Raw genomic sequence first — 121,896 nt, 5'->3', positions numbered from 1 at the left:
AACTTTTAAGGACAATGAATAGTTGTGCTTGTTATAAAGTCATACAATGAACGCTGGTTAATAAATTTTCAAATAAGAGGATTCTTTTATCTTCAATTGATCACGATGATGGTCAATACTTCTGAAGTTGGAATGCTAGCTAAAACATTGCTGCCATATGGGGCCTTCTTGAAGTAAGGTGCATAAAATTGAAGCAATTTCGGGGAAACTATATCGGTAAAACAAAATATTTCCGAATTTCAAAAATATTTCGCAGCTTATCTGAAATTGTGAAGTAAAAGAGAGACAAAAGATACCAGAGGGACAGTCAATATTTTTTAATTATTACACAATATAAGACAATAGAAGTGATGGAGTTCGAAAACAATATAAACTTATATAAATCAGTTTTTCTTGAAATAAGGGTCTAGATAATGTATATTGTAAGGTTTTCTTGTCTAATAACATACCAAAGGGTGTCGGAATTAAATCAATAAAAGACTGACAGTATGAAGATCTTTCTTCGGACGATCTGATACCCTAAGGTGGGTTCTACAAAAAGAAAACCTTAAAATATACAATATCTGACTTATGGACCGTTGAAATAAAATGACTTGCAGGATTTATATCTTAGTTTATCGATAAATAATGATACTTTTTTCTTGTGTGATAAATTTAGATACGTCCTAGTGATCATTGAAACTCATTAAATAATCTGCACATAAACTCACAAAAAATCCCTGTGTCGTTTCAAAAGAAATATTTCTGAATTCAGATGAAGCAAATACAATTTAATATTTATGGTATTCGAATTTTTTAATTCACATTAATTACATTAAATTAAGAAAAGAAGATGCCATATAGTTTTTTTTCATCTTTGAGCGGGAACAAATGATATTTTTTTATAACGTTTTATAGTAATGTTTTTTCTCTTCTGTCTGGCACTAAATATCAGAAAAAAAAATATACCATAATACCCCAACCCCATTATAAAGTATGATACTGTTCCCATATGTATATAAAAACTTAGAATATCTGGTTATTCGAAGGTATATATGAATGTTAAAACAATCAAAAACTGTCACGAAGAGAGCAACAACTCGTAATCTACATGTAACAGGAAAAACGTACATGTATAGGTCAATACACAATGTGATTCATAACGGTTGCATACATTTGTTTAAAAAAATCATACAAACGAATGTGATAAAATTTGGTCTGTTTTAAAAGTGTTAAATATTTGCATTATTAAATTTATCTCATATATTGTCCTTTTATTGTAGCAATAAATTCATTAATCTTTGATTTTTCTAAAGTTCAAATGTGGGTTAACAAAGTTTTTCTTGTATTTCGGTCTGAAAAACGGAGGAAAAATTTTGTTCAGGATTAAACCCCTCGTTGTCAACATCCCACGGTTCATATCAATTCAATTGAATGTTGGGGTAAACTAGTTTGTATTTAAATCAGAAAAAAAATACTAGGTCATTAATCTATGTCTTGATGCAAATGTCATTGAATCTCGAATCGTCTTTGTTGCGTCTTCAAACGAAGTTTACAAGCAGAACCAAATACAATGAAAGTCCCAACTACGTATTGGCTTCCGAAGCTACACAAAACACCGTACAAATGTAGATTTATTTCGTCTTTAAGCCATTGTTCCACTACTAAATTGTCTATTCTTCTTACCAGTACACTTGGTACAATCAAAAACCTGATAATAAATTGTTCAAATAAGGCCTTCGCAAATAGTGCAACTAATTACTTTTGGAGTGTCAAGAACTCGTTGGAAGTACTTGATAAATTTTTGATTTTTCTACCCTATATACCACATTTACTCACATTCTCATTAAGAAAAAAATCATACAACTAATTCAATGGGCATTTAAAAAGTCAGAATGTGAATATATATGTTCAAACTCTTTTAGGTCAGTTTTTTAGTAGCAATAAACAAAAAAACTATGTCAATTGGGTATGCTTTGACACTACATCTGCCCCTGAAGTTTTACTAGATAACATTTTTGTTCGCTTTGGAGATTCCGTATATCGACAGGTTATTGGAATTCCAATTGGGACTAACTATGCACCACTTATTGCGGACCTGTTTTGTATTGGTATGAGTTACAATTTATTACAAAAATCAGCAAAGACCCATCGAAACAAAATCTTATACACAAATTTAATAATACTTTTAGATATTTGGATGATATTTTGGCTCTCAATAATGACGACTTGATTATGTATACTAAAGAAATTCATCCTGTTGAACTTACTTTAAATAAAGCTGATACTAACAATGACCACTGCCCTTTCCTCGATCTTGATATCTCTATCATTAACGGACAGCTTAATACTAAAATTTATGATAAAGAGATGCTTTTTTTTAATTTCCTGTCGTTAATTATTCATTTTTAGATGGTGACGTTCCCTTGTCACCATCTTACGGTGTTTATATATCTCAACTTGTACGATTCGTTCGTGTATGTAACAATGTTTTAGATTTTAACTAGAAAAACTTATGTATTACTGAAAAATTATTACACCAGGGTTTTTGATATCACAAACTTGTCAAAACATTTACTAAATTTTATCATTGGTATACGGACATCATTCGTAAATATAGCTCAACATGCAGACTTCTTATACGTTCAGGTATTTCACATCCATTTTTTTTATGGAAATATTCTTTATAAAGCACAAAAAAGTCAGTATTCACCCCAGAAGCTAACAAAACCTTTAAATAGACTTATTAAGAAGGGATATAGTTACGATACTGTTGTCAGGTCATTAAAGATTACATATTTTGGCGTTAATATTGATTATTCACTTATAAGGTCTTTGCATCGCGACTAAACACATTTATTTAAAAAAAAAAACAGTTGTTGGCATGACACGGGTTCTTCTCATATATGTTATGATGGTATGATACTTAAACCCCTAACGGGAAGGATGGTGCCTGATATTCATATAATGAAGACATTATCTTTCAATCAGTTTAATTGAAGTCTGGAGCTGGCATGTCAGTTAACTGCTAGTAGTCTGTTGTTATTTATGTATTATTGTCATTTTGTTTATTTTCTTTGGTTACATCTTCTGACATCAGACTCGGACTTCTCTTGAACTGAATTTTAATGTACGTATTGTTATGCGTTTACTTTTCTACATCTAGATGTATAGGGGGAGGGTTGAGATCTTATAAACATGTTTAACCCCACGGCTTTTTTGTAGCAATACACAAAAGTCAGGAGCATCTTGCCTTTGTTAGTTTTGTATTATTTTTAATTTTAGTTTCTTGTGTACAATTTGTAGTTTAGTATGGCGTTCATTATCACTGAACTAGTATATATATTTGTTTAGGGGCCAGCTGAAGAACGCCTTGGGGTGCGGGAATTTCTCGCTGCATTGAAGACCTAATGGTGACCTTCTGCTGTTGTTTGTTCTATTGTCGGGTTGTTGTCTCTTTGATCAATCCCCATTTCCATCTCAATTTTATGACTATCGTTCTGAAAAAGTAAATAAAAAAAATAGGTGATTTATAATTGGTATGCAGTTGTATCAGTTTGGGAAAATCTTGGAAAAAACTTTAGAAGATAAACTTTAATCTTCTGGTGCAAACAATGCACGTGTCAAAAAACGTTTAACTTGTACAAGAACCTTCTACAAATTAAAACTAAATTGCAACTTTCAAAAATATTTATAAACCTTACAAAGATTCCAGGCTAAAATCCTGTACGTCGGACAAGCGTATCGTCTACAAAATAGCTTCAGTGACATTCCAATGAAACAATAATTAGTTTTTGAAAAGGTCAACGAATATAGTATAACAAAACCTACTAAACTCCAAGTTAAATTAAAAAAAAGGACGTCAATAAATCTGACAAAATCAAATGTTCCCCTTCAAAGAAACGAATGAAAAACAACTGCCACAATCCTGAATGACTAATGCAAAGTTGTATTAATGATATTCGTTACTCAGTTGCACTTGATTGCGATATCATAGTTCGATCAACATACTCGACCGTTCACCCTCGGTTAATGATTTTAGAATAATTACCACACAACCTACATTTAATTCCGAAGTATATAATTTTTTTATAGGTTTCCTACTGTAAGAATATACTGTCACTCTGACAAGCAAGAGTACATAAAATAGATAAGAACACGCTTTTATTCGTAACAATTTTAGAAAAAAATTATTTATTTATATTTTCCATACACTAAAAAATCAGTGGAAAACAGTAAATAGTTTCCTCAAATGGAACCAGTTGTAAGAATTTTACTTATTTTAGTTGCTTTCACTTGACCGAATACCAGAACGTCTTACCACAGTGGGTACTCTGTCATAAAACTATATATTACAGAGTCAAACTCCGGTTATATACAATCAGTTTCCTTTGTTTGCATGCATTGGTTGATTAGGGTTAGTTTATTGGAAACCATTAATGGCCAATGCTATTTTGTATGCAGTTGTATTATCATTGTTATTGTCATGATTGATTAACTTTGAATGCTTCGCAAACATAGCTATAAAAACAGTTTAATCCAACACTTTCTACAAAAATAAATGCCATAAATGCCTGTACCAAGTCAGGAATATAACAGTTGTTATCCATTTATTGGATGTGTTTGAGCTTTTGATTTTTCACTTCTGTTCACGGACCTTTCGCGTTAAATTTTCCTCAATGTTTGGTATTTTTGTTATTTAGCTTTTAAGTTCTAAAGGTGTCATACTGTGAGAATGATCAGTATAGACAAGGAAATGAGGTGTTAACTTCCAGAGTTTAATTCCGTTGTTTAACATGCATTTGAAATATGTTCAGCTACCAGGTGTTGTTGAAGGTTTAGAATTGTTTTTGTTTTAGGAATGTTTTAAGATCAGCATAAACTTGTAAATCAATTTACAAAAATAAAAAGCTTAGTTAAACTTCAGCTGGGAAGACATTTATATCTACAATTAAACTAGTGTTGGGAAATTGAAGTTAAGGTTGACATTCATTTCGTTCCGGTGGTGCAACTGTATTGACGGGTACGGATTGTCCTAATACTTAAAAGTGACAAATGGGTGTACTTTCTGGTAATATAACATCGGGTCGTTTTCTAGCTGTTGTGCAACGAGTAAACATGCTCAACTTCAACATATAACAATTATACGATGAATTATGTATGTATTGCTATAACAAAATTTGTGAATACTTATAGAATATAATACAATCTGACGTGCATCTAGCATAAAGGGGTGTAAGCAACTGAAATTATGTTTGCATTGTTCATATTTGCCACAAGTTTGTAGTTAATACTGTTAATAGTTATGTAATCTTTCAGTAGACACAATTCACTATAATCACAATCAACGTAAAATAAATTATATCTTAGTTATTGATATTGAAGTTTTTGATATATAGATGCACATGTGTGATGAACGCCTTTTGACAGAAAATACTAACATTGCCAACTGTGAAATTTGTGATAGAATATCCTGAATGTAAAGTTTTGTTTTACTTTATTTGTTATTCGTTTTAGTTGACATTTTACAAAAGTAAAATCACAAAAATACTGAACTTCAAAGAAAATCAAAACGAATAGTCCCAAATCAAATAACAAAACAAAAGGGCAAAACATATCAAACTAATGGATAACAACTGTAATATTCCTGAATTGGTATAGGCTTTTAGAAAATAGCGGATAAAACCTGGTTTTATAGCTAGCTAAACCTCTCACTTGTATGACAGTCGCATAAATTTAAATTACATTGACAACGGCCGCGTCGACTCTGTGTTTTTGTAAGATGTATTTCTATATGTATCCATTTGAATAGTTAAGCCTTTTTCAACTGTTTTTTATAGTACGTTGTTATGTTGAACTGTTACACCACTGTCACATGTTAGGGGGGCCCGCTAACATGTTTAACTCCGCCACATTCTGTATGTATGTGCCTGTCCCACGTCACGAGATTGTAATTCAGTGATAGTCGTTTGTTGATGAGTTACATATTTGTTTTTTTTTTCATTTTTTGTACATAAATAAGGCCGTTAGTTTTCTCGTTTGAGTTGTTTTACATTTTTCATTTCAGAGCCTTTTTAGAGCAAAGTACGAAGTATGGGCTTTGCTCATTGTTGAAGGCCGTATGGTGTTCTATAGTTGTTAATTTCTGTGTCTTTTTGTGTCTTGAGGAGAGTTGTCTTATTGGCAATCTTACCACATCTTCTTTTATATATCAACTTTTAGATGAAAACAGCGAAACAACAGAACAATGGAGTGCAACAAAAAACAAACGACAATTCAACATACATAGAAACGAACTATTAGAAAACAACTGCTATATTCCTGACTTTGAAAAGGAAATTTTAAGGAAAACTGGTGGGTTGAACCAGGTGTAGTGCCAAACCTCACGCTTTATGAAAATATTAAACATACCGCTGAAATGTCAACATTACATCTCGGGAATACAGTACAAATAAATGCAAGAACACTCATGGTAATAAGTATTTTGGTTTTCTTCATTTATTAAAAAAATACAGTTTTCAAGCAAAATACTGATGACATAACTAAATACATATTATAATATATACTTGAAAAATAAAATCTAAATTTTACAATAAAATTAACCTCTCATAACAGTTTCATATGTTTTTGACAATAAATCTTTTTGTCATCGGAGCTTTAAAAACAGGGAAAAGAACAACATGTCTAAGCAATAAGCCCAATTTATGCTCCGACATTAAATATGGAAGTATAATTTTAATTACTAGTAGTATCTTTATTGTTTAATTGATGGGTGTCGAGGAAACCTTAGTTTTTTTTTATGTGTTTTTACTTTATAAAGATATTACATGGATCAATTATTTCGCAGGTGAATCGTTCAGCAAGGTTTCAATGTGAACATTAACTTCAAATTCTTTTACAGCTCTCTATTGGAATTGGAATTGATAGCTTTATCTATTTTAACTGTAAACACAAAAATCAAAAAGTGTCTATTTTCAAGCACAGCAATTGATTAAATAAATTATTTGAAATTTTCTTTTGTTTTGTCATTTATTTGTACCATCGACGTTTCCTCTCTTTGGAATGCCATATTGTAAACCGATAAATGTCTTGTGTGTTGTGTTAAGAAATATACAATATAATGAGTTAAAAATGAAGAAAAAAATACAAAATAAAAAGTATTGCATGTTTTTGTTGATGCTTTTTGAATCCAAAGTCTCGGTTTAACAAGTTAGAACGAAAAATTCGGAAATCATTTGATTTTTTTTTAATATTATGATGTTTATTTGTAAAAAAGATTTTAAAAGAAAATAAAACTATTTCCATTTGATACGACATTAACTGGGCGTTTATAAGCTTCGGATCCTTTGTGAGTTTTGACCTATGTTCTTTGAAAAAAGAGTAAAGTCATAATCCAGTATAAAGATGGATGACGGAAGCAATATACAACACAGTGTATTAGAAAAATTAGAAAACGAAATATAAAATTAATGATAACTTGTGTACAGAACGTCTTCTTTTATAATATACATGTTAAAAAAAACATTCACAAAAATGATATGTCAAAATATATAAAAATCACACAGTAAAATTTCCAATAATATTATGCGTATCAAGTTTGAAAGTAAATTAAATATATGCAAAAACCGATATTTCAAAATATTAAAAAATACAGAAGATATATAATACGTGATAAAAACAAATATATAAGATATAAAAAGTAAAAACCAATAAATTTTAAATAAAAGGTAATGCAAAGAATCAATTTACCTTTACGATTTCACTCCTTTCATAGAAAAACAAGTTATGAATCAACTGTCTTGTCGTCTTTGACGGAATACTTGAATAGCATGAAGTAAAATTAGTGATATAAACTTTTCGACTTCATACTTTCCTCATTACTGGCTAGCTAAAATGTTATTGCACGATCTTTAATTAAACGCTGTCACTCTTCTACACTTTATTTTGGTTCATACATTAAACCTTCAAATACAATATACAATTATTAAGAAACTGTTTATATAGGAATTCAATGACTATGTTCGTGTTTTAAAAGTCTATAACACGAAGAGTGGCAAAGGAATAACCATTCTACGCGCATCTTTAAAGTCATAAGAAACCTCAAATCCAAAAAAAATATTGCATATGTTTTTTATAACTCAATGGATAGTTTTCATTGTAAAACTTATGTACGTATACTTTTTTCTGAAGAAAATTCTTTAATTTATTCATATTTAGAAGAAGTTTACTTTATTTGAATTGCTTCCTTCCAGCAAGCTATTCCCCCGATATATTTTCCGTATGCAAGATGACCTCAGTGTGACCCATCTCGTAAAAATCCGGTGACCACAATACGCATGGATTTCCTTAAAATAAACTATTATCTGAATTTACATGTTAAACACGTGCTCAATTTCCATGCTTTTTTGTTTATTTTTCGTCAATTGTTGACAAACAGGTGACAATCGTTAAACTTCGGCTTTAAAACACGAACTTTAATTACCTGCCATATTTTCACAACAACACTGACCGATTGAAAAAAAAATTGACGATTATACGATATTTACACGAAAAAAATGATAAATTCGAGCACAGAAGACTAAGTTTATGATGTTTGTATGCATTGGTTTAAGAATTGGAAGAACAATATTTTTCACCGGTCACTCTTTTCTTATGACTTTAATCCGGTTTACAAATCATTTGCATAGGAAAATGGATGTACCAAGTCAGGAATATGACTGGTCTGGGATCCATCAGCTGATATATTTATAGATTATCGTTGATCATCTCAACGAGATTGATTTTCTCGCTTGAGCCGTCCCGGCTCAAGCGAGAAAGGCAATCGAGTTGAGATGACCAATGATAATCTGTTTATCGCTATTTTACCTATGACGACGTTGTCAATTTCATGTCAATTTCGTTAGCAACGCCACGTGTCTGCTTAGTTTCTAGCGATATTTTTTTCCATCTCAAGCGAGTAGCATGATATGAAAATTATCACAAAAAAAGATCAAACGAAAAATGCACAAAATAGCGATAAATAGCGAGTATTTGCTTTGGTCAAGTTTTATAGGCTTACTTTTTTTGGAAATTCACCTTAAAGTTTTTTTTGTTATTGATAACTTCTTTTTTGTATACAATAAAAATTTATGTTTAAAGCTGTTTGACCTCTTATTAAATTCCAATTTTCTACTCCTTTCGTGAATTTTGAAATCTTATGTAATATAAAAAAAATTGCAAACAACACGTTTTATAAATGAATGCTTCCGACGCGCGCTTTTCTGGATTTACCTCCATCAGGAACGCTCAAAGCAAAATATTTAAAAGCCAATGATGTATAAATACCGAAACAGTTGAAGAGCTATGATAAAAAAATACCTAAAAATATCCTAATCCATCTAAGGTCATCTTTGCACGATGGAGTTGCAACCAGTTATATAATACTTTACCTGCATATTAGGCAAAAGTTTTGGAATGATTGCTCTCTATATTCACCTTATTATTCGAGCTTCAACGGAAAGACATGTGTAGACAAGACGCGCGTCTGCAGTACAAAATTATATGTATCGTCAGCATGTGTATTCGAAAATGAAGGGCCTACATAAAATGGTCTGGGTAATTCCGATAGTTAGTTGATGGTTGAAGAGCCAACATTTGCGATTTTTAAATATTCTTCACAAAATGAATAAAAGAGGGACGAAACATACCAGAGGGAGAGTTAAACTCATAGATAGAAAATAAACTGAAAACGCCATGGCTAAAAAGACGAAGACAAACAGACAAATTGATGAGCCTGTCAACAAAGTGAGAGGTTTAGTGCTATAAAACCTGAGGTTCAAACTACCATTTTCTGCATTTGAAAATGCCTGTACCTATTCAGAAATATGACAGTTCTTGTCCATTCGTTTTTGATGTGTTTTCTCGTTTGATTTTGCCATGTGATTATGGACTTTCCGATTGGATTTTCCTCTGAGTTCAGTATTTTTGTGATTTTACTTTTTTTTTTATAATAGTACAGAAGACGCAACATAGAAAACTAAAGACTAAGCTACATGAACCCCACCAAAAACTAGGGGTGATCTCAGTTACTCCGGGAGGGTAAGCAGATCATGCTCCACAAGTTATGGGTTGTTTGCATAATCTCTTTTAATTTTAAGTAATACAATGCGGTCATACGAACATCTCATATGCCTGACGATGTCAAAATCATCAGAATCAAGTTACAATCTGAAATTTTGTTTATTTATTGTATCTCAAGGAGGATTGAAAGTTGATACAAGTTGTTCGTTAAAAAGAATTTTATTTCACCGTTAAAAATTCCTCCCTTTACACAAAGCAAAGGACAACAAACGTTCAAAAAGCGCTCCTTCTCACGATCTTTCTACCATCAATTCGGTAAGTTATTTATCAACCGCCTTCAATCAATTCTAGTTGATGTTGTCGCCGTACTTGGTACTCATCATTATTTACTTGAAGTTTCCTAAGAAAATATTCTCTTTTGACCATTGTAATAAGTGAGGTTACATCAATGATTTTGGGGTTCTTGTCTCTTGTAGAATTGCGAAACAAGAATTGTTTTGGAATAACTAAAGTGAGTAAATGATAGTTTACCTGCTATGCATGCTGTCAGGAAGCAAGCTACGTTTCCACAAATCATTGCTCTCACAACCACTTTGGTGAGATCGTGCTTTCGAGTAGGTGCCATAGCCCCTAGTGCTCCAAGCATAATTCCAATAGAACCGACATTTGAAAACCCACATAAGGCATAAGTCGCAATAACCATTGACCTATCCTAGAAAATAAAAAAGAGACACATCCATCAGTTACTTTATATAACTTCATGATTGTAGTTCGGTCAATGACATTTTGTCAACAGTAGCTGCTGCTGCTGGTGATTCTAAATGTAAAATGTACGTTTTATAGTTAATGAATATAATTTAGTCGGTTACAAAATTCCTCAAATTCGTTTATTGTTATAGTAGTTTTACTAATCAATTATGGTAATTTTTTTATTTACATAATCATAATTCACTAACCAGGATAAGAGAAGAACCAATGTGAATACAACAACAAACAGATAGATGTATTCTCATTAGCTGAATAAACGTTGAGCTTGAATTTGCGATTTTAATTTAGTGAAAAAAATCTTTGATAGAGATAAAATACTTGAAATCCCACAATGACTATGTACACTAGCATTGACATAGTCGAAACTAAAACAATTAATTGTTAGCTAGACTATATGCATACAAAATAAATATCTATAAATGAATCTGTACTTATACTGTAGTAAAAAATTACAGGTTAAAAAACGTTTGAAAATAAGAAAAAAAACAACACCTAGTATAAGAGGTATGAAAGATAATGCAACCATAAGTATTCAGGTCGCAAACAAATCCTACTAAAAGTTGTAAGCAAGATTTTGCAATCGGCAACAGAATTTATATTTTCAGTAAATCAAAATTTTAATCTAATCCTACTTAGAACGTCTTAATCCGATCTCATAAAACATGTTTAACCCCAACGCATGTTTGCACATGTCCCAAGTTATGATCCACTGGCCTTTGTTAGTCTTATATATTTCGTTTTTTTTTATATTTAAGAAAATAAGAAAAAACTTTTTTTTTTAAACGAGATGATAAGAAGTATTTATTTTCACATAAATACACGTACATATCTATTTTTTGCAAACGTACACTCAGAAGATTTCTAGCGTTTGAAAGTTTGCAGTATAATAATAAACGGGGTATAATAATGCACTAATATAATGTGAATTAAACATTAAAAAAAGCTTTATTTGTTGGTGTTGTTTAAAACAGATATTAAAGTGTGTGATTTTGGAAATTTGAAATAATATTTTCTATTACAGCAGTCCGAGTAAGCCTTTTCGTTATCTAAAAAAAGTCTTCCAAATCTTATATAAGATTTCAAAATGCATTTAACGAAAAACTTCTAAAATTAGCAAGTTGAGAACTTGTCACTAACATCTAACCTAGAGTCATAACCTTCCTAAAAGTATATACTGTCACAGGAAGTATTATCATACATGTTAATTTGGTAATACTTTATTTTTGGTTAAAGCTGTGACTCATATCATATGTCGTCTGGTTTAATAGCATGTTACACTTCATCAGTTTTTATTATGAAAACATACTGACATCTGACATTCATCAATTTAAGTGTCAGATTTATATAATTTATTTCGTTTACCAATAAATTTTGAGGGATAGAAGATGAATTCTAAATGATTTTGTCATACCTTTTTTTCGCGTATATATATTGTTTCGTTGGCTAATGGCATATAGCGGTCATTGCCTATGACTAGTTTTGAATTAATATATAAAAGAGGGACGAAAGATACCAAAGGGACAGTCAAACTCATAAATCTAATATAAACTGACAACGCCATGGCTAAAAATGAAAAAGACAAACAGAAAAACAATAGTACACATGACACAACATAGAAAACTAAAGAATAAACAACACGAACCCCACCAAAAACTAGGGGTGATCTCAGGTGCTCCGGAAGGGTAAGCAGATCCTGCTCCACATGTGGCACCCGTCGTGTGTATATAAAACATTTTAGAAACAATAAGGCCAAAAAAAAAATCTTTTCAAATATAATTCCATATAAGATGGTAAAGTTCTTAAAAAATATTCATCAATAGCAAAGACTCGAAGATCTGTACTTTAAGTCTCAAATCTTTCTGTTGGTTGTATTATTTTTTCCATTTTTTTTTATATCTAGAGTCAAGCCTTTTCATATAGCTTTATACGATGTTGTGCTATAACAATACTATTGGTCTATTGTGGTTTGTTTCATTTGTTATCATGCCTCATCTTTGGTATTTTTACATTTATATACATCGTTCAATAAAGGAAAACCATTTCAACAATAACGCGTAAGTAATCTTTAAAGTGATTAATGCAAGAGTAATAAAGGAAACGAAAGAAATGCATGTACGGGTTAGAATTATTTAGTTTATTTAAGGAACATCTAAATATTAAAGGCATGCATAAAATTATATGTTAGGTAGACGTCAATAGAAAAGTTAACCAACAATACAAAAAAAAAACATCTAGTGGTCAACATAGAGGAATACGTATAAAACGATGTGGTATGATTCCCTTTGAGACAACTATCTACCAAATTCAAATAAAGTGGATGTAAGCAACTATAGGCAATCTTATGTCCATCGACAAATGAAGACAATCCCTAATACCATATAAGGAGCGATAACAGCGCCTACATACAAAATATGAACGAATGCAATTTACAAACCTTACAGCCTGGCTATTTTTTAGATAACAAAACTCATCATCACACACGAATTTCTGAAATTCGCATTTAAGAAAAAAAAATGAATAACCAAAATATTAAAGAGATCACTTTGAACTTTTTGAATAATTTTGATACATCATGAAACCTTTAAACGATGAAACAGCATTTGAAATATGGTATATGAAATACCTCTATGGTTCCTCCAACGAGAGTGTGATCGAAATCCAGATAATGAATATCCCGACCAACCCGTGTCCAGTTTCCAGTGTAACTGCTGTTTATAGCTGGTAGTCCCTCATACCATGTTAGGTTTGCCCTATTATCTATGTATTTGGATAATTCGTTATAAGCAACGAACTCGTTGATGAAAGTTTTAATTCCGATTAGTTCTCCAAGGACACGACAATCAGTATGGTGGACGCCCATTACCCAAGACATAGGCCAAAATACATAGGAGCAAATAAACTAAAATAAAAAGTAATATAAGATATATTTACATTGCTAAATATCATAATATATATTAGCATACCTCTTATACACTTCTAGGAATATGATTGGGTAAAAGCGTCCTCGTGGAAACCGTGTATATTTGATAATAGGTTAGTTGGGAGGCAGGGCTTATTTCATACACGGTTAGTAGTGGAGTTAAAGGTTTCGACACACGAAGAAAGTGATGATAAAGTGAAATGAATTCATAAAACACATTTAAATCTAACAAGTTGTCATTGTTGGCATCTGTTTTTGTAGGATCAAAGGAAGTAGTTTCTAAATCATGTTAAGGCTAGCTGTATTGACGACTTGCTCATTTTGATAGGTCACTAGTCTAAATTTTACACGTTAAGATGGTCGGTGAGATAAATTCGTTACATAGTGTGCTAGTGACGTAATACGGTATATATGGGGTCAGTAAATTCTATATGGGAATTCGAGCTTCGCTCTCATCCCATATATACCGTATTAGGTCACTAGCACACTATGTAACTAAAAGTACTAATGTTAATGTTTATATCAGGTTATATTACCGTCAGCAGTATCGATGGTTTATTAGAGGGCGTCTAGACAAAAATCCACATGAAATGATGATACATTTTATCGAATCCATATAAAAACCTCTGCTTGAATTTAAAACCTGAAACTTCCATTGTATAACTAACATATCAAATTGGTACTACAGTCTACATACCTGGAAAGTAAGAAGTTCATGATCTGGTGCATATAAGCCTGCTCTCTCCCCAAACCACGTTAGAGTGGCGTTTACAAACTGAAGTAGTGATATAAAGGCAATGAGATTTACAGCAATATTGGCAACAAGTTTCACAGACATACATGCGCCATTAGATGCAGCTTCAACTATGTTTCTTTCTTTCCTGTAATATAAACGTCATCTCTCATTCTATATACATATAAGAAGGTGTGGTGTGATTGCCAATAAGACAAGTCTCGCCAGAGAAGAAAATGAGGTGAACGTAAGCAACTAAACGTATGGCATTCAATTATGACTGTGTGTAAAATGACATACCGTATAGCAAGCTTTAAAAGACTGTAAAAAATGTAAAACAATTTAAACAAGAAAATTAACGGTTTGACTATGTGCAAAACAATAAACGAAAAACAAATATTATATACATCAGCAAACAATAGCCACTAAATTGTAGGCTCATGACTAGAATATTGAGGGGTAAAACATGTTTACCAAACCCTCCCACAAATCTGGGACTGTTACGTCACAGCCCACCATGAGTACAAACTAAATATGTTTTTTAAGTTGTTCAACTCAGACGATATAAAGCAGAAACTTTTTAATTGCTGTTATTTACAGAGCATTACTTCATAAATTATATTTCATATCAACCCTGGTTTACTGACTATATTCCGTGTTGTCATTAAGGGACTTGCTTCTGGTAAAACAAGTCTCATTTGTAGTATTTACCACATACTGTTTTATATGGGAGCTAGATGGAAGTGTAACCTCCTTAATTTGTATCAAAAATTTAAAAAAATTGACCTAAAGAAAAAACACAGCAATTTAAGTCTGAACTTGGTGATGTTAAATAAAATCAACCCAAGTTATCAATCAAATTATGACAAGACATGTCATGCAAAACACAAAAAATAACCGATTAGGTACTACTGTTTCAATGTAATGCTCCTCAAAATAACCGATTAGGTACTACTGTTTCAATGTAATGCTCCTCATAATAACCGATTAGGTACTACTGTTTCAATGTAATGCTCCTCATAATAACCAATTAGGTACTACTGTTTCAATGTAATGCTCCTCATAATAACCAATTAGGTACTACTGTTTCAATGTAATGCTCCTCATAATAACCGATTAGGTACTCCTGTTCCAATGTAATGCTCCTCATAATAACCGATTAGATACTACTGTTTCAATGTAATGCTCCTCATAATAACCGATTAGGTACTACTGTTTCAATGTAATGCTCCTCATAATAACCGATTAGGTACTACTGTTTCAATGTAATGCTCCTAATAATAACCGATTAGGTACTACTGTTTCAATGTAAGGCTCCTCATAAAAACATTGTAGTAGTATTGTTTACAATGCCATGCATTGTAATGTTGTTTATATAATTGAAAACGAACATATGCTATATTTTATCTTGGGAAGTTTCTTATATTTCAGTAGTAAAAGCTGCAGGTGTATAGATAGACTCACATGAACCTGTCTTCAAATAGTGTTACAATATTTGAGCGTCACTGATGAGTCTTATGAGAGAATTTTAAGTTTCAAACGAAACTTACGTACGTTAACGCAAGTAACTTAAGCGTACAATTCTACGGACTTTTAAGACTTAATTCAAATTGTGGTTGTCTCCCTTCGCCAGTTCAATCATTTCAGATTTCAACCAGATACTCATCATAGTTATAATATTGTTTTAATTCTAAAATAACATTCATGTTTCAGGTACAGACATTTCGATTTCGGGGTGTGTGGGGAGAGCGCTTTGATATTAAAATGAAGATATTTTTGGTTCTGATTTTGACTGCATGAAATTGAATTCACAGCTTTTTGAGTTAAAAAAATTTGAGTTAAAAAAAATTAATCAAATTGGAAATTAGTATATTTAGGGTGAGACAAATTTTGAAAGAGCATTTAAAAAATCTTTACTAAAGTGATGTGTGAAGGTTAACAAGTCTACAGGTTTACAGGTTTAATTTTACAATCAAGCAAGTAATTAAGAATAATTAGAAAGGAGTTAGGTATACATTAAGACCCCCTTTGGCCCCAAAATATAGCAGTTTTACAAATTGTTAAAATGTAAACTTTTAGTTATTAATTGGAAAGTGAAATGATTCAGCTACATGAACATGGGCTGATTTTGACATTACAGTGCACATATATCAGGTACTAGCATTATTAAGTCATGCTACATTACTGACATTTTCACAATTTTAGCATTTTTGTAAATTTTTAGACGATGAATTTAGTTTTGCATGGTTGACTGAAATAATTTAAATTAATACGGATCACGTAAAATTTGTTTAGCGAAGCTTTGGGACTTTAAAAGATTAGCCATTGAAGAAAACGGGTGAAGAATGATGGCAATAACCATTTTACCTTGTAACTACGCCAGTTATCGTTCAATCCAAACACCAAATATCATTTCTCTGTATCTAAATAACCAGAATACCTTTTGTGCATTTAAAAAGGACTTTTTTTATTGTTTGCCATTCGAAATACTCTCTTCTTTTATTAAGGTCGAACTTGTTAGTAATAACGAAGCAACTCTTGGAAGGTCTGTCGTGTTCCAAATATAATAAACTACTTATATTGATAGTCATTGATATAAAGATTTACTACAGCTAGCACAAAAACTTGTACGTGGTGAGACTATAATAAAATATTGAATCTACATGTACTCATTACAATTATTCAATACACTAAAAATAGTTGGCCTATAGCTCAAAGGTTCTAAGAAACAGACTTAAACAAGAAAAAATAAATTATGTATGTATGTGGGTGTAATTCGGTGGGCGTGATTTGTTTGTGTGTTTCATACTTGTTTGTCGTTCTTTTTTTTATATATATATAAATAAGGCCGTTAGTTTTCTCGTTTTATTTGTTTTACATTGTCTTATCGGGCCTTTTATAGCTGACTATGTGGTATGGGCTTTGCTCATTATTAACAGCCTTATGGTGACCTATAGTTGCTAATGTTTGTGTCATTTTGGTCTCTTGTGGGCAGTTGTCTCATTGGCAACCATACCACATCTTTTTTTTATATATAAACATTGACATTAACCATGAAAATGACCATTGAGGTCGAGATCAGATGAACAACACAAGGCAGACATAAACATCTTAAAATTCGTCCATACAACAAATAAAGTTGACCTATTACTGATATTTCAAGAAAACTAAAACACAAGAACTTAACACTGCACAATGAACCGTGAAAATGAGGTCAAGGTCAAATAAAACATGCAAGACTTGCATATAAAATATCCCATACACCAAATATAGTATTTGAAAAAATACCAAAACTAAATAAAAACTTAACTTTGACAACTGAAAATGAGTTCAAGGTCAGATGGTGCATGTGTATCTGCCAGTTAGACATGTACAACTTAGTCTTACAGTGAATATACTAGACCTCTCTAAGCCTCTCTTGCTTATAGACTTGACCGTTAAAACTTAACCGTGTTCACTAATCCATGAAAAGTGATCGAGGTCAACTATAAACTATTTGACGGGCATGAGAAACTTGCAAGGTACGCGCAATACCAAAAATAGTTATCATATTACTCACTATTAAAAAAAAAAGAATTTTAAATAGTCACTGCACTATGCAAATGAGGTCAAGGACAATGGACATGTGACAGACGATAAATTCATCACACGACTGAGGCATTTTTTTACAAAGTATGAAGCATTTAGTTTTCCAACCTTCAATTTAAGAAGGCAGCTAACTCCACCGCCGACTCCATCGTATCACTATCCCCATGACGAGCTTTCTGCGACAAAAGTCGCAGACTGTACGAAAAATAGGGGATAAAAAAACCTGTTTTGACATGTTGAGAAAGATCCAATACTTAATTTCAACTTAAATCAATATTTTTCCAAAAATTATTACCAAGAAACTGTATGAGCGATTTTTATCAAATATATACCAAAAGATGTAGAATTGTCTGAAGTTTTTTGTTTATTTGGTTATCATATTATTCATGCTAATTTTTTGTACTTTTTTTGTAATATAATGAAACAATTTGGCCATTTGTGTGAAATGTGTCATCCGGGCTTCTAAAAATATAATACTAGTATTTTTTGTAGTGTTATCTTTGTATTGCTATACCAGCTATTCATATCTTGCAAACGTTTCCACATTGTTGAAGACCTGGATGTGACCTCTGGATGACGATTTTATTTTGATATTATAGTTTGGAGGGGCCTTTCATAGCTCACTATGCGGTATAAACTTAGCACATTGTTGAAGGCCGTACCATGACCTGTGTAATTTCTGTGTCATATGGTGTCTTGTGGAGATTTTTTCTTATTAGCAATCATATCTCATTTTTTGTTAATAAATACTAAAGATATACAACTGAACAACATATTGGTATCAAAAAATAACTTCATTTCTCAAAAATCACATGGATAAAAACTTGTCCATGCATTTGTCCATCTTTGATTCCAATGTTTTTCCTCGTTCTATGCTCTCTTTAACCGCTTCATATGTCTCTCGTGCCAATTCAGATGTTGACTTTCTTGGCGCTGGTGGTTGGGCTTGTACCAAAGGAGGTTCATCTTCTTCCGAACTAGACGGATTTTCTGCTGGTACCTCTATCGCTGCTTCTCTGTGGTCATCATCTAGCATTCTCCTTTTAACCACAGCTTCTATTTCTTTTTCTATTTCTTTTTGTGCTATAGGCACACCAGAATGTCCTCGTTTGCACAGCTGTAAAGAAAAACGTAAGATGTACTGATTTATTTAAGTTAATTCTCAACAAAAAAGTAGTATAACAAAAAGGAAAAAAAATCAGATAGTTGTCGCTTTATATTTGCTGATTTGTTAAGTTATTTCCGTAATAATTTTTTTCACGAATGGGTCAATGGGATTAAATAATCAGAAAATAATAAAAAAAATCTAACTATAATTGATAACAGTCCAGATCATTTGAACAGTATATATAGAAGTTTATGGCGAGGGCTTCATCCTGCTACACTTTCAAATACGAAACTAAGCAATTAAAAAAGATAAAAAACTATTTATTTGGAAATAATCACCAACTTAACATGTAGTTCAAAACAAAGCTATAATTATTGTTGTTCATTCATCGTTTTGACTCCCTTTTTTTTTTTATAGTAACAGCACACATCTTTTATCTTCAAATTTCAATTGTCGGAAAAGTCGCCAGAATTTTCAATTTGTTTTCTTTACGAAAGGATGTCTACCGATCGAGGGGTCAACCAAAAACTTTAAAAATATAGTAAGGCAGTAATCATTTGGATTTTTGGGGAGGGGAGGGGTAGTTTTTTAGGTGAAAATACGGCCATATTTGTCCATTTGTTATGATGAACCTCCTTAATTTGTCGCCAAAAAAATAGATTGTTTTTCGCCATAGGCATAGGCTATAGGCGAAAAACTAGTTTTTCCGGAAAAAAACCCATAGCCCCCCCCCCCCCCCCCCGAATTTCAAATGGTTGAACACTGTCTTAGATAGTTGTAGATACTTTAATCTTTTGATGAAATCTTATGACTAATGAAAATTACACTTTTTACGAGAAAGGGGAATTTACAAAATTAAAAAAAAAAATGAATCTAATCAACTGATCAAACACACCCGACAATGCGTCAAAATTAACTCTAAAGTACCTTTTTTGAGATAACTTCTTTATCTTTGGGATGGTCTCCAGCTTGTCCGGAGTATCTGCTCTCCATTTCCCTTATTCTTTCAACGATTTCTTTTAACTCTTCATTGGTAATGATAGCCCCATCCTTTGTTAACTTTTTCATCTGGTCGGACATTCGTCTTCTTAATTTCTGGAAATCCCCCTCTTGGTACAACGACTTGGCCTGTCCAGGTAGTTCATCTATATTGCTTCTAATATTTTCCAATATCCTCGGCCAATTGCAGCGAGTTTTTTCATAGTTTTTGGCAATCATTATTTTCTCATTTAGAGAAACTTCGACACGCACCTCCTTTGCTTTCAAAGCCATTTTGCAATGTTGGGATATAAATGTTTTTTTCTGTATGTCCAATCAGAGGTCTCAAATAAATAAACAACTTCTTATGGACCAAAACAGGAGGTCCTTTAACTTTTATCTGCTTTTTATTAAATTTTATTTACATTTCGATGTATAATAAAAAAAAAATAATAAAAAAAATATCGCTTAAATCTAGCTTTTTTGATTTTCAATATTTATAGGTACTAGTATATATATATATATATTTTATACACTATATATGAGGTTTGAATTCCCATCGGATACCTTATATTCAGCTTTAATACCTGAACTGGTATACATGTATAATAAAATAAATGTGTTTTTAAAGCTTCATAATGAACGGAAGGGACACTCTTTTTGCTATGATTTTAATGATGTACATGCAGTATCGAATGTTAAAAAATTGTATGCTTCTTCCATACAAGTCAGATGAGGATTTCGTGTTCATAATGTTTATGAATATGTATTCTTGTTATGTACGGAATATGAGGTTCGTCTTACCACACGTAAACCTTACAATAAGGAATAGAATTTTGGAATTTGAAGGAATACCTCACACATATGAAGCACGGGATGTCTTTTCTGTTCTGCAAAATCGACCATTTGATTTTTGGATACTTTCTGGGGAAAGCCCACGCTCATTTCAGGAGTTGGTATTGGCAATTACACCAAGAACTGTTGGTTTTCGATATGGAGTAAGGTTCATGACCCTTGAAAACAGACTGTTGATGACTTTGATATGGCTCCGCCAATATCCAACATATTCGATGTTATCTCAATATTTTGGCATAAGTGTACCAACTGTTTATACTATTATAAAGAAAATGTGGGTAATTTTATGGGAAGAAGTTGCCAGAACAATAGTGTGGCCAGATAGGAATACTTGGCATCGGAGAAATGGAAAGTGGCCCGAAATGCCCAACGTTTTGGGATGCATCGATGGAACTTCGCATGAAATTTTGGTGCCGCAAACCGAACCACAAGAAGAATTTTACAGTGGTCACAGAAAGTTCCATTGTATACACACCCAGGTACAAGTATATGTTGAATTATATTTTTTCGCATATTGTTAAGACACCTTAAAAAGGATCACATAGTAATGATTACCCCCCCCCCCCTTTTTACGTACAAAAAGAAATTTAAAACACTTATGTGAGCATGTGATTTTTACGGCAAAATATGTGACTTTTTTTTGGATGAAAATTTAAGCATTTACAAGCTATATATATATATTAAGCTATCTACAAACACTTAATTTTAAGACTATTACGATTCGACTATAAGTATTTAAAGATTTACACATACAGCATTAGTGATCATATGATACGGAATTTTCAAAGTAACTATTTGCATGAATTTAAATTTTAAAACTTTATAGACAAAGGACACAGACACAAGCACTTGACTGGATACCGAACCTCTAAAACTCGCCCCTCCCCCTTTTTTGGTTTGCTTTTTTATTAGAATGTATTTATAACTTTAAAATTGATATAGAATATTTTTTTTGTGGTTATGTAAAAATACATAATTTCTATGAAAACTAAAAAGCTCAATTTCGCATTTTTTATTCGAAATATGTATACATGTGAATTATTTTTTTCAATTTACATGTGATTTAAAATATACTAGTAGTACATGCGACATCTACGACAATCCAACCTTTTTCTCTCCATTGATCGGTTGACAGGGTTAAACAAAATTATGAAAAGATTCACCAGTCTTTCAATAAATGAAAAAAAATCATAAAGCTATACAAACTTTCTCTGACAGCAAAGCACTATTTGATTCGTCATATTTTTTAAATATAGAATTCAATTTTGTTATTCATGAATTTCAGCAAGAAAAAGTTGTTGTATACACACGTTATTCTTTCCACCTGTTCGTACCCTTTTCATATCTCTATTTTTGAAATACTAAACCCATTCCTGTTTCTTTCTCATCAAATTAGTATTTCTGTTTTGTGGGGGGATCCATAATTCAAGCTCATCGGGTTTGAGGAATATGGATGTTTCTATCGTGTCTATTTTAAGTAACTCTTGTCTGAAATTATGCAAGAAAAAACCGGGGAGGGGAGGGGGACATGCCCGAGGGACTTCTAATGTTCGGTACCTACCTATGAATCAGCCAATGTATGAAATAATTTCATCCATACGAATAATAAAAAAACGATGCACAACAATTTTCAGAATGCTATAAAATCTACATGTATATGCTTACATTACTGTAAGTATTTTGTTAACGGAGAAACTTTGATCGATAAGGGTCATGATTATTTTCACGATCAACTTAATTTATGTTTTACAGGTGGTTATAGATAACGAAAAAAATATCTGTCATATTCACTCCGGATTTCTGGGCCATGATAATGACGCTTTCGCGTATCAACAGATGAAGCGTATCGGTCCTGGACTTGATCTTGATTTTCCTGCCAATGGGTTTATCCTTGCAGACAGTATTTATCCAAATACAAGACCTCTGGTGACGCCGTATAAAGCAAATGAAATAGCAAGACTGCCTCGCAATGAAAAAAGGAGGAAACGAAAATTTAACAAACTGCACAAGAAGAGGAGAATTTTTGTTGAGCATGTTATAAAAGAGCTTAAAACTTTCCGGGTTATCGGAGCAATTTACCGCCACACTAGATGGGAACTCTCTTGTATAGTTGAGACGTGTGCTGGACTTGCAAAGAGAAGGGCTGAATTTATCAATAATCTTGATTAAGAACAAGATGTTCCTACGGTTGCAAAATAAACCCATACAAGATTTGTTTTTATTTCGTTCTTACTTAAAATTGTCAAGATTAAAAACCTTTACGGTCCAATTTCAAATTACACTCCATGCGGTAAATTAATTAATATTGGACGAGTCCTTTTCATTTTTTTTATGGGTGGTCAGAAAAAAAATTGAATAACTCAACTGACTGTAATTTGCAAAATTGGCCTGAAAAAATCCTGAAAAATCAAAACAAAATATGTTCCTGGCAATTTACAGCACATCTATATTAACAGCATGCAAAACAACTCATCTCGGATAACTCATTGATTAACTTGCTTGCTATCTTTGTTTGGATCTTTGTTTACTATTTACTGAAATTTGATTGGACAATAAAGATTAAATTCATTTCATGTCAATTCTTATGGTCCACTCAAATTCCAGCATATGTAAAAACTGACTGAAACTCCGCCTGCCTATTGTTTGCAAACAACCAAGCAAACAAAGCAAGCAAGTGGATCAATGATTTTTTAGAAGCACTGTAACATAATTAACAGTTTTCAATTCGATTTTGTCGTTTAAGTCTGATTACTGGTATCGGTAACTAGTGGGAAATTTTATGTCGTCACTATGAAAACATCTTTGTGCGTGAAGGTTCATGAATTTTCATTACAGATTTTATATAATAACTGAAACGTTGTCTCTTGATTAGTATCATGGGTATTTGGGGCATGTAACCCCCTTTTTTGGACCTCACTAAAAAAAATGTTTTGTGTTTTTTTAATTTATTTACAATTTTCTGCAATATATAAACATATATCAAGTTATTGCAATCGACTAGCAATGGATTGTTGAGACTTGATATATGTTTATACATAGTAGAAAATTGTAAATAAATAAAAAAAAAAAACGCCAAACATTTTTTTTAAGGGGGGTCCATGCCCCAAATACCTGTGGATTATATGACTCGTAACACATTAATTGTCAGATACTACATCGAGGGAAAAGGATATATTGAACAATTATGTATGCATACCACACAAGCTTATCGTGTACTTCAGATAAGAAAACCCGTTGAAAATAGTTTACTCAGTGGCTGTGCCAGGGGTGTGGAGGGCTGTGATTGGATCCTACCTTTTTTTCCGGAAAATCACAATTGCTTTTTTTCATTCTTTTAATTTGAAATCTCTCTTTTTGAGAACCACGGTTTTGCTATATATCCAATTTGTTGTATTCTGGATTATCATGAAGAAGATATAGTCTGATAGTTACCAGAATTAAAAACAACAGAACTTAACTCTCACTATTGGAAATGATAGAAATGTATGTCGTATATGTACGATTGAATGAATCTTCCTTAAAGTTTTTCCAATACACAAAACAATGATTTCTTGCTCTCGATTTTAAAATATTTTCACATGTTTTTCTTTGACTGAACATGCTAAAAGATATTCAGATGCATTTGTCAGAAACTAATACAAAAGTTAATTTCAGTGCTAGGTAAGTCCTTACTTTGGGACCTCCTTGGGAAGACATTTACCAATTAAGTATGCTGCTTCATTCAGTTGTGATTGTCGCGCATGCATATAAACAGATGATGTGGTATAATTGCCTGTTAGACAACACTCTACCAAGATCAAATGACACAAAGATTAACAACTATTTGTCAACGTACGGCCTTTAACGTTGAGCAGAGCCCAATCCGCATAATTGGCTATAAAAGGTCCCTAAATGGCAATGTAAAAAATTCAAACGTGAAAAATAGTACAAAAAAATGAACGACAGACAAATATGTAACTCATAAAAAAACGACAACAACTGAATTACAGGCTCCTGACTTAGAACAGGTACATCAATACAGAATGTGGCGGGATTAAACATGTTATCCCAACCCTCCCCCTAACCTGGGACAGTGGTGTAACAGCACATCATAAGAACGAACTATACAAATCAGTTTACAAAGGCTTAACTCATCAGATGGATAAAAATACAAATACTTCAAACACAAGCCTAGTTTGGCTCCAATTTTTATGGCAAGGCTACAAGAAACCCAATAAAGATGATAATTTCCGAAAAATCTACTCGACATGGTTCATCTATTATGGTAACGAATTTGTTTGACAACTAAGCCAGTAAACCATTGCCATCTTTGTGAAGAATTCAGTAATTTAGCATTACTTAATGATGCTAGTACCCGATATATGTGCATTGTATATGTATGTAGCAGAAGCATTCTACTTTCCAGTTAATAGCTAAAAGATCATGCAATTTCTATATAGGTAATAAAAAGTAACACAATGCTACCATCGATCCCTCTGCTTGTCCGTCGGGGCGTCCGTTTGTAACATCCCTGTTGAAACTCTTGAATCTGCATATAAGAAGGGATTCTAAACATAGGAAATTTATCCCACTGCGATATGTTTTTATTTCATTTGCTAGAATGAACTTTCCAGGTAAAGGTTTACAAACACCTTTTCTTGATAGATTATTTTTAATGGCACACACGACACAGATCATTCATTTTAAAAAAGAAAAGCTGAGACATCATTAAGGATGTACTTTGGTGAGGTAAGGAGAAAATTAATAAATCAAGAATTTTAAATTGATACTATATAAGCTGGTAAAGCATTCTTTTAGGATAAATTAAGCTAAAAATATTTATAGGTCATAAACCTCCTTTTCGAGATATTTGAGATTTAAAATATGGCGGGAAAAGGCTGACTCGGACTTTTACTTTATGTTTGCATTGGTATTATATGGGTCTCAAAACAAAAGAAAAACAATTTTAAAAGAATCTTCTAAAATTTTGGTAAATGACCTTTCATGAGCTATTTAGTCTTGTGAAAAAATAAATGGGTGTTATGGGGCAAAATATTTTACCTTGTTTTGTATGGGAAAACACAAAGGAGTCTTAAAATTTTACACAAATTCCAAAACCTCACCTAAGTACATCCTTGAGACAAGAATACTCATGTTTGGAGTTCTCACAAATATTTACAAAAGTCCTTAATCATAATAATGGTTATCCAATAGAATAACTCCCAAAACTATCTGATAATCAAATAATCCGGCTATTTTTATGAATGTAGGAAAAAAAGTCACGGAAAAAAAGTCACAGGAAAAAAGGTCACAGGAAAAAAAGTCACAATATATGTATTTTTGCATGAAATAGTCATAGGGTCTGCACATACATGTATTAACAGGAGAAACATTCCCAATTTGTATATTTTTTTATGGAAATGGTCATAGGGCCGCACATATATATGAATATATTGGGAAACATTCTGTGACTTTTTTTCCTGTGACTTTTTTTCCGTTTACCATTTTTATATGCTTATATTAAAAAATCATTACAATCTTAGATCAACGTTATCCTTTTTAGAATAAATACTTTCAAGATCTCATTTTTCCGTACATACTTTTTGAACGTGGCATGCCATATTCCCCAAATAGTTGAAAATAAAATCTTTTTCTACTAAAACTGTATTTCATTCAACATATACATGTATTCTCTGTGAACAAAGTTTGCTTTTTCGTAAGTTCAGATATCATGTATAAGACTAATGTAAACTGTCTCTCGTGGATTACGCTATTTTAAAGAGATTTTAACAAAACGGAGAAAGGGAGACAAACACAATTTTACAACAGCCAAGTTAAGGTGTATTACGTACGTCAAAATATACGATTTTTGTTTAGTTTACAAGTTTAATGGTCAACGGGAGATAACAATAAACATTTTTTTAACATGTTAAGGTATGTTACGTTTAAGTAAGTCAAAAACCTAAAATTCTCTATGAAGACGTAACGCGCGTCTGGCGTACTAAATTATAATCCTGGTACCTTTGATAACTATTATAAAACTGTCTGCCGATGGTCTAACGCCTCAGTCTGACGATTATGCAAGTACTGCCGATTTCAGTTCTGTTTTAGTTTTATAAATTTACTGTTTGCAAAGGTATGGATTATTCGAAATACGTAGGCCTTTCTTATTCCAGACAAAGATTACCTTAGCCGTATTTGGCACAAGTTTTTTGAATTTTGGGTCCTATAGCTTTGTTCTTGTTTTGGCTTTTCACCTTTTTAGATTTGACCGTCACTGACGAGTCTTATGAAGACGAACTGCGCGTCTGGCGTATTAAATCATAAGCCTGATACTTTTGATAACTATTAGTATTTGACGGCATGTAACCTGTTAATAGTCTTATCTAAGATTGTCTCTAAAATACTTTATGACAAAACCAAGATAAAGAAGGTTAAATTAAAACAAAACATGAACTACTTTACAAACACCTTTCCCTTTTTATGATCTATATTCTATATAAAAAAAAATACATGAATCTTAAAAAAAGGAAGAAAAAAAAACCAAATACGGGAAATAAGATTAAAACATAAAACAATTCACCGTATATATGAACAACTTTAATACAAACTTTTTTTCATTTTTGTGATCTATATTATATAAAATAAAAAATATCAAGATGAAATCAAGAAGTAAACAAAAAAGGGTACATTGTGTTGATTGAAAATTATTTGTTTTTTAATACGATATAATATCATTTTGTTCATGTATACTTTTTTGTATCATTGCCCTTATATTTAGACTTATAGTATATATTCTTTTTATATGAAACTCATTTTCGCTAAAAGGGTATGATATTGAAAATAAAAGTCAGAACGTTGCAAACACCAGCATATTACAACGTTTTACTGACGAGTAAATTTTATCTATTGCAGTTTATCTGTTCAATTAATACTAAAGAAATAAACATAGCATGTCTTTGTTGACTGCAGACAATTTGCTTGGAAATGTTCAAATTTATTTCACGGAAAAACAAAATCTACATCTCAGGTTATCTTGTAATTATTATTTTGGACTTATAAGTTCGGGCTATATCATAACGACCATTACAAGACAGTAAACTGATTACCATTCAGCATTAAGAAATGCACAGAAGGGATCAAAATCATTCAGAAAATATTATCTATTCAGAGAAATTATTTTACTCACCCACTTTCCATTTGATATACATCTTTATCCAGAGCCTTCGACACTTTAGTTTCTGGATAAGATAGTTTGGCCATTGCTAGTGCTGCAGGAGCGGACATTACAGAGGCCGATAAAAGATGTTTGGCAGGAACCTTTAAATTGAGATAGATAACAAATATTTTATTTGGAATCAATTCTGAATAAAATACTGAAACAGATTTTTACAGATATTTATCAGACATTTATATATACAACGCACTTAATTACAGTAGAATGAATACAGATGTTTGGGACTTGCTCCTATTTTTTTTTACCTTTTTTCTCGATTATAACACCACTGAATAAGACTCGTGCATGAGCAACACGACGGGTGAGGAACTGTAACATTTTCCCCTTCCGGATCACCTAAGTTAACCCGGATGTAAGTTGCTATGTAGTGTTTTGTGAGCGTGGTCGTCTTATCGTGGTTTTTTTTCCATGTCAAGAGTGTATCTAGTGAAGATTATTCGATGATTGATATTCTCACGGATTTATTTGTTTTATCTACTGCTGCTACTTGTGGACTACCAATTCCTATCAGAACTTTAGCATTTTGTTCAATTTCAGTACATAAGATTATTGATTCTGCTTAACTTGGGTTACATAATGACGTACAAAGTATGAAGGCAATGACCGGCATAATTGTAAGTTTTCCTTTATATATTTACCCCCATTAAAACATAGGCAGCCATGACACTTCCGGCTATGGTTGCAAATCCACCTGTCATAATTGCATGGATTTCAGAATTCGTCAACTTTGCCAAGAATGGTCTTATCATCAGTGGAGCTTCACTCTACAATATAAATCCTTAATCAACTCGAAACAAAACATATAGTATCTATCAGATTACAAATGGTGCTTCATGTAAATCTTTACGCTAAAGTCCTTACCAAGCATGGTCATTAAAAAAACAATTGACAACATTAATTGAAAATATTTCTTAGTTACTAGTTGAACTGTTTTGTTTATATATTGTTTAAAGGGGCACTAGCTGTCAAATTCATGGTCACCGATTTGACTCAAATTCTCATATTTGATTTATAACAATGTAAAACATTTATCCAAACTATCAAAAGTTTAAAATAAACAGTTTACAGAGCATGGGGTAGATAATATATAGGTTCGTTTCGTGTGTATTTTAGTCCAGACGCCATCTAATTAACTATCGATTTGACCTCAGATGACCATATTAGCGATGTAAACATAAATAAAGATATGAATATTTTAAACAGCATGTGCAATTGGATTTTTATAGGTCTGTTTGATTTTTTTTTATAGATTAAAAATATATGTTTCTCATTGTTTTTAACCGTATAAGAATGATTTTATGTGCATCGAATTAGAAATCAAATGATTTACCATAGTTTCACTTTCATTGTTGACATTCTTTTTCTTTAAAAAACCAGTACATGTACAATGCATGCGTTGTAAATCTCTAGCTAGGGGTTAAATTGAAGTTCACATGAATACGGATTTAAAGAGGTGGACTCATTCACTTGCAAGTGAATTACTAATTATCAATGTTTCTTAGCGTAATTCGACAAAATTGAACCTTTTTGGCTGCAAAAAACGAATTGTTATTTCACTATTTTACTTTCATTATTGATTGAACAGGAAAATATCATCCTTTAGATTTTTTATATAGCTCGTAGCTAGTGCCCCTTTAAATTACCCAAACGATTTCTTGAAAGTCAATGTCTTGATATATTTTGGGGAAAATGTTTCTATTGCGTTATGCTGATGTCAACATTATTGTCGCATAAACAGACTATTTTCATTCGTTCATAAAAATACAGAAAAAGTATTTTTTTAACCGAGGTTAAGTATGTGAAGAATATCACATGTTTTAGATGTTAAACTAGGGGGAAATGTGAATTCCTGTATCATAATACTGTAACATAATAAAAATAAAAAAGGAGCCGGCATTATAACGGGATGAGTTGGCTTACAAAATGGTTAAAATTGTAGACTTAAAGCTGGGGTCACACATTCACGATTTTTACTGCCGTCCTTGACAGGACCATTCCCGATTAAAATTTATTAAAAGTCTGATCAAGATTCTATGAATCGTGGATGGAAATTCAAACTTTAATTAAAATTTGTAAAAAAAAATATTTAATCACGACAACAATCAGATATTGTTCAGGAAGCGCCGATATTCAACCGTTTCCAAGCGAATTTATCCCGATAATTCCGTTCTAAATCCACTTCTCATCCGATTTGTATCTTTCGCCAGGTAAAATTCGACCGAGTCTGTCACGACTGCGTCCCGATTCTACCAAATGTAATCCGACAGAGATCAGATAGTGACAAGACAGTGAACCGACGCTGACGGAAGTTTTCCGTTCGAAAACTGTCGGCATACTCGGGATGATCAGGTACTGTCGGAACGTAATCCTATCACGGTCCGCTCTATCGCATTGCAAACGGCTTTGTCTGGTCTCAGTCGTATTGTATTCTGTAATTGTCGGGACTCTGACGTGGGTATCATTGACGAATTTAGAATTAATAACGGGACTGTTTCGGAACGGTTTCGGCAAAAACGGTTCGCAATCGACAAGCTGGATGCAATCTGGACTCAATCGGCAGAAAAAAAGCAATGAAAAATTTCTGCAGATCATTCCCGTTCCACAGGACACCGTCCCGAATACACAGAACATTGTTAGGAATTCGATCCGATACAGCAGAATCTGTCACGACATAGGCACGATTGTAATCCGTCTAGACAGAATCGAATGAGTTTCCCCGAATGTTACGGGACGCACCTAACTGTCGGGGTGCTTTGCCGAACTATTCGGACGCTTCCCGACCAGTAGGAATCTGTTATGAACTAAAACGACTGCGTTCAGACAATAATAGGACATCCCAGATAATTGAGGATACTAATCCGACTTTTTCATTTTTCGTGTCGTATCGATGTCTGATCTCAAACGGGAGCAATAATCGGCAATGTGTGAACCCAGCATTACCGGTCCCTTTCAAATTCAGTAATGATGATGAAGATAAATTTTATTTCATTTATTGATAAATGATTTTGTAATGTCATTGTGAGGTCAAAATATTATAAAAACACATTTGATTATATCATTTATAACATTAAACATGGTAACGGCTTGCCCAAAAAGATATTTGAATCCATGTATTAGAAACCATTCGACAACATTTCGTTTTTGTAGGTTGTTGCATACACTTAAATATCTATATCAATACTTTCATATGCAAAATGTTTGGTTTTGAAGCTAAACATTCAAATGTATTGTTACTAATTAGGTATATATTTTATGTATCAAAAATTCAAGTACGTCTATAAAACAAATATAGTTATTTAAGTCATTAAAGGATATCTATCTAAACTTGGACAATTTCTTATATTTCAACTGCAAAAGCTGCAAAACTTTAAAAAAAAGGTTACTAAAACAAATGAAGCAAATTAGATTAAAACCAATTCACCCAAAATATAACAAAAATAACAATTTTACTAATCCTTCCCATTTTGATTGATCTACATTCTATAAACAAAATATTGAAGATACGTGAATCAAAGAATAAACCAAACAGTAAACCAACCAGGGTACATTGTATGGATTGAAACATATTTGATTTTAAATACGATATAATATAATTCTTTTCTTATAGAACTTATTTGTATCGTTGCACAAATCTTTACACATATTGTTTATATTCTATTTATATGAATTAAAAGGTATGATGTTGAAAATTAATATCTAGAACATTGCAGACATCAGCATAGTCCAACCTTTTACTGAAGATTCAGTTTTATATGATGTAAAATGGTAAGTTGATGCTAAAATTGGATATCTCTAGGGTGGGATGAAAGCCTAGAAACGACTAATTATCTATCATTAATTATGAGACTAACTCGAAGTTTTGAAACATTAAAACTTTCATTCGTTAATAAAAATACAGGAAAAAAAAAGAGGTTTTATTTAGTTAAGTAATTGAAGAGTATAAAATGTTCTAGATGTTAATGACAAATGGCTTGCATGGAGATAGATGACTAGACCCATCTACATCTATATTCACCTCCATAACCTAAGAAAAATAATTAAACAAATCTTATCTTTACCAATTTCATCTGAATATCTAACCGTAAATTCTGAAAACTATATCAAGACTAAATAAAATATTACTTGTAAATATTTCTTAATTACTAGTTGAACTGTTTTGTTTAAAAGCTGTTAAAATTGCCAAGAAGATTTTCTTGACTCAAAATGATTTTAATAGTTAAGAAAAACTTGAAGGTTAATGTCTTGATAGACTTCATATGTATGGCAAAATGTTTCCATTGCTTTAAGATATTTTGGTAATGATTCTTTCTCTTTTTATAAGTGACCTAGCTGTTAGTCATATAGTTAGTCACATGTTTCGGTTGATATACATCCTTGGCTTTACGTATTTGGTTTTGAGCGTTCCAGATAAAGATAAATCAAGAATAGTGTGTCGGACGCATACAATTTATAAACTATTATCTTAGTTTTTCTTTGAGTCAATTCAAGCTAAGTGAACTATATCCGATATCTAAATTCTTAAAAACTAATATCTCAAAACATTAAAGGTTGTATTGTTATTTTTTTAATTTTTGTTTAGCTGTGATGTGGACTTAACCCTTATGTAATACATGTGGGGATAACACAGACTCTCGCTCAGGCTTATTCTAGTTTTATTCTAGGCTTTCCAAAATTGGCTACGTGCTTTTAACCTCAGGAATAGATTACATTAGCTGTATTTGGCAAAACTTTAATGATTTTTATATACTCAGTGCTCTTCAACTTCGTTCTTTATTTAGCCTTTACCATTTTTTTTATTCGAGCGTCACTGGTGAGTTTTTTGTAGACGAAACGCGTGTCTGATGCGAATATAAAATTTCAATCCTGGTATCGATAATAAATTTTTTGGACTCCAGTCACTTTAGAAAATAATAGCTTTTCGGCCTCCAACGATAGGTTTCCGGATGAAGGGATCGGGACATACGACACGTGGTTTCCGGACTATAAACAAACGAGTGCACGTATGTAAAAATTAAATTAAATACCACAACACATACTTGACCTATAAAAATGTTTCCGGCAGCATTCAATGATTCAGCTGGAGATGTTCCAAGTGCAAATGCCAGACCACGTGCTATGTACTTGATGATGAATTGCATAACACCCAAGTAGTATAGAATAGCTATTGCAGTACTGAAAAACACAATCACTGGAAGCACCTACAATAAATGACAGCATTGTTATTGTAAAACTTTAAACGTTACTTAAAATGTTCTTGACTTAAATGTGCCTGTCAATTGTAGAGACAAATTGTAAAATCATTCCAGCAAAAAAACATAACAGCCGTAAAAATAATATATTAAGTAGCCTATTTAAATACACAGAATATTTTGTATGCACCATCTAAAAGGTTTCCGCATCAGCCATTGATTGACTGCTACAATTGAGTTATCCATAAAGTACTTATATGGAAGTGCAAACATTCAAAATCGAATGACTGTTAAGCAAAGTCCTTGGTTATGGAAATATTGGGCGCTCTCAACAACATTTAGCATCGACACATTCTATATGTGCCTGTCCGCAGTCAGAAATATATAATTCAGTGGTTGCAAGTATGAATATAATCGTTTATGCAGCAAAAATGATTCTGTAATTAGATGGTCTAGCGATTATAAATCTGTTTCTCGACGGTCTGATCACGTTTTCTGGTGATTAAGATCACAAATACTGCCGATTTCAATTAAGTTTTAGTATGCGACTTCGCAAATCCTGTCAGAAGAGTTATCGAATATTTTTTTAGAAAAACGTCATAACAAAACAAAATAAAGCAAATTAAATTAAAAAAAATCACTCAAATCATTAACTTCAATATTAAACCTTTCCATTTTGTAGTCTATATTCTTTAATTAAAATATTTACAATCGCGAATCTTGAGAAAAAAGAAAAACAATAAATAAACAAAAAGAGGAGCATTAACATTTGAATTTCAATACGATATAATATCAACCTTTTATTATATAATTGTATTTTGCATTGCTACACAAATAGTTATTCTATTTAAATATGAACCACATTTTCGCTAAAGAGTATGCTGTTGAAAATTAAAAGTCAGAACGTAGCTGACATAAGCATAATCCAACATTTTACTGAAGAGAAAATTTTAATGAATGTTAACATGCTACCTATGGCACGCCGTTTTTATATTTATTCAAATTTGAAGATATCTTATCTCTATAAGTTAATAAGATATCTCTAAAAGTTTATAAGATATCTCTAATAGTTTATAAGATATCTCTATTAGTTTATAAGATATCTCTATAAGTTAATAAGATATCTCTATTAATTAATAAGATATCTTATAAAGTATATAAGATATCTTACTTCTTTATAAAGATATCTTTTAAATGCATACTTTATAAGATATCTTATAAACTAATAGAGATATCTTATTAATTAATAGAGATATCTTATAAACTAATAGAGATATCTTATTAACTAATAGAGATATCTTATTAACATATGGAGATATCTTATTAAGTAAATAAGATATCTCTATTATAAACTATATAAAAGATATCTTATATAGTTAATAAGATATCTTATAAATTAATAGAGATATCTTATATTTTAAATAAGATATCTTATATATTTAATAAGATATCTTTATAAACATTTTAATAAGATATCTTATTTAATTTATAAGATATCTTATTTAATAAATCAGATATCTCAATTAATATATAAGATATCTCTAAAAGTTTATAAGATATCTCAATTAGTTTATCAGATATCTTATTTAACTAAATAAGATATCTCGAAATTGAATAAATATAATAACGGCGTGCCATAGCTACCAGCTACAAAATATTAAGTTTCTCTTGTTCATCAGAAAGTCAACCCACTAGAAAAAAAATGTTTTAAAACTTTGAAATAAGCTTGAAGCTGTTTCTTACTAAATTTAATCTACCCATGTAATTATTTTTTTATTTCACGAAATGATTCTCATTTAATAAAAGTTTAAATGACAGGCTATTATTTCAACTTGGAATTATTTTTAATTCTAGAATTTGCATAATTTCTTGTGCTTGAAATTTTTAACTAATTTCATGTTTATTCTGTATTATAATGCTCTATACAGCGCACAACACTTTCTATTACAAAGAAGATTGCCCTAATTCAATAGAATGTACTGTGACGTGCACAACACTATCAATACAAAATAAATTGTAACAAAAGTGTTATGCACTGCTCAAAACAGTGTGAATCAGAATAACTATAGCATTTATTAAAAATAATTCCAAGTTGAAATAATGGTCTGTTAAGTGTGCTTTCACTTTGATATGAATCTACTTTTATATATGATAAGATTCTCTGTGTGTCACTGTTAAGTTGATAATTAAAATTGAATATCTCTATTTTAAGAAAGATGGGAAAAAACCTTGAAACGATTGATTAGTTGTCATTGCTTATTCGAAGTTTGAAAGGATTAAAGCTATTTTCATTCGTTCATTAAAATACAGAAAAAAGTATTTTTAACCGAGGTTAAGTATGTAAGGAATATCACATGTTTTAGATGGTAAACTATGGGGGGAAAGGTGAATTCCTATATCATAACAATGTAACATAATAAAAATTATAAAATAGCCGGCATTATAACAGGATTGGTTGGCTGCCCAAATGGTTAAAATGTTAGATTTTACCGGTCCCTTTCAAATTCAGTAAAATCTTATCGCATTTATTGATAAATGATTTTGTAATGTCATTGTGAGGTCAAAAATATTGTAAAATACATTTGATTATATCATTTATAGCATTAAACAAAGTAACAGCCTGCCCAAAAAGATATTTGAATCCATTTATTAGAAACCATTCAACAACATTTCGTTTTTTGTAGGTTGTTGCATATACTTAACTATCAATTGGAAGATTTCAGAATGAGGCAGTTGACAGATATTTTAATAGTTTACTTTCTAATGTAAAATGTTGGGTTCTGAAGCTAAACATGAAAATGTATTGTTACTAATATTAGGCAGACAACCTGCTAGTGATTACGTCAATATGAAAGATTATATAAATATACTGGTCTATATGAAATGTTCTTGGAAAAGCAAAGTACAGCATAACCAAAAATTAATAGATTACTTACTGCCATTGCAAAGAAATGGTTTCTAAAGGTATCGTTACCAAAGACAAAACCAGCACCGGCGTCTGTATGTGCCAGGAACTCTGTTACACGGTCTCCGCACCACTGAAATATGTCGTTTCCAATTGGCCACTTGATTATTGCCAATGCAAAGTAGAACTGTATTTCAAGTCCCCAGAAAACAGGACGCCAATTCACCTGGAATATAAAAATAAAAAGATGTGGTATGATGGTCATTAAGATAAAAAAAAATCAAAAAAATCAATACAATCATGTCATGAAATAGAAGTTCCTTCAAAATGTAAGTTTTAAATGGGAAAAAAATATTTTCCACTAGAATAAATAATGCCTAACGGAACAAATGGTGTATATTATTTGTTCTAAAGGAACATACATTATGTCATCGTTGATAGCCGAGTTTCTAGTTGAAATTCTGTTAGGAGGAACAAATATACGTTGACTATTGGACCATAAGCGTATGTGTGACATAAAATAATCATCCGTCCCAAGTGAAAATGTGTTTCCTATAGTTCTGGACAATATTTTACTTTCATGAGACAACATTTCGTGACGCTCCATCTATGAAATATTGTCTCATTTTACCTTGGATAACCTCCCTTTCCCATGTCTGTGTATATATAAAATTTCATATGAGAATATGTTCTTCTCTAGGCATTATCTCATATATAGAGGCAACATTCAATTATACCAAGTCATGAAATATCGGTCACAATATTTTGCTTTAGTTACTTATGGCGTTGAAGGGTGTGATAAATAATGCCTTTCTAAAAATGAAATGTTGACGACATACAAAATCTTATGGTAACTATCATAACATGATTAATGAAATAAAGTGAATTTGACTCCTCCAAAAGTTATAATCATTGCTAAAAGATTAGAACTTTATTAACACTCTAGACAGTTTACACTGTACTAAGAGGCAGACAAATGTTACAAATAATAATTTAAAATGTTAAACAAAATAGAAGGAGGTTGATTGGATTATAGCTGAAGTATGTGTTTTTACCCGAGCTGGATTGTGTGAAGTAACGTAGAAAACAACAACAAAACAAAAAACTCCAATGAGGGATATTAGATTGTCTACTTCCTTCAGTATAACCTCTATGATGATGACAGCAATGTTACCACCAATAGCCGAGATTATAAGACATATGTGTATTCTGCAAAAAAATGTTGAAAAATATAATAAATAAAACAATTAATAACAGTTGAAGTTTAAATAATACCAAATTAACGGCTGTCCAATTCATTATAATTTCCATAAAAGCACAGATGTATTTTTCAAATTTATCATTTAAATGTGTACAGTGTTAATTAATAATTGTATATATCTAAGCAGACCAATCAATCACTTTAAAAGTTTTATAGATATTGTGATAACTTTTTTATTTCTCATACCAAGGATTTGTATAACTATACAAATCCTTGCTCATACTAAGTATTTCATTTATACAAATTTGTGTGTTAAAAGAGAATATGAAAATATACATTTATCTATTTACCTATTTTTATGTAATAAAAAATTTGCCATAGAATGTATTTGACTATAGTGTTTGATGTGTGTCATAATTTTGCATTTAAAACACTTCATTATCTGTTTGATGTATAGATATCCAGAGGGGACCATGCAGATTTTTTACCCAGTTCCATTTGTATAATTATAGATTATCGTTGATCATCTCAACGAGATTGATTTTCTCGCTTGAGCCGGGACGTAGAAAGCGAGAAAGGCAATCGAATTGAGATGACCAATGATAATCTGTTTATAGCTATTTTACCTATGACGACGTTGTCAATTTCTTGTCAATTTCGTTAGCAACGCCACGTGCATGCTTAGTTTCTAGCGATAATTTTTTTTATCTCAAGCGAGTTGCATGATATGAAAAATTATAACAAAAAAAAAAGATCAAAGGAAAAATGCACAAAATAGCGATAAGCTTTATTTATTCAGGTTAGGTGAAGGTTTGCGCTTATATAAAACCAGTGTATATAAAGTGCGAATCCAGCTAGTTCATTTTTACTGTTATATGCGGGTATGTCTATTGTAGAATAAAGGATCATGGGAAAACTGTATTTGTTTACGTTTTGAAAATATCAAGTTAAAGGATTTTAAGTTAAGTTTTAACATATTTTCATTGTGATATGTCTTTATAATATACAAACATAGCATTAAACTTCAAATAAGTGTTATAAAAGCATCATAATATAGCATATCGATTATTGAAAGCGATCCATTTTAACTATAGATGCGATGAATTATCACTGTTAGTGCAGTCATTATTAATGTAGAATTTTCAAAGATGCGAGGAATTTTTATTGTAGAATTTTGTGTTAAATGCACTTGCAACAAATGAAAAAAAACTTAGTTGATGACTTTAAGATTTATGATACATGTATTTTCCAATTGAAATACAAACTCCTCATTCATTCTTCATCAAATAAATAGCTTTTCAAACTTGTAACAAAAGCGATTCTCAAAATGTCATATTGTATTCATCAGATTACGTTTCTCCTTGATTTTAACTTATATAGTGAATCACTGGAGCGTGACAGCAGCGGGCCCTCTTAAGCAGTCAGTGGGCCCCTACTTATGAAAAATTCTAGATCCGCGAATGGATACTACCACAGAGGTAAAACCATGCACATTTGGGCTATTGTACACGAAATGCATGCTACAATTCATTTTTGTTGATTTTAGACCCTTTGGAACTCTATGTGGGCTATTTCAGCAACTAGGCAAAAAATCCCCAAACTTGATACATGGTCAGATTCAGCATGTCAACGAATTCCAAATATCTATATTAAAGGACTTTTGTCTATAAATTTGGACCCCACAAAATTGAAAAAGGGACCAAAAATATGAAAAAATGCATGCATCGGATACTTTTGTTATTGAAGGCATGACTGTAACAATAGGATGAATATACAAAAATATCTTTTTCTGGGGTCTCATTGGGGGGTTCTGATCCCGGATCCCGCTTACTGTTTTGGCAGATTCCCGTATTCCGCTTATTGTTTTGTCAGATTCCCGTATCCCGCTTATACTATGCAGTTCTAATTTTTTGTAATTATCCGTGTCCCGCTAGACTTCATTTCCCGTTTTTCTCTACACAATCATTTGACTTTCACCTGTCACGCTTGCAAAAAATCGGCAATCCGGCGTGACGCTTATACCCAAATGCGACCCACTATTTTACTCTATTTTGACTCATATAAAGCCCATTATAAATATATTAAAAAAGTAGCGTAGATTTTTTCATCCCTTTTTATCCCGTCTCGTTTCGTTTTTGAGCCATATAGATGTCGTATGTGACAATGAGACAACTCTCCATCCGAGTCACAATTTATAAAAGTAGACCATTATACGTCAAAATACGGTCTTCAACATGGAGTCTTGGCTCACACCAAACAGCAAGTTATAAAGGGCTCCAGTGTAAAACCTTTTAAACGGGAAAACAAAGGTGCAATCTATATCAAGATGTACGTAATTAGTGGTGAAGTGTCATGGAAATGGATAAAAAAAATAAGGATAAAGATCTCTATACGCTTTATAAGAAACTAAATGGAATACATTTGAAATAAATGTTATTTCTATTGAATTTAGTAGAGTGTTTTAAAACCAAACTTTTATCCGTAAGTTAAATTTTATCAAATCTTTCTCTTACTTTATCTATTATTTGAGCAAGTCGGCTAAATTAAGGCTTTACAGCTAATTTCCTAATGCATGTAAAGCAAAACTTTGGTTGGCTTGCTTGCTTTGTTTGTATAATTGTTTATACAAACTTTGTAAATAAGATTGACATTTTTAAACAATATGAATAGGCATAGTTTAACCTGTATTTTTAATATTTGAATTAAATTGGGTGTTATCATAATGATTATCCAATAAAAAAAAGCAAGCAAATCAACTAAAGTCTTGCTCTACATGCTTAAAGAAATGAGCTGTAATAGATAAAAAAAATAATAATTATACAGTGAAAATGCACCGCATATCCAATACTAATGATTCGCTCCACAGTTAAAATGAAAGAATAGTATCATTATTCGACAGTAAACATGACTAGCATTACGAAATCATCATAGTGGAATTTAGTTAAATATGAAGAAACTGAATGACAAAACATATTCTACGTTATACAACTTTAATAATTGTATTAAAATGAATATTTTTTACTGCAACAACATCTCACCTGTTAGTTATAAAGCACCTGCACGATCTGTTCGTGAAATGTCCTAAAAATTCACCTATTTTGGTATATATTTCACAGTTGGATGGCTTTAGGCGCGATAAATCCCGCTCGCATCTCTTACTTTGTTTTATTAGTATTATGTATTTCTGAACATATACATTTTAACTATTTTTCTTCATTTTCTTCAAAAATTAAAAAAAGTTCGTCTGTTTATTTATCATTCTACATTAGACATTTATGGCATATACAGTAAAAATGATATTTTAGGATCCGCACTTTACATACATTGTAAAACGGAGTATATATCTCCCAATTGGTACGATATTCCCGTGCTTGAATTTCCTATCATCATTTCCTATAGATAGGGGTTGATGCTCACAAGAAAGCTATTAAACCAAAAGTTCCAAATGGTGAAATTGAAGTCATCACTTTGTAAATTTTACGGACGCCATCACGAGCTTGTTGACTGTATAGAATAACTGTTTCACAGATGATATCAGATATATTCCTTAGGTCGTAACTACGATCCCCTTCCCTTTTCATGAATGTGACCTACCGGATTAAACTATTTTCCGGGTTTGTAAAAACATGAGCATCACGACGGGTGCCACATGTGGAGCAGGATCTGTTTACCCTTCCGAAGCATCTGAGATCACCCCCAGTTTTGATGGGGTCTTTAGTTTTCTATGTTGTGTCTTGTGTACTATTATTTGTCTGTTTGTCTTTTTTAATTTTTAGCCATGGCTTTGTCAGTTTGTTTTCGTTCTATCAGTTTTGCTGTCCCTCTGAAATCTTTCGCCCCTCCTTTAAATCCGATGTATTTGTTTGCGACTGTCCTAAGTTATGGACCTGTTGTTCAGTGCATAGGTGTCGTTTGTTTGTGTGGTTCATAAGTGTCTCATTTCTCGTTTTGTCTATAGATTAGACGGCTCCATGTTGAAGGCCATACATTTATGCATTGTGACTTGGATGGAGAGTTGTATCATGTACACTTTTACCACATCTTTTTATTTCTAGTTATAGACTTGCAACAATACTAATATGCATAACCTTAGAATGAACTTACATGAAACCATATTTTCCCATAAAATTCTCAAATTCCCGTTCGAAGCTGGTGAAATCAAGTTTAATAAATGTAGTCAGTAGTTTAAATGATATCCCAGCCACCAGTAGTATGGTTATGACAATCAATCGGATAGATCCTTCCTCAGTTATTTTATCTTTATCAGTGAGGTGGTACATACAATAAATAAAATAACCAAAGTATGCTAATAATAGCAACAAGTATATTGTATACCACACGATATTGCCATATTCTTTGTAAAAATCAGCGACAATATTCTGGATGAATCCAACAGCGTTTGAGCAAGCGTTGCCTTCAAATTCATCGTCATCGTGTTCACCATCGATGTCTGTCTTATGGTCTGATTTTTTGTCAAGGTTTTGCTGAATAAAAGGAAACAAATATCAACCAGATGTAATTTGATATATCAATTAATCCAAATATCTGTATATAGTTTACGGCCATGTCGTTGTCAGTTTATTTTCGATTTATGAGTTTGACTGTCCCTCTGGTATCTTTCGTACCTCTTTTACGGGGATTACTATTCATAAAATTTATAAAATTATAGCAGCGAGCCCCTGTGTCAATTTTTTTGTGGCGAGTGAGCAGAGGAGCTACCAACAAGTTATCATGGTGCCGATCGGTAGATATATTACCACATACACGAAGCCAACCCAATTTATATGTTTATCTTATAATTTTTGGTTTTCTCCTAGACAGACTTACGATTATTTTTACTTACGAAAGTAAGCTTGATAAACTTTTTCAAGCAAAGCTGACCTTTTATTGTTTACACTGTTCTAAAGTTTTGTTGTTCTGCTCTTTATAGCGCATTCTATTTCACAATGTAAGCTGGATTCTCTCATTAGCTTATGAAAAATCTAATTCACTGCTTTGTCTGCCTATCAACAACATAATCAGCTATCTAAAACTTTTGCGTTGAGTAGTCCTATAAAACTGTTGACATTGGCACTAAGCCTTAATCATGATACTTAAGACAAACCTCTGATCCTTCATATGCCTTATTCATGTAAGCTTCACCAGATCCATTTTTGATTTGGTTATCAGGATCTATAACGTGCACATGACGTAGTTGTATGCCGTCTTTGTCCATAATCTATCTGCAAGTTAATACATAAAGGTTTAGAAAATCTAGCGAATGAATGTTTGGCCCAAAGCATATTTGATGAATCAAAATTATAAAAGTCTCTTTGAAGTATTCATGTTTGTTGCTCTCATATATAAATGAATACTAAAATTATTAAATATAAAAGAAGAAAGAATTTTCAAATTTATCATTTTTGACATACACCTTGTTTTCGAATTTGGTTTTTGTGCATTGCTCCACACTCTTCAAAGATATTCATATTTTAGTGGTTTATGAAATATTTGCCTATTTTCTAAAACCGTTGCAGATGTGATTCAAACTTTCGACGAAATTTTTCAGAAGCTATTCGAGAATTCATTTCAATTTGAAAACTCATTCAAGATGTTTATATTTGACTCATTTATTACTTCCATGTTGTTTGCAGCTATAGTATATGGCTGGTTATTTTAACTGTTTTCAGTATTTTAATTTCTAGAATAATTTTCAAGATTTTAGACAAAAACCTTACACTTCGATTCGTCTGATAATTTGGAGAAATTTTAGACAATTACTTTCATATGATCCAAGTGTTCTTTTTTTTTAAATTATAATTTAGGTGAAATTGATACAGCTGTTTTAGAAGAAGGTTCAAAGGGATTTGGACGACCAGCGAAGACGGAAGCAGGGTGAAGGCAATATCTTACATGACAAAAATAGTGCAGATGAGCAGAAAACTAATTCATCAAAATAATTTGTTTTACATAGTCAGATTGTAAGTAAATGTAAACAAAACACTGGATAAAAATATATACTCAATTTAGTTTTGAACAATGCCTGTTTAACCGAAATATTATATGTTATATCAGATTTCTGATCTACATTACTTCATCATTATAATACAATGAATGTATGCACTATTTCCGACTGTGTTCTGCAAAAAATAGTCATGCAAGAGAATACAAATATTTTAAAGGTATTTGTTAATGTCGCATATGATTGCTTTAAAACTGTTTTATTAAAATAAGATAGGTATGCTATTTAAAAATAAATGCCTTATTTACTCTTACAAATATGCAAATAAAAATTGTGTGTTTATAACATCAATAAACTTAGTATTTAGATCAGTGAAACATAACAATCCACAATATAGTTTAAGACCACTTTATTTGTTAACTTCGAATTGAAATATTTTCAGCATTAAACATTGTTCTCTGCTTTAAAGTTATAATTGTTTGTCCTGTTCAGAACTCAGCAACAACATTTTGTTTAATAAAAAAATAGAAGATGTGGAATGATTGCCAATGAGACAACCGTCTCCACAAGAGACCAAAATGACACAGAAATTAACCACAATAGGTCACCGTACTACCTTCAACAATGAACAAAGCTCGTACCGCATAATCAGTTATAAAAGGCCCCGAGATGACAGTGTAAAACAATTCAAACGAGAAAACTAACGGCCTTATTTATATACAAAAAAATGAACGAAAAAACAAAACAAATATGTAACACATGAACAAACGACAACCACTGAATTACAGGCTCCTGACTTGGGACAGGCACATACATACGTAATGTGGCGTGATTAAACATGTTAGCGGGATCCCAACCCTCCCCCTAATCAGGGACAGTGGTATACCAGTACAACATACGAACGAACTATAAATTTAAGTTGAGTTGGAAAATTTCTCATAGTTGCAAAAGGAACCAGTTTTCCCTGGCCTCCCTTCGGAGTGTTGGTTTTCGTTTATCTGTGATGCCTATAGAACAACTGTCAAAAGTCTTGTTTGAGACTATCTGTGTCACATTTCTTGCGCGATATTAGACTTACACAAATGTAAGCTTCAATCCACAGTGAACTGTCCATAACTTTATGTTTGAAAAGCAAAACTCGGATCTAGCATTTTTACCTTTATTATACGCATGGCAGTCATATTTTTATGAACTTTTTATTAGGAGTCCCACTTACCGGTGCTTGTAATATTAAACTTGTTTGTGTCTCATAAATGACGTACAAATCATCAGATTGTTTTCATATGTTGAATGTACAGATGCATGTTTTTAATACACTTATTTAAAATCAAACTGGATACTGTTTATCATTTTATTCTATTTTTGTTTTTAGAAGTCTTCTTTCTCTCAGCTTGTGGGGTGTTTTTTTTTTATAGCAGTCCTAAATACATCCATAAACACTTGTATAATACCTTTAGATGTAAATCATAGTGTAGATGTGGGTTTATTTGCAAACAAATACATCTCTTATTTATTTAGAGATATTTCACCTGAAGACGATACTTTTTCTTTAGAAGATTATGTAAATTTCAAACTTTATACACCGTACATGGCGGTTTATAACAAAGTATAGGTGTTATAATGATATGCTTGTGTGATTCGTTGGCCATTTAACTCTTTAATGGAACATTTCATGTCAAAACAGTCACATTATATCTTATTATTATCAATTGTCTACCTATCTGAAAGATATATTTAACTTTAATGTTTTTGGGTCAGTCTTTTATCCCCACATTTACATTATAGTAAAATGAAGAATTGAAATGGGGAATTTGTCAAAGAGACAACAACCCGACCAACGAACAAAAACAGCAAAAGGGCCACCAATGTGTTTGTTTTTTGTTTACTTAACCTTAAATGTCAAAAAGATGGGACAGTTTCGAAAAAAGTAAACAAATTTAAACCTAACCTATAAAGTATTATTTTCATTTTAAAGACGACTGAACGAATGAATACTTTATCTATTGTCCGATTTAATGGTCACGTATATAAAAAAAGAAAAGGATGGAAAATTGAAATAGTCATTTTCAACAATTTTGAACTTCGATGATGATTCAACACATTAAAGAAAAAATTGTATAACTTAACTTTCCAGAATTAATAACCCGTTAAGTTTGAAAAGACTGAAGTACACTTTTTACCACGCAGAAAATCATAGATGCACACTACCACGCATTTCAATATCGTCTATTCTCTATTGAAAATGTACGGAGCAGTTAATATATAACGATATACTAGTATACTTTCTGTAACTCGGGTACTGCAAATTAAATACTTGTACGTATATGTGTACTTATATGTGTACTTATATTTGTTATTTTATATTTTCAGTGCTGTTCCGATACGGACTTTTTAATTAACCGAATTAGTAATTAAGATCTGTTTTATCACTTGGCAAATAAACTCATCATAAATACCAGGATTACAATTTTATATTTACGCAAGACGCGCGAATCAAAAAATGTTTAAAAGGCCAAATAAAGTACGAAGTTGAAGAGCATTGAGAACCAAAAATGTGGACGTCAATGAATGAAAAAGATGCAAGAGTCTGAATTTCTTAACTGAACATGTTGAAAACTATGCAAAAAAAAGGGGACGAAAGATACTAGAAGAACAGTCAAACTCATAAATGCCATGGCTTAAAAATGAAAAGCTGTTTAAACTCATTATTTAGTGGCATTTTTGTATGTCATGTAATGAAGATAATTTTTTTACTGTTTATTCATTATCTGTGGAAGTTTTTGAAACAGAAACGTCATTAAATAGTAACTATTTCTCCCTTTTAAAGATTACCTATAGCCAATTATAATGAAGTTTACGTGGTAAATTCCTGATTCTAATATGAAGTTATTCTTTGGCTTTGGGTACACATGGCGACCGTGAAAATTTAAATACCTGCAACGATACTCGAGTATGGATATAAAAAAGAAGATGTTGCACAATTGCCAATGAGACGACTCTCCACCAGAGACCAATTGACATAGACAATTACTACTATAGGTCACCGTTCGACCTTCGACAATGAGCAACATGCATACCGTATAGTCGGCTGTAAAAAGTCCCGATATGACAAATGTAGAACAATTCAAACGAAAAAACTAACAGCCTGATCTATGTAAAATAAACAAAACAGTGAACGATCGAAATACAAATATAATATACATCAACAAACGACAACCTCTGCATAACAGGCTCCTGACTTGAGACAGGCACATTCAGAATGTGGCAATGTTCTCAGGAAAGAAAAAAATCCTAACAAGTTGCTATGAGCGTCACTGATGAGTCTTATGAAGACGAAACGCGCGTCTGACGTACTAAATTATAATCCTGGTACATTTGATAACTAACTATTATAATCTCATTGCCGTTTTAGTAAGTGTATCCAGCATTCTCATATCTTTTTTGTTACACTTGAATTGCTTTATATGATAATGAGCTACAGCCTATCTAGATAAGCCATTATATTGAATTATATTATTACCAATACGCATTTGATTAAATAAGATGTTTTCTGTTTGATGAGATTGTCTGGAAGTGTTGAGTAGAGGGTAGAAAAAGACAAAACTGTCAACCGAATTTATAAAAATACCACGAAAAGGAAGTTATCATCAAAAACATTTAAAGTGTTTATAACACGACAAAATATTTAGTTCCATTATTGTCATTTGTTTTATTGCAAAACATACATCTTTACAGTTATTTCCATGTAGTCGGGGAACTACTTAGAATGATATAAAGATAAAGGCGGTCTTGAGCGATGTTGAGATCTCACGTACTTACGTGACAAAAATAGGAGAAATATCTTAACTTCGATGTTTCACGATCTCATGTGAAACAATTGAAACACATGGACATATTGAATTGATATTAACACACATCCTGATCAACCAATAAAAAGGGAGTTGTGATATGCTAGCTAATCTCTAAATTTTGAAACTGATATTACTTGAAAAACAAACAGTATTATTTATTTACTCACATGAAACAAACCGGGATGCGGTATTCAGTACGTAGGTGAAACTGGGCGATATTTATCTAAACGCACGCAAGAACACCTGTATCGTTTTAAAAGACCCAATAAATTCAAAAGTATCATTTATCAACATCTTAAGAAGCACAGTCATCCTATTAAATATTTAACAGTTCAACCTTTAGAAGTAGTAAATAAGCAGCCTGGTGAATCTCATTCCAAGTTTGTACGATCACGAAAAATAAATGAATTAAATTGGATTAAAAAATTACAGACAGTCTACCCTCTCGGTCTTAATGATAATATCATGGGAATTGGCAATATATCAAGAACCGATTCTGTTAACATTTTGGATATAGTTTCTAAAACTGTTCGTAAAAATCGTTCTCATGGACGCAGAAAAAATCGCAATCAAAGAAAATTTCGGACCAACCATACAAATATTTCGGACCTAATTTCCATTTCAAAAAACAACGGCAGACATTATCTGTTAACCAAGCTTTGTTCTTTACCTATAAATAAATTAAATAAAATTTTAGAGGATTGCAACACAATTTCATATTACAGTCCTAAGTATGAAATTGTCCAAATTATAATGGCATATTGTTATTCTAAACTGTTTCCAAAAATTGATCGACCTGAAGATCATAAAAAACATTTTATTAAAATAAAGTATGTCAATAAAGGTTTTGATTTTGTAAATATTGCCGGTATTTTTAACGACCATTCTGTTAAAGACCAAATTCCTGGATATTTTGATAATACCGAACTCCCTCTCATTTGTTATATTTACAAGAAATCTACCCGAAAATATGTGTTTAATTATAGCCAATTGTGTAAAGATGTAAATATCACTGAAAATACACCTATGTCGTGTAATTGCAGTAATTCAGAATACACCTATGGACCAATTTCCCATGTTATAACAGGAGACCTTAACATCGTTCGCGACCGAGAGTTAAAATCATTCCTCAGTAAAGGACCTAAATATCGTCCCCCGTCAACTATTAACTGGAATGAGTGTCGTAATATCATCAACGACTCACTCCGCGCCTACTGTTTGAAATGGGTAAAACGGGAAAAAGCTGACAAAAAATCTTTGGACTCTTTTATTAATTCAGTAATGAAGATAGTTGATATTCGAATACAACATTTTAAAGAACATTTTACCCTCAACAAAAACTATAAAAACCCTATTTCGCGTATCAAAAATAAACTAACAGAACTAGCCAAGGAATTTGTTTTTGTCCCGGCTGATAAAGCTGCTAATAATATCATTATTGTTTGACGTAAATTTTATATAGAGGTTCTGCAAAAGGAAATCACGAATTCACCAACATTCCAACTGACTTCATTTTCAGAAAACGACATCTGTAACAAACATAAACTTTTAGCTACTTCTTTACAAGCAGAACCAAACACAATGAAAGTCCCAACTATGTACTGGCTTCCGAAGCTGCACAAAAAACCTTACAAATATAGATTTATTTCATCTTCCAGCCATTGTTCAACTACTAAATTGTCTGTTTTACTTACTAGTACACTTGGTACAATAAAAAACCTGATAATAAATTGTTCAAATAAGGCCTTTGAAAATAGTGGAATTAATTACTTTTGGAGTGTCAAAAACTCGTTGGAAGTACTTGATAAATTGCATGCATATATTGGTGATTTTGAATCTGTTCAAAGTTTTGATTTTTCTACCCTATATACCACTTTGCCTCATATTCTTATTAAGAAAAAATTCACATCCCTAATTAACTGGGCATTTAAAAAGTCGGAATGCGAGTACATATGTTCAAACTCTTTTAGATCATTTTTTAGTAGCAATAAACAAAAGAACTATGTCAATTGGACATGCTTTGATACTATTTATGCACTTGAATTTTTACTTGATAACATTTTTGTTCGCTTTGGAGATTCCGTATATCGTCAAGTTATTGGAATTCCAATGGGGACTAACTGTGCACCACTTATTGCGGACCTGTTTTTGTATTGTTATGAGTTACAATTTATGACTAAAATTAGCAAAGACCCATCAAAACAACATTTGATACAAAAATTTAACAATACTTTTAGATATTTGGATGATATATTGGCTCTAAATAATGACGACTTCAGTATGTATACTAAAGAAATTTATCCTGTAGAACTTACTTTAAATAAAGCTAATGATAACAATGACCACTGCCCTTTCCTCGATCTTGATATCTATATCATAAACGGGAAGCTTAATACAAAAATTTATGATAAAAGAGATGATTTTTCATTTCCTATTGTTAATTATCCATTTTTAGATGGTGACGTTCCCTTGTCACCATCTTATGGTGTTTATATATCTCAACTTGTACGATTCGCTCGTGTATGTAACAATGTATTAGATTTTAGCGAGAGAAATTTATGTATTACTGAAAAATTATTACACCAGGGTTTTCGATATCACAAACTGGTCAAAACATTTACTAAATTTTATCACCGGTATAAGGAAATAATTCGTAAATATAACTCAACATGCAGACATCTTATACGTTCAGGTATTTCACATCCAAAATTTTATGGAAATATTCTTTATAAAGCACAAAAATGTCAGTATTCTCCTCAGAAACTAACAAAACCTTTAAATAGACTTATTAAAAGGGGATATAGTTACGATATTGTTGTCAGGTCATTAAAGATTGCATATTTTGGCTTTAACATTGATTCACTGATAGGGTCTTTGCATCGGAACTAAACACATTTACTTCTAAAAAAACAGTTGTTGGCATGACACGGGTTATGTTCTTCTCATATATTTTATGATAGTATGATACTAAACCCCTAACGGGAGGGATTGTACCTGATTTTCATATGATGAAGACATAATCTTTCAATCAGTTTAATTGAGGTCTGGAGCTGGCATGTCAGTTAACTGCTAGTAGTCTGTTGTTATTTATGTATTATTGTCATTTTATTTATTTTCTTTTGTTACATCTTTTGACATCAGACTCGGACTTCTCTTGAACTGAATTTTAATGTGCGTATTGTTATTCTTTTACTTTTCTACATTGGCTAGAGGTATAGGGGGAGGGTTGAGATCTCATAAACATGTTTAACCCCGCCGCAATTTTGCGCCTGTCCCAAGTCAGGAGCCTCTGGCCTTTGTTAGTCTTGTATGATTTTAAATTTTAGTTTCTTGTGTATAATTCGGAGTTTAGTATGACGTCCATTATCACTGTACTATTATGCATATTTTAGGGGCCAGCTGAAGGACACCTACGGGTGCGGGAATTCTCGCTACATTGAAGACCCATTGGTTGCCTTCGGCTGTTGTTTGCTCTATGGTCGGGTGGTTGTCGCTTTGACATATTCACCATTTCCTTTCTCAATTTTAGCCAATGAGACATAAACATAAGTCACCGAACGATCTCCAGCGATGACCTGGTAAAAGCACCAAAAAAAGAAGCTCTGTTACCTTTGAATTACATTTTAATGCTACACTTTTAAACAGTACAATACGAATAAGAAATTTTAATTTAATTGCTAAAATGGTTTAAACATAGTTTTGACGAGAACGGCTTGCCATACTAAACGTTGTAATGAAAAGCACTTGCAGATATGCAGTTATGGATGCTACATTTTAATGAGACATAAATTATATAAATTAAAAGTTTAAGAACCACTACAAGTAACATCTATTTAGTCTGCGTGTAATTAAACAGTTAAGCTTTTCTCGGCTTTAACTGAAAATGCAAATTGAAACTACCTAGCAAGACGCTTTTGTTATCGTATATTAGATTTACAAAGTCACACCAATAGAACGGTATTTGAACGTTTAGTACTTTAATATACTTAATATGTTTTTAACACTGAACTGCTGACCTGAACCCAAGCTTGTTCGTGCTTATCATACTGTCATATTTAAAATACATGAATGTTTTCTTGTAGAAATATAAAGTTAGTTAAATGCACATTCGTGTATAAAAAGACGTTATAAATCATATCAAGTGAGATTTCATAAACCCGTTATAAATTATAAACATATATACGCTTCAATAAATCTGTACATATACACTTACATTTATTTTAAATTTGACTTTCTTAACACGTAAACCAAATCTTTTTCTATAGATGGGAGGGGTTGAATTCAGAAGAAAAAAACACTACACTATACACCTTTTTCAGCATGAAAACAGTTCATAAAACAGTCGCAAATGATAAGTTTTTATACGCACTGAAATATTATATTTACAGTGGATTACACAAATACATATTGATGCAGCCCACCAAAGACCCAAATCAAGACACACTCATCAAAGTTAATGTTGGTTGCTGTAATTAAAAAAGGTGCTTACAGTACCCCAAAAAAATATTTTTGTAAAAGGATTCTGTTATTATGATTTTATTTATACGTCCACAATTTTACGTACAGAGGATGTGACCAATCAGAGTTGACGCGATAAGTTAGGTCGTGTTGTTTTGTTAGATCATAATATTGAAGTGTTTTAAAGTATCATTATAAGATTTGCATTTATAGGAATAAGGAATTTGTTTATGTAGAATTAGAATATACATATTTATAAAGAGCATTTTATTAGACAATTAAACTAACGGATTAAGTATCAGCTTACCTTTATTTTCCCTGATCACAGGTGAATGTGTATTTCTTGTATTTGGATGAACGTTTAATTTTTCTTTTTGGTGACTACTCAACCTTTCAGTAAATCTTTATTGATAGTAATTATAATACCTGTAAAACAACTCAAGTGGGAACAGTAGTGTACTATTCTGTAACACACCTCATGTGGGGATTGTGTACAGTTAAATGATGTAAATAAATGTATCATAGTTTTTGTTTATGAATAGTATATTGTAGTAAATAAGACGGACATCACCACAACTACTCTGATTTCTAGATAATTTATGATTTAAAATTGCGTCGAAAGTAAAGACGGGATGATATTATATTCAAAATAAGCTTTCATAAAACGACATATAGAATAAACGGTTTACATAGAGCAGTGGCGAATCCAGGGGGAGGGGGTCAGGGGGTTGGAACCTCCCTTTTTTTGGACGATCAATGCATTTGAATAGGGACTTGTAAATGGACACCCCCTTTTTTTTCAAATGACTGGATCCGCCCCTGCAGAGATATATCTCGCCTATTGGCATTAAACTCAGAAAAGACAATATGACGGACAGCGACATTGCTAACACATATTGAACACAAGGTTATGTAATTTTCTTGATGAGTAATGTAAAAAAAAAAATACTAAATGAAAACAAAGCAGAATTTTAGGAGGGGTTATTCTACGGCTGAACACATTTTTATCATATTTTTTTGTATTATTGACTTGAAATTGCGTGTGTGTCGACTTTGAAAAAAGCGTTCGACTCTTTATAGCAAATTTACTTCTGTTCAAATTATTGCAGAATGAAGTAAATGACACTTTTTTGTTTGTTTTTCATAAAAGTTTGACTGTGCCAAATATCGTATTAGACATCAGGGCAAAACATGAGATTTATTCCCTTGTGATATGGGCTACGGCAAAAAATTGATGTGCACTGATAGTTGTGCAACTTTACAAAATATATCATTGATCTACCACAAGTAGTTTCTATCAAATTAATATCAGTAGAAAACTTTTATTTTTTCGATTAACATGACATATTTTGGGTTATTGGTGACTCACAGGCGGAAAAGGACATGTGATTGTTGAATTATTATCTGTAGGAGGATGCACATGTGTATTTTTTTTACAAATTGCGGTTTATCGCAATTTGTACTAAACAGATTATTTAGAAGTATTTAACCGATCGATTCAATTGCCTAATGTTACAAAAAAAAATAGATTTTTTAATCTTGGTCGTGAGGCAAAGGGTTTTCAAAATTTACCACCGCAATGTCATCTTCGCTAGCTAAGGGTTACAAGAGAGCGGGAGTGGATCGTAACCCTTGGCTAGCGAAGATGGTGAAACATATATTTCATTACGGTCAACGGTCGTCTTTAAAATCTTGACGCTCAGACATGTATGTGGTGATTGCAATCAATCAGTTAAATGTGACCACAGTGGCGTTTGATGCGAGACGTGTGATCAGTGGTATCACAAACATTGCTTAGGTTTTCATTCATAAAAGTTCTGAAGATCTAAATAAAGGCAACATGCAGTAGTATATCGCTATTCGAAACTCAAAAATCAATTGAGAAAAAAAAACAAATCCGGGTTACAAACTAAACTGAGAGAAACGCATCAAATATAAGACGAGAACAACGACACAACAGAAACACAACATTAGAATGTATTACACACAGAAACGAGCTATAATATAACAATTGCCATTTTCCTGACACGGTACAGGACATTTTAAGAAGAAAAAAATCTTAAAATGGTTGGTTGAACCTGGTTCTGTGGTCTCTAACTGACAGCACGATAAGTTTACGTTGCCTTGTCTGTGATGAACCAAACTATAGCCGACAGTTTTTGATCAACATGGTATAGAATTATCAAATCCATTTGCAGGTCTATATATAATTGGTGGCATTAATCACTCAACATTAGTCCAGATAATCAAAATCGAAACATCAAGTTTATTCATTCATCTAGACACATACGTAAAAGAACTCGAGTATCATCTTTTGATAAACCTTTGAGGGTACTTAATATCAGTTTTCAGTCAATCACAAACAAGCAAGTCTAGTCAGTAACATCAACTAAAAAAGAGGCGATGTTCTTAAAAAGAAGAACTTTAGTTCTGATGCATATGAAGTTGCACCCCCTTGATAACACAGAAATGTAAGCGCAATAAGTAGACATTATTGGTTCAAAAATATTGAATGTAAGCTCCTTCTATAACCCAACACATCTGACGAAACCAGTCTAAATAAAAATGACTTAATGATTAGAAAACCACATAAATAAAAACAAATTTACTTTTATAATATTGAAGACTTTAATCTCCCTGGTTGTGATTAGACAACATCCCTATGATCATTCCAAATCTACCAAGTAGATTAAGTATTAAATTAAAATTAAAGTCTTCAATCTAATAAAAGTAAATTTGTGTACAGCGGGACAATTCTTGGCTTGCGTTGAGTTTGAGAGAGCTATTGCCAATTCAGCAAACACAATATCCCTATGATCATTCCAAATCTACCACTAAGTACAAAGAGTTGAAATTATATCTGGTCTATGTGATCACGATATTGTGTTTGCTGAATTGGCAATAGCTCTCTCAAACTCAACACAAGCCAAGAATTGTCCCGTTATACAAAAAAGAAAACAGAAATAAACCATACTCCGCTCACCTGGTATTTGTATTTAGATCTAGCATCAATGATTATTTTTGCTGTTTTTGACCATTATTTTGACCCCTTTTGTTAAATCAGCTTTTCAAAGTTTGTTTGAGGTTTTGGCCGGGTCCAATTCCTAAGACACATTAATTGTAGAAATGCGTTTCTGGTTAGTAAAATTCTTGCCGCATTGTCATTGTTTTCATGATAGTGATATGTGATCCTTATACAAGTTTAAAAATAATAAACTTATAAAGCTACAAGACATGTTTATTCACAATTTTAAATATTCAAATCACCGAAACTGCTTTCATTTTTTTCTGTAATGAAAGAGAAGTTCCTTCATAATAAATTCCAAATGAAAAAAAATATTCTGGAATATTAATTTCACAGGAATAAATATTACAGTAGATGTTCCGAACGAAAAAAAACCAGTATATAATATTTATTCCAACAAATACAGGTATACTGATATTGTTTATAACATAGTTTTCACTTGAACTTCTGGTATGTTCAACAAATATACGTTGACAGGTCGAACCATATCAATACTTTATTCGGCATTTTGAAGAAGAAAAACTCAAATTTACTAACCTTGAAATATAACCAACGCTTTTTGCATCTTTAATTGGTAAAGCAAAGACCGAATGGCAAATTCTTTTATTACAAAAACCAACCAATCTGACAATATCATTGGTTACGCAGTTGGTTTCCTGCTTTGAAGTTTTATCGTATTAACAAGGAGAAAGCTTCAGGCGATGTCATTTGTTGTTTAATGTTTCATTGGCGTATACGTGATTCATAATTTTAATATTATAATAACTGATTTTCACACCAATGAAAAGTTATACTCATAGAATAAAGAATAAGTATAATAGTATTTTTGATTTGAGGTATTATAACATTACTCACTTAGCAGGAAATGGTTTGAGACAATGGGATTAAAAAATTATTAAAAAGTTCTGAAATATAAAATTATATATGTAAATTGAGACGTAGTACAAACAATATTTTTTGTTAGTCCCCTAAATCATTAATGTATTAAATTTAAATAAACTGACAAAACAGCTCAACATAGGTCATGGATAAAAAGATTACTACTATGTAACAAAATTGAGAATGAAAATGGGGAATGCGTCAAAGAAACAACAATCCGACAAAAGAGCAGAAAACTAATGTTTATAAGTGTGGATTCTCTTGGCTAAAATCAAGAACATATATATTATAACATTGAGTATGAAAATGGGGAATGTGTCAAAGAGACAACAATCCGACCATAGAGCAGACAACAGCCGTAGGCCACAAAGGGGTCTTCAATGCAGCGAGAAACTCCCCCACTCGAAGGCGTCCTTCAGCTGGCCCCTTAACAAATAAAACTTGTTATCTGTCACTTCAAATTTGTTATAGGGGCATTCATTTCATCACTAAAGGTACAAAATGCTAATTGGATAATAAAAAATAGCGCCGATTGCATTCCCATATTCAAATGCAAAATGAATACTTAAGTACTGAATATCGGATGACCGCAAGTCTTTATGGATGGTCTTAAGTACTTATCTCAGAAAAAAAATCACATCTCTATACCTGAAAGTGAGGTTAATGTACAGATATAATTCTTTTTTTGGACAGGCTCGTGTGTGGATGATAAATAATTGACAGGGAATTCAACCTCACCGTAATGACTATTATATTGTAGTGATACAAATCAGTATACTCTGGTTTGATTTTATATATTATATTAGAATTTGTATATTACAGTTACATGTATATATAATTTTTCCTCCATTTGTATATCATTCTATTTGACTATATTAATGATAGTGCAGTGCCAAGTAAAATGTAGCTCGTATTGAAACCACAGTAATGTATACACATGGTTGTAAATATATGCATTGCACAATTCATGTATATATTGTGCACTTTCTCTCTACCTGCATGTATCTGCAAGGTTTTTCCCCTGAGGTCTATACTAAATGAATGCTTGTGAAGTTTACGTTTTAGCCACTCCAACAAATGCGTATATGAGCATAAACCATACTGCATATGCTATAAAGGCCCCGAAATGACAAATTTAAAACAATGCAAACGAGAAAAATAATGGCCTGATTATAAACATGCAAAACAATAAACGAAAAACAAATATGATCTACAACAACAAACAACACCCACTGAATTACAGGCTCCTGACTAGTGACAGGCACATTCATAATGCGACAGAGTTAATAATGTTAGTGTTCTTCCGATCCTTCCCATAATATAGTACAGTGGTGTAACAACCATTTGAACAAATCAGTTGAAAAAGGCTTAACTCATCAGAATCGATACAAAACACAAATACACACGTGACCAGACGTTGTAGGGTATTTATACATTCCCAATCAAGAAAAGACACTTAGTACAGATCTAAGAGTACTAAGTATCTTTGACAGCTAGTTCAAAGTCAATAACAACTTATAAAAAAAATCAAGTACCTCAGACTAAAATATCAATCAGTGCACATCCTTCAAAAGTCAGAGAAAAACATGATTTCCTGCAATGCCAAAATATATTTATCGACAGATTGCAGAAAGTGAACGTGCATACTAGTATGTATATGTTTAGAACAATACTTATTCGTTAGGTTTTAGTTCTACTGATAACAATATCAATATGCATACCATTTAAAAAAAAGTGTTCAAAAGAACTTGAAGTTATATGAAAGAAGTATCATATCAAGTAAAATCAGTTCAGTTGTACATCATATGAGCAAAATTTGTAATATGACGAAACATATCTCTACAAAACGGTCGATTTCATAAAACAATTTATTAGCAGTATGTTTAAAAAGGTTATACAAATTTTGACGGTGACGTTGTTTACCGAGCTCGTAAACTGAAATACGATTCGGGTAATTTTACCGATCCTTTAAATAAGGGTCATTATAAAAAAAAGTGCATATTTCGACGAGGTAATATTTTGAAAAATGATGTCATTGTTTAAATTTTTAAATGTGTCCCGCTATTCTATAGTATGGTAGCAACGATATCCAGAAATATGCCATTGGAAAAATGAAGAGTTTCTTCAATTTTAACAATTTTAGGTCATCCTTTGAAAAAATCGTGTCAATGGTGTTACCAATTTAAAGCATACATTTAGGTACTAAATATTATTGTTTAACATCTAACAAGTGTTCCAATTTGTTGTTAAGGTTTAAATTACGACTTATTGACATTATTCATATAGCTGTGCATTCTATTTAAACATAAATTTCAGAATACATTGTCCTTAAAAAAAGTTGGCTGTCCTAATTATTGCCGTTGTAAATATTAAAAAAATATTTTTGAATTGTATAAGATTAAATGATAATAATATACCCAATCCTTCGTACACGACCTAAAAACACTTTCATTTATGAATAAAGATAAAATAAAAAATGTCGCATTTTTATACAGTAACACCACTGATCCTTCAGTAACTCCAATGACACAAAAGTATCACCAATAACATCACATTTCAAATTTTACCTTTATCAAGTACTGAACACAAAGCCAAGATCACCGAGCACAAGAAAAAGATGAAACAATAATTCTTAGGCTAAAAAATCTCAAATTATATAACATAACATCCATTACTAAAAATGTCAATAGTGTTACTAAATAGTGTCATTGGTGTTACCAGCATACATCAGTTTGTGAAAACTGTGTATATGTAATACATGATATTGTTAAAACATTGTTAAATAATATTGTTTTTCATAAAAAAAAAAATATGATGTTTAGCTTGTTAAACATGAAAGAAACACAAAACAATGTTGATTGTCATGATATATTCAGTGGTGTTACTAAACTGGTCAATGGTGTTATTTTATCAAAATTGTCTCACCATTGACAGTAACACCAATGATGTAAGGTGTATTTTAAGATTCAGTTACGAAATAAGTGCTCCATTCCCCGATTCTATATGTTTTTACTGGTGCATGTTTCTATAATCAATATGTTTCATTATTCAAAGTCAAGGAAATGTTTTCAAAAAATGATTTTTATAAAGGGTACACCATGGACACTATTTCCAATTACGATATAACCTTTTATTTACTTTTACGATTTTTTTTTACTAGATCTTTAACATAATTGTTTGTCTTCTTTTGCATAACATGCTTACAGGTAACATTGCTAAGGGAGAAACTGTTGTAAATGCCTAAATCTTGCGAAAGATAACTCTTATCCTACTAATTTGTCCTTTGGTAACACCATTGACTTAAAAAATGTAACATTTCCTTTTGGTGAAATTTTTTATTATAAAACCAACATACACCTCCCAAAATCATTAAAAAAATGTTTGTATGTATCAAAATGCAATAAAAAGTGATAAATCATAATAACAAATGATATGAATAATAGTCCTATTTCAAGTCTGAAAGGATTTGTAGTAAAAAATAACAATTAATTCTGGCTATCTTCAAGGGTTTAAGAAAACATTAAGGATGTTTTTATAACATTTCATACTGTAAACAGTATATTGTGTATCACAAAACATTCATATCTAACATATGCAAGTGTTATTTTGATATATGTTCATGTCTGTGACTTAAAAAGACCCAATAACATAGTTTTGCATGTTTTTTTGATAATGACCCATAAACGTATTCTAAGCGGTTCGGTGCATTACGTTTGCGCGCATTACCATTACATTTGCGCGCAAAAATCATTACGTTTGCGCGCAGCTTTTGATTACAATTGCGCGCATTTTTTTGACAGGTAAACTCAGGTAATAATACAGGTAATAATACTTATTTATTTATAATTAGTTCAATTATTTACGAGTACAAATGTATAAGTACTCATTCCGTTAGTCTTGATCCCCTACTCACCAACGATGAGGTGGAAGTGGGATTTCGAACAAGATAAGTCCGTTTTATTAAGCACTAAATCCTAGAAATATGTACAGATAAAAATGTTAAAATGCTAAAACATAGCTAATCATAAAGGTAAAAGTATTAATAATTTCATTACTTTACATGTAGGTATGTGTCGAAACATGTTTGTGCCTTGGTGTAACTTTACAAACTAACTTAAATTATTTACTTATTTTAAAAACGATCACTATTCGTTTAAATCCTTTTCACTCTGAAATATTCGCAATGAAGCTACATGTATTAAGCTATTATACTACGGAGTTTTTAATGATCATTTTATAATTGGTTTTATAATTCAATATGAACAATATATAGTTTGAATTAAGAAATATTTTCAAAATTAATAATTGCATTATAGTCATATTTATTATGAAATAAAAAAATATATAGTCAATTATAATTTAATTTTTATTTTATATTTTTACCTCAGTTTACCTGTAAAATGAATGCGCGCAAATGTAATCAAAAGCTGCGCGCAAACGTAAAACATTTTAATCCCCAAATGCGCGCAAACGTAGTGCGCCTAAGCGGTTACCAATTCAACACGGTTATCAGGTCTTTTTTTATCGCAGGTTATTTAAAAAAAAAAATTAACCACTAGAATTAAAGTTTTAATGAAAGATACATTTTTATTTCAAACATCTAAAACTTTAATGTGTTTTTATTCTCAATTTTAACTAATTAGTGGCATATATTAGGTGCAAAATTTAACCGACCCTTCTGTCATTTCGAGAATCTTAAGAAAACAGCACCCAATTCTATATTCTACAAATAAAACTTTTTTATTTTAATTTTTTATTGAAATCTGTACACTTGTTAGTAATGAAAACATCTAATACTAGTACCTTATCCCAGCCTAGTTAATGTGAGCAATATTACATGTAAATATATATCTGTTAGTATTTGATAGTTCATTTTACAAAACATTATATCAACTGTAGTTACTATATTATACTACCACATTTTTCATTTGCATTTAAAGAGTTAAAAATATAACATAAAAGAATGTTAAAAAAAAGGACCACAAATAAATGTATGATCAAATTAGAATAATTATGTTAACAAACATACAGATATTCTAAGTTTTATGGGTTTTTTTTTAGAATGGAAATATTGAAGAAAAATAATTGAATTTGACCAAATTTGAAATAATTAAAAAAAAAATTTAAAAATTAAAACATATAAAAGTAAAGAAAATAAATACAATGTTCTGATGAATATTTTTGATCTTAGTTAACAAATCAACTACTAGAACTAAAGTTTTAATGACAGATATACATTTGTATTTCAAACATCTAAATCTTTAAGAACTCGATGTGTATTTATTCTCAATTTTAACTAATTAGTGGCATATGTTAGGTGCAAAATTTAACGGACCCTTCTGTCATTTCGAAAATCTAAAGAAAACAGCACCAAATTCTATATTCTACAAATAATACTTGTACTTTGTACATAAAAGAGGGACGAAATATATCAGAGGGACAGTCAAACTCATAAATTGAAACTAAACTGACAACGCCATGGCTAAAAAAAAAAGACTAAGAGACAAACAATAGTACATATGACCCAACATAGAAAACTAAAGAATAAGTAACGCGAACCCCACCAACAACTAGGGGTGATCTCAGGTGCTCCGGAAGGGTAAGTAGATCCTGCTCCACATGTGGCACCCGTCGTGTTGCTTATGAGATAACAAAATCCGATAAATAGTCTAATTCGGTACATAAGTTAGGCCATTGGCTTTCTTGTTTTCTTGTTTTACATTTGTCATTTCGGGGCCTTTAACAGCGCATAATGCGGTATGAGCTTTCCACATTGTTTAAGGCCTTTTAGTGATTCATAGTTTGTTAATTTCGGTGTCATTTTGGTTTCTTGTGGAATGTTGGTCCGTGTATATCTGCGTCCATTCGTTTTTCGTTTTGAAATATCAAAAACAAAAAACAAAAAACGAAAGTGTTTTCATTTTTCGTTTTTGATTTCATAAAAACAAAAATGAAAAACGAAAGTGTTTTCATTTTTCGTTTTTGATTTCTTAAAAACCAAAATGAAAAACAAAAGTGTTTTCGTTTTTCGTTTTTGATTTCACAAACAAAAAACGAAAAACAGTATTTTCATTTTTCAATTTTGATTTCTCAAAAACTAAAATCGAAAAATGAAAGTGTTTTCATTTTTCATTTTTCATTTCACAAAAACAAAAAACGAAAAACGAAAGTGTATTTATATTATCTTTCCAACACAGTTTAATTGTCATTCAAAAAATGACAATGTTGTCATTTGTCATTCATTTAAAGGTCGTTAAAGTATACATGCACAGCGGTTGTCAGATCAATACTACTTTAATCGAAGATAATGTCGACGGATGCAAAAGTCTTTAGCAATCGGAACAATATGGATGCGTGAACTTTATTACTTTTAAGTTTAGAAAGGTCGATCCAAAATTATTAGAATTGATGACCAAGATCCATCTGCCAGTATTTTACGAACTACGAGGACGATAATGTATTTTGCTTGATTTAATTTTCAAAATTTCCGCAATTTCACAATTCAAACTGGGATATTAAATTGGTTTGTCATTAGGAGCCTATAAGGTATTAATTTTGCTTATTTGTGAAGACTATAAGGTGACATTAACTAGAGGTCGTTGATGGGGGATCATGGAATTGGGAATAGTGGACAAAAAATATAAATAATAGAGACAATGGACCAAGAAATAAATAAAATAGCTAGAATAATGGTGTTAAAATGTAATGATAAGAGAATAATTGTCAAAAAGTAAAAAGAATAGAGAAATATGGCATAAAATATCACAGAATACAGAAATTAAGAAGATTGCTATTGGTTATCATATGGTTCTCTTTATTTCTATGTCTATTAATTCAGAAGCATGCTTTCATTATTTACCAACATTTTACATATCACATTATAAAAAAAGACTATTATTTTGCAAACTACCATAGATTTCCGGTAATTGTTCTGCATAGACCACACCACATTGGAGTCCCTGTAAATTTTTTTCAAGTGGACCGCAGTTACCCACCCTACCCCATCATTACATAAAAGTTAATAAACAAATGTCTACGGAAATACTTCTGTCCGAACAATGTGTAAAGGGGAGCTTGGTAGCTGATGTCTGCTGGAGAAAAAAATCAAGGTTGCTGTTCAGCTTATTTTTTTTCAAAGATAGGTCCAAAGTTGGGGTAGAACACCGAACCCCATCCTTACCGAAAATGAAATAAAAATTGTCCTCACTAGGTGCAAAGGGAAGCTGGGTAGCTGGGGTCTACAGTAAAAAAACCAGGGTGTTGTTCTGCTTAGGTTTTTTTTTCTAAAGTAGGTCTAAAGTTGAGGTCGTATACCCTACAAAAACCCTTACCAGACAGTTTAAAAAAATTCTGCGGCAATACTTTTATCTGCTCTAGGTGAGACCGTAAGCTAGAGATCTAGGGCCTACTTGATCAAAATTACAAGTTAATTTATAGCATGGATCAATCTTTTTTAAGCTAATAAATAATTTACTTGCCCACCATACTTTGAATACAAAAAATAAACCTTTTGTCCAGTCATATTTAAGCGAAATCTACTAGTTCAGAGGTAGAATGTTTTGTAAAAACAGTTTTGTGAGGCAAAAAAAAACTTAAACACGAGTGCAACTTTCTTTTCTTTTAATGCAGAATTATTATTACTTTTCATGAACTATTTGACAGGATGCCGATAATAAGGAAAGCTATTTCACCCAATAGTGCAATTTTGCCATCATTAAAAAAAATCATAATTATTTACGATTCTATAAACACTCCAAGTGTTGACTATTTAAAATGTAAAGCGGGCAGTACGCTGTGTAATATATCGAAAGCGATTGATTTTGGCTTTATATAACTAACAATAACATAAGATGTATGTTTCATTATAATTCGTTATTCTGATTGGCTAACTGCACATCCCATGTTACATTACACAACGAAAATCATTATTCATGATGACACGAGGTCCTACAATAAAGTGCAAAGGTGAATTTGATAAAACTTGATAAAAATCGTGTTTTCATGATCCTAGCTAAAACATGTAATTATAAATATTGAATGCTTCTTTTTGTAACTTCATAGGGTTGTAAAAGCGTTGACCATGCGTACATTTTCAGAATGAAGCGCTTCCGCTTTTCATACAAAATGTATTTCGGTCATCGCCTCAATGAAGTAACAAAAAAAAGCATTCAATTCTTAAATAAACCAGAAATGAAATTTTAAAATTCATTGAAAAGTGTCTTTGACTGCTTAATTATATTTTAAAAACTGGTGATATAGTGGTTATATATTAATAAAAACATTTTAAGTACGTTTGAGTCTTATGCAATATTTTGTTTTTATATATTTGAAAACTGACTGCTACCGACTGGTTGCTTGAGCCTGGTCTCACAAACTCCGCATTTTCATTACAGCCGATTACATTGAGTGTGTAGACAAAGGTAATATCTTTGGATCGCTTGTTTGTTAGCTGAACTATGAAGTAACTAGGTAAGGTATACCACCCTCCTGTAGAAGGAGCCTAGTCCTACAGACAGATTGATTGGTTATTTGTCGAACTATTCTGCTCTTAAAGGAGGGTAGTTTACCTAATCTAATAATACAGGCAAGCTAACCAAGGATAGGCTACCTTTGCCTGCACATTCAGTGCAATCGGCTGTAACTTTTTTACATTACAGGTTGCAACACCTTGCCAAATCATTAGGTTCCAATAAACGCTTGGAAAATTTAGTTAATGTTCTTTCCCATAGGGTTTTATGCAGAACAATTATCGGAAATCTATTATGGAAACTTGCAAAAACAATATCAAAATCGAAATCTAAGTGAACAATGAAGTTACTCACATTAAAAAAGGTTGAGACATTGAAGGCCAAATATTATTTTTTTATTCTTGCGTGTCTTATTATAATCAGACGGTAAATTTAGAGTTTACAAAGAAATTTAATATTAAGACAATTATTAATGTCGAGTTTCATTGGTGAAATTAACACTACAATACAAATAAATGATTCTCAAATGATCATGACTTTTGCTTGTAGTAAAATGATCAATAAATCAATCAATCAATCAATCAATCAATTGATCAATCAATAAAATTGAGAATGGAAATAAAAAATGTGTCAAAGAAACAACAGTCAGCCTAACCAAAGAGCACAGCCGAAGGCCACCAATGAGTCTTCAACACAACGAGAAAAATCCGGGCTTCAGCTGGTCTCTAAATAAAAATATATACTAGTAATGTGAAAGTGGACGTCACATTTAACTTAGACAAAAAAAAACATAAAAAAACTAAAAAAGATCAGAGTCTACTGTCTTGGGACAGGCGCAAATATACGGCGGGGCTAAACATGCTTTGTTAGATATCAACCCTCCCGCTATACAATTATATCTAGCTAATGTAGAATAAACAAACACACAACAATATGCACAGAGAAACTCAGACGAAATCCGAGTCCGATGACAAAATAGTAAACAAAAGAAACTACACAAAACGAATATGATTCATAAATTAACAAAGAACTACTAGCAGTAACTGACATGCCAGCTCCAGACCCCAATCAAACATATCGAAAGAATATATAGATATAAGAAGATGTGCATGGTTTAAGTGCCAATGAGACAACTCTACATCCAATTCACAGTGAGTAGAGGGAAACTATTATAGGTTAAAGTACCCTCTTCAACACAAATCCTTGGCTCACACCGAATAGCAAGTTATAAGGATCCTCCAAAATGACTAGCGTAAAACCATTCAAACGGGAAAAACCAAAGGTCTAAACTCTATATGAGCCAGTCCATGCGAAAAGGTACAAAAAGTCCTTTTGGTAAACTTTACAGGACACGTTATCAAAGTTTGTTATAGTATTTTTGAAAAACGATTTTATCCGAAAAAAAATTACATTAATGTAAACATTCATAAGATTGTCAATTCTATCCCGAATTTGTCAACTAAAACCGAAAAAGACGTAGAAATATCTGAATGTTTGGTATTTGAGCAAGTGTAAAATCATTTGTTCCCCGGACTAATGCTATACCGACCAGAAACTACAAAAAATTATGACACTACAGAGACAAAAGTCAATAATTTCCGTCAGATCTACAGGTTTAAAGAAAGAAAGACAACATTAAAACATGAGGGAAAATGCAAAAACTATGACATCTAGTGTTTTAGAAATTGAAATTTAAGTAAGTTAAGTTAAGTTAAGTTATTTAATATTATATAAATCAACCTTAGTTGCACGGGATTCGAACCGAAGTTAAGTTAAGTTAAGTTATTTAATATTATATAAATCAACCTTAGTTGCACGGGATTCGAACCGTTGCCCGGTTTGATTGCATTGATATCCGCATCGTAAGCGAGAGCCTTATCCCCACTGCTACCAGGTTTAACGTTATCGATTGGCAAATCAAGCCATTTAAACTGTACTTTGAAAATGATTGAAATATATGAAATAATTCACTAAAAATTTTGATAAAACTAGGGGGGGGGGGTCTCAACACTCGCAGGTTCGTGTAGCTCACAGCTTGATGATATGAGGGAAAGTAAATGTGTATTATAAATCACAAGTCTACTACCAATAATTATGCACACTTTTTAGAATTTCGTAAATTTTTCTTTTTTGTACCTTTTCGCATGGACTGGCTCATATATAACTAGAGGCTCTGAAGAGCCTGTGTCGCTCACCTTGGTCTATGTGTTTTTGGTGATGGTGATGTATTCGTAGATCTTACTCTACAAAACATTGTTGATGCTTACAATTATCTCTATTTATAATGAACTTAGCCTAGTAGTTTCAGTGGAAAATATTTTGTAAAAATGTACAAAATTATGAAAATTGTTAAAAATTGACTATAAAGGGCAATTACTCCTTAAGGGGTCAATTGACCATTTTCGTCATGTTGACTTATTTGTAGGTCTTACTTTGCTGTACATTATTGAAGTTTACAGTTTATCTCTATCTATAATAATATTCAAGAAAATAACCAAAAGCTGAAAAATTTTCTTAAAATTACCAATTCAGGGGCAGCAACATAACAACAGGTTGTCTGGTGCATCTGAAATTTTCAGGGTAGATAGATAATGACCTAATAAACAATTTTACCCATGACAGATTTGCTCTTAATGCTTTGATTTCTGAGATATAAGCCAAAATCTTCATTTTACTCCTATGTTCTATTTTTATCCATGGCGACCATCTTGGTTAGTTGGCAAGGTCACCGGACACATTTGTTATACTAGATATCCCAATGATGATGATGGCTAATTTTGGTTGAATCTGGCTCAGTAGTTTCAGAGAAGAAGATTTTTGTAAAAGTTACGACGACGGACGACGGACGCCAAGATATAAGAAAAGCTCACTTGACACTTCGGGCCAGGTGAGCTAAAAACGAGAAGCGAGAACGACATCAATAAACGACAACTACTGTTTTTTGTGTGATTTTTTTATTACTAGACCAAATATTTCATGATTTTTTATTATCTAGGACTGTATTTTTGATTAACAATTGATAACCAAGTTTAATAAAATCATATGTGTGTATAGCAAACATATTAACTTTGGCTTGAAATACGTCTATTTAATTGTTTTCGACTCGCTCTGCTCGGTCGGAAAAATTGACAAGAATAAAATCCTAAGTTTGAACGCGTTTGTTCAATAATCTTATTAAAATTAATATATATATTCATTTTCTCATACACATAAGTATTACGAAATTAGAGATATACATTTTGATTAGATTAGTTCGTCTAATTTACAAATGTAGTGTTATCTGTAGTAAATTTACTGACTTCTTTAATAAAGGATTTGAATAAGAATGTGTTCATACCACATAAATGCCCCACTCGCACTATCATTTTCCATGTCTAGTGGACCGTGGAATTGAGGGTCAGAACTCTATATTTGGCATTGAAATTAAAAAGATCATATGATATAGAATATGTGTACTGAGTTTCAAAAAAAATATATCTGTACAGTAACTTCACTTTCAAGTATAGAGATGTGATTTTTTTTTCTGAGACAAGTGCTTGTGACAATCCAAAAGAACTTGCAGTCATTCGATGTTCAGTACTTCAGTACTTTGATTGTTTGAAAACGAGGTAAAAATACCCTGCCACATTCGGTATGTGTTTTTGTTAGACCTTTTTTTTTTTCCTTCTGTTTTGTATCGATCTCATACGTTTATGCTGTGCTGTAACAAAACTGTCCCGGCTGTTTACAAGCATGTTAAACGTCAAAATATATTGCATGTGCCTGCTCCAACTCAGGAGCATGTAGTTCAATGGTTTTCGTTTGTTGATGTCTTTTATATATGTTTTTCGTAATTCATGTTGTTTTAAAATAGGCTGTTATTTTTCTCAATTGAACTGTTTCATATTTTTCAATCCATGGACTATTGTAGCCGACAATACCGTATGTTTTTTTCTCATTGTTGAAGATTATATGGTTGCCTATATAATTGCTTACATCCACTACATTTGAACTTTGTTGGATAGTTGACTCCTTTGCATTAATACCAAATCTCCTTATTAAAAGTTGAGGGGTGTGTGTGTGTTTCTTTGGAAAATTTCAATGTTTTTCTCCCAGGTCACCCAGTTTGAATAGAATATTTTGACATTTTGCTGTGCTCTTGAATTTGAGTTAAGAGCCAACCAAAGCTCACGGCCTGTTGGTGGGTAGTTGGTGACTATATGGTAAGCTCTGGATGTCTTTTTGAGTATTGCATACGGTGATTTGGTGATGTCTTCATGTCATGCATTGTCCCATTACTTTATATAGACAGCTTATCAGTCAACCTGATCTATCAAGTAGCTCTCCTCGCCTTTTGTATAGTCAGACGAAAAACAAGATATAAACTGACTTAGCTTGGTATATACATGTTTATTTAATATACTCGTATAAATATAAAAAAGAAGATGTGGTATGATTGTCAATGAGACAACTCTCCACAAGAGATCAACATAACACAGAAATTATCAACTATAGGTCATCGTACGGCCTTCAACAATGAGCAAAGCCCATACCGCATAGTCAGATATAAAAGGCCCCGAAATGACAATGTATTTAACAATTCAAACAAGAAAATTAACTTATTTATGCACAAAAATTGAACGAAAAACAAAAATGTAACACATAAACAAACGACAACCACTGAATTACAGGCCCTGACTTGGGACAGGCACATACACTTTGAATGTGGTGAGGTTAAACATGTTAGCGGGATCCCAAATTCAAGTCAAATTGATATTTTAAAACAACATAAAAGTTAAAAAGTGTAAAACAAAATATTTTAATAAATGTTGAAAATATTTTTGTGTTTGTGAGTGGAAAACTACTTAAAATTGTAGAAATATTCAAAAGTAGCTCTCGCGTTTTTGTTCTGCGGCTACGTTAACGGAACATCAATCAAGTAATCGATCTTCATGACTATGGCTTCAATATTTAATGGTATAAAATATCATATTCTGCTTGTCGTAGACTCAAAAAGACTTCAAGTTGGAATAGATCTACGAAGACTAAAGAACGTTCATATGTGGTTTAGCAATTGTACATGCCCACGAAACCGACGTCCAGATATTGTTCGGAAGATGTTTTGAGAAGTTTCGATGCGACCGGACAAGTAAAATTAAACTGTTACAGTATATTACAGAACACAAAACTGGCTATCTTTGCTGTAAATACAAGTTAAAAACCTGACATGGTTTACATTAAAGCTAAAAATCCCAATCCCACGGCATCAAATAATTAAAAAAAAACATATGGAGGTATAAACTAGCATTGAGCCGTGTCCACTCGGGTCCGAAATAGAAAATAAAGAGATGTGGAGTAAATGTACACGGGACAAAATCGCACACAATATATAGAAAAAATTATTAATGAACAGGGCTTTTATGCCTGTTCTTCATCTTGAAAGGAGCTGGAGGGTCTTCAACGAGGAACTAGACCATTGATCCTCATTATACAAAAGTAACATAGGTTAGTGCATCGGACAATACAAAAACATAAGTTCCTGGTTCGATCCCCGTTCCGTTGAGAAAATTTCCAATCCACTATTAATAAATATGTTTAAACTAACAATATATAGCCACACACTTGACTTTGTGGATTACATTACATTTTTTTCGTCATCCTACATCTGTCTTTTGATATTGTTCATACATGTAAATACTAAAGGTCTTACACTGTATCTATATATTTTGCTCCGAGACCAGAACATAATAAAATAGATAAATTAAAACTTGCGCTTTAGATTAAGAAAGGGTGTGAAAGATTTTGTATCATTTTTTCCAGGTCTTCTGGAGTCCTTGAGCCCTTCCCTCGCCAACAATATATAGTTTGCTTTATTTGTAAAAGAGGCTAGTTACGTTACAATATTATCATCTTAGATTAACCTCTCCAAACTTAAGTAAAGATCACGCACCCTTATTGTTTAGATTGATAAAGACTTTTGCATCCGTCGACATTATCTTCGATTAAAGTAGTATTGATCTGACAACCGCTGTGCATGTATACTTTAGCGATCTTTAAATGAATGACAAATGACAACATTGTCATTTTTTGAATGACAATTAAACTGTGTTGGAAAGATAACATAAATACACTTTCGTTTTTCGTTTTTTGTTTTTGTGAAATCAAAAATGAAAAATGAAAACACTTTCATTTTTCGATTTTAGTTTTTGAGAAATCAAAATTGAAAAATGAAAATACTTTTGTTTTTCGTTTTTTGTTTGTGAAATCAAAAACGAAAAACGATAACACATTTGTTTTTCATTTTAATTTTTAAGAAATCAAAAACGAAAAATGAAAACACTTTCGTTTTTCGTTTTGCTTTTTAAGAAATCAAAAACGAAAAATGAAAACACTTTCGTTTTTCATTTTGGTTTTTATGAAATCAAAAACGAAATGAAAACACTTTCGTTTTTTGTTTTTTGTTTTTGATATTTCTAAACGAAAAACGAATGGACGCAGATATACACGGACCAATGTTGTCTCATTAGCATCATCTCTTATATTCATTCACCGTATCGACTCACCATGCAAGCACCATATAGGACCGTCCATGTAGGTCCTATTTGTCATTTAGGTCTAATGATGTTCAGATTTCCGACTAAGTAGGTGATTCGATTAAACTGCATATGACATTTCGAGTTGTTTCTCTTTTGTCATATCTGAAAATTTCTAGTACTGCTGATTGTTTATTTAGCATTTAAATGTATGTTAAACACTGAAGTTTTATTGCTTCCGAATAAAGCATTCCTTCATTTTGTGAATAAGGCCTTGTTACAAACAATACTTCAGCAATAGAGAGGGAGGAGAGGTCGTGGTGGCTGATTGGTCAATCGAATCGCTGGCCAGTTAACACAAGGTTGTGAATTTTAACTACCGTAGTTTAATTACAATGGGATGGATGTGATCAATAGTAAAACAAAACATTCATATTAAAGAACATCAACCGTCATGTAAATCCACACTCAGTGGATCGAAATGCATAATGGGGAATATGAAACTATCTACGTTGCTGTTAGAATGAGGTTAAAAAATTGAAAACAACACGTTTAATAATTTCATGCGTCCGAAGCTTTTCTGGATTTTCCTTCATCAGGACTGCTCAAAGCCAAACATTTGAAATTCGAGGATGTATAAGTACCGGAACCGTTGAAGAGCTATATGACAAAAATACCTAAAATTGATAGCCAAATTCATCTAAAGGCAACTTTGCCTGAGGGAGTTAAAACCTTAGTTTCTTAATAATTTCAAAATTTACTTACAGACATTTTTAGAAACGTTTGTAAATCATGTCAGTACCGAAGTACTGACTACTGAGCTGATGATACCTTAGGGGACTGATAGTCCACCAGTAGAGGTATCGACCCAGTGATGTAAAAAATTGAAAAACAACACGTTTAATAATTTCATGCGTCCGAAGCGCTTTTCTGGATTTACCATACAGGAACGATCAAAGCGTTAACTTAGATGAATTTGGCTTTTTTGTTTTATGTTAATTTTGGTCATATAATCTTCACTTGTTAAAATCGTGTTTCATTAACTATCACTAAAGCACTACTGAGTAGTTGGCCTCGAGGGTAACATCCACTCAGTAGTTGAAACAGACATTTAAGATTCAGTAGTATCTTTTATTTCAAGGTCACTTGAAAAAATGAATTGCAGGCACAAACTGAAATGCAGACCGTTGAGTTGAATAAAGGCAAACGTAGTAAACGGTGTTATTATATCTGAAAGTACAATAGAAGAACTTGGCAAGAATTCTTTTTCTTCCTTATCTCTGATTAGTTTTGTACGAATTCTGCTTCATATAAGTGTTATAAATTTCCTGTTTACATAACTTTGAATTTTACGAAAAACTAAGGATTTTCTTATCCCAGGCATAGATTACCTTAGCCGTATTCGGCACAACTTTTTGTAATTTTAGATCCTCAATGCTCTTCAACTTTGTACTTGTTTGACTTTATAAATCTTTTGATATGAGCGTCACTTATGAGTCTTTTGTAGACGAAACGCGCGTCTGGCGTACTAAATTATAATCCTGGTACCTTTGATAACTAATTATATAAAATAAGTCGGTCAGTAGGATGCACAGCTAGTACACATTTGAGTACCGTCTATTTGTTGAAATATCAACCCAACAAAGTAAAATAAATATACTGTATTATAGAGAAAAAATGAAGTACCATCGGTAACACTTTTATTGATTTATCTTTATCTGGACCACGCAAACACAAACAATTGAAATGCGAAGATGTAGGAAAACGTGAATTCTTATGTAAAGTTAACCACCAAAAGCAACCAAAAAGAATCTGCCTGATTTTAACCTTGCAGAAAGGAGTATGGAGTAAACGAAGCATTAGAGAAAGCTATGTTATAACTTATCTATACCGACGCACTTAGCAGATGATGTCTCTGTGGACAACCAGTTTTAATTTTAATTTAATAAAAAAAAGTCAAGAAAAGAGTGAGCATAAAATAAGGAGATGATTGCCAATAAAGCAACTATCCACAAGAGAACACATGGCATGGATTCATTATAGGTAACTTAAAGGACTTTGTTAATTATCAAAACTCAAACCGCAAATAAATCATTACAAACAGATAATGTATTATAATGCTTCAAATTGGCGATTGGCTACATGTCCAATATAGTATCAATGTCAGCAAGTCTTGTTAAAAGATATGTTATATTACCACAGAGAGAATTTGCAACTAGCGATTGCCTTCTAGACCCCGATTGGTCACCGACAGCCGGTGTTTTATTTATAGAAATGTAATACTACTACGAGATATTCTCCTGTTGGGATTGGTTGCAATCCGATAGCTAGTGTTTATTATAGAGATATAAGAAGATGTGGTATGACTACCAATGAGACAACTTTCCATCCAAATCATAATTTGTAAAAGAAAAACAAATAATTGTCAAAGTATGTATATATATATACCTGTAATACTGTCACTAGACACTTAATACTAGAGAATTGCTGAAATCCTTAAATGGAATCACCGACGGATACTGTTTCTTTATTGGTTGGTACTATTATATCTTTTGTGATTGCCACAATAAGTAGTTAGTAAAATCATTTGTCCCAGTTCCACTCTTTAGCGGTGAATATATAAGCCACGCGTCAGTATGAAAACATATAGATACTTGTTAAAAAGAATATTTGGTGTGTTTGGCAAGGGTACAACTCTTCACAAGAGACCAAATCACACAAAAAATACCGCATCATTTGGTAAGAATGTATGAATAATATTTGAATAGAATTTTTGAAATCTTACATAACAATTGAATTTAAAGACCTTGAAACAATAAATCCTTGAATTAAAATAGATATATTAAGGCCAATCATATAGGAAACATGATGTCTAATAGATCATTACAAGATCAAGGAATGGTTTGTAACTACAAAAAAACTGCTATATCTCAGAATCTGTGTAGCAACAACAAAAGAATATCTATCACAATATTTACGAAATAAAAGATTCATATTAACTCCACAATTGACAATGTTATGAATAGTTATTTGCCGTTGTCAAGATAATACTATACCATTGATTTACTAGTATATGGTATATTGAGATTTTAACTGTCATACATCTTAAATTTATTTGATTTACGTATATTTCACGAACATGATTGGTTCTAGAATTTAATTTCCATTTTGGTACAAGACATCCTGGTAGTTTTGTAAGATTTATATTGGTCAGCATCGTAACAATTGTCTTCGTTATTCAGATGATGGATTTTTTTAATCCTTGTTTAGCTATAAAAAAAAAAAAAAACATTTGTTGCGTACGAAAAATTATAATAATTCTATTTTTACAAACAATCGAGAAAATAAAGAATCTGTTTTTTCTAGGTCAATTTTCTGACAATTTTTCGTTTTTGAATGTGTCTTCGTAAACAACATCTAGTCTTATTCCTTATGATGATATTACGGTAAAACAAAAAGTAAAATCACATAAATACTGAACTCCGAGGAAAATTCAAAACGAAAAGTCCCTAATCAAATGTCAAAATCAAAGATGAAACACATCAAACGAATGGACAACAACTATCATATTCTTGACTTGGTATATGCATTTTCAATTGTAGAAAATGGTGGACTGAACCTGATTTTATAGCTCGCTAAATCTCTCACTTGTACGTGAGATCACTTAAGATCATCTCTCTTTACGGATTCCGGTGTTTGGCAGTTAACCGAATTCCAAATATTAATCCTAAATTTCCAAACCTGTATCAGTACATATCAATAATTTTATATTCGATATAATGTAGATAAATTAAAATAACGCATCTGCAGTCTTTCTATTCAACACATCATGTCAATATATGCCATTTTCTCCAATCATTAGCCATCAACACTAAGGTTGTTGATTCGAAACCCGCTCGTGCGGGTGCACTCGACTCCAATCTTAATTGACTAGGATTGTCAGTTTTGTCTTTCGAAGGTGGGTGTTTTTTTTCCGGTCACTCCATCGATAAAAACTGTCCAAAAGCGGTGCTTAAAATTGGCCTTAAACACCAAAAGTCAAAACAAATCTATTCTATTATCTCCGTGTATCACAGGCTTTCATTTTGACGAATGCAGCGAAAGTATAGCAGAAACTAGAATTAGCAGGTATTTTACATCTCAAAAAAATAAAACTTTTTATTTTAAACTAAAAACAAATGCCGATATAAAATGTTGTGATAAACTGTTTTTTTTTCTGTCAATCATCTTTTCACTACTTTTTGTCGAATTATGTTGCATAAGACTAAAGAAATAATTTCACAGGATAAAGAGTTCAGTTCAGTGTTCAAAAATGGGAATTCACCACGTTGTTCATAAACCCTACTTTAAAGTAGTCAATCCGTGCTAAGAAAAAAAGATAAGATGTGAGACAGACAGACAGACATTCTATATTCAGTAGTATCTTTTAATTCAAGTTCACTTGGAAATATTAATTGCAGCCACTACATGAATTGTAGATGATTGAGTTACAATACATCATCTTGATGTCTGAAAAAGGGCCGAAATATACCAGAGGGACATTCAAACTCATCATAAATGAGAAAAAACTGACAACACCATAACTAGAAATGAAAAAGACAAACAGACAACAAAACCCCGGTACAACAACATAGAAAACAAATTTAAACTGGGGGCAATCGAAGGTGCTCAGGAAGGGTAGACAGATCTTGCTACACATATGAAAACCTCCATGATGCTCATGTCAGTACAAACCCGATAGTCTAATTCGGTAGGTCACATTCGTTAAAATGGAACTGGATTGTAGATACGACATTAGGAACATATCCGCAATCATCTGTGAAACGGATATTCCCTAACGTTCAACCAACTCGTGATATCGTCCTTAAAAATTTACGAATGGATGAATTTCAGCTCTACCATTTTGATCTGTTGGTTGAATAGCTTCCTTGTGAGCAGTAAACCTGTGTCAAGGAAATCATGATAGGAATTATAAGCCTGGAAATATCGTATGAATTGGGAGATATATCGTCCGTATGCAGGCGCAGTTGGAATGTTGTTACATAGAAATGGAAAGTTTTCAATTGGAAAACTGGACTCATCTCTTTTGTCGTAATGGTTTTTTCAACCGGCTCTCATTGTTAATCTCTATATATGAGATAGACTTATATGTATCTGCTGTCTGTATCCTTTAAGAGCTCGATGGGTTAAATGCGTTCAACATATTCACTAAATTTTGATTTAATTAGTGAGAGAAAATCATCTACATAGCAGAAATAAAGTTAAAGAATACAATTAACTTCCTTTTTTCCTTCTTAGATGATCCTGTATGAATTCAGCCTCATGAGAATAATAATAAAAGAGAAAAGGGAGGGGTACAGTTGGTTTCCATTGGAATGCCGATTGTATAATGAAAAACACGTCCTAAAAACGTAACAAATATGTTGTCAATCAAATAATCAAGCTTAAGTGTCTTTATAATGTCAGTTTCAGAGAATTCTTTGTTTGAATCAGAGTGATTTTTGACTAAGTAGGATGTATCCCCAGCTAAGATAAGATACTTGTATCTACGTTTATTTTTTTTATCAAACAAAATAAAACCAACTCTTTCAATTTGTCTTTTAATTTGAAATGGGGAATACTAGTGTAAAGTTTAGAAAAGACAAATGTTTTAATACTATGTATTACAAGCTGAAAGAGTCTTTGATTGTGTGTACTTTCAAAGATCTTTGGAATTGTTTGGTATCCACATCTGATTCACGCCACCTCTAGAATATGCAGTTCCACAATAATTTGAAGCCCGGCTCAGATTGGTGATAAAATTTATGTTAATAATATCAGAAAGAGGTTTCGTGTAGCACGTAGACGACCAAGCAATATTGAATCCTTTAACTTTAGAATTGAATTAAAATGTTTGTTTTTCAATGATATAATAATCTTTTCGTCTTTGTATATAACGTATACATATCCCACGTGTCTTATGTATTATTTATTAACAACTCCTTCCACAGTGATTAGAAATATAAAAGCAAATTCTCCAGGAATCATATGGCGTCTAAAAGAGCATGACAGGATTAATGAATAAGTTCTAACTACATAGAACCTGCTACATCTCAGAATCTGTGTAACAAAAAAACAACATCTATCACAATTTTTACGTTATAAAAGATTTATATTAACCCCACACTTGACAATATTATGTACAGTCATTTACCGTTGTCTTGATAATACCATACCATAAGCTTTATTGTCAGATTTAATCTGTCATTCATCTTCACTACATTTGATTTACTTACATTTCACGAAAGTGATTGGTTCTTAAATTTGGATTTCATTTTTTTACAAGACATCCTGGTTATTAGCTCATAAAGATTTTCCGTATTGGTCGGTTTCGTGACAGTTCTCATCGTTTTTCCAGATTCTGTTTTTTTAAGCCTTCTTTAGCTAAAAAAACAAACTTGTTTCGAACGAAAAATTAGAATAATTCGATTACTACAAACGGTTTTAAAAATATCTGTTGCTGTTTGTTCTATTCCAATTTTTCTTACAATTTTTCTGTTTGGAGTGTGCATTCGTGAAAAAGATCTGATTTTCTTCTTTATGGTGATTTAACAAAGGAAATAACACTTTATATCCTTTCTCTATAGGGATGGCCGTGGTCGGCAATATATCCAATTACAAAACATTAACTGTTTTAAAAAATTTCCAAACCTTAAGGTGGTACCTAACACTACAGGGAGATAACTCTGTAAAGTCAGCTAAACGTTTTAATTACGTTGTGTTGTACAGGGAATCTCAATGATAAAAATTGATGTTTGTCAAACTGCTATATAACCAGTGTAATTTTTTTGACAAAACGGTTGGTTCAAAATTTTTGAAATTTTTATATTTTTGTAAGAGGGTCAAAGTAAATACATTGTCCAAATTTTATGAAAATTAAATTAATTTTAGTGAAAGTGTTTGGTACCACCTTAATCATTACAAATCAATAATTTAATATTCGACATTCAGTAGATACAAGAAATTAACGCATCTGCAGTCTTCCTTTTCAACACATCATGTTAATATCTACTATTTTCTTCATGTAAAAAGTAAAATCACAAAAATACTGAACTCCGAGGAAAATTCAAAACGGAAAGTTCATAATCAAATAGCAAAATCAAATGATACAACACATCAAAGGAATGGACAACAACTGTCATATTTCTGACTTGGTACAGGCATTTTCAAATGTAGAAAATGTTGGATTGAACCTGGTGGTTTTATTGCGCTAAAGCTCTCACTCGTATGACAGTCGCATTCAATTCCATTATATTTACAACGGTGCTTGAACAAAACAGACATAATAGGTAAAATTGTCAAAAGAGGGGTACAGCAGTCATCACCGTGTCACCATCTCAATTAGAACCAAATCAAACAAACATACGCAGTCTTTCATTGTGATTAAAGAAAATATGTAAACAAACTAGGAGATGTAGATATTTTTTTTATCTAAAAAAAAAGCAAAACTTATTATTTTAATCCAAATCTAAATGCTGATATAAAGTGTTGTGATAAAATGTCCTTTTCTGTCAAAAGTCTTTTCGTTATTTTTTTTAAACTGTTTGTTCCAATTATGTTTCAAAGAGTAAACTCCCTGAATAAAGAGCACATTTCAGTCTGCTTCGTATCTTAGAATACAACTATAGCATTGACAATGGGGATAGGTTTAAAATGCAATTTTAAGGACAACAGCAAAAAATTCAATTTTCAAAATTTTCCATTCTTTGGTAGCAACATTATCACTGAACATGCGCATGGAGTAATAGTATATGTTTCCCTTTTGGAACGATTGTGCAAGGCTTTCGTCTCCTTTTATGACTACCTTGATAGAGAATTGCTGCTAGCACGGAACTATATATATTGGAATAAGGGCTCCAAACCATCAAATTGAACATACCCCTTCGAAAAATTTACTGATTCTACCATGATTTGGTTATTGGTTTTGGAATATCTGCGTCACTTTTAACAACAGATATCTTACACTATTCGTGGCTACAACGATTTTGCTGGTAAATTTTGATAAGGAATGCGATTTTATACCGAATTTCCCCTCACAATAAGTAATACGACGTGTGCCAGTAGCGTAACTCCAGTCCACTTCCGGCTTAACTTTTGACGGGTTTCTTTTTGCTCAATATTTGACATTCAATTCATAATTATGAGGACTGTTGGTATTCTTTTCAGTGTTTTATTTTTTGACATGATGTTGTCAAACAATTATTCGACGTGTTACTTTTTATTTGCCCACTTGATAGTCTTTAATTTCGTCAGAGATTCCCGCAGTGTCTGTTTTCTTCTGTCGTTAAGATTAAGATGTTAATTGTATTTGACCATCTCTGTCGAATTCTTTAACTTAGCTAGACTCGGGCCAACTTGCCTCTGTCTATGTCATTAAAACAGGTGATCCAATGTGGAGCAGGATCTGCTTACCTTCTTGAGCACATGAGATTACCCCGATATTTGTTGAGATTCGTGTTCCTCTGTCATTATTCTTCTATGATGTGTTGTGTACATTGTTACTTGCGTGTTTTTATATTTTTATCTTTTTGTCATGGCGTTGTAAGTTTATTTTCAACTTACGTTTTTGGATGTCTCTTCGGTATATTTTGTTTCTCTTTTAATCCATTCACTAATACCGGCGTCACACATAAGCGTATAACTCCGATGTACGCCGGGCGTGTTAAAAAATCATGTACGCTGCCAATACGCTAGTAATTTTGGATGCATTCAATCTGTCAATTGTATCTGTAACGTGTGCACAACGAGCTTTACGCGTGTATTGGGTGTACGAGAAGCGTACCTAGCGTTTATCGGGCGTTCAAGAAACGTATGGTTGCGTATGCCTGGCGTTTGTCTAACGTAGATGGAATGCACGCTACAAAGGAAAAACGTTTCTTGAACGTATTTGAGACGCGTCCCGGTCGTATCTTGGACGTTCTCTTATGGGGTGTTTGTTGCAAACACACCCGCATACGTTTAAGTTAAAGTCGAACGATCTCGAAGCGTATACAACGTGCCCTAAACGTGTCTCAAACTTGTGTGTAGCGCGTTAAACGCGCTTGTAGCGTATGTATAACGTGCGTGTAGCGTACAAGTATACAGTAGACACATGCTTGAGCTGGATGAAATTTTTTATGCTGCATACAAATTTATTCGAGTTGTAGCGTTCACCAAGCGTATACCTTTGTATTTCGACGTACTTCAAACTTATGCAACGCGTGTTTAACGATTGCGTAGCGTTTCTGTGGCGTGCAACTAACGTATACCAACTTTGTCAATTTTCTCTGTACGTCTGGCGGTCTATACGCCAATGTGTGACGCCGGCAATTAGTCACCGTTGAATGTAGCTAGACTGGGGGCAAATTGTCTGTTACATTATTATCTGACGTAGACACTTGTTAATTTGTCTCTGTTAATGCTCTTCAACTTTGTACTTCTTTGGCTTTCGAGCTTTTATTTTATCTGGGCGTCACTGATGGGTCTTGTGTAGACAAAACGCGTGCCTGGCGTATTAAATTATAAGCCAGGTACTATTATTTTAGTGTTTCTGTCCTGTATGTTCTTCCATTTATATAATTTGTATTGTAGCCCTGTCATGTAATGGTGTAATTTTAATGTTTTATTTAACATTGCTATAAAAACAGGAGGTCTAGCTAACCACAGAACCAGGTTCAACCCACTATTTCTTCTTAAAATATCCTGTACCAAGTCCGGAAAATGGCCATTGTTATATTATAGTTCGTTTCTGTGTGTGTTGCATTTTAGTGTTGTGTTTTTGTTGTGTCGTTGTTCTCTTTTTATATTTGATGTGTTTCCCTTAGTTTTGGTTTGTAATTATGATTTGTTTTTTTCTCAATTGATTTATGAATTTCGGACAGCGGTATACTACTTTTGCTTTTATTTAATATTTGGACTCGAGACTTAGGGTATTTGCTCTGTTAAATGTTCTTACTTGGTTCGACTAAAGTGCAATGTATAACTTGTTTTAACAAATATGGATGCTTGTCAACTGTTTACACCTATAATCCCCTTTAGAAGTCAATTATATTTTATCTATGTCGTTTGGCTTCTGTCTGTTTTACTTTTACTTGAATGTGTATTATCCTCGTTTCAACTAAAAAGAAACAATCCTACCAGACAATATCATAATCAGAATGGGGGTAAATAATACCTTGCAACTTTCCGATAGATAATGACAATATCGTAAACCGAGCAAATTCTGTTCTGTACTACATTTCTTTGTAAAATAAATTACAATTCAACATTATACCTACTCTAAGATATATATTTCACCTTTCTATTTATAAAAGAATACGGTAGACTAAAATTAATATATAACAAGAGTTTTATTTGTTGACACAAAAAAAAAGATTTAGACCTACATTGTATATAGGTATAGGATGTTGCTAAGTGAACATTGTTAAGTGGACAATTTATTGTAATCAATTCATCCTGGGGTATCTACCAATATATTAAGTGAATATTTAATATTGCAATGAATTTTTATTTATCAATAATTCCTTTAAACATAACTACCAGTGTATATTTTATTTCAACATTTGAAACTTAATTGGAACTTTATTTTTTGAATTAGATTGAACTGTCACTATTTCATGTTTCCTTTTTTATATAAATGAAAATGTGTCGATGTCTTTATGCGATCAGGAATGTAGATATAATATATATTGCATGCTATAATCCAAATCACTATTCATTTAATTTAATAATATATAAAACCCTGTGAAATATACCTTTTATTCCCGTAAAACAAAGTACAATGGTATAGAGACACATAATGAACATACATGGTATATTATTTAAGTACAGATGTATAATAGATGCAACAAGTGACTTACTTGTCCAGATATAAAATTAAGCAGTCACCAAAGTTTGAAAAAGTTGTGAAGTATAGAGTAGTGTGTAACTTCCCTCATATTTTAAAAACTGTCTTTTAGTTTCACAGTTCAGAAGTACCGCCATAGTTATCTCATTTTCTTTTTATATGAAATGTTGAACACATTGGCTTTGATGTAAAGACTGTTGTAAACATAGTACCAGCGGGTTTCTTTCTTTTCTTTTTTTTTTTTGCACTAGAAATCTGTTATAAACATGAAAATAAGGAGATGCAGATACCAGAGGACGCAAAAGTCACCGTTTGGCCTTCAACAAATGGGAATTCATACCACATAGCAAGCTATCAAAGGCCATGCCATGACAAATGCAAAACAAAATCAAATTAGAAAACAAAAGATGTCTGCTTCTCATTGTTGAAGGGTAACACAAAAGAGAACATAGTTTGTATTTATATCAACAATCGGATGTTTTTCCCACCCTGATACCCGGCCTTTTTTATTTGAATAATGATAGTCTAAAGTATATCCACAAGACACTCGTCAGGTTAATTTCAATAACGTATGGGTAATGTATATCAAAGTGGCACTCTAACATCTTTATTTGAGTATTGATTTGTTCAACCTTCATGTTTAAAGGGCGATTGTTTCGGATGTCTTTCTATCTATGCTACTGATAATTTTTAAATGTCGCATGTATTGTTTTAACAACTATGTAAACACTTCTAAATAAAAATAAGTGTCAAATAAACATTGAAACTATGCAGTGTTTATTTTAGATAATTTTGGACAAGGGAGACTTGTTTTAAGACACTATTGTACAGGACATATCAGAGACAATAACCTCTTAGATGTTGCAATGGGGAAACATTAAACGTGACTGATATTTTTGGAAGAATTTGTTCCTAGTGATATTTTATTTTTCATCATAAACTTCTTCGCTTGCGTACTGTTTATATGAACAACAAAAAAAGAGTTTCAACAAGTTTTACTAACCCGTTATTTTGTCTCAATGCAATTTAAGAAAAAAGGAAATCTAACAACAATTTTAAAAGTACTTATCCCTGCTAAGCCAATAAACATTCTTCATCAAATAATTCAAGTTTTACATTAGATCACCAACAGTTTTTGTCTTGGTTCGGGTTGCTCAGTCTTTAGTGCTCTATTTTGTGTTTTGAATATTGTTGTTTGACTCGTTGTCAGTTTATTTTTGACTTATAAAGTTTGAGTGTCATTTTAGTATCGTTTTTTGGAAATTGTCAAGTCAAAGAATATGTCTAAAATGGAACCCAAAGCACAATATAGAAAGAAGTCAGGATTATTATGAAATAGAAATTAAATTTAGACACCCCATCAAGAAAAAGATTAATGGGCCGCAAGGTATAAAGCAGCTTTCAACATAACCTGTAAAAGATTTTAAATGAATACCGGGATACCAGAATTCGTGTCAAATGTGCGTATTAAACTATAGAACTGTATCTAATTTCATAGACAATGTTAATTTAGTTAAAATGGGTTTGAAATAAACATAATATAAGACTGTTTATCCTTATAATTTATTGTTTTCATATATGTCACTCCTCGATCAAACAAATGATATGCAAATAACAATATTTCAATAATTTGACAAACAATTATAACTTCAATTGAATGACCTTTTACATCTCTGTGTCTAACACAAAATATAAAATCTAACAACACAATAAGCTGTATGTAAATAGACGGGTATCAACTTTGCAATGCATTTCGTATCTGATGAAACAGAAGAGAACGAGGTAAACAGGGTACTGGTGTCTTTACAAATATTGATGCTGATCAATTGCAGTAAATACATACCCAAAAAAATAACATTGCACTCACTGCATACAGCAACTGTTTTACATGCATATTAAAGTGGATCTTAAGTCTATATTTCCTTAGATAGATTGTTCTTATACATGGTATACATGGCACAAAGGAAGATTTTACTTTGCTATTTTTCAAAAATATATATCATCTTTTTCAACAGAGTAATCACAATTTGCAATGGTAATACGTGGAAGACTTCAGAATATATTTACAAACTAAATGTAAAACACATTTATAATGTTATATTTTGTATGGGATCCCTTTATCTGAACCACGTTTAGTGTGCTTCTTGTTCTTCCTGATTTTTTGACATTTAGATTATTTTGACGGAGAAAAAAGTAAAGCTCGAAAATTTAAAAAAAAGTATCAATCTGGATTTTTTGGATTTTTCAAAATTCGTTTCGACTAGCTCTATCAAAGACTCGTAATTCTTAAAAAAAGAAAGAATAACATCCAGTCTAACTAAGATTTTAGCTGGGTTTCTATATTAATATATTGACTTTCGAAATTAAAATTGAAAGGAGTCTGTATTGATACTAGCATTAGGAGTATATAATTTGATATGTAACAAATAAAACACAAGCATTGCGTTGTGCAATATTCTTGAGCATGCTATTGTATACATATAGATATCGAAAATGATTTTGTCGCAATTTGTTAATGTGAATAACTCGTCAGTGGTATTTCTAATCTCTATGTTACCCCATTTTTAATATGAATCAAATCTATCATTATGCCTTAGAATGGTCATCGAATACAATTTTCTTTCCGTATAACCTTTAGTTTATTTTTGCTACACGGCCTTTCTTCGTCATTTTTTAAAACTGATTTACTTATGTTTGTCACAGCTGATATTCACATTTAGCACTTCACAGCATAACAATGAGAAGAAAAATTAAAGATGAAAACAAACAGTATTCGAATTAAATAAATAAATGCAAATGTATTGCACGATTTGAAACATGTGAGACATCGTCTTAACTCATGGTGTTTCATTTGAAATGCGTTAAAGTTAAAAAAAATAAACTTTATCGCAAAGTATTAAATAAAAGTCGCATACAAGTATTATTTACTAGCAAGGAAAGTTTCAATAACAAGTTGAATGGAATAATGACTAATTTTTCTTTCAATTATTTAAAGAAAATACAGATATGTATTAATTTTGACTCAATTACTGTTTAATCAGAAACAGGTAATTTATCCATGGTGATGAAATATGTACATTTGACTAGAGTTGGTACGAGGTGTGTTTTGTAATCCGTTTGCATTGCTACTGCCTCTCCACTGTTCTGTCTCAGGACGGATGAGTAATGTTTCATGTCATTGTCTCTCTCATGACGGTGATCCCACATCTGACGAGTAATGCTCAATGTCAATGTCATGAATAGCATCGTAACTGTCTTTGCTACAATGACTGTCCGAAGATAAATTAGAGTCAATACTTGACCGCGAGGCGGCGCTATTTACTGATCGTTTTGCCCATGTCGAACCATCTTCTTCCGGTATAATAGATATCTCCTTGACCTTTGTGTCTCGGTCTCCTCGCTTTATACGAATGTGACTTTTTACAAACTTATAAAATCTTCTGGAATCATTTCGTATCTACAATAGAATTAATAGTGATATTTTCATCGACCGATTCAATACAGAGATACAATTTATATAACTATTTGAAATGCTATAATAAATATGGAAAGCTTCTAAGTTTGGATATTATGACATCGTGTATTAAGAGAACATTTAAGAGGCTAATATAATAGATAATAAATTTGATTTCCTGAAAATCATAATGTAATAATCTAAAAACCATAAATGGTATTCACTTTTATGGATTTGAAGTCCGTCTTTATGAAATGGGTTGTATGACTCATAATTATAAATTTATTTCTTGCAATTTAGGGGGGAAGGAATAATATGAATGTAACCGACATTTTCTTCTGTTACTATTCTATAAGTTTTTGTTAAAGAAATTGATTAAATTTCCCATGCTCTTTTATTAGACTATGATCAGTGCTATCTAAGGTCAGTGTGACAGACTATAAGTACGAAGTATTATGTTTTATTTGTAATTTTTTGTATAAGTTCTATACATTCCAAATACATTTATATAAAATAAGTTGAATTTAATGTATTCTTAAGGATTATAATTTGATATGTTTACCATTTTAGTTTAAATCATTTGTGTGAGAAGGACTTAAGGGACGAATTAATTTGTTTACCAACAATCCAATGTCATTTCATTGAAATAATATGCAACACAGTTTGCATGTATGATTTATAAGTAACAAAGAGCATTGAACTTAAATTCACATTGAACAGATTTCATTTAAATTTGAATTGAATGTAAAATCATTTCTTTATTACATTTATACTTAAAGTGACAGCTAGATGGTTATTTTATATATTTAATGTACACAATAAAATACTTTACATTGGTCGTGGTCATGGTAGTAATAAGAAAACAAGTTGTAAAACAGCAGTACCAGTGTCATTATATTGATTTTATTCATTAGTATAAATGCAGAGTATAAAAAGCGAAATCTTTATATTGAAAAATTATTATAAAAGAAAATAGGATTAAGTAGAAAATGAGACTACATCTTTGCTCTTTTGTTGAAGGTCGTCTCGTTCTGTATTGTCTATTCTATGAATAATGTTTTAATCTATTGGACGATTAGCTGGATTTTTTGTTGTTGTGCCTATGACGCATTTGATCAATCTATTCAATTATTTCACATTTAAATTATAATGAATTCCAAAAGAAAAATAGACATAAAGAAATCATAAAGAAATATATCATCAATATTTCATCAATTTTCATTATTTGTTTTAGCTCATGAAAACGAACTGGCTTTTTCTTTCATGAATTAAAAAAACCCGTAATTTTAACTTATACATTCAATGGTCCGTTTTCTCTAGATCCCTATCTCTTTCGTAATTGATAAAGCTCGTTACTCAGGTTTGAGTTTAATATTTACACTTACATTTGTAACTGTGTCACTTAATGTCTCCTTGGCGGTTTTGGGGCGATTCATTTTCTTTTGTTCGTCGTCAACGTACACACTTTTCAATTCCTGCAAAAAAGACAATGTAGTATAGTATACACATATTATTAACTAATAATATTTTCATACATGTAGATGTTTCAAACGAATTCCATAATTTTGATATAGCATGGCGGACAACAATCACTTGGTTTTAAAAGAGTGATGTTTTACACCCCAATGAAACGCAACATGCATGGTTGCAATTGCTCTATCTCCAGGACAACATTACCGTAATGCGCAAGGATATTAAAAACAAAAAGTTTTATTTTGACTCGTTATTTTTCTCGTTTTAGCTTTAAAAGTACACGAAGTTTAAGAATGGAAAATTTTTTTGTACAGATACATGGTTTTACAAGGGTGGACCGTTCGCACACTTTTAGTATTAAGCGTCCCCGTTTGATACAAAATGTACTTAGGACAATGCTTGTTTACCAAGTAAAAGATGAAAAAAAAACAATCAAGTTGTTATTGTTGCGTTAAACATTACTAATCCAACTATACTTAGTATTACAAGGACGACAAACATACAATGCAACTAAAAAAAGGTACCCGACAATGATCTCATGTTTATCGGAAAGTTAACCTGCTCTATATGTACTCCGATTCCTTATTTATTACCATGCAAGATAATTCGTATTTAAAACGAAAAACATATTGCACAATTCTTGTTGTTTTGTATATTATATCTTTTAATTTTTATTCTATTTCCTAACAACAGCATTGCCAACAGATACAAATAGACACTAAAACAAATGATACATGGTGATTAATTGTTTAAATATCTTCTTAAACTCTAGAATTGTGGGTTTGAACACACAGATTAGTTTGTCAATCATGACACACTGAATCTACTTTAATACATATCAACTCAAACTGTTTATTCTTTGCATTAAAATTCATGATATATACTAAACTAATTCAATAAAGTAAACATGAATATAAAGTATGTGTTATTACGGAAAATTAAGAACTTGTCAAATGTTAGTCTTTTGATGTGGTTTCGTTTAATGGGATATTCAATTTTAAGAAATATGTGCAAAAAAATTTAAAACCACCGTGTTGATTATCGTTTTGAACACTAATTTAAAACTAATATAATGACGCTTTTTAAACCTATTCAACCCAAGTTCTACTTTTAAAACATATTTACTCGAAGTTCTAGATTTTTCTTGATTAAACCAAAGCATCAAAGCAAATAAAATCCACCCTCTATGTCTCCGAAGTTTTAAGTGGTAAAACATTCTAATGAAACAAGGGAGAGGCATGTTATAGTCTATGCGTTCCATGGATTTCAAATATAAACAATATCACAGCCACTAGTATAATTATTTCTTGCTTTTTTATGTATTTTTATCCTTAGTGCGATATAACAAGATTGAATTCTTACACAAACAATTAAACTTAAAAAAAAATGTCAAAAACGATATTCGTGGATAATACCAGAGACATATGTTGCTGATAATATAAACATATATGCCTACCTTTTTGAAAGTTGAAAAAAAATAAAGTTATACAGTGCATAGAGTATAAATAATGTTATTGAACAATTGCGTATTATATCAATAATAGCTGAACTAAATCACCCCTAACATGTCATCTTAGTCCCCTCAAAGACGCACAATAAATTTTTTATCTTGATAAGTTTCAATGTTGTTTAAAAAACGTAAAATATGAATTGTTTTCTCAATTAAAAATCTATGTGGGGCCCCCACCAAAACATTTACTTGCACTGTTTGACAACGGGAGGTGATATCTTCAATTTAATTTTTAAGACGAAAAATTGATATGATTGATTGTAGTGTATTTAACACTGTAAAGAAAATCTAATTTGATCAAATAGCTATTAATATCTAGAGTAAATGTCAATGTATATTTAGAACGAAAAGTAACTGTTCATCATTATTATTACATATAATATTGTGGTCATTATTTCATTTATCTTCAAAAAAACAAACATTACTTGCAACTTAAACAACTTTTTTTTATTGTTCAAAGCATTAATCGGAATCAATTAAATGTGGACATATACAGCATTTCCCCCCTCATTATTTTTTAGTATTACATATAAAGCATACCTTCAATTCATTTGTGTTATCCATTACATAATTATTATGTAGAACTGAAGCCATGCCGAGAATTATGTTCACAGCATATTTACAGAAAACGCCTCAAACCAGAATTGTACCCACAAATGACTAGTACCACCCCGAACGTTTGACTTAATACCTAATTACATATTTATAAAAGAATCAATGTGTGCCTGCAGCAGGCGATTGTCGCTATAGTAACTATAAAACCAACCGATATAAGCAAAGATTGTATATTGTGGTTCTTCTTTACCTATACTTGATTAGCTTAACTGCTCTGCAAATTAAATAAATAATTTAAGTCTATATTAGCTTGAACCTAGCACCATCAACATGCAATGTTTGCACTCATAAAGTTAATGACAGGTGAAAACGTAAGGTACCTAACTAATAAAAAGTTTTATTAGATGTATGTATGTATGTATTCAATGTAACGAGACCATTTGGAAAACTCTTGGGATTTTCCACTGATATTAAGTTTGCATGTGCCATTTACCTCTAATGGTGTAAACAATAGTCAGAATTCATCTTTACCTCTAATGGTGTAAACAATAGTTAGAATTCATCTTTTACCTCTAATGGTGTAAACAATAGTCAGAATTCATCTTTACCTCTAATGGTGTAAACAATAGTTAGAATTCATCTTTTACCTCTAATGGTGTAAACAATAGTCAGAATTCATCTTTACCTCTAATGGTGTAAACAATAGTTAGAATTCATCTTTTACCTCTAATGGTGTAAACAATAGTCAGAATTCATCTTTACCTCTAATGGTGTAAACAATAGTTAGAATTCATCTTTTACCTCTAATGGTGTAAACAATAGTTAGAATTCATCTTTTACCTCTAATGGTGTAAACAATAGTCAGAATTCATCTTTTACCTCTAATGGTGGAAACAATAGTCAGAATTAATCTTTTACCTCTAATGGTGTAAACAATAGTCAGAATTCATCTTTACCTCTAATGGTGTAAACAATAGTTAGAATTCATCTTTTACCTCTAATGGTGTAAACAATAGTCAGAATTCATCTTTTACCTCTAATGGTGTAAACAATAGTTAGAATTCATCTTTACCTCTAATGGTGTAAACAATAGTCAGAATTAATCTTTTACCTCTAATGGTGTAAACAATAGTCAGAATTCATCTTTTACCTCTAATGGTGTAAACAATAGTTAGAATTCATCTTTTACCTCTAATGGTGTAAACAATAGTTAGAATTCATCTTTTACCTCTAATGGTGTAAACAATACTTAGAATTTGTCTTTTACCTCTAATGGTGTAAACAATAGTTAGAATTCATCTTTACCTCTAATGGTGTAAACAATACTTAGAATTCATCTTTTACCTCTAATGGTGTAAACAATAGTTAGAATTCATCTTTTACCTCTAATGGTGTAAACAATAGTCAGAATTCATCTTTACCAAAAATGAAGGTAGACATTTACTAAAAATAGACAGGTAAACAACAGCATAATTTAACATCTTTAAAACTTCAAGACACCTAAAACTCTCACATCCCGTAAATATCACGTCCCACAAATCATACATTCCATATCTTAAACCAAGTCTAACATATAACTAACGACAAGATTTAGAGTAAGCAAAGACCCACACATTATGTGTATCATTTATATATAAAAAAAAACCACACACATATATATTGAAGGAAGATCAAGACAAACACAAAAACACAAGAACCAAAACCTAAGAGAGAAATTCCAAGAAACAAAAAGACCAACTGCACGTTCCTTATAAAAAGATGGAGATAAGCTTTTTAACATATTTTGACAAACCATTAACTACAATCTTTACTGGACGGTTAATTCCAATCAAAACTTACACCTTTTAGCAACATTAAGACGAATTAGAAGAACTTAATTTTTCTTTAACACTCCCAGCTCCTGTCTTCACCCAACAATAATTCCTATATTAGTCCTAAACTCATGCCTTCGTCTAACACTCAAAAACTCAGGCCTTTGCCTAACAATAACTTGTGTAACACTCACAAACTCATACCTTCTCCCAATAATTTCTCGTTGACAGCGATATTCATCGTATTTTTTAAGAATAATAACACCTATTTATTTACTATTTGTTTTAGTAAAACAACTAAGAGAATGATACTTTTGGTTTTACCGATTTGTAACTCGGTTAATATAATAAAATTGAATTTGTTAATGAGAACAAACTCTGCTGTATAATAAATGTGTTAATCTTACGTGGGTTTTAATTGAAGTGTTTAGAACATTTTATGAATGAATAGTAAAGAGCTGATTTCCTTATTCCAGTAATCGATACCAGCATCTTAAAACTACGGAAATCAAGTATTGATTGTATATTTTAATGTTATTCAGTCACGTATTCTCTAATTTCTTACATGAGTGAGAAAAAAAAATAATAAATTAAAATATTTTTTATTGTTTTTTCTCTGAAGTTTTGAAGGGATAGACAAAGTTACACAATTACTTTAAAGTTTGTTTAGGGTTAGATCCCTTTTAAAATATTGAAATGAAATGCCAAAAAATATGTAACCTGCATACATAAAGAAAATCAAGAAATCGGGATTTTGGTAATATTTGCTTCTAAATTATATGATATCAAAGTATGGATTATTTATTTGTCAGTACTGCTTTAACTTGGTCTTATTCTACATATTTCTATGCTATTAGAATAATGTCACAGTTCAAAATGACATAATAATATGACGTAAATAAAATATATATCCTTTACAAGCTTTTCACATTATTCATCCTTTGAAATCGTCATTGAACTATTTTCTAGTACTTTCTGTGTTGAACAATAGAACGTAAGACGAATTGCTGAATGTTTTAAAAGTGCAATATCATAGAGTCTTGTTACAAAACAATTTCGATCAATAGATATATCTATTGTTTGCAAAACAATCAAACGAAACCATTTCGTTACATTAAAATAATAAAATGAAATATAATTTACCCTTGGAGGTTATAACTGACAGTTTGGTTATTGTATTAACTCAACAAGCTTGATAACAAAAATCTAAAACTGGTAAAAACCAAACGTGCGTGATGACCAACCAGACAACGGGAATGACAGTTTATCCTTAATTTAGCAATTTTGAAATCAAATCTTGAGGAATTTTTTTAAGTATTATATTGATAGTCATATTGATTGTCATGCTGGAATATTTCATTTTTCTTTTTTAAATATATCTGTCACTGTTAAAATAGGAAAGGTAGGCTGAGTATTGGTTGGTTGTACTGGAGATAGCAATCCCATAAATGTTCAAAAATAAAAGGAACACCGCTTTATGATATGGTCTTTTATCTAAATAGAAATAGGTTACTGGGTGTTTTTGTATTGGAGAAAAATTCCTTCGTATTATAGTGATTCATACAAAACATAGAACAAAACCCCTTATCAATAAATAAGTTTTTTAATTAATATTTAAGTCGATTGTTACAAATATCTTAAGATAAAAAACAGTTTCATTTCCATGATTTCACCTTAAAATGAACCTACTTGTTACTGAAGTAAAACGAAGTAATAATTATCGGGATGTAAGTCGTATAGTTTTTTATTGCTGTATCGTAAATTAAAGGTTGTACATTTGTGTTTGAGATTCGTATCATGGTGATAAGGGAAGCATAATGTAATTAAGCAGCTTTCTTCTGATATAACTGGTCTTCCGTGGCATACAGAAACCTTAATGGTATTATGGGTATTGTAATTGCTACATCTTTTTGTTTCCAATACTGTTTTCAATGTGTTTTTATATATACATATATTATGAATATGATGTACTTCAATGAAACACCAGCGGCACAAAAAACAGCAGATGCGAATAGGACGCAGCATACAGTCTTCTTAATGGAAAAAGACAAGTCGTCACAGTATCCATATGCAGGATTAATTTAGTAAACCACTGGAATTTTCTGATTGGCTCTGCTTATTTGGTATTTGCTTTCTAATGTTGGTTTTCTTTGTTACAGTCTTTGGTAATGAACTTCTGATTATATGCAATTTTTACATAAGCAGTTGTTTTAAGCATTTTTGTGACTTTACTTTTTCGCCAGTTTTGTGGTAATGAGGTAGATTTAACAGTTAAAATCAAGAAAGACTAACCATGCTTATAGATTTTACAGAAAACTCAATTGGTTATTTTATTAATACTTTGTTAAGACGCAAGAAAACATGATACCTTTAAATGTGTCTTCCGTGTATGTACGATTAAAGTATAAAGAGATAATTGAAAATAAGTTTGACTAAGTAACTTTATTCCAACATATGTAGTCTTCATGTAGGTAACAAGATGATAAACACTATATTATCTAGATCTCGATTTCAGTGCCAGCATGACATAACAACTGTTTATATAAAAGAGGAATTTTTCTTAAATTTCAGATGAGTTAAATTGTTTTAAAGTGCGTTTAAGACTCAATATTAAAACTGCTGAATGACAATATGTTTTTATATTTGTGATTTCAGACGTAAATATTGGACTAGATAAAAACACCGTAGACCATCTTCCTTTGAATGAGTATTTGATGTTTGATAACCGTTGCACTATTAAAGTATCCAGCTTAGTCGGCACCCGTCCAGTTGTATAGAAGGTCACAGATAACCACTGATTGGTCTATACAGTTCAAGTAAAGGTATTGTCTTATATCTTAGGGGAGGTAAAATATGAGACATGATATTAATCAGATTTATAAATCAAAATATAAATCTGGCACATTAAACAATATTTTACTAATTAAAGTTGGACCAACTTACAATAAACTAAAGGAAAGACAAAAAGAACAAAATACAAAAAATTGACATATAACTCTATAGGACATTGGAAAACGAGCAACATTTTATGATACTGATAATAAAAAAAGACCCCAAATGATTGAAAAATAAAAATAAGACTATGTATGCAAAGTTTGTTACTAAAATGAAAAAAATAATCAACTGTATATTTATCACTTCGTTATCGTGATGGAGTGTAATTGAGCTCATTGAAAAGAAGGGAAACTGGATAATTATACCTTTATATGCATTTTCCGTGTTTGTGCAACTGATGCGTTGTTAAGCCTTGGCGAGAAAGTAATACAAATTCAACTAAGTAGAGCCAAAAATTCTCAAATGTAATTTTCATGTATTTTTAGCGAATTTCGATTCTGCTACAATAAACGAAACAGTTCACAAATGATACACTCATACATTAATCAATTGAATGAATATGTTCACTACATTTTCAATTAAAAAAAGAAGTACCAACTTATTTTTATTGTAATAAGCCTGATGTCATAAAGAATTTTTTTCAGATATAAGAACTTACCTTCATTGATTTGAACATATCAAAATCTGTAAAACTGTGGTCCTTGTCGCTCATTGTTACAGTATACTATTTAGCTTTCAAAAATGTCTTGCAGTAATGACGTCTATTTTATAATCCTCCTGTTTTGTTTCACTTTTCCCTCTTATAAAGAATATCTAGTGTTACATTTAGTCCTCTTGGGATGCTGAAGAACCATTAACTCTTTAAAACCAATCACTTGCTTAACTTGGATAGATCGTAACATCCACTTAGGTATGCTTTAGTACTACTTTGTTAATTAGAAATCAATCACTTGTTTCACTGTCAAATACAACGGTTGTTCTGTTACAGTAGACTAATTGATGAACATTTAAAGAGATTCTATCACATGTTACCTGACCCCCTATGGCTTACCTGTACAGGTAACTATTTTTGATTTATCAAGTATTGCTTTACAAAACAAAGGTTTAATCTCTGCATGTGACAAAACATATCAGATTGCACACTTAGTAATTGATATCTTAAATGCCTTGTTTGAACAAACATAGCAACGACTTTGATAATTCTATCAATGCCATGCGCTATTAACAGACATCTTAACCTTTAAAACTTTTCTTACTTATTGTTTTGCGTAAATGATAGAGTTCATTAAACTGTGTAAAAATCTTCAGTAAACAAACCTATCATTTGAATTACATAAACAAACCTGTCATATGAATTTCATAAACATCAACTGTTCTTGTATAAAGGCACGTCTTTGTTATGTTTTATTTTCAAATGTGATGAATGTAAGTTCTTTAATAATACAATATTTTTGGAGAGTAAACACGTTGTTTACAGCTGAACATTGCTAATTAAGCAAGATATACAGTATGAAAAAGTAAAGTCACAAAAATGCTGAACTCTTCAGAAAATTCAAAACGGAAACGGCAAAAATCAAAGCTCAAACACATCAAACAAATGAATAACAACGGTCATATCACAGGCACTTATCTCAGATTTGTTTTCCCTATATAACTTAATTTATTTTTTTTGAGACAAGTGCCTGTGGTCTTATTCCTGACTTGGTACAAGCATTTTCTTATGTAGAAACATATGATACATTTAATTCAGAAACAATCATCTTCGGCTTTTTACAGCCAAAGGTTTAGGGAGCCAGATAAAGCCGTTTAAATTGTTAAGAACATCAGACGTTAGTTTAAGTAAGGTAGATAAAGCCATCAAACATTAAAGAACATCAGACCAAAGGTTTAAGAAGCAAGCTAAAGCCATAGAATATTTTAGAACATCAAACTTAACGGTAAAGAAGCCAGATAAAGCCATAACATCTTTTAGAATACCAGACTTAAGGTTTCGGATACCAAATTGAACGATAAACATTCAAGAACATCGGACATAAGGTTTAAGAAGCCAGATAAAGCCATAAAACAGTTAAGAAAACCAGACTTGAACATCAAACCAAAAGTTTCAAAAGCAAATTGCCATAAAATTTTAAAAGCATCACACTAAATGTTTTTGAAGCCAGGAAAATATACAAAATATGAAAACATCAGACCAAATTGTAACTTTTGAAATAGAGCATTCTTAATAATTCAAGCTCAACCGTTCGTCACTCAGTGAGTACATGGAATGATTCATCGTTGGAAATAGTAATTTTTATCAGGGAGATTGAATAACGTTATAATTGTCATCGTTGAAGACTCATTTTGTTCGTCAGATATATCAGGGAATGCTGTTACCACCAGCGTTTTAGAAAGTCAACTTTTATTCGGACATATTAAGTAAAGATGTTACTGCGTCATAATTGACGACAGTTAACTTTCCTTAGGCTGAGCAAGTAACCCCTTGTCCGTTTCATTACTAGAGACGGTCAACTTTTCTTCACGGATATTTATAATTGCTGTTACCGCGTTATCGTGGAATACTGTCAAATTTCCCTCGGGAAATTTAGTTATACTTTGTCACGTCATCGTGCAGAATAATAAAATACGATCAACTTTTTCTTGATGAGTACATATAATGCTGTTACCGCGTCATCGACGATGGCGGTCGACATTTGCTCATGGGGTAAAAAAAAAGTAAAATCACATAAATATTGAACTACGAGGGAAATTCAAAACGGAAAGTCCCTGATCAAATGACGATATCAAAAGCTCAAACACATCAAACGAATGGATAACAACTGTCATATTCCTGACTTGGTACAGGCATTTTCTTATGTATATAGGTAATCATGATACCTTCATTGTTGACGAAGATCGTCTCAGATAAAGGAACGTTCCGTTAAAGACAGACATGTTATCTTTTATCAAGAAGATATAGGATTGCTGTAACCTAGTGATCGTGTAAGAGAGTCAACTTCTCTCAGGGAGATTAATTTAAGCTGTTACCACAATATCGCGGAAGGCGTTTACGTTTTGTGAGGACGATCAAGGAACACTATAAAAACTTTCTTTGAAGACAGTTACTTTTAGGGTGTTTTAACGCTGGACATTACTTCTTCATCGATGATCATGAAGGGGATTAACTCTTCCTCAGGGAGAGTAAGAAAAGCTGTTATCGCGTCATAACTAGATACAGAAAACTTACCCTCATGTTAATCAATAAACGCTGTTTTACGTCATCGTTGATGACGATCAAATTTTCCTTATGAAAATTAAGAAATGCTGTTACTGCGTCATCATTAAATATGTTTAAATTATCCTGAAGGATATCAAGCTACGATGTTACCGCGTCATCCTTGTTTTTTGGGATAAAATTTAATGCTGTTATCGCTTCTCAACATGAGAAGACCAACGTTTCTCGTTTAAAATAAGGAACGTTGATGTAATCATAGCTAAGTGATATTAAATAGTCGTGTTAACGCACCATCCTTGAAGTTGGTCTTATTACCATCATCTTTGAAGACATTCAACTTTCCTCAGTCAGATTAATAAACACTTCATTGTTTAAACGGTCCACCTTGCATCAGAGAAATAAATATTCATAGAAATACAATTCTTCAGGGTAAATTAAAGAAGGGGGAATATATAAAAACTGACAATATGAAACGTTAGACTTTATTAACCAACGGATTTCATGAAAGAGATTGTCATACTCCTTACTTGGTACACACATTTTGCGATTAAAATGGAGGGTTGAATTTGGTTTATAGCTTGATTGTCTACCAACTTGTGCATTTGTTTATAGTTCTATTATATTGACAAAACTAGGTGAACAACCCAAACAGACATAATAGGTTGTTATAGGAACAATTGGGATCCAACGAACGGCCAAAACGGCATAAATATATTTCACAAATATACAACATTACTATTTACACCACTGGGTCGATGCCACTGCTGGTGGACGTTTCGTCCCCGATGGTATCCCCAGATGACATGAATATCAATATGATGGTCATTTTTATAAATTTCCTGTTACAAAACTTTGAATTTTTCGAGAAAAACTAAGAAATTTTCTTATCCCAGGAATAGATTATCTTAGCCGTATTTGGCACATTTTTTTTGGAAATGTTGGTACTCTATGCTCTTCAACTTTGTACTTGTTTGGCTTTACAACTATTTTCATCTGAGCGTCAATGATGAGTCTTATTTAGACGAAACGCACGTCTGGTATATTAAATTATAATCCTGGTACCTTTGATAACTATCAGCAGATATCGTAACGCTGTTACTGCATAATTGTTTACAACGTTACATTTTCAGGTGTGATCTCAGGTGCTCCGGAAGGATAAGTTTATGCTTCAATAGTAGTACATATCGTGTTGTTCATGATGAGTCTAATTGTGTAGGTTATATTCACAGAAAAGAGAACGGGATTGTGATTACGACAATTAGAAAATATATCCTTCGTCGTCTGTGAAATAGATATTCCATAACGGTCAACCAACTTATAATGGGGATCGTAAAATTATCAACCTCATCACTTGGAATTCTTATTTCAATAGCTTCTTTGTAAGTAATAACCCTCTATCGAGGAAATCGGGAAAGGAAATGCATGTTCTGGAATATCGTATCAACTGGGAAATATATACAACATATGTAGGCGCTGCTGGGAAATATATACTTTATATGTAGGCGCTGCTGGGAAATATATACTTTATATGTAGGCGCTGCTGGGAAATATATACTTTATATGTAGGTGCTGCTGGGAAATATATACTTTATATGTAGGCGCTGCTGGGAAATATATACAACATATGTAGGCGCTGCTGGGAAATATATACTTTATATGTAGGCGCTGCTGGGAAATATATACTTTATATGTAGGCGCTACTGGGAAATATATACTTTATATGTAGGCGCTGCTGGGAAATATATACTTTATATGTAGGCGCTGCTGGGAAATATATACTTTATATGTAGGCGCTGCTGGGAAATATATACTTTATATGTAGGAGCTGCTGGGAAATATATACTTTATATGTAGGCGCTGCTGGGAAATATATACTTTATATGTAGGAGCTGCTGGGAAATATATACTTTATATGTAGGCGCTGCTGGGAAATATATACTTTATATGTAGGCGCTGCTGGGAAATATATACTTTATATGTAGGCGCTGCTGGGAAATATATACTTTATATGTAGGCGCTGCTGGGAAATATATACTTTATATGTAGGCGGGAGAGCAGGAGTGGATCGTAACCCTTGGCTAGCGAAGATGCTAACAAATATGATGACAGTAAAAAAATGAAGCATCTAAATAATGTCAGTTTCAGAGAATCTTCTGTTTTAGAAAGAGTAAATTGTTTTACAAAGCACGATTTATTCCTCTCTAAGACAAGACTTGTGTCTATGTTGGCCATTTTGTTAATATGAAACATAGCAAAATAAATTCTTTCAATTTGTATCTACATTGACCATTTTTCTTTAAGAAACAAATCAGGATCATTTTTTTTCAATTTATTTTTTATTCCTTGCTTCGATCCTTAGTTTTCTAACATGTTTGCCTCGAACGTGTATGGTGTAGATTATTCCAGAATCAGGTCAATACAGAAACATATTCAAATGATACATGCTTAGCATGGTCTGAAGTTCCATGAGATTATTTCAGTTAATATTGAGTCAACATAATTTTTCTAGTCAGGTAGTTATTCCTGTGACCTCCCCAAATGAATTTTTGTTTGTTCGTATCGTGAGTATTTCTGTGACGTACGTGTCCTTTCAATCAACTGTTGTTAGTTGATGATAATATCAGTAATGTATGCAAGGGATTTCACACTAAGGTTTTTCAAACATGGTGTGAAAAACATAAAACCTCCTCCTCATATCGTTATCAATGAATAAACAAATGATCCATAATAGAAAGTACAAAATGTTTGGGTTTTTTCAAATGCTTGTTGCCGTTTTGTCATTAATTTTGTTATTTGTTTCTAAAGTAATGCTTTGATATAATAACGTGCTATAGTATACACGGTAGGAATCCAATCTCCCATTTCTTCAAAATGACGTATGTTTCGAGGTCTTCATACAAGATTTAAAAAAACTGACATTTGTTTACCATAAAAAAACAAACAATTTAATTGGTAAAGTATTTTCAAACTCTTTGGGTGAGAATATAACAGACACATTAAGAAATGAGCTGCGTTGGATAATAATCGACGGTATGCAAAATCCCGTATATATGTACATGAATAAGACTTTGACAAAATCCCGTATATATGTACACGAATAAGACTTTGACAAAATCCCGTATATATGTACATGAATAAGACTTTGACAAAATCCCGTATATATGTACACGAATAAGACTTTGACAAAATCCCGTATATATGTACATGAATAAGACTTTGACAACATCCCGTATATATGTACATGAATAAGACTTTGACAAAATCCCGTATATATGTACATGAATAAGACTTTGACAACATCCCGTATATATGTACATGAATAAAACTTCGACAAAATCCCGTATATATGTACATGAATAAGACTTTGACAAAATCCCGTATATATGTACATGAATAAGACTTTGACAAAATCCCGTATATATGTTCATGAATAAGACTTTGACAAAATCCCGTATATATGTACATGAATAAGACTTTGACAAAATCCCGTATATATGTACATGAATAAGACTTTGACAAAATCCCGTATATATGTACACGAATAAGACTTTGACAAAATCCCGTATATATGTTCATGAATAAGACTTTGATTGCTTTTGGAATATTCTATTACGAAATAAAAGATAAATGTTGATCTTTTTTTGTATGGTTTTTATATCAACTTAATTTTCAAACAGTTCAAATTTTTCTGTAGAATTTGGTCAACCTGAAAAAGTTAAAGTCTTATTTATATTCATATGCATACTAAGGTCGATTTCTATTCCACGCAGCTCAAATCTTTGAAGTGACTGCAGCAATATTATATGTTATTCAGGTCTCAGACAGGGTATATACTGTGACATTCCCGGCTTAGAGTTTATATCCCCTGAGCCGAAGGCGAAGGGGATATAAGCTCTAAGCTGGGAATGTCACAGTATATACCCTCTCTGAGACCTGAATTACACATATATTACGGATTATCCCTTACTTGGTGTTATTTTTCAGTGCAGGTATTTGTTGACAACACATATATATTAAGTTGGAAACCCAACCTGATATGTTCGGCATCTACGTGAAGGATTTTCTAATTTGCTGTGAACATAATTCTATCATGTATGTAATAATTTATAATAACACTTTTAACATTAAATTTAAGTATTAAAAGTGTAAATTGCGTGATTTTGTTTCAAAAATGTATTATTGACTGAAGCACGTCATTATTTTCCCTCTTTGAGCCTCTGACAGTCTGATAGCTTTTGACTACGTCACATAGTAACCGTGTTATGATGACGTTTTTGAGGTTCTAATTGGGGATAAAAACGTCGTATATACCCCGGCAGTTTCCTGAATATATACTGACATCTCTGTGTTGTTATCCAATCACAAACCTCGACACATTTGTAATCCGTAATATAATGTTACAGTAGTTTGATATATGATTCATATATGATTGTATACAGGCACATGAATGTCAAAAGAGTACAGTAGTCACCAGAGCAATCGACCTTCCTCTTAATTATCTCTATAAATTGAAAACTTACTTGTAAGGGTACCTATAAGATCGTGCAGACAAGTTTTTCTAATACCGGTTGTTGTTTTCTTTTGTCATTTGATTGTTTATCCCAGACTTTTGATATCTTTTGTTTATCTATTAACAACAATTGCACTTTACTGTTGCAAAATATGTAAATACAGGAAGTTTTGTATTTTCATTTTTTTTTTTGTCTCGATCATTGCTGTAGAGTCATGTATTTTCGAAATGCGCATCTGTTGCAGAAAATTTGGTAACTGTTGTATTATTGACACATTATACATCTGGTGCAGAAAAATTGGTACCGTTAATGTTATTATACAAACTTCTTTTTATTCTATTATCGCATACTCGGTCAAGACGGTTAACCTTACTTCAGAGAGTACGATTAACGCTGATTTTTTTCATCGTAGATAACGGTATACTTTTTTTAGCGTACACCATGTTGGAATCCGTGAAAAACGCGAAATAGGACGTTATAATTTGACGTTTTTTCATTGCTAGAAGCAACGTCATATATATAGAGCTTTTATGTCACTACCAAGTTGCGTTAGCTGATGCGCATAAACAATAGGCTGTTTGGTCTTTAAGTAAAGTTATTACTGCGTAATCATTGAAGGCAGGCTATTTTTCCTTTGATATACCAATGAACGCTTTTACCATCATCATTCAAGACAGTCAACTATTGCAGGGAAATTAAGAAACGCTACTATTTAGACATCATTTAAGACTGTCCACCTTTCCTCAACTAGATCAAGGAACGCTTTTACAATTATAGTTGAAGACTGGCATCTTTTTTGATTTAACGATATTACCACGTCATCGTTTAAAACGTTCAAATTTTTCTCACGGAGATTATTTAAAAGTATGCGTTCTTCAGGACGGTTTATTGGCATGTTACTGCGTCGTCGTTGGTCATCAAATGGTTATCACCTTCACCATGCAGATTATGAACGATGTTACTGCGTCATCATTGAAGACTCATGTAAACAACGCACGCTGTTAACATATAAAACGACGAGGACAGTTATTTTTTTCTCGCGAAGATGAAGTAGTACTGCTTCTGCGTCATCGTTAAAGGTCAAGTTTAGCTCATGTAAATCAGAGCACGCTGTTAAATGTTATTGCCACCGGAGATAACAGAAATCTGTTACCACGTGATCGTTTATGACGGTCATCTTTTCTTCATGAAGATAATTAAAGATGCTACCGCTTTCTGTCCAGATCTCTAGCAAGGTAAATTAAATGTTTATTGACCGATTTATTTTGAAAGTATATCAATGGCAGATCAAAATCCAGAAGGTTCAGATACGATATGTAAAACTGGGAAGTTATAAAGCAAAGAATTCGACATGAATTAAACTATTGACTTCCATTGTGTAATAAACTCTTCAGATAGTAAGATTACGAGCGTATATTGGTAATCATCTCTTGAGTGAGGGAGAAAAGGATTAAATATATTTAGCTGTCCTGATCTTTTTTGAAAATTTGGCATGGTCTATACCAATACAGCGTTAGTCACATGCTCTTAAATCTAAGGGAAATTTGGAGCGTCGGTTGAGTATTTGTCTATCAAAGATGAGTAAAATCAGGAGTTTCAAATTGGCAATCATCTGTTCAGTGAGATTAGAATTGTCCATTGGTTATTTCTTAAAACTAAGTCACACTAAGAGTGTCGGTTGCACCTTTGTTTTTCCAAGCCGAGTGATACTATTTGCGTCGATTGCAGTGGCGGATCCAGGGGGGGGGGGGGGGGGGGGGTTCCGGGGGTGCGCACCCCCCTTTATTTTTGCCGATCAATGCATTTGTATCAGGACATATGTTTTGCACCCCCTGCACCCCCCTTTGCCCTGGGTTAGCACCCCCCCTTTCGAAAATTCCTGCATCCGCCCCTGGATTGAGTAATTACATTGTAATTGCATGACTAACTGGAGGCTCTAAAGAGCCTGTGTCGCTCACCTTGGTCTATGTGAATATTAAACAAAGGAAGCAGATGGATTCATGACAAAATTGTGTTTTGGTGATGGTGATGTGTTTGTACATCTTACTTTACTGAACATTCTTGCTGCTTACAATTATCTCTATCTATAATGAACTTGGCCCAGTAGTTTCAGTGGAAAATGTTAGTTAAAATTTACAAAGGAGTAGGTCCGGTAAGGGCCGATTTTGGCCTCAAATTTCAGGTTGATCGAACGAAAGATTTTGGACACTTTTTAAACACTTAAGTGTCTATTTAAATTGATTCGATCATTTAATGTAAAAGATTTCAACTGATTAAGTCATTAAAAACGCTCCGATTCAAGCTTAAATATATAAAATCTATCAAATATGCCATAAAAACGTCACTTTTCAGATGGTTTTTATCAAAAATGAAAGTGGCCGCATCCGTGTTCATTCCCAACCTTTATATATGTTATGTCTTATCATCAAATACAACTTACATTTCAATAGTATGAATGAACACGAATGCGGCCACTTTCATTTTAGACGGAAACCGTCTAAAATTTAACTAAAATGCTCAAATTGTGAGGATTTCAGTAATTTAGCATGACTTAATGATGCTAGTACCCGATATATGTGCATTGTATTGTCAAAAACAGCCCATATTTATGTGGCAGAAGCATTCTACTTTCCAGTAAATGGCTAAAAGATTACAGTTTCACATTTTTGTAAAACTGTTATATTTTGGGGCCAAAAAGGGGTCTTACTGAACCTACTCCTTTTATGAAAATTGTTAAAAATTGACTATAAAGGACAATAACTCCTTAGGGGTCAATTGACCATTTCCGTCATGTTGACTTATTTGTAAATCTTACTTTGCTCAACATTTTTGATGTTTACAGTTTATCTTTAGCTATAATAATATAAGATAATAACCAAAAACAGCGAAATTTCCTTAAAATTATCAATTCGGGGGCAGCAACCCAACAACGGGTTGTCAGATTCATCTGAAAATTTCAGGGCAGATAGATCTTGACCTGATTAACAATTTTACCCCTGTTAGATTTGCTCTAAAGGCTGCGGTTGCAGAGTTATAAGCCAAAATCTACATTTCACCCCTATGTTCTATTTTTAGCCATGGCTGCCATCTTGGTTGGTTGGCCGGGTCACCGGACACAATTTTTAAACTAGATACCCCAATAATGATCGTGGCCAAGTTTGGTTGAATTTGGCCCAGTAGTTTCAGAGAAGTTTTTTGTAAAAGATAACTAAGATTTACGAAAAATGGTTAAAAATTGACTATAAAGGGCAATAACTCCTAAAGGGATCAACAGACCATTTTGGTCGTGTTGACGTATTTGTAGATCTTACTTTGCTGAACATTTTTGCTGTGTACAGTTTATCTCTATCTATAATAATATTCAAGATAATAACCAAAAACCGCAAAATTTCCTTAAAATTACCAATTCAGGGGCAGCAACCCAACAACGGATTGTCCAATTCGTCTCAAAATTTCAGGGCAGATAGATCTTGACCTGATTAACAATTTTACCTATGTCAAATTTGCTCTAAATGCTTTGGATTTTGAGTGATAAGCCCAAAACTGCATTTTACCCCTATGTTCTATTTTTAGCCATGGCAGCCATCTTGGTTGGTTGGCCGGGTCACCGGACACAATTTTTAAACTAGATACCCCAATAATGATTGTGGCCAAGTTTGGTTTAATTTTGCTCAGTAGTTTCAGAGGAGAAGATTTTTGTAAAAGATTACTAAGATTTACGAAAAATGGTTAAAAATTGACTATAAAGGGCAATAACTCCAAAAGGTGTCAACAGACCATTTTGGTTTTGTTGACTTATTGGTAGATCTTACTTTACTGAACATTTTTGCTGTTTACAGTTTATCTTTATCTATGATAATATTCAAGATAATAACCAAAAACAGCAAAATTTTCCTTAAAATTACCAATTCAGGGGCAGCAACCTATCAACGGGTTGTCAGATTCATCTCAAAATTTTAGAGCAGATAGATCTTGACCTGATAAACAATTTTGCCTGATGCGAATTTGCTCTAAATGCTTTGGTTTTTGAGTGATAAGCCAAAAATTGCATTTTACCCCTATGTTCTATTTTTAGCCATGGCGGCCATCTTGGTTGGTTGGCCGGGTCGACGGACACAATTTTCAAACTAGATACCCCAATAATGATTGTGGCCAAGTTTGGTTTAATTTTGCCCAGTAGTTTCAGAGGAGAAGATTTTTGTAAAAGATTACTAAGATTTACGAAAAATGGTTAAAAATTGACTATAAAGGGCAATAACTCCAAAAGGTGTCAACAGACCATTTTGGTTTTGTTGACTTATTTGTAGATCTTACTTTACTGAACATTTTTTCTGTTTACAGTTCATCTTTATCTATGATAATATTCAAGATAATAACCAAAAACAGCAAAATTTTCCTTAAAATTGCCAATTCAGGGGCAGCAACCTATCAACGGGTTGTCAGATTCATCTCAAAATTTTAGAGCAGATAGATCTTGACCTGATAAACAATTTTACCTGTGCGAATTTGCTCTAAATGCTTTGGTTTTTGAGTGATAAGCCAAAAACTGCATTTTACCCCTATGTTCTATTTTTAGCCATGGCGGCCATCTTGGTTGGTTGGCCGGGTCACCGGACACAATTTTTAAACTAGATACCCCAATAATGATTGTGGCCAAGTTTGGTTTAATTTTGCCAAGTAGTTTCAGAGGAGAAGATTTTTGTAAAAGATTACTAAGATTTACGAAAAATGGTTAAAAATTGACTATAAAGGGCAATAACTCCTAAAGGGATCAACAGACCATTTTGGTCGTGTTGACTTATTTGTAGATCTTACTTTACTGAACATTTTTGCTGTTTACAGTTTATCTTTATCTATGATAATATTCAAGATAATAACCAAAAACAGCAAAATTTTCCTTAAAATTACCAATTCAGGGGCAGCAACCTATCAACGGGTTGTCAGATTCATCTCAAAATATTAGAGCAGATAGATCTTGACCTGATAAACAATTTTACCTGATGCGAATTTGCTCTAAATGCTTTGGTTTTTGAGTGATAAGCCAAAAACTGCATTTTACCCCTATGTTCTATTTTTAGACATGGCGGCCATCTTGGTTGGTTGGCCGGGTCACCGGACACAATTTTTAAACTAGATACCCCAATAATGATTGTGGCCAAGTTTGGTTTAATTTTGCCAAGTAGTCTCAGAGGAGAAGATTTTTGTAAAAGATTACTAAGATTTACGAAAAATGGTTAAAAATTGACTATAAAGGGCAATAACTCCAAAAGGTGTCAACAGACCATTTTGGTCCTGTTGACTTATTTGTAGATCTTACTTTACTGAACATTTTTGCTGTGTACAGTTCATCTTTATCTATGATAATATTCAAGATAATAACCAAAAACAGCAAAATTTTCCTTAAAATTACCAATTCAGGGGCAGCAACCTATCAACGGGTTGTCAGATTCATCTCAAAATTTTAGAGCAGATAGATCTTCACCTGATAAACAATTTTACTTGATGCGAATTTGCTCTAAATGCTTTGGTTTTTGAGTGATAAGCCAAAAACTGCATTTTACCCCTATGTTCTATTTTTAGCCATGGCTGCCATCTTGGTTGGTTGGCCAGGTCACCGGACACAATTTTTAAACTAGATACCCCAATAATGATTGTGGCCAAGTTTGGTTTAATTTTGCCCTGTAGTTTCAGAGGAGAAGATTTTTGTAAAAGATTACTAAGATTTACGAAAAATGGTTAAAAATTGACTATAAAGGGCAATAACTCCAAAAGGTGTCAACAGACCATTTTGGTTTTGTTGACTTATTTGAAGATCTTACTTTACTGAACATTTTTGCTGTTTACAGTTTATCTTTATCTATGATAATATTCAAGATAATAACCAAAAACCGCAAAATTTCCTTAAAATTACCAATTCAGGGGCAGCAACCCAACAACGGATTGTCCAATTCGTCTCAAAATTTCAGAGCAGATAGATCTTGACCTGATAAACAATTTTGCCCGATGCGAATTTGCTCTAAATGCTTTGGTTTTTGAGTGATAAGCCAAAAACTGCATTTTACCCCTATGTTCTATTTTTAGCCATGGCTGCCATCTTGGTTGGTTGGCCGGGTCACCGGACACAATTTTTAAACTAGATACCCCAATAATGATTGTGGCCAAGTTTGGTTTAATTTTGCCCAGTAGTTTCAGAGGAGAAGATTTTTGTAAAAGATTACTAAGATTTACGAAAAATGGTTAAAAATTGACTATAAAGGGCAATAACTCCAAAAGGTGTCAACAGACCATTTTGGTTTTGTTGACTTATTTGTAGATCTTACTTTACTGAACACTTTTGCTGTTTACAGTTCATCTTTATCTATGATAATATTCAAGATAATAACCAAAAACAGCAAAATTTTCCTTAAAATTACCAATTCAGGGGCAGCAACCTATCAACGGGTTGTCAGATTCATCTCAAAATTTTAGAGCAGATAGATCTTGACCTGATTAACAATTTTACTCCCGTCAGATTTGCTGTAAATGCTTTGGTTTTTGAGTTATAAGCCAAAAACTGCATTTTACCCCTATGTTCTATTTTTAGCCATGGCGGCCATCTTGGTTGGTTGGCCCGGTCACCGGACACAATTTTTAAACTAGATACCCTAATAATGATTTTGGCCATGTTTGGTTAAATTTGGCCAAGCAGTTTCAGAGGAGAAGATTTTTGTAAAAGTTAACGACGACGGACGACGACGGACGACGGACGCCAATTGATGAGAAAAGCTCACTTGGCCCTTCGGGTCAGGTGAGCTAAAAACTGAGTGAGATAAGCAGCGTCGATTGGGACTTGTCTCTTTAAAGTTATGATAGCCGATTGGGTAAACATTTCTTTTTAGCACAAGCTCCAAACAACGGAGTGATATTAGGGCGTCTATTTCTGTATCTTCCATGTTTAATATAGAATGAGTTGTGGAATGATTTCTATTGACACAGCAAATAATGTGGCTTTGGATCCATTTGTCGTTTTATCCTCAATTGGTTTTCTGTAATGATCAATTGTAGCGGTTTCTGATCATAAATTATAAACATTGTTTGACAAATTTTTAAACTGTTATTAAGCCCAGAAACTGCATGTTTGATGACTAGATTAGCCTGCATCTTTTAATACCTTTACAAATTCTGGGTCATACCATTACGGTTTAGAGAAAACAAATCCAGGTTACAAACTAAAACCCAGGGAAACACATCAACTATTAGAGGAAAATAGCAAAACAACAGACACAACTGACAATGCAACTAACATAGAAACGAACTATTAGATAACAATTAAGGATGTATTCGTAATGACATCAGATGCATGGTTGAATATTGTCGATTATGAAATTAAAAAAAAATGCACCTGCTATGTTAACAGTGTTTATCAAAGGAGATGAGGTATTGTTACGGGACGGGGGTGCCCCATAAGTAAAAGGTATTACTATAAGGTTAACACACTGGTTACTATATTCTTGGTAAATTATAGTATAGAACTGTCAACTCTGGTGTCGAGTTACAAACTAAATAATACTGGTAGCGTAGCTGGCAAAATGGTTAATAAAATGGTAGCGTAGCAGGCAAAACGGTTAAGGCACTGATCTAAATATGGTATCACAGAAACTCATTAACATTGACTCACTAATTACATGTACAACAGACAACAAGATTAATTAAGCTTCACAATTTATTATATACAAACAATCAATACTATTACAAGCATCAATCCCATGAAAAACCACCATAGCACTTAATAAAATATACAGAGACCCCCCTTTTTGGTACGTTAATCGTTTGTCAACAACGTAGTAAGCGTAGTAAAACATCTAGGTCAATCATGGTTTGGTCCATTTATCCAACGGGGATGCAAAGGTACATGTATTGCATCGACTGCGGCACTTTTGGTTTGCTTTGCCTTTGGTAAGTTTCCTTGGTATCAGGAGTGACTGCCCTGGTAGCGGGCCGCAGTCTATCTGAAGACTGTTGTGCACTTGCTTTTATATCTCTGTCCCACCAACGTCTCGTGCCCCTATGGAGATGGTGGGCAAATTACGTTATGCTGATTGGATGCTGATCTCAGGTCATTAGGTCACTGACGTCAATAAACATAGTGATGCAAATGGCGGCGATCGGAATGTTGACATTCTGTCGAGTCGGGAAATGGACAAACGGGACTTATCTAAGCTTACTCTTAGCATTTATGGGCCCCGGTAACAATATTCATGCCTTACGCTAATAAAATAACAAGGTAATAAAGCGGGAACATGTTAAATAAGGGTAAACAGAAGGTTGGAACCGTCGTTCAGTCATGGGACCCCCCGTGGTCAAACAGTGAAGACGAACTCTATAGTATTATTCCCAGAGAACTTACTAACAATATTTACATACAATAACAATAAATAAGTATACACAATGTTCATCAAATGTCTTTGTATACGCGTTGGCTAACAGTAAACGACGAACGCGAAAATAGAATAGAGTGTTTACTGAGTAGCCTGAAACAGTCGTATGTACAAACCTACAGCTTATACCCTAAACCGTAACACTACCCCCAACCCAGGATAAGAGTTCGTCCTCGAACTTAAAAATAGGACACCTACCTAATAAATACCTACTTATCAACCTACTAAAAAAATAAAACCGGATCTTCTCTGTGTGGTTGCTAGCTTCGTATACATGGTAAATTAATCACAATAATCATCATTAGTTCTATAGTATCGATCTCTGGTACTGAGATCAAACATTTGTACCATAATTCTGGTATCAATAATATGGTCTTAAACATGGTATAATGTATCTCTGAAATTGAGATACTCTGTATACAAGTATATATCTGGTTTCAATGTAAAGTGCTTGCTCTACTTGGTGTAAACTTCATGGTATAGTTGGTTCAAATAAATAAGTGGCTAAATAAATGGTACTTTAAATTGTGCATGTCACCCGTCACAAAGACACGTCAGCGAATCACAACAATACCATATGAAAATATTCCACAGAACTTCCATCCGTCACACAGACACGTCGATGAGTCACCTGAAACACTGGCAAACTAAAATTGGTAACATAAATACTGCTTGGTATTCCACAGACATTCCACTCGTCACTTAGACACGTCGGTGAGTCACCGGGACAATAACAAATAAAAATAATATTCCACAGACCTTCCATCCGTCACACAGACACGTCGATGAGTCACCGGGAACACCGGTAAACTAATATAGGTAAAACAAATACTGTATGATATTCCACAGACATTCCACCCGTCACATAGACACGTCGGTGAGTCACTAAGACAATACCAAATAAAAATATTCCACAGACCTTCCATCCGTCACACAGACACGTCGATGAGTCACTGGGAACACTGGTAAAACAAAATATATAACAAAATACTGCATGGTATTCCACAGACATTCCACCCGTCACTTAGACACGTCGGTGAGTCACCAGGACAATACCAAATAAATACATTCCATTGACATCTCATCCGTCACTCAGACACGTCGATGAGTCAATCAGAATATTTCTGTATACTTGTAAATAATACTGTAGTCAATAAAAGGTCCAACCATACAACTCTGTTTATCATACAATGGTCTATAAAAAGGTTATTCATTGGTTACATGAATGCATACATAACACCACCTCAGCAGTTTCAACTGATAGAACAATAAATATTTAACGAGGTGCAACTCTTTATAAAAATACTGAAATATTTAACGAACTCATTTTCCGGTATCAAAAATTACTACTAGTATTACTGGTACAAAACTCACTTTCAGGTATCGAAAATGACTCTTACTGGTAAAAATCTCATTTTCATAACAAACATATATATATATAAAAAAAAAAACATGTTCACATGTTAACATTCATGGTATCTGAATGTAATAAACATTAACGATTAAGTTCTCTTAGGACAGTCTCTAATGGCGTGTCCTTTCTCATTACAGAAATAACAAGTCTGGTTTGCCTTGGCATTTATACAAACTGCCGTTTCAAATTTTGGTTGCTGTCTAAACCTTTTCTCTCTATCCCTAAACGTTTCACATTTCAGAGCACAGTACAACGCTCCGTCAATGGTTTCTACATTGCTTTGTACAATAGCCAATTCTAAATCATGATCATTTAGTGCTTTTCTAAATGCCCTATAAGTTAAATAGTCTCTGGTATCGAGACTCGCTGATGGGTAAGCCATTCTGACTAGCCTTTTTATATTATCAGCCAGTTCCTGCAATGGTTGACCTGGTTTTCTAACACAAGCATCAATTTGTGACATATATACATCTGTCAGGTTTTCAGGAGCAAACCTTTTGGTTAACAGTTTAACTAAATAACAATATGTTGGGATATTATCTATCTCAATATCAGCTAAGGTCGACAAAGCAGCACCATTCATACATGTAATAAGCTTTAAAACTTTGATATCTTTAGACCAATTATTTAATTTTGCAACAGCCTCAAATTGTAACTTGTACTCAAGCCAGTTAGTGGTCCCATCATAGATTGATGGTTTGGTATACTCAATAGTCTCGATGTATACTGGTTCTCGGTTAGACAACTGGTTTGATTCACTACTTCCGCATACTTTATTGGTAACATTAGAAATTGCATGCTCACATGAACAATCATTAGTAACTTTTGGTATTTTATCTAAAACACTCATACACAAATTTGCCACTTGGTCCTCTATTTTGGATATACTATTTAAAAGTGATTCAGAAAGATTTTCAAGCTTTTCTACTTTTTCATTAGTTATCTGTAACTGTGTTTCAAATCTATTAAAACGGTCCCCTAAGGTATTCAAATTTCTACCAAACTGGTTCACTATATTTGTATAGACCTCAACCTTCTTATTCATGGTATTTACTACATCATCTGGCCTTGATGCACAAGATTTATCACTAACTGGGGTAGATGCACGACTGTCAGGAACAAAATTTTCTGAAGGACTAACGCAACTACTCATGTTAATTGTTTAAATTAAATCTGTTGTACAAGTAAGTCAAAAAAATTCATAAATTAAAAATACTGGTTCAAGTCTCTACTCTCAAGGTGTGGTTTTATACGTATTCCACCGCCGGACACCAAATGTTACGGGACGGGGGTGCCCCATAAGTAAAAGGTATTACTATAAGGTTAACACACTGGTTACTATATTCTTGGTAAATTATAGTATAGAACTGTCAACTCTGGTGTCGAGTTACAAACTAAATAATACTGGTAGCGTAGCTGGCAAAATGGTTAATAAAATGGTAGCGTAGCAGGCAAAACGGTTAAGGCACTGATCTAAATATGGTATCACAGAAACTCATTAACATTGACTAACTAATTACATGTACAACAGACAACAAGATTAATTAAGCTTCACAATTTATTATATACAAACAATCAATACTATTACAAGCATCAATCCCATGAAAAACCACCATAGCACTTAATAAAATATACAGAGACCCCCCTTTTTGGTACGTTAATCGTTTGTCAACAACGTAGTAAGCGTAGTAAAACATCTAGGTCAATCATGGTTTGGTCCATTTATCCAACGGGGATGCAAAGGTACATGTATTGCATCGACTGCGGCACTTTTGGTTTGCTTTGCCTTTGGTAAGTTTCCTTGGTATCAGGAGTGACTGCCCTGGTAGCGGGCCGCAGTCTATCTGAAGACTGTTGTGCACTTGCTTTTATATCTCTGTCCCACCAACGTCTCGTGCCCCTATGGAGATGGTGGGCAAATTACGTTATGCTGATTGGATGCTGATCTCAGGTCATTAGGTCACTGACGTCAATAAACATAGTGATGCAAATGGCGGCGATCGGAATGTTGACATTCTGTCGAGTCGGAAAATGGACAAACGGACTTATCTAAGCTTACTCTTAGCATGTATGAGGGTTTGGATGGGGTTAAATGATTAGAGAATAATGCCCTTAAAAAATGAAGATTAGAGAATAACGGGCCAAAAAAATAAAGATTAGAGAAATGCGTGGTCTAAAAATATAATGAATAATTAATAAAAGAAAACTCTAAAAATTAAGTGTTTACAGAATTTTCCCTTCTTAAAATTTAAAGAAAATTATCAAAATTATTTGTACAAGAGCATGTCCAAAATGCGAAAAACGTCCAACAGCTTCATGTTAATGTGACAAATGGCCCCCAAGGAGCCGTGTCTAACAAAACCTGTAGATCCATAAAGATACTCGACTCTGGAATAAGCGAGTTAACTAGAAATGTTCACGTGTTGTCTTCCGGTCAGTATCGCACAGAAGCCTCTACTTTGCTTACTTCTATTGTCGAAAACCTCCATGCCGTATCGCACCTCCGACACCAAACATTTTCAATGCTGGAATATGCCAGGGATTTCAGCACTATCATTGGAGAATCTCTTAAAAGAGTATCTGTTTGGTCTCTAAAGTATTTCACACACCCAAACTCCTACTATCCCGTTCCTAACAGCAACATGCCTTTATCAGACGTTTTCGACATTCAATTTGACTTGGAAATAAAGAAGGTATCTAAAACTGATGTAGTTGCAATGAAATCATTGATAGAAAATTACCGACCCATTAGACAAAAAAGCGTCAGAGATGAAACAACCAAAGACAAAGCTGGCACTTTACCAATTTCTTTATACCGGAATCAGGACATTCAAAACAGGGGACATATTGAATTCAGAATAAGCAATGAAGTGCGTGTTACAGAAGAGACAATGAATAAACCAAACGAAATTTTAGATGACTCCGATAATTCAGATGAATATGACTCATCCAGCAGTAGTGATGATAGCAATGATACACAGGAACAAACTGAAAATGAAAACATTGGTCATATCAGTAGGTCAGGTCGTGTTGTAAGGGCCACTGTGAGATTAGACTTGTAAGAGACGTTAAGGACATTTTATTGTTGTATAATTGTTCATGTATGTTAACTCAAAAAAGGCACAATGAAACTGTATTGTTAGTTTTCTCGTTTGAATTGTTTTACATTTGTCATTTGGGAGCCTTTTATAGCTGACTATGCGGTATTGGCTTCGCTCATTGTTGAATGCCGTACAGTGACCTATAGTTGTTAATTTCTATGTCATTTTGTCTCTTTTAAAGAGTTGTCTCATTGGCAATTACACCATATCTTTTTTCTATGTAGTCAAAATCACTGGAAAGAACTGATGAGAACTTGGACTTGTTATTTCAAGGAACTAGCATTTAAAGCATGCAGAACAATACACATCAACACGTCATTGTTGAGAAACAAATGAAAACCTTGCTGTTGTTTGGAAATCACCGTTCTCATTCATTTAAAGGAATGTTTTTTACTCTTTTTTTTTTTTAAAGATTAAAGAAAACTGGGGAAAAAATTAGAGAATAATGCGTAAAAAATCACTTTTAAAGAATAGACTTATTATTTGAAGATTAGAGAAAAAAGGGGTGAAATTTAAATGTTTACAGAATAACAGACCCCCTCATCCAGACCCTCATGTATGGGCCCCGGTAACAATATTCATGCCTTACGCTAATAAAATAACAAGGTAATAAAGCGGGAACATGTTAAATAAGGGTAAACAGAAGGTTGGAACCGTCGTTCAGTCATGGGACCCCCCGTGGTCAAACAGTGAAGACGAACTCTATAGTATTATTCCCAGAGAACTTACTAACAATATTTACATACAATAACAATAAATAAGTATACACAATGTTCATCAAATGTCTTTGTATACGCGTTGGCTAACAGTAAACGACGAACGCGAAAATAGAATAGAGTGTTTACTGAGTAGCCTGAAACAGTCGTATGTACAAACCTACAGCTTATACCCTAAACCGTAACAGTATGATGACCATTTATTTACGAGAGTGGACGATTTTTACTTTAGGTCTTTTTTTAAACAACTTATAACCTCTCGGGCCTGATTAAAATATAAGGTCATAGTCATAAGGACCCCACTGAATTGGGAAGTTTCACAGTCATGACAAGTGATTTTTATTCTCTATACTGAAGTGAGATAATGTGTCGCAAAATCATAATTTAAACTTTTACGAGTTGATTGACCGTTTTAAAATATCTATTTCAAAGATGACGACGGATGTTTGTTACTACAATGCCTTCCCTTTTCTAAAAATGTGACCTACCGAATTCGACTTATCATAGGGTTCGTGCTACAAGAGCAACACAACAGATGGAACATGTGATGCAGGACCTGCGTACCCTTCCAGAGCACCTGAAATAACACCTGAAAATAGACCGCTTTTTATTATTATACAATAACAACGTTACTTTATCTGCTGATTTTTTTTTAGTACGTTGTGTTGTATATTTGTGAGATGTGTTTATGCAGTTGTGACCGCGGAATCGAAATTATTTTCATCCCCGGTTTTTGGTAGGGTTCTTGTTACTCAGTCTTTAGATTTCTTTGCTGTGTTTTATGTACTGTTGTTTGTCTTTTTTGTCTTTTACTGTTTGCCATTGTGTTGAAAGTTGATTTTCGACTCATGCCTTTGAATGATCCTTTGGTATCTTTCGCCTCTTTCATAAGTTAGGTTTTATATACTCGGGATTATCAACTACTAGTAGTACTTTCTCGGGGTATCTGCTTTTTAAGTTTTTACAATGATGTTAAAAATGTTATTTTTTTCAGATTTTCAAGTTCCCTTTTCTGAACTATTTCCTTCAAAATTGTTCGTAACAGTGATAAAGAAAAGAAAAAAACACAATTTGTATTTGGGTCGATGCCACTGCTGGTGGATGTTTCGTCCCCGAGGGTATCACTACCCCAGTAGTCAGCACTTCGGTGTTGACATGAATATCAATTATATGGTGGGTTTTTTTTTTTTATAAATTTACTGTTACGAAATTTAGAATTTTTCGAAAAACTGAAGATTTTCTTATCCCAGGAATAGATTACCTTATGCGTATTTGGCACAACTTTTTAGAATTTTGGGTCCTCATTGCTCTTCAACTTTGTACTTGTTTGGCTTTATAACTATTTTGATCTGAGCGTCACTGATGAGTCTTATGTAGACAAAACGCGCGTCTGGCGTATTAAATTATAATCCTGGTACCTTTGATAACTATTTGAAGTGCACATTAAGTGCCCATAGACATTCCAATGATTTGAAGATATATAATATTGTTACAAATATCATTTTTATATGACGAAAGAAAGACTGGATATCTTTGCAACAGTCGATTTCATGACATAGTTAAAAAATCATTTATTAAGATTGAATTAAGGTTGCAACTCTCTCAAGTGTGTTTGCCCGTACGTGTTTTTTTGGTTTCCTGTAAAGGCCCGTCTGGTTTTGTGATGCTATCAAACTTTACTATTCCTAGTTTTCTAACATGTTTTTCTCGAATGTGTCTGATGTCGATTATTCCAGAATACAGAAACACATCTATTCTAAGCCCTAATTGTTCTGTTGCCTGTGATCTCTCCTTTCAGTCTTTGTTTTTTCGTTACGGTGTATATTGGTGTGACGTATGTGCCCTTCCGTCCGTTGTTTTTTCGTTACGGTGTATATTGGTGTGACGTATGTGCCCTTCCGTCCGTTGTTTTTTCGTTACGGTGTATATTGGTGTGACGTATGTGCCCTTCCGTCCGTTGTTTTTTCGTTACGGTGTATATTGGTGTGACGTATGTGCCCTTCCGTCCGTTGTTTTTTCGTTACGGTGTATATTGGTGTGACGTATGTGCCCTTCCGTCCGTTGTTTTTTCGTTACGGTGTATATTGGTGTGACGTATGTGCCCTTCCGTCCGTTGTTTTTTCGTTACGGTGTATATTGGTGTGACGTATGTGCCCTTCCGTCCGTTGTTTTTTCGTTACGGTGTATATTGGTGTGACGTATGTGCCCTTCCGTCCGTTGTTTTTTCGTTACGGTGTATATTGGTGTGACGTATGTGCCCTTCCGTTGTTTGTTTCGTTGCTTGCTAGATTAGTGACATATGCATGGATCTCACACTTGTCTAAATTAAACACAGCGTGAAAAGCTACGAAACCTCCTCTTGTTATCGCCATCAAATGATTAATAAATGGATATTAGTATCTAAGAAAAAACAATATGTTTTCTAGTGCTGGTTGTTCTTCTTCATGACCGTTTTGTCCTTGATATTGTTATTTGTTTGTTGGTAAATTACAGATACATTGATGTATTATTTTGGGGCGCAGGCCATTTTAGCGAATCATTTTGAACTAGTAGGGGACATTTTAGCGCCGACATTAGAGCCCATTTAAGCACAGGATTAATCCGTTCACCTGTATATTCGATAGCCCATTTTAGCGAAAATTACCTTGTTGAAAAATACTCGTACTCGTTCTTTGACTTTGAATTGTTTACTTTTATAAATTTTTGACTTGGATGGAGAGTTGTGTCATTGGCACTCATATAACATCTTCTTATATCTATCACCTTAGTAAAAGCATGATCAGAGACATATAAATTTAGTATACATGTCTCTGGCATGATCACTAATTTATGCTGGCTTAATGTTTAAGCTGTAACGTTCATATGTTCTTGTTGGTTCATCATGGAAATAAAAGTTATTTTAAATATGTCACCCAGCTATTTACGTTATTCTTGATACTAGTATCATCAAATTGCAAATACTAACATATATAAAAATACGAAGTATAAACGAATGTGCACCACCATCTAGACAAGATAAAGAAAAAAGAACAGTTTCTACTGCAATTTAATGAACAGTATTGTATAGCGGGTATATATACAGAGGGGCCTACGTTCGTTATCTGTGACATAAATTCCAGACCAGAACAGACTTTTAAAATTTGATTTAAACTTTTAGACTGTTAGTGCTTTATTTCAATGGACATGCTATTTTTTTTTAATTGAACTGTCTTGATTATATTAAAAATTTTGTATTTTGTATTTATTATTATCATAAAATGGGTTAAAATATTGTGCTAAAATGGGTATGGATATTTTTTCTATTTTTTCTCAAATGGGTTAAAAATCCTGCGCTGAAATGGGTTATACTTTGGCGGTAAAACTTCCGATTTTTTTTCGCTAAAATGTCCTATCAATGCACATTTCCTTCGCAGTTATTTGGCTAAAAATATGAAGATATGATATGAATTCAAATGAGACAACTCCGCACCAGAGACCAAATGACAAAGAAGTTTACTGTTAACAAGTATAGGTCTACGTACGCCTTTTAACAATTACCAAACCCATACCGAAAAGTAATTATATAAAAGCTACAAAAAGGCCCGCAATGTAAAAGAATTTAAACTAGAAAACTAACGGCCTGATTTATGTGCAAAACAATAAATAAAAGACAAATATAATATACAACAAACGACAATAATCGAATTGCAGTCCCCTGACTTGGGACAGCCCCATACATAATAGTTGACATGGTAAGACTCACAGTATGCAACAGACATATGCAAGGTGTTAACTTACAAACTGATATTTGTATGACTAAAAATAACAAGCAAGTTAAAGAAAAGTTCGCAAACCCTTCTTGGATTGAATAAAACAGATGTATTAGGAAACCTTGGAAGTAATTTGAAATTGTTAAATATAGATACTCGCATTAACGTTGGTCAGTCTTTTATATTACAAAGTTGGACTAAGTCTTATAATCTCATCTATATTTATGTTTAGAAAACAACTGCAAAGGGTAGAGGTGACAATTGTATTATACCATCGCACTAGGAAAGCTATTGTGTATACTCTAACAAATCATTGCACACATGAATCACACCGCCCGGTTGGTTCATTAAATAGATGTGAACAATTTTGAAATGTATTTAGGGAATCATTTGACAAACCAAGTAATATAACGTTGCTTGATTATCTAAGAAAACTTCTGAAGATTGTTCCTGACTTTAGACAGCACATGAATGACGAAAGATTAAAACCCGTCTTTAGCGGAATCACCCTTCCTTTACTTCGTAAGTCAATAAATGGAATAATACATGTACATGGATGCAAGGAATTGAATATTTAGATGGATGGTATAACAAACAGGATAATCAGAATGTATGCAAATTTTCTTTATTAAAATAAAATAGATAATTATCATTTAAAATGGAATAAACGCGGTAAAGGGAAAAAACGACACAAATTCATTTATATCCTATGATACAGTTTTCAAAAATAGACAAGTGTCCATACAAGCGAGTTATAAATAAAAAAAAACTCAGAGAATTTCATGCTGCATAGACTACCATAATCTTCCCACATTGTCAGAGGGTTCCTTGTGTGTAGTATATGATGAACACACAATGTCAGAACATTATTTGTGTACCTATTGTATAACCAGGTACAGATATATCCGTTGCTCAATAAGGAGTTCGTGGTCTGTGGTCTTTTAAATCCATCTCTGATTATATTGTAACGATGGCGAGCGAAGCGATCCAGTCATATTTAGTAACATTTTCGGGCCAGAATAATTATTTCAAGTGTGACAAGGCAAGATGACTGATTTCCAACCTATTTGGGGGGCAGAATATTTATTTCAGAAATTATCAACCCGCCCAAGAATAAAAAATACTGATGATCGTCCACAACTAAGTGGTCGAATCATTTCTTTGCATATATCCTCCTCCTACGTGTGTTTTGTTTTGTTTTGTAAAATAGCCTGATCATTCAAAACATGGTTTTGAAAAAAAAAGTCAATTTTTAATAAGAAAATGTTCATAAAGCTTTAAACCTGTAAATCCGGAATCTACGTGCTTTATCGATTTAGGTTTCGTATTTTATGTGTCGATATCAGTTGTCTCCCTTACCATGTTTGTATTATTTGGAAAAATGAGTTAGGATAAAAAAAAACAAGAAGAAAGATGAGTAGTAGCAGAGGGAGAAAGCTGAAGCCCAAAAGCATAAGTCCTACTATGGTTACTCCATCGAAGAAGAGACGCCCTAGCACTGTAATATCATCATGACAATCAGTCATTCTATAAATTATAAAACAAAGCGAATGGTACCAATATGCTCAATCATCCTCTCAGCTAGTCCAAATAATTATGATGTCTTGAAAGGCTAATATACCTTTTGCTTTGACGCCTCATAATTATTTGGACTACCTCTCAGCTATCATTTATCATTATAAATATATTTTATAGTCTTACTGATTACAATACTGTTCAGTGATGCAAGTGAACAAGCTGGGACCGTGGGATGACAGAGCTTGTCCCATATCAAAAAGTGGATATTTGCCCATCTAAAATAGATACTCTGCTTCGTCGATTCTGGTGGTTGGCAGATAGATGAAACTTACATAAATGAAGAGATAAATGAAAAATGAACAATTTGATACCAGATTTACATAATTCCAAGGCCGTTAGTTGGCACCAGAAGCGACAAAGCAGTGCATCTATTTTGGGCAGGCAAATATCCACTTTTTTATATGGGACGAGCTCTGACATCCCACGGCCCCAGCTTGTCTGGCAAAACAGCCGTTGGAAGTCAGAGTAATCGGAAGTCAGAGTAATCTCGGACTAGTATTCAGTATACATGTTGTAAACGAGTATTTGTACATGTATCACTAAACAGTAATATAATACATGTAATATATGGTATTGAAGCCTTGTTGACTCAAAAAAGATAGAAAGAAATTTTACCTGTTTGCTATGCTTCACCCGGTATACTCAATTTGTAGCAGGGAAACTATTGATTTTATGTCGGCCAATTTTCAGATACTATACAGTAATCTCTTAAATTTTTAGTACTCAAATTTGACATTGTGTACAAATGTACATACCTGACATAATAACTTTACAGAAGAAGAAGAAGATTGAGTACATCTCCCTGTTATAAGCCAATCAAAATCTGGTAAATTAAAGTAAAGTATAAAAAAAGTATATGTCTCTAAATACTATCACATTAACATGATTAAACCATCTTCTCTTGCAATGGGTTACAATCCAGACCTCTCCTCGCCTCTTGGCTAGAGAAGATGACATTGATCTAACATCTTGAAAAGCAATTTTTTTTAATTAATTGGCAATATAAATTAAACCTAAAATTGATAAGCTCCAAAATGTTTCTCTCCTTCAGTAAATTTTAGCAGCTTTTTCCATGGAGGGTATCATTTTTGTGAGTGAATCAGGAAGCTAGATCATTTGCACCTAAACTTTTAACATGTGACATTTTTTTTATTGACAGCCAGCTGTAGCAGCAGCTCCAGCAGCTCCAGTGACTGTTAAAATTGAACCAGTAGAGGAGATAACTCCAACAGCCAGCCGTGAAGACAGTCCTGCACCTTCAGAATGTATGGATAAAATTCCTGTGTTCAAAAATAAAAATTTTGTGGTAAGTTACTCATTTAGAAGAAAATTATTTAAGTTATAGAACTTTCAGTAGAAGTATTATAAAGAATCTCCTCAGAAAGCTGGACTCGGCAATGCAGTTATATTGTTGGTGGAATAAATGAAAAGAAATAGTCAAGAAGATTGCTACTGTTTTAAGTTTACAGGTTTCTGTTAATGTATCCACACATCTAGAGTTATGATTAAAAAATTGTCTTACCTGCATGGAAAGGATTGATTTCCAGGTGTCAGCCTCAGCAGTGTCAACCATTGTTTAGTTTTGTTTGATATGAACTACTTATGATAGATCAATGATATTTTGATGAAGTTGCATTGTTATCAGTACATATAAGTTTGACCACTATTTCTTAGGCCATAGTCCAGCAAATTAAATTAATTGGCAATTTTCAATGAGAAGTTTTCTACTTAAAGTTAGTTTGATATGAACTACTTGCGATAAATCAATGATATTTTCTTTAAAGTTGCTAACTATCAGTACATATCAGTTTGACGACTAATTCGAGACCCTGCTTCCTAGGTCATTGCCATGAAACTTTGTACAAAGGAGAAAACAAAACAATTTGTAATTAAATGCATCACATAAATGGGTTTGATATAATATGCCAAATAAAAGTCAAGAAAGCAATACTAAATGAATTATTATCAAAATCATTATAAACAGTAACACCAACTATTATATTGAAAGCAATACTCAATATAAATAGCCATTGTTGGCATACATTCTTTGTCAAAATTGTG

The 121,896-nt window shown here is 32.5% G+C and overlaps 4 protein-coding genes across 6 annotated transcripts in view; 1 reads left to right on the top strand and 3 right to left on the bottom strand.

Annotated features, from left to right (window-relative positions):
* Positions 1–6,451: 6,451 nt before the first annotated feature.
* LOC139513735 (uncharacterized transporter HI_0519-like) lies at positions 6,452–73,352 on the bottom strand. Of its 2 annotated transcripts, XM_071302495.1 has the most exons (13): positions 73,082–73,352; positions 52,057–52,175; positions 42,604–42,721; positions 41,604–41,983; positions 37,354–37,507; positions 36,330–36,524; positions 33,241–33,402; positions 28,843–28,968; positions 28,157–28,287; positions 14,424–14,607; positions 13,430–13,705; positions 10,570–10,750; positions 6,452–7,941 (listed from the first exon to the last, which is right to left on the bottom strand). In XM_071302495.1, exons 3-13 carry the CDS (start codon positions 42,712–42,714, stop codon positions 7,919–7,921), a joined length of 1,923 nt encoding a protein of 640 aa, XP_071158596.1. In that variant the 5' UTR covers positions 42,715–42,721; positions 52,057–52,175; positions 73,082–73,352; the 3' UTR covers positions 6,452–7,918. The 2 variants fall into 2 exon arrangements, with proteins under 2 accessions (XP_071158596.1, XP_071158597.1); XM_071302496.1 differs by lacking the exon at positions 52,057–52,175 and having other exon boundaries at positions 73,082–73,314.
* Positions 18,846–20,522, bottom strand: LOC139513736 (uncharacterized). The gene is made up of 2 exons (XM_071302497.1): positions 20,083–20,522; positions 18,846–19,164 (listed from the first exon to the last, which is right to left on the bottom strand). The coding sequence occupies exons 1-2, from the start codon at positions 20,425–20,427 to the stop codon at positions 18,856–18,858; spliced, it is 654 nt and encodes a 217-aa protein (XP_071158598.1). The 5' UTR covers positions 20,428–20,522; the 3' UTR covers positions 18,846–18,855.
* Positions 73,353–83,044: 9,692 nt separating the features above from the next.
* LOC139513697 (uncharacterized) lies at positions 83,045–94,267 on the bottom strand. 2 transcript variants are annotated; one of them, XM_071302412.1, is made up of 3 exons: positions 93,794–94,267; positions 86,337–86,426; positions 83,045–84,954 (listed from the first exon to the last, which is right to left on the bottom strand). In XM_071302412.1, the coding sequence occupies exons 1-3, from the start codon at positions 93,845–93,847 to the stop codon at positions 84,685–84,687; spliced, it is 414 nt and encodes a 137-aa protein (XP_071158513.1). In that variant the 5' UTR covers positions 93,848–94,267; the 3' UTR covers positions 83,045–84,684. The 2 variants fall into 2 exon arrangements, with proteins under 2 accessions (XP_071158513.1, XP_071158514.1); XM_071302413.1 differs by lacking the exon at positions 93,794–94,267 and adding an exon at positions 88,475–88,610.
* A 25,328-nt stretch (positions 94,268–119,595) lies between these two features.
* LOC139513696 (INO80 complex subunit C-like) overlaps positions 119,596–121,896 on the top strand; it is a 12,875-nt gene continuing 10,574 nt past the window's right edge. Inside the window, exons 1-2 of the mRNA XM_071302411.1 lie at positions 119,596–119,757; positions 120,995–121,141. Of these exons, the coding sequence (XP_071158512.1) occupies positions 119,671–119,757; positions 120,995–121,141 (234 nt within the window). The 5' untranslated portion in view covers positions 119,596–119,670. The remainder of the gene's footprint in view (positions 119,758–120,994; positions 121,142–121,896) is intronic.

Source organism: Mytilus edulis, chromosome 2, assembly GCF_963676685.1.
Source record: "Mytilus edulis chromosome 2, xbMytEdul2.2, whole genome shotgun sequence".
In the NCBI taxonomy this organism is placed as follows: Eukaryota; Metazoa; Mollusca; class Bivalvia; order Mytilida; family Mytilidae; genus Mytilus; species Mytilus edulis.
This window is presented reverse-complemented; position numbering and strand designations above follow the sequence as displayed.

Excerpts from the sequence above, each read along its gene's own strand:
- LOC139513736 (XM_071302497.1), bottom strand. The coding sequence starts at position 20,427 with ATGGCTTTGAAAGCAAAGGAGGTGCGTGTCGAAGTTTCTCTAAATGAG. Across the intron at positions 19,165-20,082 it reads AAGAAGTTATCTCAAAAAAG|CTGTGCAAACGAGGACATTC; the intron begins GTACTTTAGAGT and ends TTTTCTTTACAG.
- LOC139513735 (XM_071302495.1), bottom strand. The coding sequence starts at position 42,714 with ATGGACAAAGACGGCATACAACTACGTCATGTGCACGTTATAGATCCT. Across the intron at positions 41,984-42,603 it reads AGGCATATGAAGGATCAGAG|CAAAACCTTGACAAAAAATC; the intron begins GTTTGTCTTAAG and ends CCTTTTATTCAG. Across the intron at positions 10,751-13,429 it reads TCGTTGGAGGAACCATAGAG|GATAGGTCAATGGTTATTGC; the intron begins GTATTTCATATA and ends TTTATTTTCTAG.
- LOC139513697 (XM_071302412.1), bottom strand. The coding sequence starts at position 93,847 with ATGAGCGACAAGGACCACAGTTTTACAGATTTTGATATGTTCAAATCA. Across the intron at positions 86,427-93,793 it reads ATATGTTCAAATCAATGAAG|GAATTGAAAAGTGTGTACGT; the intron begins GTAAGTTCTTAT and ends TCTTTTTTGCAG. Across the intron at positions 84,955-86,336 it reads TAAGTGACACAGTTACAAAT|ATACGAAATGATTCCAGAAG; the intron begins GTAAGTGTAAAT and ends ATTCTATTGTAG.